Source organism: Vanacampus margaritifer, chromosome 5 (genome assembly GCF_051991255.1).
Source record: "Vanacampus margaritifer isolate UIUO_Vmar chromosome 5, RoL_Vmar_1.0, whole genome shotgun sequence".
NCBI classification, from domain to species: domain Eukaryota; kingdom Metazoa; phylum Chordata; class Actinopteri; order Syngnathiformes; family Syngnathidae; genus Vanacampus; species Vanacampus margaritifer.
The window spans coordinates 22,088,456-22,209,193 of NC_135436.1; the positions used below are offsets into that span (position 1 = coordinate 22,088,456).

Below are 120,738 nucleotides of genomic sequence, written 5' to 3' on the forward strand. Positions count from 1 at the left end.
CGTCACCCTAAACTGGCAGTCACCGGGGGACACCCTCTCCATATGCATGAATGAGGGTCACGTGGGCTTGGCTGCTTGCTAACAAGGTATAGAAAATTTAGGAAGCAACTGTTAGGTTACTAGAAATGATAATATTTGTGCTAGCTAATACTATTAGTGAGCCTCGTGGATTTGGTTTGCTTGTTGACCAATTTGACTGATTCATGATTGTTATAGATGCATTTTGTTGATACTATTTGATGACTATTCGTGGTTGCAAACTATATTGAATGTGTGACCCAAGTGCTTGGCTGCCATCTTGTGGTATGCATAAGCAATTACAAGCTCATTCCTCATTTGTTTTTTCAGAACAACCGATGTTGTTTTAGCCATCAAAAAAGGCAATAAATTGGACCTTGATTTGTTTTTAACGTTATTGGATTTTCATATTTAAACATAACGAGACACAAAGGCACCTTTGTACAAGATTTCATTTATTAACTATGATACAGATCACATAAGGCCTTGCTGTATACACCATTCCCACCGAGACAAATGACCAGACTCAGCAAATTGACATGTTATCTTTTAAGTTTACAGTACTTCATTACTTGTTTTTTTCCTCCCATTATGACCCCACCCCACAAAACAGTTCATATTATCTCTTAAATAGTGAGAGTGGTGAAGCCCTCCTCTTCCTTAGCTAGGAAGAATTCATGCACTATAGTGGGCATCAAAAGAAAAGAAAACATTTGTATTTAGTATTAACAAAAAAAGAACCCCCCCTATCACCACCGACTAAAGGGCAAAATGTTAGACCCTGGCCCACCCCATCATAAAAAAAAAAAACATTTTGTATACCTTTTTTTTTCTTGTTTTCATTTTAACTTGACATCTGTCAACATTGTTTGCGGGGTTAAAGTCACATTTGTTTTGTTGTTTTTATATTCAATTGTTCTGCACAGTCACCTTTTTTTGTCCAGTTTTTGGCTGCCTCGCACTCATTTCAACACACGGATTCACGCACACCCAGTGGTCGACATTCTCTCTCTCCCGAGTAATCATCTTGTTCCTAATAATGTGGATGAGCAAACAGGCTTACCCGGCGGGGGCAGTGAGCATGAGGGGGGCTGCATTCCTCGCCGTCACCTTTGTTTGGATCACGATGCTGTCTGGACGTCTGCCACGAACAGCTCGTCTCTAACATACGCTCCGAATTCCAGCACACACACCTACACTCGACACACACATACACAATAAAATGGCGTACATAGGTAGTGTCGTGTGATAAAAGCTCCTCTAAAAGAGTTCAGTGATTGTTTAAAAGGCTTGCGGGCCACTCGAGGACGATTCGGGGATTATGGATCCTCCGGGCCCCCGTCTTGCCCCGGTTTCTACGGTAACAGCAGGCCGCGGAAGGGAATTTGGGATGCTCCGTTCAGGTCGTGCTGACGGATGAATGGACAGTCTGTCCCTGTCTCTATTGGCAAAAAAACAAGCAGAGCCATTCGGAAGGGGAGCAACAAGAGGGTGTAGTGGCAGAGCGGCGCCAGTAGGGGCAGTGTGGCAAAATTCGCAGTGGCACATGATGAGGCTAGCAAGGATTTAAGACCACAATGACAAGGAAAATTACCAGAAAAGTTTTCTATTTTTTTCTTTCTGTTCTTCTAATTATGTAATATAATTTCTTTGAATAATTTTCTCAAAATATTACAAAGAAAGTGTAATTTTATGGGAATATTGGGTAAAAGTAATCTTGTTTTTTCTTCTGATGTCAAATGCTTTGTCGTCAACTTGTATACAAACATTAAGTCGGAATACTGCAAGACAAAAGTTGTGATACTGTGAGGAAAAAAGGTTGCAAAAAAAAATGGTGATACTACAATAAAAAAAAATACATTAACACTGTGTTCACAAAATCACATCTTTTTTTCTTCTTCAGGAATTAAGATGTATGAAAAATCACTTTATTCTCATAAAATTAAAATGTTAGTCTTGTCAAATTGTGTTTTCTTGAAACAAATGAACTAATATGAGTTTTTTTTCTACAAATAATTTTTTTTGTTGCAATATTGCAACTTTCTCTAGAAAGCTTGCAACTTTATTATTGTGATGCTACTAATGTATTCTGGTATTTGTCTGCTTTTTTTTTTTTTACCGCATGTGGTCCTTATATGGTCTTTAATCCTTGTTCATCATTTCATAAGAAAAGAGTCAATTCCTTAGCTTTGTGTACTGTAGCAGGTGCATGCCGATCAATATTCTTACTATAAATTCCCTTATGGTCAATTATGTTTTTTTTTTTTTTTTTTAAGGTCCAATAAGGAGAGAAGCAATTACTGCAGTGTGGCCTCATGCTTTGGGGGGTTTGAGCTAAATGAAAGGGAAATGGTCAAATTTCACTTAATTAGTCCAAATATTTATCAATTCGAACGAGATAACCTGGTGTATCCATTTGGCGTGCTGTGAGATCTTCCCTAATATAAAATATGTGCCTTGGTTAAAAAAAAGGTTGGGAAACGCCGCCTGTGACAACACAAAGCCGTATTTTAAAAAAAAAAAAAGAAAAGAAAGAAAAAAGCAGCAGTGAAAGTGGCGCAACGCCCATGTAGTGGCTGCAATACCCCGATTGCTCCTCTAGATGTCAGTGGTGTGCTCCCAAAAGAATGAGTGAGAGTGATGTCACACCTCCAATATAAAAAAAAATGCCTTGAAAGTGCTCAGAAAAGTGCTTTTTCAACAAGGTCCTTAATATGAAAACTGCAGCAATGACTCACACACACAACAGTCAAAAAGAACACACACACACACACACACACACACTGCACAGATTGACTGACTGGCAATGGAAAGGGGCGGTAACTTGAGGTGTGGGCTGACTAAAAAAACCTTTATTGGCAACTTTATAATGCAGCTCCCATCCAGATAAAATGAGCGTACAGTAGACTGAACGGCAAGGGCGTGAGTGCAGACATGCTCCTTTGCCCCAATCTGCCGATCCGGTCGGTTGACTTTTTTTTTTTCTCTCTCTACAGTGCTTGGCAAAGAGCCTTGAGTGAAACCGTCTTCGTGTGCATATGTAGAGGCAAGAATTTGAGTGAACAAATGTGTGCAGAGGGGCTCGTAGGTTAAAAAAAAAAAAATGGGCGGAGGGGCTGCTAATGTGTTGCCGTTCTTCCTGTGTGACACCGACTAAAAGGTTCTGGCAACATGTCACTCTCCATTGCAGTGTTGTTCTCAGTTGAAGTGACACCCAGAGGGAGAAAAAGGGAATTGAAGTGGGGCTAAGTTGGGCCTCTGTATACAAGCACAGGAGGCTCACACGCCCTCTCCCAAAGCATCTTGCTGTTCATACTGTACATCCCTCAATGTCCTCTTTCCACTTCCTGTCCCTGTTTCACCTTCTCCCATTCCTTTGTCCAAATCTCTTTCCGAGGCGCTTTCTCTTTTTTTAATTTTTTTTTATTTTATAAAGGCTCCCTTGATCCCTTGGTGGTTCACAGCGTGTGTTGTTCCGTAGGTGGGTGATGTGGGTGGAGAGAGGGCGGTAGCAGTGCGGGGAGGGGCAACTGGGGAGTGGGCGGCGGAGAGTGGGGCGGAGACTGGTGGTGGTGGTGGAGGTGGTGGTGGTGGATGGGAGGACCGTAGTGCGGGATGACGGGAGGGGTCGGCGGGAGGACGTAAGTTGTCGGAGGGGATGGCGCCGGCGAGGAGGAGTAGCCGCCGGCCATGCACGAGTACGCCGAGGTGCCCCCGCCGTAGGGGAGCATGGAGGTGGGCGAACCCGGGAGGCCGTCGGCCAGCGGTTGGTTGTAGAAGAAGTACGCACACTGGTGGATGAAGCTCTCGATGATTGTCTGGTAGGTGCGCGTGGCGGTCAGAGCGTCCATGGTGGTGAAGTCGGGACGCATCAGCGTGGGCCAGAAGCAGATGGACAGGTTCTCGCTGGTCATCAGGTTCAGCTTGCTGTGCTGGCTTACCCTGCGGAGCACAGTCACACGGTTCATTTGGGGATTCATAACTTTCAGGCTGATGTGCCATGAGAGGTTAGCAGATGTGCTGCGGGAAATGATCCATTTTCATTTCAATAGACAGAAAACTTTTACTACTAAGGATGATTGATGCAGCTTTTTTTTCATACCGATACCAAGTACAGATAGTTACCGTACTTTTAATTCATAAGACAGCACTATTTTTTACATGATTCTCGAGCTTAAAGATTTTTCCACCACTCATCGAGACCATGAGCTCTAACTAAGAAAAACAGCATTACAAGTGTATGCATTTAAATTCAGTAGATGGGTTTAAAAAATTATTCATCAATCTGTATTTGCCTTGAAGCAATCTTATGCCCACCACTACCATAAAACCAAAAAAACTAACAGCTCATCGCAAAACATCTGCCAGTGATTAAAGTGCGATGCGCCAATGCTAATAGCACGGGTCATCAAAACATCACAGGACCCTTCTGGTAAGGACTGCAAATAATGACGCCAGGCGGATTTCATTTCATTCTTCTGTGAGCAGCCACAGCAACTGTGTCCTTCGACGTAGCTAATCTTGAGTCACCCCCAATGTCCCACCACACTCAGAGCAAATGCGCATGCATATGGACCACAAAAATGTCCCTGACAAATATGTCTAATGACTCCTGTCTGGGGATGTTTAACAACAACAACAGCAGCAGTGCAGTCCAGCCCGGCTCTCCACAATACAATTTGGAAGATGAAACTCTTATCTGGCTTGACAGCCGCCAAGAAATTCACCAAATAAGATGAACATGACAAATAACAGTGCTGCATACTGACATTATTTGTAAACAAGAAGCAGATAAGGATGCTCTCTATTGTGTCGTTCTTTTTACCATTTTTGACACTGGAAATGCTTACATGTCTCCCCTATAATGAACTGAAGTTGGTGAAAATGGTGCGTAGGAAAACGTCAGCAAATCTACAATATGGCTGAAAGTATTGACACAGGAGTATGATGCAAATTTTGCACTGTACAGCCCTCTACTTGGTTGATTTTCCACTTCAAAGTTGTACTTCTACACAATTTGGCACATACCAAAAGGTTCTCCAAAACAGCCATGGAAGATATTCACAATATATGACAACAACTGACACCAAAAACTAATGGTTAAAAATCGTGCAGTATAGCTAGACAGCAAGAAGTTCAACCAAACAAGATAATTTCGCCGAACGAAAGTCTGCTAGCTTCATGCTAACATCGAATGCAAAACATTTAAAAATCGCTGCCCGCAGCTACAGCGCTACTTTGACTCATTATTCATTCTATTATGACGTGTCTGCAAATAACAGTGTGTAAACGCTACCTATGGATGAAATCAATCTCACTCACATACAGTGTCAATTTGCTAAATACGTGTCTACGGTTAACAGCAGAAACTGTCGGCAATACTACAGTATGAAGGCATAAAAGTAATATGAGATACTGTATACATGTAAAGTGCTTTGGGCACCACATAGTGTAGATAAAGAATTGTATAAGTGAAGTCCATTTACCATTCTTATCCAAGAAGTAATAAAAACAATTCATATTATTATTGACATCTATGATTAACTACTTCCTTTGATGTTTTAAGTTGTTGCCATGTATTTTTTCAGTGCTAATACTGATACAGTATATCGTCAATACTATGTGAAAAACACTTAAGTCCATTTTTCTATTTTTTTTCTATTTTGAAGTTTTTTAGATATCTGTATTCAGTTTCATCCCCAAAACATAAAAATGTAAAAAAATAAAAAAAATGGACATAAGTGTTTGTCACTTAGCTGCGACAATATGCAGGTGTAGTATTGAGTATTGACTTCAGCAGGGGCCGAGCAGAGAAGGTACCGCGCGGTGGGAAGGAGTATAAAAAAAAGGCGTCGTCATCACCGCCATCAAAGGACATCTCCGACCTCGTCACTCACTTGTTCAAGTGGCTGATAACATATTTGAAGACCTCATAATTCTCCCGGGGAAAGCGGCGAAGAATGTCCTTCATCGTCTGGAAGCGCTGCTCCCTATCGTTGATCTCTGAATGGTGGCGGAGAGAGAGAAAAAAAAAAAAAGAGAGATTAGTGGAGGAGGCAGGAAAGTGTCAAAGAGAATAGACACTAAAATGTCACGGAGCGAGTGAGCAATGCAAAGATGAGGGGACCGCAATGGAAAAGTGTGACAAGGGTAATGAAAGCAATTTGAGTGAAAATTATATGTGCAGGACACAGTGATTTCATCCAACAACAGTACATATTTCACATGATTAAAAAGGATGCCAAACTGTGACACAATGACCACACACACATTGGGAAGGACAAGAATACCACACAGACGACCACTGGAGATTTCGTGAGCACACGCGCACACACAAACACACACACAGGGTGTGTTAAGACTGATGGCAGTGAGGAGTGAGTCAGAAAAGCTGACGTCACCCATCTAACAGTCTGTCCCGTGTGTACTGTATATGTAAGCGGGGCGGACAAAGCAGCAGATGTTTTCGTCCGCGCAGCACACATGATTTACACGCAGAGAATTGGACTTTCTCATTCCCGCCTTGAGGTCACACCGGATCAAAACCACATTTTAGGTGGAATCACAATGCGTGGAACCAGCTCCCTACGGCATCCCATCCATCAACTGTGACCAAAGTGTGATTTCTTACATTTCTGTTACATTGACATCAGCACATATTGGACACGGCGAGCAAGCTAACACTTGATTTGTTTCTATTTGTTGCTGGCGGTTCTTGTCAAGCATCCGGCGGTTTCAAATGCTGATCGACTGCCTCATGGGCGCGGGAGGCTAAAAATGATGTGCGGTCCAGGAATACAACATTTGCAAGACCAAAACTACGTTTACACTACAGTATGTTCCCGGCGGCCACAGCAGCCCCTTTTCAGGCCATGTGTACAAAACGGGATGGTAGTGAGTAGGGATGGGCGAGTGCCGATACCACACTATAAAAACAATTGGGTGAAAAAATAACTCAAGAATGGAACAATCTACTACTTGGTTCAATTTGAAATTTGAAAGTCGTCTTGAACAAATGACCCCAGTACAAAAAAAAAGTCATTTTGTTTAAAACAACCCAAAAAATTGGGGTCATTTTGTATAAAACAGCCCCAAATGTTTGGATCATTTTATTTAAAACAGCCCATAAAAAATGGGTCATTTTAATTAAAACACTCCCCCAAAATAGGTTATTTAGTGCAAAAAAAAAAAAAAAGAACATTTTGTTTAAAACAATGCCACAAAATATGTTGTTTTGTGCAAAAACAACTGCCCCCCAAAAATTGAGTTGTTTTATTTGAAAACAACCTCAAAATTTGGGTCATTTTGTATAAAACAACCCCAAATTTTTGGGTAATTTTGTTTAAAACAGCCCATAAAAAATGGATCATTTTGTTTAAAACAAGCCCCGAAATTGGGTTATTTAGTGCAAAACAACCCCCAAAATTGGGTCATTTTGTTTAAAACAAACCCAAAAATTGTGTTGTTTTGTGCAAAAACAGAGGCGCTGAGTTTATTTATCCAAGTGGATGATGCGGATTGTCATTTATTGGGGAGCTGTGTCTATTTAAGCGGAAGCCACTATTTCACACACAAACAAGAACCTCTGAAGTAGTTTATACTTTGGACATTTGTGGGACAGAAAGCAACCACACTCAGATTTCCAAGGCACGAGTCCATACAGGCCCTGATCAGGGCTTCCGTATTTTTAAACAAACTAAAACAAAAGGCCCGACTTACAGTAAATGTAAAATATAAAATTACAAGGGGCCTAAAACGTTTTTTTTTCTTTAAATCCAGCAAAAGGGGAATTCTAAAAATACAAAAAAGCACTGCATTAGCTGGCAATCTTCTATCAGACAAAGCTTTCAGACTGCACTTATTTTCTTTTTCCAAGCGTTCAGTCCTTCTATTGTGGCAGCGCCTGCAGGAGCCTTATCAGGTCCCTGTCACGGCTGAGGGGTCTCGCTGGGGCCGTTAAAAAATGAAAAACACACACACGCATATCTGAGTGCATGTGTGAGCGAAGCAAGGTGACAGCGCGACGCGGCCTTGGGCTAAATATCTGGCACGGCGCGAGTCAAAGCTCTGCCTTAAATCTTTATTCCTGAGTGGAAGCAGGGAGACAAAAAAAAAAGAGCAGAGCGACCTCGTTTATCTCAGCCATGACTTCATCAAGGAGAACGAACTTTCCTGCATCCTGCTGTCATCACCACATTTACTTCCTTCCCCTCCACCACTACGCCCCAAAGCCTCAAATATTCTCGCCTCCATCCTCTTCAGCACGGCTCGCACTGAGGCCTAAATCCAATTCTCCCCATGAATGGGCTTGCCTTGTGAGAGTTGTGCTTGTTAGGTTTAAGAAATGCAAAAGGGATTTCAAGGAAAATCCAATACACTTTGGGTTTAAAGAAACCCTCCTCCGCCTCACCCATTGACTTCGAAATGTGCCCACCAACCTGCATTATTGTACAAGAGCACCTCAGGACTTACTGAAAGCCTCCACCAGCTCAACCTGCATGCTGTAGGGTACCAGGGGTTCGGGAAGCTCGGAGAAGTAGGCCTTCATGGCTCCGGCTACTGTGTTAATGGTGAAGTCTTTCTCTACCAGGTCCAGGTTATGATCTGATGAAGAGGAGGCGTTACAGTGTTAATCACATAAAATCAGATGAAGATGTACTTACCAGTATTTCAGCAGTCATTTTGAAACCTCAGCCCAAATGGAAAACACATTGGATATTATTGTACAAGTTAAAAGAATCGCATGCTGTTATATTTGTCCAAATGAATATTTATTTATGCATGTTATACAGTATAATTATATGAGCGTTGTTTGGTTTACAACAAGCAAGTCTTCAGGCTGTTTATAGACACTCCCAGGTGACATTTATGATCAAGCTCAAGCTATCATACCACATTTATTCAAGATTCCACATTCTTGCCTTAAAGTCCACTATCTTAATGCTAACACATAATGGGGCAACACAATAGACGGGCTAATAAATAGCATTGGTGGTGCCCTTTCAGCAACTGATTAGCATATGTGCAGAAACACTTTTTTTTTTTTTGGTACAGTACAATTTTATCGTTTTGTAACAAATATGTTGGGGTCAGATGATTTGTGATATGAATGTTTTGTGTTACAAGTGTGAGCATGGATCAAATTAAACTGATCTCAAGGCGCCACTGTATTACTATTAGGGCTGCAAGTAACTATTTTAATAATCATTTAATCTGTCCTATTTATTGGATTAATCGATGAATCAGACTTAAAAAAAAAAATTATTTAGATTTCTCATTGATTTATTCAAAAACAGGACATTACAACAATTTGACTGATAATCAATTAGTTGTTGGTTAATCTATTAATAGTTTAACCTCTTTGATTATATTTCATAATTTAACTTTTTCATATCATGCAATTTGAAGGTTTTCACTTGAAATGTGTGCAGATGTTATCCAAGTATTTGCTTTGGGGGCTTTCGAATAAAAATATACTGGAGTCCAATTATGAATAAAAAATGAACATCTTTGATGTTTATTTTTGGCTCGTCAAACTTTATTGCATCATTTTGTGAGGCGCATTTCGCCCCCCATCGTTTTGCTAACCGAGGTAATCAAAATATCAGCAACAGCTCTCGGTCCCATGCAGTACAGTTCAACAGCACTGCAAACACACGTTGTGAAATGAATAAATCCCTGACGAAGTGTCAATCAAAATGACTGTCTTGAATTATTCAGCACTGCTTCAAGTCAGATTCCCTGAGTTGGACTCCACCTCATTTGCATGTCTATACGCTTGCATTCTGACGCCATCTTACTCCACTATCCATCTTACCCATGATATGCTTCATTAAACAAACCAATCTGGAGATAATGAACCTAAGCCCTAACCTTATATGACACATGCACGGGCATGCACATGCACACTGAGAGCAAGTAGAAAACTGAGGAGACAGCCACCATTTACATAGTCTATTCCCTGGTGTTAATTAAAAAAAAAAAAAAAGGTGGACTGTGACCATTTTCAGGGAAGATGTGGCAGCAAATCTTTTGGGATGTTGAAGCCGAGGTGTGGCTGAACGTGTTTTGCAAAGACGGCTAAAGAAAATCATTTGTAAGGAACGTGCTGGGGTGGAGTCATGCAGAGAAGGTTTTTCCCAATGGGTTCTCACCAAGTTTAAAACATTTAATTGTCCATGATCTCTTGATAAAACGGCAGATTTAATTGGGAATCTCAGAAGCGACGACTAACTCCTGAATGACTAACTGAGAGTGCACTTGGACCTTCGTAAACTGGGGACACCCTTTTCTCGTTTTAGGGCAGAACTGCAAGTGGAAGAAAACGCATACCTTGGTCAAACTGACGCTGCATGCTCTCCATCTCCGCCTTGTTCCCGCTGACCCTGTAGATGCCCTCGGTGCTCAAGCCTGGTGAAAAGAGCGAAAGCGACATCATTTAGGAATCTGCCACTGTGGTTTGTATCCAGAAGTGCTTTTGAGATCCACACGGGTACTAATGCCCCATTGTTATGTCACTTGTCATTCCTGAAAATACAATTAGTGCTTATTAAAGGGATACTTGGCTAATTTAGCCACTTTCATCAGTAAGTTAGTAAGATAGCTTCCTTACTTTTCATGTACAATTAATACCTTTGAAAACACATTTGGCCAGTTGCTTTCGACTGAAAACCCGGCATCACGTGTGCTCAGGGCTCAGGTAACGACCAATCCTGGCTCAGTATGCGAACATCACATGACCAAACCCACAAAACATTTGAGTCGTGACTGGTCGTTACCTGAGCTCTGAGCACCTGTGATGCCATTATCAGCTGACAGCTAGTGGCAAAATGTGTTTTTAACTCTTTGACTGCCAAAAACGTTAAATAACGTTTAGTAAAATCCTATGTAGGAGTGCCAAAGACGTTAAAAGACGTTTGTTTCAAAACAGAGGTGAAACTAACCATTTTCTATTGTTGATTACTCAAAAACGGAATAAGGTAGAAACAAACTTTTTTTTCTGATGAAAGATGAGAGTCCAATCTTTCATTTGGTAGTATGTGTGTTTCCATAGTCCAAACACATAATTTTCTGTGGACCTTGAAAGATCAGTTAAAAGATCAGTCAAAATGCTTAAATCGGCTGGCACCCACGGCATCCCTTTTCTGAAAACGTCTGGCAGTCAAAGAGTTAAAGGTATTTATAGTACGTGAAAATTATTAAAGGTAATCCAATTAATTCTAGACAAAATGTTCAAGTGTCCCTTCAAACTCGTAAAGAACTGTTGAAGGCCCGCTAAAAGGCCGCTGATGATGAGCTGAGGCTGCCTGAGTGCCACATAATAACAAGACACAAGGTGAAGGTGCATTTCTTTTAAACATCCTTGTTCGGAGTACAATAAATGTTTTAATGCTGTAAATAAGGGACAGTTTTATATTTGTTTCAAGGCTGCAGTATGAGGGGGGAAAAAGACCATCGAGAAAACTTCAATCGCTGATGTAATATTTTCCACCTTAGATTTCCTCGCCCTGTGCTCGTATGGCTTTTATAGTCAGAAAAAAGGTGCAGCCAAGTGAGATGTCTTGAGGTTTAAGTTAAACGCTTGTTAAGGTAGCCCCTGTTGGACTTTATTACCTGCTGACAGCACATGAAAAGCATCACAGGCAGCATGAAAGGCTGTAGTCGTAGCACTGTTAAAAAATTTTTTTAACCTGTTTGTTTGATGTTCTGATTCCCTATTACGGATAGACCAAAGGGTAATGGGCAGTTCTATGCAGTAATTTTTTATCATCACCATACAGTATCAGGTTAGGTGCAGTATCTAGCTGTTAATTAACTCATTCATTCATTCATTCATTCACTTCTCATTATGTTAGCTTCTATGCTAACACAGTTGTGTGTAGTGCTTGTAAAAACTTGGCAACATCCTAAAATGATTAGAGCAGCTTTATTCGATACCACAAATTCCAACTAACACACTGACAGATAATTGTGAACCAAGACCTTTCTGTTTTTCTGAGGCACGATGATTCATCGATGTGTCAAACGGCCGCAGTGTAGCACCACCTACTGGCAAGGAAGACTTACTTGATGTCCGATTTTTTTGGGTGTGTGTGCCTTAAGTATCGCGTTCTTTTTTTATGGCTTTTTTTTTTGTATCTTACATTAAGCTGGCAACCATGTGGACAGCAAAATAAACATTTCAAAGCAAAATATGTTTTCTAAATGTAATGCCTTAGGTGACATTTTAATGTTCTTTGAATCCAAAAATAAGTTAATCATTGAAACATTATTACGCCCACAGTCAACCAATCAACCAAATGAAAGGCAGCCACTGTAAAACAAAATACAGTAAATAACACAAGCAATAATAGTTAGCTCGTAGGGGTTGTGCAGACTAGTTGGTTTGTCAACTAGCTGATTTCTCGACTTTATTTTCCACAATGAGATTTAAACATGTCCTTGATAGTTGTTAAACATGGTCGTTTTTTTTTTTGCTCCTTTTTTTTTTTTTTTTTGCTTGGGTTAGATACAGAACTACTCGTAGCAACAGATGAGTGCACTGAATGAAATTAGTCGCTTTTTAAATGGTCACTTATTGCCGAATGCTTTGGTAAATGAGGGAGAACTACTAAAGGGGGAAATGCCTGGCTCGTGGAGGATTTGAACAGCTTTTCGACCCACACTCTAAAAATGTACAAGGCGACTGGGGAATTATTTTACTGCACACGAAGAGATCTGTGATTATTTGCAAGCAACGCAAATTCCCACCATGCACAAACACTGCTGTAGTGGGCCAAGAACGAGATCAGGTAGCCACATTTGGACAAAAAGCAAAAACGTCTGTGAATATAGATTATTGCAAAGCATTTCCTTCTACTGTATTTTATTTTATTTTATTTTTTTTTTTAAATCATACGGCTGTACTGAAGAATTTCTTCATTCATTTATTTTATTACTGTCTTGGTCACTAAGTAATCACATTAGTGTGGACTTAAGCAAATCTGAAGTTATGCAACTGCTAGTAGCTAGCTTTTCTGTGGCTTATTAGTGTTTGGCAAATACATTAGCATAAGCCACTAGCGATGTTTTTTTCAGAGCTGATATCGATACCAATTATTAGAAGTCAAGGAGGCCGATGGCCGATATTTGGAGCAGATACTTGCAATAAAAAGGAAAAAAATACTGCGGCAAAGTTTTTTAAGATACAAATTCCAGCGCTTAACTTTGTTGAAATGTCTAGAAGCGCATGTTTATTGAACAACTTTTCAGATTTTCAAGATGTTTTTTTTTTATATTAGACAGTAGACATCTTTGTTTTAAAATTCTAACAAAAAATTCATGAAACTGTCTGGGTCATCAGTATATCTCAAAAAGTTGAATGAAAACTTGAACAATAGCTACTGAGAATTTTCTACAGTAAGTAAATGTTCCCAAAATTTCAAACTAACTAACTAATAAAGGTTCAGCAAAGTTCTAGGGTCCGCAGCAGCTCTTATGAAGTTAACTGAAAATTTAGAGAAATAATTCCTTGTGGTTAACAATTAAAAATTGATATTTTATCGGCCATCAGATTTTTTAAAAAGGCCAATGCCAATATTTATCAAAATGCCAAATATTGGCCCGGCTGATAATCAGTCTATCCCTACTGAGTGAAAGCTGGCTGAACTGCGCTTTAGTGGAGTACACTGAACTTTTCACAATACACATGAAGAGGATTTGACCTTCAAGTTTTTCTACAAGGCATAACTTCATAAAAAAAACTAGTTGAAAAATTTGCACAACTTTTGAGGAGGTATTGTTAAATAAAGGCAAATGTGCCTCAGTTTTACTTAATTTAGATTAGCAGACATGCCTCAAATGACGAACACACCTAATTGTTTGGTATAGTAACAGCACAATTAGCATTGATTCATCATTTTAACTGCTTTCATTAAAAAAAAAAACTGTCATCACTGAAATTGTCCATTCAAACTTTTGATAGAGACAAAGAACGATCGAAAAAGGCGAGGTAGGGAGGGGAGGTAAGAGGATGAGGCAGAGCAGAGTGCTTTCAGTCAAAGCGTACGGAATCGACCACCTCCGTCTCCCAAATCAATTTTCCACAAAAGCTTTTCAAAGCAGACAAGAAGAAAACAGGGCGAGAGGCAGCGAAAGAGGGTGAGGGATGGGGGGGTAAACAGCCAAGGATGAAAGAATCTAACTACAGACAGGATGAAGACAAGGTAGAGTAAGAAGTCTCGCAATGGTGCACATCAAAACTAGTAGACTTCAATAAGACGGTGTTGAGGTTTTGTTCGAATTGGATTGTACATTTAAGTCAATTCCTAGCAGAAAAGTGGCCAATGACCGACTTTGAATCAAGTCCGTTTCTCAATTAATTGTCAGGCGCACAAGTAAATGCTTCACCTCAAATACACACCTCCTTTTCCACCCCAGAAAAACACACAGTAACTGTAATTACATCAGTTCGGTTCAATTAATTGATGAGCCTATGTGAACTCTCATGCTAACCAAAATAGCAGCACTCAGCTAGAAGCATGAACAGTCTTTGTGATGAATACAATCATGGCATTTTACTGGTTTGTCACTTGTATTTTGGTAACAAGTTCCCTGGAAGTACAATTAATCAGTTCTGAGCTTAACCCGCTTTTTGCCTAAAGTCAGCTGAGATAGGCTGCGACCCAATGACGATAAGCAACATGGATTGGTGGACGGATAATACATGACTTACCCCTAATAGACAACCGACCCTCTCTGCTGTTGAATGTTGGCTAGCATACAAATAAATGCGGTCCCTATGAAGCAGCAAGCACATGAACTCAATGACAGTAATGCGCTGGCAGGTTAACTGGTCGCGCCCCCGCCACATGTCACAGTGGGACTACGCTCCAGCTGATCCTGCATCAGCCCAGATTCCAAACAATCTCTCCATGGCCTTCGACTCCCGCAGGCTGATTTCATCGCTCACCATGGCGACAGCTGGGTCGGCGGGTGCTGCCCTTTACGTCACAGCGGAGGCTCACACGACCGGCAGATATGCCCGTACACGCTCGGCGCTCGCCCATATCGCATCGGCACCCATAGGCAAGACGCGGGCTATCACGCTGAGCGAAAGCCAGAGTTGATGGCAGATAACAGCAACCTGGCATGGATTTATTTCATACAAACACGTCTATAAAAGCTACAAAATTCACAAATAGAACTACCATTAATTCCGAAGGACACGGGAACTTGGCTGTGACGTCTACAAAAAAAGAAGGAAAAAAGGAAAATATAATAGAACATTGTAAACTGCCGAAACAGCCACTATTAAGAAAATGTGAACAATCGGTTATAATAATTGTCAAAACAATGGCTTTCTTCTTCAGATTAGATCTGGCTGGGGGCTCATAGTGAACATTGCCATCATTCTTTACAAATAAGCGCTTATTGAAGATATTTTTAGAGACAACACAGGATAAAAGGCAAAACAGCAGCCAGAGCTTTGCTGTAGGTATTTTTACACCAGAGGGTAAGGATATGGGTCAAAGTACCGAGCTCAGGGTCAGCTTCACAATGCCTGCTGATTATCAGCTGCCGCTAAGGTGACAAACACTGTAAGCACTGTATCGTAATTTCCTGCAAGCACCATTATAGCGGCAGATTGCAGACAGAGACAGCAGATAAATAAGTCTGACTTACAGCAGCTACAAAAATCTCATAATACATCGTCACTGGTTTCTCCACCCACTCATCCGTGTGTTGCCGGTGCTATTGTGTGAAAAGAATGTGCTGGTATGTAAGCAAAATGCATCCACTGAACACTTCATTAGCTATACCTGGAATATACAGTGTTAAAAAAATAAAAATAAAAAATAAAATTCTGGCAAGCGTGTTTAAGGTTCTATTATACACCAACTGTGCAGTGTGTTTGGACATGGTAAGAAAAAGACGAATTATTTTTGAACATTCATCAGATAGCTTTGTGAAATCTATTTTAAAATCTACAGTAAAAGTTGGTTTATTTATCTACTTCAGAAAGAGTTGTTAACTTACTGAACACTTGCGTTTTTCACTGTGACAACGTCACAAACTAGTGTGGCATAAACGTAAGTCAATTAGTCATAAATCAGATCACAAAAATATTACAAAAATAACTCATCTGTGGCTAAAACAACATGCCAACGTGGACTTCTTAAGCAGTGAACTTATCTAGACACCATAGTAAATAAATCATTCAGCATATACAAAAATAAAAGCTTTTATTTTTTTCAAAATTGCAGTCTTTAGAAATTTGAAAATTGTCGTGGACCACACTGCGATGGCCATTTGAATTTGATTTGATTTTTCAGCCCTATTCGATTCTGCAATTGTTTTTAATATATCTGGTGATGTGGTGAGTGTGTTTCTATTCAGGTTCAGGAAGCATCACTCATAAGCCGTCTTCTTATGGCCAGCTTGATTTAGTTTTAAAAATACACTGGCTAACTTCCATTTATACTACTTGACAATAATATGTTATATGTGACCTCACTAGTCTAAACATGACATTCTGATTAATATTACCTTTGTGAAATATGAGTTATGAAGCACAATCCAGCCATTTTTATCCATCTCAGGGGGCTGCCATTTTGCCACTTGCTGAAGAATACATCACAGTTGCTCAGGGCTCAGGCAACGAGAAATCACACCTTACCTGTTTTCTGAAGCTGTGCTGTGATTGGTTGTTTGTCTGAGACCTGAGCAACATTGATGTCATCTTCAGTCAACAGCAAGTGGCAATATGGCCGCGCCCAAAATTGATAAAAACGGCTGGATTTTGCTGCTTAACTCATAATCGACTAACGAAATATTAAACAGAATACCATATTTAGACTAGTAGGGCTGCACAGAACATATTATTGTCCAAAAAAAACATTTTGGGGTTGACTTCCCCTTTTTAATAACCAGTATCCTGATTTCTGATTTACGGGAATACACACAAAAAGAATTCAATGGAGAAGAAAGAAGAGATGTAAGGATACAAAAGGGAGACAGGTGATAAGGAAATAGAAAAAAATAGATCAAGGAAATCAGATATGACAGGTAGAAAGTACTCAAAGAGAACGAAAGAGGGGGGAGTGAATCAGAGGTACAGAAACAAGGTCAGTGAAGGACAAGGAGGGGAAACTGAATAAATCAAACACTGGAGGGTATAAAGTTGCAAATGAAATAGAAACACCTCAGGTGAAGCGCGAGCATAAACAAATACTCAACCTTTTTTTCTTCCCGCTCAGAAGTTATTGTAACTGCTCCATTTCACATGTGAACACGGCAAGGTGAAACCTAAAGTGACGCCTCATTATTCGGAAACTTGCCTCCGCTCTTCCACATGCAGCAGGCCGGTGGATGTTTTTTAAGGCTTGTCTATAATCCACGTATAGATGGACGGGCTTTTAACAGCGCAGAGATTAAAGGCGGAATGCGCTGGAATGTCAGTAAGCAGCAGAAATGTTTTCGATGAACTCACGGGCTGAAACGCAGGTTGCCGTGTTTTGGTCTTTTTTTTAAGAATATGAATAGAAAGCTATGTAAAGCTTCTTTAGAAATATTTTGAAAAGGGCACTATTCATATTTAATATGACAGCTAGGATAATTGGTTTGGCTTAACTAACTTCAAGTGTTCAACTTGTTGGGAGCAGATACTTAAAGGAAATACTGTGTATATTGGGCTGCAGATATCAAACATTACCCCATCAATTAATCACTATGTTTGTTTCAGCTTGTTTCACTATCTATGACTATGCTAAATATAGTGGCATCTTGAATTAGCCTGTGCGTCCACTGTTTGTGACCTAATTGAGCTGATGACGGCGTGGCTCAGTGTTAGAGTGGTCGTCTCCCAACCCAGAGGTTGTGGGTTCGATCCCATGCCATTGTGACCACAACCAAGTATCCATGAGCAATATACTGAACCCCCAGTTGCTCCTGATGCTGTGTCATCAGTAGGTGAATGAGTAGTCGGATGCAAAGAAAGCGCTTTAAGGGCCTTGTAAGGTGGAAAATCGCTATATAAAATGAAGGACCAAGTACCATGAGATTTCTTTTTTTAAATGTCAAATATTTGCCTTGGCCTAACAATGACAAAATGGCAACCTAAAATATTCAAAAAGATCACGTAGTGCGCAGTCACAAAAAAATGTGTTTCTTTTCTTACCTGTAGTTTCAATAAATCGGATGCACTTCTCAATAAATACTGGAATTGGTCTCTCTGGAGTGACCGCGGTAGCCAGCGGCATTCCAAAGTAGTTGTTCTCAATAGGTTTGGAGATGGAATGCCTCGGCTTGGCTCGCTGTTTCTGAAAGAAATTAAAGATGAGGTTGGTTGGGAGGAATCAGAGTTGAGTGGTTTGTCTTGCTTGATTGACACCACTAACAAAAATACTTTTGATTGGATGGAAACACGTACAGCTTGCACGTTATGGTTGCAAGTATTTACTTGAGCGCACACACACCCATCCCGCACATTCCTTCAAAGCTTATATGATAAGCAATAATTTGTTCAATCCTGTTTTCAGCCTGTTCTGCATTTCACTACGATAGACATCACTACATATTTTTTTCCCCCCATTGGAAATATGTTCAAGCAAACTGTAATTCCTTAACACCCAAACATTCTCTTCCTGCCTCCGTATGGCTGTACCATAATTGTACTGAACGTTAATGGTTTTGGCTGGACATGTTTTGAAGGCCCCCCAAGGCCTGCATCTCTAGTAAGTCTGTCAGGCCCCCGAGGCTGTGTCCTGGCAGGCTGGTCGGTGGGGCCGGGGATGCATGGTTGGCCGGGCACATAGACAGTAGCAGAGCAGGCCTGACAGTGCAGTGGAGGAGGGCTCATTAAAAAGATGGCGCACAGAGTGGCCTCTGCTCCAGATACTGGCCTCACTCCACTGCACTGAAGGTTTTCCATCCTGCTCCTACACACAGTGAAAAAGCAATACACAGAGACACAAGCAAGGAAACTCTAATTAAGACTGAGAAGCTGAACAGAGGCTGACCTGTGCATTTGTCGCATTGACAGCTGAATAAACAAAGTTGTCCTTCGCGTGGACCCATTGTTAGGCATTGTCTTCCATCCAGCCTCTATTCAAAGTGACTTAAGTGATGCCTCACTAGCTCTCTAATATTTGCAGATATTAACCGCTCTTGGGCAAATGTGGCAGACATAAAGCAGCCACAATAGCTGACTTACTGGAAAGCATAAATGCTGAGGAAGCTTGAAAGCCATATAGTCAATAGGGCTCCTGCTCTGACATTAGTAGGATCTTAAAAGTTTGAAGATGGATTAAATCCATTGCAGGCTACAACTATTGCTATTATAAAACCTGTGTTAACTATACTGGCAATTTTTGCCTACTTCCTGACAGGTTACTGACCAAACCAGAAAGTGAGTCATAATTCATTCATGCCAATCTGAAATAGTCATGTTTTTGAATAAAGGGATGAAAATTAAAACAAGTTCATCGATTAATCAACAAAATAGTCAACAGATTAATCAATTATTAATATAATTGTTAGTAGCAGTCCTAAATCAATTCAAAGTCAAAGCAAACCCTCTGCCTCGAAGTTTCTCAATGATAATTTTTTGGAGTACCGATAATGTTATTGCAGACACACATACCACTCGGTGTAAAAATACGTTTACAGCAGGAAAGAGTGTATAAAGAATAGCTGGAGTTTGCAATAATTTCAAAGTGAAATGTGTCCCGTGCGATGCGTAAATAACTTAACAAGCACATCAGCGTGTCTACAATCACTAGCACTGGTGCAATTTCAATCACTTTATGGAAAAAAACTGTAACAAAACACAGATGACAGGAAAATGGTAAACCTGTTTACAGCCAACTCTGCACTCTCATTTGTTGACTCCTACATCACTCACCAGGCCAGGCCCCACTTTTTAAAGCCACACACACTCACAGTCACGGATTTTATAATGTAGAACATGAGGATGGCAACCCCAAGTGGACAATAACATCAGATCATTACACACATATTTTGTTGTTAAATAATTCAAAATAAAATCCAATTACTCAATTAATCAAAAATAATAATCTGTAGAATAACTCATTCTAAAAACATTTGCCAGATACAACTCTAGTTAAACACTATCAAATTGCACTACAGTAATAATACATGGCTCAGTACGACAACAGCATTTGTGCTTTGTGGCAAAAAAACAGTTCAGACCTCTGTTCCAAAACGATTTTGACGCCGCTCTGTTCTGACATAAAACAAGCAATCTAAATAAAAAGGAACATTGTCAGCTCTATCTGCACTCTTGATTTCTCCCCAGCTAAGTTTAATATCTTTGTAAGATTGTGTTGTCTATGTTGGACTAATCTCTCACTCTCCTACTTGCATGAGGACACTCGAGTGGAGCTAGGTGACAGAGGAATTCAAAACATTCCACTTGGAGGCTGAGGACAAATGAAAAAAAGCTGCAGGAGAGAGAGAGCGCGGGGAAATGTTTCTGGCCCCTCGCTGAGTGTGTGAGGGAGGGAGCGAGGGGGGGGGGAGCAGGACAGTCACACAGGTTCCGGGTGCCTCAGGTAAATGGAGTGGGGTGCGACTGGGACTCAGAAAGCCGTTTCAATTATTTGTTGCCGACCGTCACAACTCAGAGTTGACGGTACCCTCAGGCTCACAGCGGATCTCAGATGTGTTGACTGCTTAAAAAGTCAAAGCACAGTATACTTCCCGAGATGAACGGATAACTCAAAAAACATCCACACTGTCGGCTACCCTCAGGGGATCCCAGGCTGGAGCAGATTGTAAATGGAGTCTTTTTTAGTGAGGCCAGCTGTGTTAGAAACACTATGATGGAAAATGATCCCTTTTTTTACTGCAACAATGGCAAACATGCTCTCTGAGAGTCACTAATTAGCACAAAAATGATGATCCAAACTCTGCAGGATTTAATTTGTTTTTAAACATATATACTGTATGTATCTCACTCTTATTGATCTTCACCGCCGCCATTCCAGGGTCACAGAGTTCAAGGGAAAGGTCAGTCTACTGGAGCCTGCAACCTAGTTTATGTAGGTCACAGACTGTGGGCCATCGTAATGATAGTGTGGCCGGCAATCTGGCTTTATAGCAATCAAGCTGTTGCTAACGCATAATGAGTCAAGTTTACAAAAAAACTAAAAGCTTGTATGTTGAGGTTATTGAGTGATAAAAGACAGACTTCACACAATTCATGTGTGAAAACCTGTTCCATCCTACTACCAGGCATGGTAATTATCACACAAGCGCAACATTGACACAGGGGCCTTCTGTACCATGCAGTGCAAGAGAAAGAACAGCATACCAGGACTGATAAACAGTTTAAGGTCAAAAGTGTCACTGCAGGGCTGGGGAAGTAGAGTGAAGGAGGTGATACCTACGAAAAACACTCCACTAGGAAAGGAGTCAAGTGTAAAGAGGATCCTTGTCACTGATCACAAAGGAAAAATCATTTACGCCTTATGTCAAGTATGCCAGGTTAAGGCAAAAATCAGGCTAGAAGATAAAATACATTTTGATTTTGAAAATTTTGAAATTTATAGATACAATACTAATACAGTGTTAACTAGAAGATCAACCACCTTAAAAGCTTCATTGAAGGGAAAAATGTGTTAATTGTTAAATTTTGGACACATTCTTTCACAACCTGCGATGTCAGAGAACCACAATTTAGCCCAGAATTAGCCAGTATCAGTGCCATAACAGTTGTAAATGATTGTTAGCAATCATGTGGATGAAAAGTGCAAGTGTTCACAAGTATTACGCTAATAAAACGACATGTATATAATAAAACATTTTAAAAAGTACAGGTGAATATGTCTTTATTCACTGTGAATATCTTCCAACTGCAATCAGAGTTTAATGAGGGTTTTTTATTTTGCCTCTGATAATCAGCTTGTTTGGAGGCATCCCACAGAGCAGTCAGGGACAATGTGGTGTAGCAAATGTGCTTTTAGGAAGATCCTCTGAAGTCTGTCATGTTTTCACTAAGCGAGGCAGCCCGAATTGCACAGATTACACTAATTAGTCTTCAACTTCAATGATAAGTTATCCACCAGACGAAGCAGGTGTTGGTTCTCAGCCAACAACTAATTATACTTCTACTCTAACCATAACAACATATGCATGCGCAAAACATCCTGTATTGGTGCGCAAGAACAAAATATTTAACAAGTGACACATTATATGGAAAATAATTACATTTGGGGTATGCACTTTTCTGCAAGGAGATGAGTCGGCGGTTGTGAAAACATTATTTATTCTTAAAGGACTTACAAGAATGTACTCGTTTAATATTAAATATGCAACGCTGTGGACTAATGAACACTTTATGAATCGATTTACTGCCACAATAAATCACTCAGCAATTCATTAAGTAGGCATAGATCGAAAAAGTATCTCTGTGAGGATTGTGTTTTTGTATTTATTCTCATTTCAAGTGAATGTAGTTGATTTATACTCTATTATGAGCAGTGTTCTGCATTCCTGTTTTTAAGAAATGACCAGATATAAGGTCCTCCCCCATCCAACGTAACTCATATGAACAGCATTGAACGTGACATTCTCCGAGATTAATACATCACAAATTCAAGTGTGTTATCACAATTAACTTGACACAGTCACATTCAATCTTTAGAAACACTGACCTTTGTATTTCTGCGCAGGCTCTTCAGGATGTTTCTCTTTTTAGGATCCTCGCTCTCCTCAATGGAATTGTCCTTTTGGGCTCCTCCATCGTCTTGGCTAGCCTTGGGTGGACCCCCCATTTCATCGTCGCTGCCTATTGAGAAGCTCGTCCTAAAACTGCTGAATTTTCCAAGACGTTTGGATCTATCTCTGTAAAGTTTGGGCTTTATCCCCATGGCTGACAACTTTCTTCTGCGTTCCAGCGAGCTGCTATCAGCCTCACTGTCTGACCCGTTGCCCCCAGCACTCCCATTTGCGTGACCTTTGCTGGCGTTGCGGATGGTGATTATCTTACCCTGAGTGCTATCATGAGGGACAGAGTAAATGCTCTCCTCTTCTCCGTGTCGAGGTTTACTCACAGCATCCATAGGCTCGGCGTAGTCCGAGGGATCGTAGCCACCATCGCTTCCTGGAGCCCAGGTGACAGCTTGGGGCAAGGAGCGTCGGTTGGTGCCAGCCTGCTGCTCCATGTAAGGGCTAAGATTGACTTTGCGGACAGGTTTAGGTTTCACTTGAGGAGGGACCTTGTTGTTCAGCTTGCTCTCAAAAGTACTGAGCTCAGAAATGACAGAAAATGTATCACTTGAATCAAGATCTGGTAGCTTGAAGCTTACCAGATGGGAGCCGAGACTTCCATCTTCCCTAAGGGTAGGGTAAGGTGGTGATGGGTCAATATCATCTTCTGAGTCCATAAGAATGTTAACTGGACTGGGAGAGCCACAACGGGGACTGGTGCTCTCATTGGTGCATGCTTCAGCTACATTGTCGTACATGTGCGTAGCCTCAATAATAGTGCGCTTCTCCACTATCTCCTTGAGAAAAGTTTGGAAAAGATCTATTTTATGAAGCCCGCCTACAACTCCACCATGCCCGCATATTATTGTGTTAAACCTTGCCTCGATTTCACGAGCCAGTTCCTCTCCCTGACTGACCTGTTCTCTAGCCGATTCTGAGTCTGAAAGCTCCATCTGGCTTTCCCCTACTGCTAACAACTGGACTGGAATAATGTCTTGAACTTCACATAGGAAAGCACATAAAGTTTCTAAAGAAGCTTTGCGGCGAGCAGAGTAAACTGCAATGTAGCCATGGACCAGTTTAGTCTTGCGCAGGGAGAATGAGGAATGGAAGGACAGCAAAGACAGCTCAATCGACTGCCTCTGACCACCTGTACTCAGATCCAGCATGACAGAGGTGCCACTGTTGAGGTTGCTAGTAGGACGACAATGCTGGGGCAACAGGAAAGGAGCAAGGAGCTGGTCTAGATCGTATGTGTCTCCACACATGAGGCACATGACAATCTTGAGGTCTGATTCTACAATCGGTTGGGACTGAGAGTCTCTGATAGCAGTCAATGAAGGGGGTAAGGGTGGCGAGCCACTCCGTAGGCTTCTCCGAGACTCTAAGAGGCCCCTCAACATCTGGTTGAGATGCTTCTCATTGAAATTGCGCCCATAACCCATGCCTGGAGAGGCTGGGTCTAGGTAACGACACTGCTGCTTCGCAGCCACCTGCAATCCTTGCTGGATCAGAGTCTGAGCTGTTTCTCCTCCAATATCTCCTATGGAACCCACCCCACGCTTGGTCACAAGCAGGAGGAAAAGTGGGAGTTGGGCTAAAATGTTTTCTCTGTCCCTTCTACTTATGGTAGACTCCCTGAGCTTTTCGACACTCTCAACAACATATGACAGTGACTCCTTTGAGTTGTACAAACACAGGCAACCATGGGGTGCAAAGGTTGGTGTGTGGAAGGAATTAACTGGCAGACGTACATTGCCCTCTATGGGACGAAGGGCTAATTCATATATCTTTCCATCTAATACGTACCTATCGTCACTGGTACACAATGCCCTTATTTCATTTGCCATCTCTCTGGCAAGCCCATCTTTCCCTAGTATAACCAGATTTATCCTTTCCGCCCTGCCCCCATCCAGTCTTAAACAATCTGGTGACGCATAGCGAGTGGGGAATCTGGAAGCAAGTATCTGCTCGAGTTTAGAGTCCACACAGTGAGGGCTGTTGGGGCAGGTGTCCTTTGTCGGGTGGTAGACAAAGTGTATATGTTTCAATACCAAAGCATCCCTCTCGGCCTGCAGCTTCTGTAGGGCTTTAAACCTTTGTTCTTCGCCCAGTACTTCCTGAATGGCTCCCATCTTTTCTTTACTTGGCTTTGCATCCACCTCCAGTTCATAGAAAAGCTCAGAGTATTCAAGAAGCAGTTCTTGGAAGTCCTCTTTGGCTCTGTCAATAATCTCCTTCTGGTGTTTGTTGTAGATATCCAGATATTCCGCTTCATCAAGCCACTGGTAGAAGTCTTCATTCATAATGAAGCTCCGAGCCTCCTCCCAGGGTTTGCCTGGAGTAATAAATGGAGATACACTCAGCTTCTCCTTGAACTCCCATCTCATTTCAGCTCGTTTGCGGTCATTCCTGAGCTGCTCTAGATGCGTCTCATAAATAGCTTCAGCCGTGCGAGTTTCAAGGAGGTCCTGGGGGATACGATCATCCTCCATGTTGTCAATGTGGGGCGTGGTCTCCCATGGTGTGTCATCTAATACAACAAACCAATGGGAAAAATCTCTCTTGGTCTCCAGTACTTTCTGAACTCCAGACCAGCTCAAGTGATCTATTTCATCCAACTGTGGTAATAGTATAGCCAAAGCCTGTGGCAGGGTACTTAGATATGCCTTCCTGCGTTTCTCAATATGATCTTGCTTTAGTCTATGTACATGTTGTTGGAACAGTTTCTTTGCTTTAGCTGTCCCCTCAAGAAAGACATAGTCCTTGTACTCTGGGGCTGTCTGCATGCGTCGATTGACAGTGGGCCACAATTCATTGTGGTTCTTCACAATTCGATTGACAAGCCACTCGTAACGGTCCTTGGCTGAGGCAATCTGTTGACTCTGCTGTTTCAGCGACTCAAAGTAAGGGATTATTTTGGGCTTTCCCCTACCTTTGTCAATTAGTTGAACAAGTGTCAGAAAGGCTAAGTCAACATTGACATTTGAGCGCGCTGATGTTTCGACCACCTGGAGGTTTTTCTTTGCTAGCCCAAAGGTGTGTGAGTCCTTAATGTAGCGCTCAACTCCTTCATCACATTTAGTGAGAACCAGTACCACGGGTTTCTTAGTTTTGGCAAGTTGGTTGTACAGGTTTGTAACAAACTTCATCTGATCCTCAAAACTGCGGTTCATGCCCCTGCTAACATCCACACAGAGTAAGAACCCATCTACCATGAGCTTTCCCTCAGGCATCTGTTTCTGCTCAAAGTCTTGCTCCAACCCCAACTGGTCTGTGCAAAAGTACATCAGCTTCTCGGCTGAAGCCAACTTGGTGGAGGCAGCTCTCTTGATATATGGCTGCAGTGCGGTGCTCCGGTGTGGCTGGAATGTCTGGTCATCAATGAATTCTGTCTGTTCCACAACATTCATACGGCACTCTGGCCCCTCCTCCATGGTCCTCCCGGCCTCTCCCCAGAAGAGAAAGTGGTCATTGTTCACTACGCGACCTCCAAAGTCACTGGTGCTGAGAACAGAGGTGTGGTCCAGGTAGAAGTCATCAGCACTTGGCCGAACAAAGCGGTTGCACAGGCAGGACTTTCCCACTCCACATTGGCCCTTTTCTTTCTCTGTACCAGACAGCCCGACCACGACCAGGTTGTAGGTGGGTGCCCGGACATCTTGCTTTTTGGCCATCATCATTGCTGGCAGAAGCTCATCCTGTCATGCTTGCCTCAAGCTCTGGCGAGAGACGGAGGCTGCCAAGGACACAAGAATCCCATGCAAGAGGATTTCACTATATTCGGATCTGATCCTGTAAGACAGACAAGGGGAGGGAGAAGAGGAAAATATAATTAATCAAATGACACTGAAATAAAACACATTAAAATGACAAACTATATTAGTGGAGTTACAGAGCCTCTCATCTTAATTACTATAGACTGTGCTGATAATCATGTTTAATTTGTGATCCCATTCCTTCAATGACTGTTTCCTGGAAAGATTGAGGTCAATAGCAAAGCTGCTGGAATGCAGTGCATTACTTAACTTAGCGCTATGTCAGTAAAAGACAATTCCTCTCTTCAACAGGATGGCACTGAATAATGGGGGCATCCTCATTGTTGTGACGCAACATTTTGGGGCTGTTAACTAATATAATAAAACAATCTGGGTCTTACTGTGTAAAAAAAAAAAAAAAAAAGTTGTGGTCTTGCTGCTTTCAGAGGAAACATTAGCAGCATACACAGCAGTAGAAACTAGCACATCAAACTCCCGTCACCCCAAACGAGAAGACCCACACGACAAATAGATGAAAGCATACAAGTGTTCCAACTTACTAATTGGCCAACTAGGGAAAGCCATCTGCATTTTAAAAGCTGAAAAGTATGTTTGCTGACTTAAAATAAAAAATAAAAAAACATGTTTTCCTACTCTTCTCAAATGGCAAACAAATCAGATATAACCGATTTAAATCACTAATGTACCAACAGCCATCTAACAGTAGATGCAACAATTTAGTGTTATGTTAGCATCTGCGCAAGTACAGGTTTATTTGATAGCTTAATCACCATATAATGCATTCTGTCATGAAACACTGTCTAAAAATAAAATCAACAAGAGACAAGAATGCTCTTCATTAAAAGGAATCTCACTGACAGTACAATTTGTAAGGCACACAAGTCTTCCAAAGCTGCTAGACAGCCAAACACGAAGACTCTTATTCATGTCATAACATAAGCATTTAATACACTAAAACAAACCTGAACACTATTGTTCAGCATGCACTGCCAGTGAGAAAGACTAAAATCAAACCAAACCAAGCCTACACTGCTGCTGTAGTCAGTCTGTGGATGCACATTCATCTTTCAACATTGAACTTCAAAAGTATGGATCTGTTGTGCTTGAGGGGCAGTTGGTGAAAGGGAACAGGCAGCGGGAGTTACAAAATAATAAATAATCAAAATTCAAATAAAAAAACAACAGTTCAACCAACTGCATCATGAAACCACATAACTGTCATGTGTCAACCATGTCATTTAAAGCGGATTTCCGGTTTTATTTAAAAAGCTGAGAGGCATTTGCCTAATCAAAGTTCAAAGCTGACAGTTAAAGCAAGGCAACCTGGCTTTCTATAATTCCCATAAGAAAAAAAAATCTAATCAAAATTACAAAGGAAATATTCCCTGCTGGGTTGGCCAGGTAGGAAACAAATAGGAAATCATTATCAAAAAGACTGTTTGTTTTTTGATGTTGCTAGAGGAAATATGCATAAAACATTCATAAAGGTGTTACAGCAACAAACCTAGACCCCCTCAAAATGATACCAATAATGTAATATCTAGACCTAGTTATGGTCTATTCTTCAACAGGAATATGTAAAATATATGCTATCATATCCTATCAGTGCATTCGTCTTTCCTTTTGTTTCAGTACAGTCAAGGAAGGTGACAGAGTTTTCAACGTCAAAATTGCTTCCTGAGTGACATGAGGACGTCCTACGTCAGACCTGCATTAGACAACTGACCTATATTAGGGTAAACAAACATGCCTGGGCATGTGGACACAAAGAATACTCAGATTCCCTTTTGTTGCATGCTGGAGATCATTACTGACAATAAATATCTAGCTGGTCACCAATAAATTTCCTACATCCATGCAGATGATTTGTTTGAATTTGTGCCTCAACACCAACTTTGATTTGAGTAGAAAAGTTCTGTGTTTCGTATAGGAATCATTTGTGTCAACATGGCTAACAATGTATGTCTCAGGGTCAGTTTTCACAGAAACGTCTTTACTAACAACTGGGAAAAAGGCATTTGATCACTCCAAGGAAAACACAAACTTGGTCTGAGGAAATCTCCAAAAACTGTCGTCGCTCAAGCTAATGTGCTTTTTAATGCTTCTCTACCAAAGTGTACATTTTTCGAGCAGTGATACTTAAGTTCTCACACTAATGTCGCCCGCAAGGGGGCACAAGCCAGTGTCTTCTTGTGGAAAGAGTACTTTGAAGAGTTGATGAATGAGGAAATGAGAGAGAACAAAAATTAGAAGAGGTGACAGTTGTGGACCAGGAAGTAGCAAAGATTAGTAAGGATGAAGTGAGAAGGGCATTAAAGAGGATGAAGTGTGGAAAGGCACTTGGTCCTGATGATATACCTGTGGAGGTATGAAAGTGTCTAGGAGAGGTAGCAGTAGAATTTCTGACTGGGTTGTTCAACAGGATCTTAGATAGTGAGAAGATGCCTGAGGAATGGAGGAGAAGCGTGCTCGTGCCCATTTTTAAGAACAAGGCAGACGTGCAGAGTTGTGGCAACTACAGAGGAATAAAGCTAATGAGCCACACAATGAAGCTATGGGAAAGAGTAGTTGAAGCTAGACTGAGGGCAGAGGTGAACATTTTTGAGCAGCAGTATGGTTTCATGCCAAAAAAAAAAAAAAAAAAAGAGTACCACAGATGCAGTGTGCAATGGGAGGGACCCAAGTGGAAGAGTGAGGTTACAGGGAGAAGAGACCAAGAAGGTGGAGGAGTTTAAGTATATAGGGTCAACAGTCCAGAGCAATGGAGAGTGTGGAAAAGAGGTGAAGAAACATGTGCAGGCAGGCTGGAACGGGTGGAGAAAAGTGTCAGGTGTGATAGAAGAATTTCAGCTCAAATGAAAGGAAAGGTTTATAAAACTGTGGTGAGACCAGCAATGTTGCTTGGTTTGGAGACAGTGCCACTGAGGAAAAGACAGGAGGCAGAGCTGGAGGTGGCAAAGATGAAAATGCTGAGGTTCTCTTTGGGAGTGACCAGGATGGTTAGAATCAGGAATGAGGCTTTGGAGATAAAGTCAGAGGGGCCGGACAGAGATGGTTTGGACATGACAAGAGGAGAGATAGTGAGTGTATTGGCAGAAGGATGCTGAGTTTCCAAATGCCAGGCAGAAGGTCTAGAGGAAGACTAAAGAGGAGGTTTATGGATGTAGTTAAAGAGTACATGAAGGTAGTTGGTGTGAGAGCAGAGGACAGGGCTAGATGGAGGCAACTGATTCGCTGTGGCGACCCCTGAAGGGAAAAGCCGAAAGGAAAAGAAGAAGACAACACTCAAGTTATCACACTAGATATACTGAGCAGCTTACGTTAATTACGACCACATTGTGTTGTATGTAAAAATTTAAAAAAGTGAGAGAAAATCTTTCATTTCTATTAGATCATCCTCCTGTGAAAATAGCAACAACAAAAACATCAAGTCAACACTAAGAGTCAAGCTCAACAGCAGTTTTTTGCTTTATAATATCTGACTGACAATGACAGAGGCAGACTATAGAACTTACAAGATGTGGGGCTGAAAAAGTTTAACAGCAGGTGGAGGAGAAATAAACGGATCCTGAGACAGACAAGACAAACTGACAGAACAATACAACAAAAATCGGCAGTAAAACTGCACAAATGTGCCTGCTTCAACAACATGCTGCCTACTGGCAGACTAAGAGCAGCATTTCTTAAACAATAGATGTATTCATTTGGAGATCACATTCCCCTTTTTGGGTAGACCTTTAAAACACACAAGTCTTATATGAACTAGCTTTAGAGCTGCAAAGAACCTATTTGCTGCTTGGCCCTGAGGCCTGGTGTCTGGTGCGCATGTCCAACCACATACCAGTGTCTCGGGGCCGAGGGTTAAGGCAGAAATGGGTTAAGGCCTGTGCTGTTTTTTTGAATATCACATTAAAAACTGGAGGATAAACAGAAAAAGAAGAGTGAGGGAGACTAGGAGGAGGTGGAAGAAGTGCAGGAAGGACTGGAAGGAGCTGTTTGGGGGAGGGGGCTGAGGGTGGGAAGTTAGCACACAGGGAAAGGATGGGGGTATGGAGAAGAATGGTTTGGAGGGGAAGGGGATAGAGGTCAGTGGCCCAGGGTATGTGAGCTGCACACTGGAATCCCCTCAGGAAAGAAGGGGCAGGGCGTGGTAAAGTGTGGATAAGTTAAGGGTCAGGGTCTAACACTAAGGGGCCATTTACTCAAGACCGGTTTTAATGCAAGACTGATAAAAACTACTGGTTTGTTGAAAATCCCAATGATGTTTGGGGACCTGACTTGATAACATGTCATCACCAACTACTGGCCTTGCATGCATACTATTACTTAGAAGTCTGGATGAGAAATGTGTTAAAACGGTTAAGTAAAAGGAGTACATACAGTAGAAAAGAAACAAAGATATAAATGACGAAGAATAACAGAGACTTGTTAGTATTGTTCACTGTCCACATCGAGGAATGCCCATGTATGAGCCTTCATGGGGTAGCTGCATTCCTCTCATTACACAGCTAACAAGAGTTCGGAAGGGCAGAGAAGCAGCCAAAGCTCACTCTTGCCAACTACGTGCAAAGAAACAACAACACAAGATGAGGAAAAAAATTATTCAAGACAACTATTCCTGGAAACTAATGAATGTTAGCTGCTGAAGGGGAACATTGCGCATCTCGGCCGCTGACAACATCAATGATTAATCCCCCAGATATCCCTGGGATATTCCTTGAGGTAAATCATTTCCATAATGACAATAGCATTTGAGTTTTTTCTGCTGATTGCCACATATTTTGTAATGAAAAGCGCTCAATGAAGAATCACGCTTACGAGATTGCCTCGCCAGCCTTTTGCTAGTACAGTGTAATCCACTCAGGAGGGGCGTGGAATTGACAAGGTGACTGCGACTGTGATGACGATGATGGTGGCAAAAAGGCAACAGTGGGAAAGTCTACCTCTCACCTTTTTTTGCTCCCATTTGGTGCAAACATGTTTTCCCTCTTTCACTTCTGCATGATGCAAGTATGCAAGCACTTCCTCCCACCTCGCCTTTATTGTTGTACTGCTTGTGTGCTGTCACCCCCACTAATTTTATCTTCATGTTATAGATTTCCCATCCCCATCAGTCAGGATTGTCTCTGTGGCCATCACCCTCTCCCACACTTTCCCTCCCCATTCATACCACCGTCTCGGGGGATGTGTTGTCCATTAGTAAGAAATTGGAGTTTGAGGGCAGGAGATAGAAGCTGTGGGTAGGGACACTCCTTGCACTTTTACCACTTCCTGGTCATCATGTGCTCCCACTTTGAAATGGTACAGAAGGACAAATGTACAAATTGTGAACAGGTCTGATGTACTGCCACTAGTGGACTTATGGAAATACCTATTAAATAACAACTAACAATAGTAGGCATAAATAAACTAACATTATGATTATTCATTTTCTCATACAGCAATCCAGGATGCTTATTCACAGAAGAGGGTAGTGGATTTCTATTAGGGTTTAAAAATTAATAAATTAAATAAACAGAAATTCAAAAGAATCAACAGCACAGTACAGACGCTCCCCTACTTACGAACATTCGAGTTGCGAACAACGGTACATACGAACATTTCTGCGCGTACAGTATGTCGAAAAATGTTTGGAAAGAAATGCTGTAAGTTAGATTTTGTATTGCGCGTAGTGCTTCTTTCCGCCGCTAATACCGACGATTGGCGCTGTGAGAGCTCATTGGAGGCTGAGCAACGTGGCGAGGAGGAGGAGGAAGAAAACGCCGGTCCCCATGAAGCAGGAAATAACTTTTGAAGCCGATTCCAGCGACGACGAAGAATCTCTCATGATATAAAATCCTCCTCTTCCTCCTCCTCCATCATCTCCTTAAGCATCGAGTACATCTTCCAAAAGTAAGTTAAACTTCATTTTATTTATCTTATTACGTACATGTACATACTGTGTGTGTGTGTCTCGCTCTCTCTCTCTAACATACGTAGTACAGTACAGTACTGTACGTATTCTCTCCATTTTATTAAAAAAAAATTTCAGTACAAACCAATGCAGGTTACTTGTACAAGCCTTAAACATACTTATATAAACCTTCAATATACTTATATAGGCTTTAAACATAAATTATAATACAAAATATAGCACTGAAGCAACTTACGAACAAATTCACCTTACGAACGATCGTCCGGAACGTAACTCGTTCGTAAGGTGGCGAGCGTCTGTATATTACAATCTAATGGTGAATGGACTGCTTTTGATATAACACTTTTATCTACACCGTATGGTGCCCAAAGCACTTTACAATGCCTCACATTTACCCATTCACGCACACATTCACACACCAGTGGTCGGCTGCTGCCATACAGGGCGCTGCCAGGTCCACTGGGAGCAAATCAAGGTTCAGTGTCTTGCTAAAGGACACTTCAACATGGTCACCAGGGATGAGTATCGAACCCACAACCTCACGGCTGGGAGACGACCACTCTACCACTGAGCCTTGCCGCCCCCGTTTATCAACAACCGTTTATCATGGAGGGTACGTTCCAGACCTCTCTACAATTTGCGAGAGGTGAAAATACGTAATATGAATTTGTATTGCCATTTTCCCATGCCAAATTGTGTTCACAGTCCGTCCCTGCCGGGTCAAGACAATGGAGCTGCAGAGGATCCTGGAAGAATGCATGCATAAAGGTGTGACAGAGAAGGATGGGAAGGTGCCTCAGACTCCAGGGGGATTACTTTATAAAAGAACACCTAAGAGTTTAAACCTGAAATATATCTTCTCTGACACCAGGCCTGGAACTTTTGTTACACACCTCAGGCACGGACGGATGAACACTGTGGTACGCTTTATTTTGCTGAGAAATCATAGCATGCAAAAACCAGAGGGTGAAAATTTACCCCCTGATGGTCTGATTTTCCCAAAGAGAGTAAGGAATTCTCTACAGCAAAAAGTAATGGATGATATTAGGGCAGGTAAAAAGCTGTTGTTGCCTGTGCATGTATTCCTTATGTAACAACCAAGCAAATACACGTCTGCACACAAACGTGGAAATACAGATCATCAGTCACACATTCATGGTCTGATCCAGAAGAGTTGCAAGTGGAATTATAGACACTCTGTGGATCAGCGAGACTTATTTGCGTTTTCGCAAATGGGGCTGTCTGTTCATTGGTACGATTTGATCGCACGGTGATAAAACAACTACGGGGAAGCGGTAAGAAATCCCTTCATGTCTGTCATACTGCACTGCACATATGGACATAAAGCACATAAGCCTACATTTATTACTGCACCACTTAAGAGAACATACAGCACAAGTTGGTTATATGCCCTTTTCTACTTATAGCTCACTTCCACCTCTTCCCCCCGCCCGCCTGGCACTGTGGCAATATAGCGGACACCGATAGACCTCCCGAGGAGAGTGGCAGACAGATGGACAGAGGGCGGAAGGATGCAGGATGAGGGTACAAGAAAGGATAAGCGGGACAAAGACTCCAAACAAATACACTCAACAAATAAGAATGCAGGATACAAGACAAGAAGGGAGAGGCAACCACGAGCGCAGCTGATGAGAGTGTAAGGTTCCAAGTCGTGGTTCTTGAAATAATGAACAGACAATTTGGAGAAGTGTAAGGATAAGAGGGCAGAGAAAAGTGTGTGTAATGGCGGTTTAACCTCTTGAACTGCAGCAGAAGGTCTCACTGATAGCACCTCTAAATATAATGTGACGGTGGACTATGACAGCTGGAAGTTCAAACTACTGCCTTATAAATCCTCTCAGTCTCGCACATTTATCCAAAAGTAGTGACAGCGTGGTGTCTACTTCAATGCGGAGGCCATTTCTCTCCAAGTGGACGACAAGAGAGGGGAAATTATGAGACTCAAGTGCTTCCTTTAAAAGTTTGGAGTCAATTTGTTAGCCGTCATTCACAAAGATTAACTTTTCATCAGCAGGTTTACAAGCACAAGTTTCTTTGACACTTTTATAAAAGGTCTTAATTTAACAATGTATCAATCGTTTGGAAATTGATTTGCAGACTGATAACTGGCAGTATGTATACAAACTGGAAGTCTTTGTCCAAGAGGTTAGATGACCGAAACAAACTATACATCCAAGATGATACAAAAGATAAATCCAGTGTTTTTCTCTAGCACAAACTCATAACTCTCAACATTTCATTTTACTCTCGTGCAATGACAGCTGTCAGAACGTACAGTATATCATAAGTTTAATCACATACATACATACGAACATTTCTGCGCGTACAGTATGTTGAAAAATGTTTGGAAAGAAATGCTGTAAGTTAGATTTTGTATGGCGCGTAGTGCTTCTTTCCGCCGCTAATACCGACGATTGGCGCTGTGAGAGCTCATTGGAGGCTGAGCAACGTGGCGAGGAGGAGGAGGAAGAAAACGCCGGTCCCCATGAAGCAGGAAATAACTTTTGAAGCCGATTCGACAGCGACGACGAAGAATCTCTCATGATATAAAATCCTCCTCTTCCTCCTCCTCCATCAAATCCTTAAGCATCGAGTACATCTCCCAAAAGTAAGTTAAACTTCATTTTATTTATCTTATTACGTACATGTACATACTGTGTGTGTGTGTCTCGCTCTCTCTCTCTAACATACGTAGTACAGTACAGTACTGTACGTATTCTCTCCATTTTATTAAAAGTTTTTTTCAGTACAAACCAATGCAGGTTACTTGTACAAGCCTTAAACATACTTATATAAACCTTTAATATACTTATATAGGCTTTAAACATAAATTATAATACAAAATATAGCACTGAAGCAACTTACGAACAAATTCACCTTACGAACGATCGTCCGGAACGTAACTCGTTCGTAAGGTGGGGAGCGTCTGTATATGCTTCGACAAATATTATGTATTAAGTTGTGTCCTCCAGTCTCACCTGAGGATAGTGCACTTAAACAGCTCTAACGGCAACAAACACATGTATGCAAATATGTACGTCAGATGGGTTTACCTGCCGGAGACACTGAGCATCATTTATACACTCGTTGTGTGCTTTCTTATGACAACTTCTTAGTTGAAGGGGATTAAGAGGCTTCGCCTGAATGAGCCGCCAAGCACAAGTATAATTGGGTTGACGGTTAGTCTCATAGAAGCACGGAAAGCCCTTTATATTCTTCAATGCATACATCTGGATGCCATTTAGGAAAGTTTTTACATTTAGTTTTGAACACATTTAATTGTCTGTTAGGTGCATGACCTAATGTGATATGATAAATCCAGTGGAATCTGTAAATTGAAACGCCCCTAGAGTCATAAAATTCAGATTTTTAACACAATTGACAGGGGGAAAAAGTGCCTTCAGAATTACATATCATATCAAACCAGTTAAGAGGTTAAAAAAATGTCATGAGTTATACACACACAGAACTAACAAATGATTCTTTGCCAGTAAAATCTCTCAAAGTAAAATGTAGTATTCCTAGGATTTCTCTTACGCCCATAATCCGCCTAAACGATTTGCCTGTTAAACACAGAAATAAGGTAACCAAAGCAAATTATAACGGAATAAATATTCATCCAGCTCATTAGAAAGAAATTACCGATTTTGTAAAAGCACCAAAAACAAGTATTCAACTTTTTAATTGATTTTACTCTCATTTTGGATAAATTCATTAGTTTGACCTCTAATACGCACTCAGTACAGTAATCATGCAAGTCGTTTCTTGTGCCTTGGAAGCAGCAAGTTTTCACACATTCATGTACTACACATCTTAGAAAAGATGCTGTTGCCTTGCATTCATATACGCCAAGCTACACTCTTAGGGGACAGATGGTCCCTCACACACAGACACACAAAACACCCTACAAGTGCGCCATATGCCCAGACGTCGGTGTTGTGCCTTCAACCTCTCACGCACGCCCTGTCTGCACTCTGCTTAACTAGGCAAAGTTTAAATAAATTCTGCTTTTTAAGACACCTCACTTTCTCCACCATGAGTAATTCGCATGCACTGCTGAATCTTGGGTCCAATTAAATGAGAAAAAGAGAAATGGAGAACAAGGTTCAGCCCGAGGGAAATGAAAAATAGTGTAAACTTATTTCTAAGGATGTATTCAGAAAAGCGTTGCCAGACTGCCAGTGAACACCGCAGCTGCACAAGGGCCTGTTCTAGTCACGTTCTCCTGTGTGAGAAGGCAAAGGCGGAAGAAGCAATATTTCAACAGCATCAACCGACTCATCCTGTCAGAAGCACAAGATGACACACGGCCCAATAGGTGCCGCTTCCACTCAGTGGGCTCAGTCCTTATGTGCTCTGATGAAGGCTAATAAAGCAGTAAGCAACTTCTTCACACTGCAATGCAGAGTACTACAGTTAGAGACGCAAACAACAACAGAGCTCGTGAGTCAGTTTGTCATTACAACATTCAGAGAGAGAATGTGCCATCCCTTTAAAATACATTTTAAAAAGATGTAAATTGTCCCTAAAGTCTATCAGTACTGAAAAGTTTATCTGTAGTACAAATGTGACTGAGGTGTAAGAGGACAGATCAGATATGCTCTGTCAATAGTTGGGTTTCCATCCACCCATATTTATTTGAATTTTCAAGAAATGCACGTTTTGAACATTTATGCTATTTTAGACGGAAAACAGCAAAAAAAAAAAACGCTATGCCCCTACGGTTTATCAAGGATTACAAAAGCAAACTCATACGACGTCGGCGCATGGCGCAGTCACTTCCTGGTCTTCCTGGAAACGGGCATACGTCGCATGTCCGTTTTGCGCATTTTCACAAAATTCGCTTACATTTTTTTAAACATTTGCATGGAAAGCTGACTATTGCGAAAGAGGTTTTTGTTGTATGTGTCAGTTTTATAGTTCGGTGTGTGACAGTGAGAGTACTAAGGAATACTTTGAAAAGTGTGTTTTATTACATTAAAATATATTTAAAGTGGTGGTTGCTTGGCCTTGTTGGAGGTATTGGAACTCATAAGTTTGACATTTTTGCATTCACTAATCAACAAGTAAATAGGAGGAAATTTTCAAACAAAGGCATATATTTTATTGTTGTAAAAAGAACATCTGTTTCACTCAAAATCAATATTCAAAGATCAGAACCAACAAAACATGAACTTCACGGGAAAAAAAATAACTCAATGTGACATTTGTTGTTGCCTTAAAGAGGAAGTTCAGAAAGGTGCAGCTTCACCTTGGCAAGTGCCACTCTCTTATCATCCTCGCAAACAAGGTCTAGTTCCTTTTGTTCATTTGTCTGTCTACCATCCTTGAAAAGGATTACTCGTATATACGTTGGAACAAACAGTATGCTGCCAAAAATGGCTAAGTGGAGTGTGAAGTCATGAATCATGTTTGTGGGGAATACAACGGACAAACAGTCTTGACCTGTCTTGGCACACAGAACACTTAAATTTTAGTCAAACCCAGGTTAAGAATCACTGGTTTCAAGCATGTGGGAGGGGTAAAACTTTTCTTATATGGTCTCTCTATATCGTGGATTTTCACTTTTTGCAGGAGGGTATGGAACATATCCAACAAGATAAACAGGATGAGTGTACTTGGTTTGTTTGTTCAGATAATTGGACTCACTTTGGAGCATCAATTTGACTTGACATGATTTTGCACGGAACTGTTAATTAATGGATTTGATAATAACAGCTAGCTTTTGAATTCAGGCATCGTTTGCACACACCAAAACAAAAGATTTTTTTTTTGTTATGCTAGAGTGGCTGAAAATGGTGAGCAACGATTATTTTCTAAAAGGAACTGAAGCTATTTAGCAGCCTGAGTGGGACACGCTGCTCAAGTGAGATGAGCAAAAGAAAATAATGACTTTGCTATGGAGGAAAATCTTGTCAGGGCAGGTGGAGGTGTGAGCTCAAGGAAAGGGGGATAAACCAACACTGTGGTGCAAGACGACTTTCCAGTACACCGAGTTGAAAGGGGTGAGGAAGAGACAGCAGGGGATGAAAAGGTTAATGCTAGCAGTTTTTGCTAAGTGCTTAGCACTTGTGGTTGGCTAATGGTATACTGGCAGAGCTACTTCACCATCACTCATATCCACTTGTCTGCCTGACAAGACTCAACAAGATGAGAAATAAGCCCTTGATTTGCAGACTAAACTGGAACACACACAATCACTTTCTGTACCTATTTTGCCTCCTCATACTAGACAACTAAGTCAAGTTATCTTTAGACACTTTCCTGAATCTCCAAGTGAATACATCTAGCTTGACCAAATTTGTGGATAAGCAGGAGCTGCACAACAGTACACAGGCTTTCCCAAAATATAGACTTCCTTTCTTCTATTTTGTTTCAGGTATTATTTCGGACAGATGCGCGGCCATCAGCATTTGACAGCTTATGCTTTGCAGTTTCTGGAAGGATATCATTACCCTGCCCGTGGCTCACCAATTTTTATATTGGAAAAGTGTTGCAAAATTGACACCTGGTAAGACGTTTTTCTGTGCCCAACTGCAGTTTGAGAAGCTTTATGGCCGTTATACTGCTCCATTGCAAAGTCAAAGTTAGGCTTTTCTATGTAAACTTTCTCGAAACCTGATCTTTATTGACAAACCACACAGCGTAAGGCCTGCTATTACCCCCACTAATGAACCCACACTGAACACCTAGAGATGGCGTTTGTGAAAAGCCAAGGAAAGTCTATCCAGAGGGCAACGCTGGAACTCGGCATCAACTTAAGTTTACCTCAACAGATACTTCAGCAAATGAGAAAGCTATGCCCGGATCAACTTCTGATTATTATTCAAAGGCTTCAAGCGGAAGATTCTGATGCTCAAGAACCTGAAGTCAGTACAGACGCTCCCCTACTTACGAACATTCGAGTTACGAACAACGGTACATACGAACATTTCTGCGCGTACAGTATGTTGAAAAATGTTCGGAAAGAGATGCTGTAAGTTAGATTTTGTATTGCGCGTAGTGCTTCTTTCCGCCGCTAATACCGACGATTGGCGCTGTGAGAGCTCATTGGAGGCTGAGCAACGTGGCGAGGAGGAGGAGGAGGAAGAAACGCCGGTCCCCATGAAGCAGGAAATAACTTTTGAAGCCGATTCCAGCGACGACGAAGAATCTCTCATGATATAAAATCCTCCTCTTCCTCCTCCTCCATCATCTCCTTAAGCATCGAGTACATCTTCCAAAAGTAAGTTAAACTTCATTTTATTTATCTTATTACGTACATGTACATACTGTGTGTGTGTCTTTCGCTCTCTCTCTCTAACATACGTAGTACAATACAGTACTGTACGTATTCTCTCCATTTTATTAAAAAAAAAATCAGTACAAACCAATGCAGGTTACTTGTACAAGCCTTAAACATACTTATATAAACCTTCAATATACTTATATAGGCTTTAAACATAAATTATAATACAAAATATAGCACTGAAGCAACTTACGAACAAATTCACCTTATGAACGATCGTCCGGAACGTAACTCGTTCGTAAGGTGGGGAGCGTCTGTATTCAGTTTTCAACCTAGGGTCAATTTTGCAACACTGCTCCTATTTATATTGGAGAGCCATGAGCAAGGTATGCTTACAAAAGCCTGAGCTGTCACATGTTGAGCATCCCATCAGTTCCTATGATACCTGCAACAAAATTGAAAAAATGGAGTGTATGGCAGCTTTCATCAGGACACCCTGTACATGAATTTAGGACTGGGCAATATGGCCATGAAATAAAATGTCCATTTTAATAGATTATTTCCAGTGTCACTTACAGTATACTGTATATCTATTATCTAAAGCATATCTTACCTTTTGCTTTTACTTCCCTATGGGAAGTTTCTTTATTTCCCCTTATAGGTCACCTCAATTAATGCTCCCAAGACATATATCGTCTTGAAACCCTTCTAATCTTTGATCCCAAAGGAACACAGGTCTTTCGCATGCACATCCAAAAGCATACCTAAAAAGGTACCGGTCTATCTAATGACAACCGGGCTGAGGTCATTAGTGTGATTGTCGTGTGTAGACAAGGGATTATTTTTGTCAGCACTCCACTCGACACAAATTGAGAGACTTCTGTTTATTGTTTTCTCTTTCTATAACATTTACACCTTTCTCTCTCTCTCTCTCTCTCTCTCTCCAGTCTCCATGAGGAGCATAGTGAGAAAGGCAAGGAAGGGTAAGTCAGTTATTAAGACAAAAGTATGTGGGAGCTGAGTAGGAATAACCTCGATTGGCAGTCTGACCAAATGACCTTGAGTAGGCTTATTTGGAAATCACACTCACACTAAGGCAGGCTGGCATCCAAATGGGAGAAAATTCACAGCAAAAAAAGTACTTAATGTATTTTTCAAATAGTAGCCTCCACTCTAAAAGCTTCAGTGCCCCAACTAAACAGTATATACTGTATTATAGATTCTAATAAATATATATATATATTACTGTAAATGTAATCATTTTAGCTTGGGGATGGCAATTAATTTTACTAAATGTTAAAAACAAAAATTGAAGATCTCGCACCTAAGAAACACTTGCTAACCTCTGCAGTTAGGTAAATAAACACCCTCCGCTCACTCCGTGAAATAACGCCCCATTACAACTGCATTGTGGGGGAACAATTGCAGCTACATGATCCATCCATTCACCTAGCAGAAGTGTTTTACAGCTTTTTAATTAATCAACTAAACATACGTGGGCATTAATCACAAGCTGCGGAGCATGGCACTAACAGCGGACTGTGCCTGGCTGCCGGCCCGAAAGCCACTCGATGTTTGGATTCTCAAGTGAGGCTCTCGCCCGACTCGAAACAATCCAAGACAGAAGCTAAATCAAACTCCTGGCACAATTGCTTGATAACGAAGGCGCCTAATTAAATCATGCGAATTAGAAGACAAATGGCGCGTTGCGGAACGGCAAGACCAATCTAAACTCGATTGAGCCCTGACCACACTGGTAAATATTGTCCCGTTCATTCTCTCCACACTGCGCATTAAATCCCATCCACACACGTTCACATTAATTGGCCTGTCAGGAGGTGTGTTTGCCAGGCTGCTCTGCACACTGACATGCTAACCTCGAGTCAGATTCCCATTTAGATCACGGCAGACACACGTGGCAGTGACAGCATGTTACGGTGTGTGTTTGTGTTCGACCTCACCGTAATTAGGGTGATAAATCTTTGTCAAAATGAACAACTGAGCTATAGTCATTTCCAACTCACGTCAAAGACTTCAAAAATTGTGCCTGCGAGGATTAATTATGCGCTGTGAGTGAGTTATATGGCTTAGCTGTCAACAATTGCTATCAGAAAAATACAGTGAAGAAAGTCCATTACTTTGAGTATGGTAGCTTGTTGATCCAACAAAAACATTAATCAAACTCTTATTGATATAGCAATATAGAGTATAAATAAAATTGAGTTGCAGTTTCTGCATAAAGATTTTACATTGGGGTCCTCAGTTTACAAGTTGCAATTACTGTGAATATCTGTATGAAAAACACTATCTAAAAAATTACTTTAAGTAAAGCGTTCAACACATTCTTGCTTTTTTACATGCAAAACAACCAACTATACAGAAGTAATACCTTCAAAAAGTAAAAAAAAACAAAAAAAACATGCTAAATATGAAATAATCACAAAAAAAACAGATTATATGAATATAGGGGGCCAGTACCGTTTCAACAGGGGAACCACAATGTGATTCATAGTGGCTCCACGGGGCCTACGCTCTAAAAGGCTTAATGTTGGACCCTGTCGGAGCAGTATTGCAAAATTGACACCTGGCAATAATTTTTCTGCCCCCGACTGCAATTCAGCCCCAGTTTGAGACGCTTTATGGCCATCACACTACTCCAACCCAAAGTACGATTTCTGCAATCCATGACAAATTCCGAGCTTTTGTTGATATTGAGCCCCATTGCAGCCCTCTCGATAGACTTTCATTGGCTTTGCGCCTGCTCAAGAAGTTAAGCGGAAGTACCAGACGTTCCGCTGCGCGGTTTATCAATAAAAAAATTCAGTTTTGATACACTTGCCATGGAGGGTGGAAATTGCACTACGTATTGGAGCAATGTGACGGCCATAAAGCTCCTCAAACCGGCTGTCAAATGCAGTCACAAGGACAGAAAAAATTCTTGCCAGGTGGTAATTTTGCAAATCTGCCAAGCCTAAGATGTGAAATTCTGAAGGCCTCATGTCTGTCTGAATGATTTGACAAGAAATTAGCAAACGGAGCATATTGTGACTTTTGGAACACATTTTTTTTACGATGCCGCACAAACAAAATGTCATTTCAATACCATCGTAAACTGAGAACTCCCTGCATTAGCTTAAGGCATGTATTGCATATTTCCATAGAAAAAAAACAAGAAAATAGTGTGTACAAAAACAAGATTATGGCACCATACTACTACTGTATAGAGAAGAATGTTCTCTGAAATAAAGATGAGAATGAACAGAATAGAATTATGGCAGGAAGAATACGCTTAAAACCAAACTAACAGCAGTGTTAATATTGCAGCACGAAACACATCACAAAGGAAGATATAACTTCTGCAGCTCCAAGTATGTCTCTATATGCCCTGCTCGTCTTGTGAAAGATATCCCAATGGGGCCAATACTCATGTCGAGAACAGCAGGAATAACACACAAAAAAACAGCCGTTGAGCTATGGGTTTTGTGATATCACACACACACTGAAAATGTACAACCTCTCTGCTGGGCTGAATTAATGTGCACATGTCACCCAATCACAAATGCCTCTGTTGGAAAATTATTTAGCTGCTGCTGTGACAGCATTTCTTTTTCCCCAGGACACATTGTTCACGCACTGAAATGTGCGCAGGAGTCACCCCCTGCTAACTACTACTGGCACACAATTAGCTAAATGAACACAACACATGCATCAACTGAAGCATGAGGCAAGCGCACAGGTGTAAATCCACTCGCTGCAGACATAACAAAACAAACAGCCCTCCTTTTTCTAAACCACTTGTTCTCATTGTGTGAACTTTGGGCATGAAGCGGTGTACACACTGGAAGGGCCGCCATCCAATTGCAGGGCACAAGAGCTTTTACACTCATATGTGCGGACAAGTTGAGTTTTCAATGAACCTAACATTTTTGGAATGTGGGAGGAAGAATATTTCATTATTTTTAAGTTTATCCAGGTCTCTTTGATAGTAATTTTTAACTAACAGACAAGACAAGGGGCCACCCTGCAATCCCCAACAACAATAAATAAAACAATAAAACTGACTCACGGAAATAAAAAAAAATGCCTCATCCCCCCTGAAAAACCTGGGGGGGAAACGATTGCCAAGAAAATATTAAGGCCTAACCTCATTGATTTTGGCTAAAGAGTAAGACTGGTATTCAAGGCAAAAATGTTGCCGTTTCAGTACAATGTAATAAAAAATATTTGAGGAGTTTGTTATGGTAGACCCTACAATTTATTTTAAAGAATAATAATACTTTCTACACGAAAATTTTAAAGGGACTACACCATGGTATTTGAAGCCCTTCCACAGTTAACTATAGGCATATAATGATAAAATCTTACCTTTGACACAACCGCGATGTAATTTCTAATGAAATATGAGTTATTTCGGTGGCTATTTTTCTTAACCGGAAGTCAAACACTCGGTTCAGTAAAACCCCGCCTCTCCCCCTGTGGCTGCCGCGCCCTTTCATGACGTCATCCGAGCAGGCTGCTTCGCGCAACGCCCACAGTATGCAGATTTTTAAAAATGGACTCTAAATTTCATGGGCTGTGTTAGATATTATTAACATTTAAATTCCTTATTTTCATATATTAACCATTGTTATACATTATTAACATCTTAATTCTTTATATTAACCATGTTGAAAGGTTTTATAGACGTGTAAAGCAAGTAGTGTTGAACTCAGTATAATTTGACCTTAAGATGGGACATATTATTAGGTCTAGAAGTTCCTTCTCTGTGGGAAAACACATTTGGTCCTTGAGAACAGAATCTGCTTCGAACACGCACCCCTGACTCTGTTTTCGCCATCGCTCATGGAAAAGTACCCAGAGAGTATGTTTTGTCTACAAATGAAAGAGAGGTGGTCGGTTTTAACTATAAGAAGCCATTTTACACGCGGAAGAGACACATTTCGACGCTCTGAATCCCACCTGTTTAAGTGATGAATTAGAGGCTGTTTGAGTGTCCAGAGATCTCTGTTAGATTAAAATCATTTTTGCAAAGGTGTTTTTTCTTACATTAAATCTGTCTTCAAGTTTTGGAACACGCAAAGAGGACAAATATTTTTGAGTCCTCTTCAGCGTCTGCGTTTGGTCACGCAAGCTATCAATTCTTGAACAAACATTTGAAACAAAACGGGTCCTTGCCGCAAGAAATTGTGGAAGAGGAGGGGAGCAGAGGGGTTAGAGGAAAGGAGGAGAGAAAATAAAGCACCACAGAAGGTCACGAACCCGCGCCCTGTTGCTTATGGGGTGAGCGCAATATCCATTACACCATCCATTCATTTTAATTCATCAGCGCAAATGTTTTACTTGTCAATGGATTTAAAGACAGCCAATTATCATTTCATTGCACTTTGGTATTGCAAATGTGAAGAATAATTGATTGCTTTGAAATTATTTGGACAGAATGTTTATTGATAAAGTCTGCAGCGGCGGTGCAGGGGTGGGGCCGCACGCAATGACGTCAAACCGTGCCTTCTCAGGTTGGGAGGGGCTGGTGCTTGGAGAGCAGAATAACCTAGAATTTCTCATACAGGGCGAATGGATGAAAACCCAACTGTGGTCATGTTTTTGGTGAGGAATTAGCATTTCAACACGGCTAAAAGCTCCAAAAAGTTACTTTTTCATGTTGCAGTCCCTTTAACATTTCTTAGATTTTTGTGTTCAAAATTTTGCTACAAAAACGGTCAATAGTTTTCAGGAAAACAGTTGGCTTCTTATAAATTAACTGTCACAGAGATAAAAGGTAATGTAAAGTCACACTGACTAAGGAATCACCCAGTGTAACATAAATTTACTTACAGCTGTGGACTACTATTGGCATCTTTCGGTTTCTTTGTATGGGGAGAAATGTTTGGCCACCCCATTTGGTAAAATATCTTTCTATCGTAGAATACAGAAATATCAACTAAATTTTTACGAGTGCACCACCACAGGGGGTGGTTGAGTCGGCACTGTCACAAAAATAGTCCCATTAATAAATAATGCAGTGCTTGGGATTTTTCTACAATTTTCAACTACATTCTTTCCTGTTAGACGCCATACATGAAAAAAAAAAAAAAAGCAGAGCATGCAGCATTAAGGCAGCTGGACCTGACTGGTGACAACACTCCCATTCATCAGCATATCCCTGGAGAGTCCTCGTCCCTGCACAGTGACAACAGTCTGCAGCGCACACACAGCACTGTACAAGGGCCCATGTCAGCATCATCACCGATCGAAGAGTGTGACTCGTGGGAGTGTGTGTGCACATATATTATTCATCAGCATGCAATCACATGAACAAAGTGTCTCTGGTAGGAGAGATAAGGCCTTCTTTATTTCTGCCTACCGCTTTTGTGTGAATGGATGTGTAGACGTGTGTGTTCTCCCCAGTCGTCTGGCAAACAGACCATTTGTAAGGAGAAGAGAGGAGTGGAAAGACGGGGAGACAGCGAGACGCAAAATACGCAAGAGCGTCTGAGGGATGCAGGAAAAATAGGAAGAGACAAAGCGAATCACTTATTGGACAGCGGCGTGACAGAACGTACAAGGAAGGGTGATGGGGGCTTATCAAGTCATATATTAATGCAAGGGCTCAACCTTGATTTTGTTGGGAGACATTTGCTTGTGCTGTGCGAGAAAAACACCGCACATCCACATGGCATTCAGTGCTCATGTACCCCTTGTAACAAGACAACACTGTCAACACTCACAGTGGGCTCGATTCCATCTGCAGTCTGCTTCCACAAAATAAAACACACGCGCTGGCACAGGCTGAAGAGAATTTCACACAATCTCGCAAGGCATGAAGAAACGCTTCAATAGGACTACCCTTATTTTTTTTTACATACATAGCTATGAAAACGTAACCTGCATTTTCTGGGCAGAAAACTGTGAAAACGACGGTGCATCAGTTGGAACGCGACAGGCAACACACATCAACAATGAACGGTCTCCTGTATTTACTTCTCGACATGTAGCTGCTACAGTAAAGAGATCCCCTTTTTTTTTTTCTAAGTCTGAGGCAGCAAGAAAATAGAATGCTGCAGAAAAGTGGAGACAGTGGAGTTCAATATTGCAGACAGAGAAACGGGATAAACTAACATGAGCGGTGTGTTCTTTTTTTAAACAGTACAATGATGTGACAAACTCAAATCTGCTCATCCAAATAAGCAACCGACAGTGGTTTATGCTACCCATATTGTAACTTACTAGGTACAGTGGAGCCCCACTATTCACAGGGGATAGGGGGCAGAGGCTGTATAAAAAGCAGACATGAATGCCGCCAACAATGCCTTCTCACATTGACTTTCAATCACAAATCTAACACGGCTACTGTTAGATGTGTGTCTGCCTTCCCCCACAGAAGTCTATTTGAGCAGACGACTACGCTACGTCCAAACTGCAGTGTATGATGCCCAATTCAGAATTTTATGTTAACCGTATCTTTTTATGTAGTCGTTCATATTACAAGAACAAATGCAACTTCTAATTGAAATGGAAATGAAAAAATTTTGATGAATGACATATATGGGCAAAAAAATTAAATAATCAGAATTGTAGTGTGAACATAGTCCTTAGGTTTGATGGGGGGTTTTTTGGGGCATTGGTAGAACCAACAATGACTGTTTATCGTTTCAATTAAAGGACCGCTACAATACACTCAGTATTATACTGTTCATACTTTAGACCAAGGCTCTCAAAGTTGCAGCTCGAGAGGCCCTGGGGGGGTTAGATAATATTTTGCAGCATCAAAGCTTAATGTTAGTGTGGCCCCACCTTTTTTGCCATGTCATTGTCCTGGGCTTATTATATTTTTGTTGTTGTTGTTTTTTTTTTTTTAATCATTCATGGGATACTATAGCTCAGGATCCTACCAGTTTTCAATGAATTGTAATTTTAAAATGGCATCAAGTAGAATGAAACTATCCTGTCACCCAGTCCCAAACTAGTCATGTCAAGAAAAGTTAGCTATGAGAACAGCCAATTTTAAGAAAAACAGGTGACTCGATGATTTTTGTTGAGCACAGGGGCTCCATGACATGTCTTGAATGCAGAGAGAAAGTTAGGGTAATCCCAACATTACTCAACTAGACATGTTGAAGAGTATGCAAAGTACCCAGGATATGTGCGAGGGGACCGGGTCATGTACATGTTCTGAAGAGCCATTAATGTTATGAATCTGAACTGTTATTAATACTAATAGAGATTGTGAAATGTTTATTTTTTGTACTTGAACATGCGAACACACACAGACTATCTCCAAATGCCCCACAGATACAGTAAATTGAGTTTGAGACCCCTGCTTTAGACAGTAGTTTGCAGATTTTGTTTTGGTTATTTTTCTTTTCTTTCTTTTTTTCCAAACATTACTTTCTACTGCTTGTTATCTAAAAATGAGATCACAATAATGCTACAATGCTACCATCTTTCCATTTGCTTGTCCTCATGGGTGGGGTGGGGCCTATTCCATCTGACTTTGGGCGATTTGCGGTTTGCCAGCCAACCACAGGGCATATATACTGCTGACCAAAAAAAAAAAAAAAACATTCTGACTGATACCACAACTATGGACAATTTATAGGCTAAAATGAACCTAGCATGCATGTTTTTGGAATGTGGGAAGATGACAGAAAACCTGGAGACTGCATTGATCTCCTTTCTCATGAACACCAAAATGCAAGAAAAAAAAAGGGGGGGGGGAATAAAAATCGAACAGTGTGAACATCAACTCCCACACATACTAGTGATGAACTAGAAAGTCTGCCATTCAAAAGCAAGCAAGTGCAGGCAGACAGGCGAGCACTAGATGCGCTATTGGTGGAAGATATGCCTTCTGTCTACCTCAGCATTTCTAAACAGTTATCTTCACTGTGCACAGGAGGAAAGGTCATTTATTTTTTTTCTTCCTCTCTCCTCTCCTCTCGACATCGCCGTCCTCCCATCACCTCTCCTCCTCCTCCTTCGCTCCAGTCTCTCATTTATCTCCACCCCACCTGCTCTCACGTCCTTCCCCCTTGGCTTTTATCTCCCCCTTTCAGCATCCTCCTCCTCTTCCTTCGCCGCAACACCCATGTCCTCTCCACCCTCATCTTTCCAGCTACTATGTTCTCGGTGCAACAGCCCATTCAGGCACTAAACAAAGCTGCCTACAGCATCATATGAGAGCTGATCAAGCACAACCAGAATGTGGGCCTTCATAGCCACTCAATGAGGAAATGATTGAAGCGAGCGGCGAGACGGGAAAGTAAGAAATAGAGGTAGCAGTTGGGTTGAAAAGTTGGAATTTAATGGGAAATTGGATTAAAACAGAGACAAACTGATTTATGAGACTCAGCTAATAAACTAAATTAAGTTAGGTCACTAGGCCAGTGTTTCCGGATAACTGTTGAATCTGTCACATATCGGATGAGATCATTTTTAATCATTTTTGTGGGGAAAAATTGTTTAAAAAATTAGGATTCATGAAGTCTTAATGTTAGTTGACTGGCCTTCCTCGAGCCTCCCTCTATACTAGCCAGAGATTAAATACAATTTATTGTATTATCACAACTTATTTTTATACTTGTAGTTAGGAATATCAAAAGGTTACTTACACATTGCTTGGACAGTTAGAAGAGTTTAGATAAGATAAGATCCACTGATTGTCACACCCATCTAAGTGGGGCGAAATTTGTTCTCCGCATTTGACCCATCCCCTGAAGGAGCGGTGAGCAGCAGCAGCGCCGCGCTCGGGAATCATGTGGTGTTCTAACCTCCCAATTCCAACCCTTAAAGGTGAGTGTCAAGCAGAGTGGCAATCGGTCCCATTTTTATAGTCTTTGGTATGACCCGGTCGGGAATTGAACCCACGACCTCCCAGTCTCAGGGCGGACACTCTACCACTCGGTCACTGAGCTGAGTTTGACCCATGAACAGATTCCTTTCATTTCTATGATGCGCTATGCGGAAAACACAAGTTAAATTTAAATAATCAGAGCCGGACCAGGGCTGCATTTTCAATTTAGGGGCTCCACAGCAAACTAGGTGAAGATGAGAGGGCTCAGCAGAAACAAGAGGGAAAAATGAGAGTGCCAGCTGCTCATCTAAGACTGAAATAATTGCTGTTGAGCTTCTGGGGAGGAGGCAACAAAGAAGCTGGAGTAATAGCATAGAGTGGCGGCAAGATGGGACATCACAAGCTGGTGATCACTTTGCTGGATCACTCATTGAACCAAAAGACAAAAACATACTACAGTATTAACTGCAGCGCATCCTGCTTAGAGTTTTTTGTAATATACGGGTTATTGTTGGCTAAATGAACGAAGGTGCAGGCTAGTGTAAATTACAAGCGCGGTGGGGATTAAACCAACAAGTCTATGCAATACCACGGTGCAACAGTGGTTATATTTTGGGAGTCCATCAATCGCCATTATGTGTTTTGCTTCTTTTGTGCAGGACAGTAGCAGCCTTAAGAGTGTGGAAATATCCACCCAGTCAATTATATTTGACTGAAAATGAGAAAATCTGAATTAGCAAGTCTATCCTCGACTATAATTAATGCACACCCATCTGAAAAGGCCTAACTTAGAAACAGCCTAAATCCTTATATCGGCCGTGACTGTCAGTAAAATCACTAAATGCCATCCAATTACAAATCACAGACACCTTCATGGTCTCGCAGACAGTCGGATCTTATAAAACTCTTGCAACAATTCAAGTACCAGAACAAGGCAACTAAGGTGCCCGAATCAGAACGTTAAGGAATGAGCCCCCAAAGCACAGTACTGTAATAGCATTGGTAAATTACTGTCTTTGCCATCCTGCAAATAAATCCTGACCATTATCTCTGTAAAGGCAGACATTTTATTCGGCTTTTATCACACAGATGTACCTTATGAAGTGTCTGGCGTGTGCGTATATCCCCATGGTGAGATTAGAGAAGGAAATTGGGTCACCAAACAACACACATCGGCTTTTGAATAGATGGGGAAGATGCAAGGAACTGGGAACAAGGACAGGGGAGAGACTCTGGAAGCAGAAGTGCAGCAGAGACCAAAATGTGCTAAAAGGCAGAAAACTCTTTAATTAACGTGTTGTACTGCTCACCAGTTACCACTTTCCCAACATTCTGAGTCAGGAATTTGCATGGCTGCAGCAAGCCGGTGATGAAGCGCCTTGGCCTGACAAAGCCATCATTATATCGTTGCTTGTTTGGTTTGTGTAGTGTGCGTGCGTGACTTTCATCAAGTTCAGTGAACGAATAAGACATCTTCCACTACATTTATAATCCATCCATGTGACGATGATTCTTACAAAAGGTCATTGCACGAGTAGCAAATGACCGTTGTAATAAACTTATCACAAGGAGGAGAAAATCCCATCAGTCATTGGAATCATCAAGGAAAATTGGTTGACTTTTGCTACTGCAAGCATATTGTAATCAGCTTGTCTGACAAACAACAAATCCATCAATACCGTGAAGTTTTGAAGGGGGTTGGTTGAAACCAGAGCTGGCCAGGAATTTACCAAGCGTTTGTCAGATAGTATTCCAAATCAATGCGGTCCTTGCTTTTACAATGACCAATAAACTGTGAATGTTTGAAGACAAATGGTTAAAACTATGACTGGTATTTTGATGGCAAGAAAATAGTAAATTTTTTGCATTGGCATCTCAGCCATTGTGTGTAGGATAGTATTAAAAAAAAAAATCGAATTTGAAGACGAGACAAACCTGTGACTGCTATTTTACTGAAAAGATTTGTGTGTTAGCCTTTGCTATCTCATCCATTGCGTGTCCATTGTTATTCACTATCAGTGGAGCTGTTGCTTTGACAAAGAGCAATAATCATGTGCATAGATTTGGTCTTCTGATCTTATGTTGGACAGCATTCAAAATCAACAGGACTGTCACTCCGTCCTAGAAAATTTGAAAACAATGAATCATAGTAGATGGACGATGACCAAAAAACACAAATACAGATTCAGCCTTTTGGTCGGAGCTACCGCAGCCATATCATGTCAAATAGCAAAATCAGTAAGGTTCTTGCCTGAAGGTTAAAAACTGGACTTGGGTGGTGCAAGACAAAGTGTACAAAGTTGTCCTTCAACATAAGATACCTCTGCCGTCTTGTGTCAAATATATTTCAAAATCTTTACAATTGTTTCTGTAACTGAGGGAGAACAAAAACACCTAAAAGTAAGACTGAAGAAAATAGATGTGCAAAAAGTGCACAAAATCTAAGAAGTGCCAGGAATAAAAATACATAAATTTCTGATAATCCACTATGCTGGACACAGGGGACCGGTGTCTCGACAAAACAGCGTACCCAATTGTCCTCCTGTGAATGCGCTGTAAGGAACAGTTCATGGACGACATCAGGAAAGAAGGAAGACAGTGGATTCAGGCAACAGACTGGGAGGTGTCGCTATGAGTTGGATGGTGGCGGGTAGAGGAGAGTGTGATGGCAGGATTTGGGATTTGAGTCTTTTAACTTCATTAGTTCCGCCTCAGTCTGGGGCCTGTAGATTATGTCTAATTAAGCAGCTTAACACGGTTTAAAAAGAACCGCACAGAAGGCACAAGAGCCTTATCTGTCAACCTTCTCAAACGGTTCTTCACTTCCCCTTTTCTTCCTGTGGCGGGACGACATAAATTATCTTTGCATGGCCTTTAACGCGGGAAGAGATTAGCGGCTGGGACATGGGTGTGAGCGGGATAGCGAGCCGCCGTGATGATAGCAGGGTTGGTTGCCGAGGCATCAAGAGAGACTTGATGAACGGTTGGGCTTGCCAAACATAAAACCCCACCACCACCACCACCACCCCCCCCCCCCAACGTGCTACGCCACCTCTGGATTATACTCCACATTAACAGACCCTGCATGATAGCATGCACATAAACAACCAGCTCAGCTTTCTTTAATGAGCACACATCTTAAATGTCCGGTAAATGAGACAGCTGGGTTCCATATTGCAGGGAAGGGATTTGGAGCTCCACTGGAGTGCATATCTCTAGTGCAGCAAACGTGTAATATAGCATTCTAACAGCCAGTAGGGAAAGTAATTTTTCCAGGTTTGGCGGGGTCCTCTAAAATAACACTAAACTTAAAGAGTTCAAATCCATGCATGATATCATCACATAATACTTCAAAGCGACAAAGGATTTGCTCTGTTTTGAAAACAGCTGGGACTGAATGAGTTAATGTTAAAACTTTTATTGTTTGACAAGTTAAGACAAACAGTGGGTAACTTCTTTTTGCCTTAAAAACTGCCTTAGAATTATTAAAGGTTTCGTAACGGCAACACTTTAACCTTGAAATTGATTTTTTATTCCATATGGGAGCAAAAATTTCCAGAAGACCTTTTACTTGGTTTGAAACACCATCTGTGGAAAGGTCAAGAAGAAAGAATTTTATTTTAAGAAAAATACATTTAAAAAAGGACAAATGGTGGTGAAATATTGAGGTGTTGCTCCTGCAGCTCATCACCTCTCTGCTGCAGCTGCATGATTTTCCACATCCCTCCAGCCACTAATACTGGACAACAACCTCACTAACATGTTCTAACATCTGGTTGTTGCCTTCAGGGAAAATGAACACAGCGGGAATCTCTGACTGGTATTTATCCGACAAAAAGAGTCTCTGTTAACTGCTCTTTTAAGAGTGTTTTGTTGTATTCAAAGTACCTATTTACACCAAGCAAGCAACACTTTAAAATGGTAGTGAATGGTTGGAATGTTGGAAACACATTGAGAGTGTCTGTATATAGTAAATGCATCTTTAATAGGTTTTCCTGAAATAACACTAAAAAAAAACACTTTAAATGTTTGTGTACCAATATGTGTGTGTGTGTGTGTGTGGTCCTCACACGCTTCTTCTAAACGTGTCAATTATCGCACAGTTGGTGGACTGGAGCGCCGTCTTTCACGGCCAATGAGGAATCAGTGTTGGTATGACATCATGCCGTATGTCAGCACAGAGTCATAACGTTGGCAGTTTTACGCACAAGGTCACAGTGCGTTTGGCTACATTCTATGCAGGGCAACAATCTCCACATCGGGCAAGAGATGGTTGCAGGTACACAAAAACATTCTAACCCAATGATTTTTTCTTTCCATCTCGGTAAAGCTAGAATTTTGTTTAATGTGCAATATAGCCATTCTATTCTACAGTTATGATTAGGACTTACCAATTAATCAAAATCTAATCATGATTTAAATTTTGGCTTTTCATAATCATGAAAACATTAGAATGAATGCAAAATAATTAACACACAGATTTTCAAGTTATACTGAAAGTTGAGTTTTGGCAGTTGAATAAATACTAAGTTTTGAAATCAGAGAATAATCGCGTTTATTAATTGTGATTTGCATATCAATCAAAATTATTGTGATTATTATTTTCCCATACTCACCAAGCCCTAGTTATACTGTACTTTTCTTTGCCATAATTTGTACCTTGTACACTCTTAAAGCTGTTGGGTCATAATAAAAATAATTTGGGTCAAAAATGTACTGACACGCTACTAGGGTCAATTTGACCCAACTTTCTGGGTTGTGCTGTAAATTGACCCATATAGTGGGTTGATACTCTTTTTTTCCTTTCTTTTTTAATTCAAATTGGGTTATTTTTGTGTAATGCCCATATCTCACTGGCGGACGTTTGCGAAGCTAGCAAATGTTGATTTCTCATTAGGGTTTGTTCAATGTCGCTACGTTTGTTAAACGAAAAGTTTTAATGTTTTCTCTTATTATAAGGAAATTTTGAACATAAAAAAAAAGAAACAACGAAAAAACATGAAAAGATTATGCGAACGTTGCGACCTTAAACACAACCGCAATGAACCCTGACTAGAAATCAACGTTCGCTAGCTTCGCAAACGTTTGCCCCTCAGTGTGATACGGCCGTTAGATGCGCACAGAGCTAGATTTCCGTATTTCCCGTGCAATGTCACACATGATGATGGTTTGACTTTAGCTGCATATTTTTCTAGAAAACTTTGATATTGCGTCAAGTATAGTTACAGATTGGGCAAGATGGCCGCCCTCAAAACGGGCTCCATCTTAATAAACGGCAACACACCAGGGTGTCTGGCCACACACAGTCTGTTAGGCGGCAAACAGCCTCTGATCCAAATCCACTGAGCTTCTATTTCCTGACAACACCTCCTCCACTCAGCCAGCCCGTCAATGGGAGCACAAGTGGAGGTGTTTAAATGATGAAAGCCAGCAAACAACAAACGGAAAGGAAAGGGCAACGTGGCTACTGAGGAGTAAAGAACGGCGTGCGAGGTAGCGATGGAGAGATTTAGTCAAAGCATGATGGACGTAGCCAAGAGAAAGACTTGGAAAGGAGGCTGGAGTGAAGAGAGGGCCACTATCTGATAGAAGGGATTTGCTCCACCCTGGAACAGTAATTTACTAAAGCCATTCTGCACAGGCCCATCAGTGGCGATCTGCTGGCAGATTAGATGGCAAAACCTCATCCCTCATTTTCTGTCCAGCCAATCAGCAGCTGGGAACGGGTGAGGGAGAGGATGAAAGGATGACAGAGAAGGGGAGACCGGGGGTGGCAGATTGCCGCCTGTAGAATGGAGGAAGGCAACATGGGCAAAACACATATGGAGGGTGGATTACATTTGTCCATGCTCTCCAGACACTTCACGGACAATCTAATGAGATGTATTAACAATACACAAAGTTTATAGTGCTCAGTTTTGAATGACAAAACTTTTATGGTAAATGGTACTTGATTTATATAGCGCTTTTTCACCTTACAAGGCCCTCAAAGTACATTCGACTACTCATCCACCTAGTGATGACGCAGCATCAGGAGCAACTGGGTGTTCATTATCTTGCTCAAGGATCATTCGACGTGGTCACAATTGTATGGGATCAAACCCACAACCTGTGGGTTGCGAGATAACCACTCTACCGCAGATGATCCTTTAACTTGACAGCGGTTGGTTACATTCAAGGTAGCGCATGTTGTGTTTGAGCGATAAACATAACTACATGTATTAAAGTAAAGCATTTAATAAATGTTTGCTTATGACATTCACAATATTGGGGTATTTTTTTTTTCATTTTAAATTATGCAAGTAATTAACTTATTAGAAAAAGATGAAAATGAGAGTGTGCACTGGCAGTGGATCAAAAAATGTTGAAGACTTCCTCATAACATTAAATGTAGAAATAACAAAATTCTAATGTGATTAATCTCGTAAAAACATATAAAAACAAACTTTTCAGTATGTGTTGGTACATTTCTTCAAATGCTTTGTGAAAATCTGTGATGTTTGCTTTTTTTCGGCTAATAATAAAACGCAATGAAAACCTGGCCTCCTTGGCGGCGGTAACAAAGAAGAATCAGACAAATGTTTTGTGTGTTGTGCTCAAGCACACTGCATACACACAAGCCCTGAACTGGTCATGAGCGTCCAGTGCGTCCACATCCTGTGTCTCTGGCTTTAGCACTAACATGAAAAAACAAAAACAAAGTGGAACAACAGCGAGCTGTTCCTTCCCCTACGGACTCTGCCATCACCACTTCCCGTGCTCACTTTGGAGTTAGTGCCCAACCTCAAGGCATCCTTGGGGGGGGGGGGGGTTGGCCCAAGTGATCCCATGAGGAAAGGGCTGACATCATCCGTCCATGACTCCTGTCAACTACGAACCCTGGAGAAACGGGCGGGGGCGGGAAATGGTCCGGGCCTCAATGAAACTGCACGTGAACACGCTCAGTGTTGCACAATTTCCCAGAATCTGATCTGTTATAGCCAAACACGGAGTGGGGACAACCAGAGGATGTATTTACATAGTTATGAAGCAAAGAAATAAGGATGGGACCATGGGAGTATCCAAAGTACTCGCAGCGTTTGCTTTGGGTCTGATGGTAAGTGCTCTCATAAGCTGGAGCAGCGGTTCAAGGCAAGGTTAAACTAGTCCACGCCGACTTGTTGAGTTCCTTCTACCAAACAGCACACAAACAAGAAATTCTTTGCAATCACAGCAGCATGACGCAATCCCCTCTGCTTGTTTATGTCACACCTCAGCTAAAAAGACACAACTTGTTTGTCTTGTAGTAATATTTTTGCAGGGACTCTCAGTACTAGTTCCAAGACCCCATCTTTTTGCAGATAAATGAAACATCAACAGTCTTACAATGAGAGTTCTTTGTGTCATGCTGGCACACACTCCGCCCTAAGTACTGATTGCTACAATTACAGCATTCTGGAAGACACATTTGTATACTATCAAGCCCACAATTGAGCTTTAATTAAACTCTTTGACTGCCAAAAACGTTAAATAGCGTTTAGTAAAATCCTATGGAGGAGTGCCAAAGACGTTAAAAGACGTTTGTTTCAAAACAGAGGTGAAACTAACCATTTTCTATTGTTGATTACTCAAAAACGGAATAAGGTAGAAACAAACTTTTTTTTTCTGATGAAAGATGAGAGTCCAATCTTTCATTTGGTAGTGTGTGTGTGTTTCCATAGTCCAAACACATAATTTTCTGTGGACCTTGAAAGATCAGTCAAAAGGTCAGTCAAAATGCTTAAATCGGCTGGCACCCACGGCATCCCTTTTCTGAAAACGTCTGGCAGTCAAAGAGTTAAAGCAAGTCATAGACAGAAACACTTTTCAGATCAGAAGTCAGTACATTTGAGGACTCGCCTTAACCGAGTACTAATACTTGAGAATGCTAGTAACTGTGATTAAAAGTGTGTATATCTGTTATAAAATATTGTTCAAAACATAACTTTACACTGAAACACATTTTAGAGATTGTAATTACTGATGCTTTAACATCAAATGCAATTTTTTTCTAACCGTCTTGCTACACATTAATTGCAACCTGTTATGATTTATGTTCGATATTAATTATGAATAGCACTTTTTTACAGCTGTGGTTGTTCTTTAAAGTGCTCCATAAAAAAAAAAGTTCTGTTGAGTTGAGCATGTAGTTAGGTGGTCTCTCAGTCTAAACACTAGAGAGGTAGTATGTAAAAGGTGCATCAACAATAGGTAAGAAATGAAGAGGAATGGCGTTATAAGCAACGGCATAATTTGCAGTCATGACATGACATAGCTCTTAGCCAAAAAGTACGTCAGGATTGGTCATGTGGTATTGTGTAGTACTAGTATTGGAGCATTTTTTACAAACATAGAGTATTGGTACAAAAGGCAGTATGGGTGTCAGAAAACAGAATTCAAAGGTTAGCTGCAATCAGCAAGGGCGCCGTTACAGACAGTCAGACACATAGACAGTAGGCAAAGCGCAAAACAATTGATTAATTGATCATTCATTTTCCCCATAGTCAAGGCGACAACTTTTTGTCAAATGCTCATCCCAACATGATAAATGATTGTGCTTTCCATCTCAAATACGTTAATCTACCCGCCATCATCTGAATTTGTGGTGTGCCACAATACAAGGATTACAGGCCGATTTGAGGAATGAGCCCTTAAAATCTACGAATATGCATTGACAAAGTGTCATGCCAGAAAAGGCTTTGCTCATATGTGCATGTTATCAATTTGTGCGTAGCTTTTGTTTATTTGCTCTCATCATGGATCGGCGGCACACACAATAAACTAAACCTTATGCTTTTATTCACTGCCGCTCGCTGATGCTGAATGAGTAATCGCTCGTCATGGACGATGTGTTTGATTTAATCAAGACTTATTGTGTGACACATACAAATAACGTAGGCAAAGACTGTGAATGTGACTCATTACTGTGGAAATCTTCCTCCTAACGTTGGCATTGGCAATCACAATAGCTTTTAAACAGTTTGAATGACTTTAAAAATATGCCTCTGAAGTCACACAAAATAGTGTTTGAAAGGTTTGTGTGACTGACTGGCTGCATGATTCTTACAGTTGACGCACACAGCAAACACTGGCAGACTTCATTGCAAACAGCAAAACCTGGAATGGTCCCACTAGAACAACAGCTCTAAGAAAATGAGCATTTTACCTTCTGAATTGAAAACTACAGGTGAGGTTTACTTACCCCCCCCCCCCCCCCCACACACACACACACACGCACAAACACGCGGCAGTCACATGGTTTTAAACTACAACAGGCCCAGCTCGTCCTGACCTGACAAACTGCATTCTCAATGACCTTTTCCCTCATTGGGCAAAAAAGTCTGCATTCTCCCTTCTCCGAAAACACGAGCCGTGGTATGATGCGGCCGTCTTGTCAAAAACAACTCTGTTTACATTCTTCCCCCGTGTTACTTTTATCTCTACAACTTATGACATACATGCAAGTCAGCATAGCAATGAAAGATAGAAAGGCAGCAGTAGCAGGGATTGAATCTTGGGACAATAAGCACACAAAGGGCAGTTTTATTAGAAAAAGAAACAAAGCAGGGAAAACAAAAAAGAAAAAAAGCTGACAAAGCATACCAGCTTTTGTTGATGATGTTTTACTTGATTTATTAGCAATACTGATCCATGCTCCGTTTATTCACTGATAGGCCTTCAAAGCTTGAGCGCCTTGAAGATGGGGGAATACACACTTTCTGAGCAACGGGAATGTAACAAAATGGTGGATGCACGACAGCCCCGCAGCAGGAAATGAACTCTGACATAAGAACTATGGACTTTGGGGCCCCTGGTGCATCCTGGGAAATTACAGCATTGAGAGGGAGTGTGTGGGGGGGGGGGATCTGAGTCCATGAAACCCTAACTCAGAGTAGTGGTGTCATGAAACCAAAACTCAGACTTTGATACTACTCGCTGTATACCTTCATAAACCTTGATGCGAAACTAAAACGACCATGGCAAAAAGTAGTACTGATGTATCGGTACACCATGCAAGCCTAACTCATGGGCCTATTTACAATCCCCTCAAATGAACATTGTTTGGTGACGCCGTGACGGCATCCATAACATCAAAGCCTTTTCCTCATTTCAATCAGGTGATTCACCACTTGGACCATTCATGTGCTGTTTGTCCAACAACAGAAAAGACTCAGAAAAACAAGGTCAAAGCCAGGCCAACTTGGAGACTGGCAGCCTGTCGGAAACTGTAGTCTGTCTTTCTTTTTTTGCGGATGGACCCGCCTGCACCACAAAGACGGCTGCCAGCACACAAGAGTGGGCCGGAGACAGCGAGAGTGCAGGAAGTAAATACAGTACTACCATCCAAATAAAAGAACACTGCTTGGGTCAAAGCATTTTCGATGAATTCCTCCATATTTATGTTAGATGCCGCTGTGGGGTTTTTTTTCCACCAATGAGACAATAGCATGGACATCATTAGCTAAGTGGTGGCGGGGGTGACAGGCAGTGGCGCTGCGATCGATAGAGGCTGCCTCAACCATCCACAGCCCGAGAGGTGCTTACTCATCAGCCCAGGGATTGGGTAAGCCTTTGCTGGGGCCACAGATGCGGACCAGGTCAGATAAGCGATGTAGAGGTGTCAAGGCTATGCAGTCCGTGATATGAAATAGCTACGTGCAGTTACCTTATCTTCCCACCTTTAAAAGGATATGATGGTCACTGCCACACAACCGTTTGGAGGCCAAAAACAGCGGGGACTGATTAACTAAGTCACTTGAGACCAGCTTCTACCAAGCAATAAATACTCGGTTAAAATTGGTGTAACTGTCAACAGTTGCTTAAGTTGCATAAATATTGATTTTTAATGTTCTATACTCCAGTTTCCCTGAGTGTTGTCATAATGTTCTTCTTTAGACCACAATTGGTGGATACTGAATCAATCAATGCCTCAATTCGTTGCAGTCTTAATCGGTGCCTGATGATGATTTTAGATTTTTTATGTCCATATCGATATTAGAGGTGCAAACATTAACCAATTAATCAACAACTAAGTGATTATCAATTTTATCAACAACTACTTTGACAATACCCGTATGGTCCGCCCTCATGTGGCCATTTTATGATCAGGAACTGGAAATGACAAGAATCGAAAATTGCAAAAGTGAAGCAACAAAGCTAACACCACGCATCAAAATGATGATACACAGTAAATGACATCATACAGAACATGCTTAAGAAAGTACAACAAATAACTACCGGTAAATTGTCACCATGCCTGGATTAGTGGAAAAGTGCCTGTTTTTTTGCGTCACCAACCCCCAAGTTCAACCACAAATACTACAAAAGTAATCATTTTTAATGTTAAAATTTGCCAAGCCAAACTGAATTGTACCGCTTGGTGGAAATGTGGCTATTGTGTCTATGGAGTCACCAACCCAAAATACTACTACAATAATAACAGCAAGGTTCCGAAGTGAAAATGCCGGCATCAAACCAAAGTTCAGAAAAGCAAATGACAGCGACAAAAAAAAACCCACTATGGGGTTTTGTGTGTTTGTGCGCAAGACAGTTGCAGCACATGTTTGCGAGGGACACGCCAAAGGCCAACGCTGTGGTCAGAACCCCCTGAAGTGGGATCTGACACAAACACTGGGTGACAAGGCGGCGCCCATTCTGTGTCCTTAACCACAGCTGACAAATACACTGCATCGTGGCCTCAAAATGGCCAAATTAAAATAGCAGATGATGACGTGAGAAACAAAAGAAAAGGGAAAAAGAAAAAAGGAAAATAGTGAAAACATGGGGTCAGCTGAGGTATTTTCAGGCCTGTGGGAGCTGGTATCGGCAGCTCATTTTCTCGTTTCTTGCAAGATGTTTGCCAGCCTGTGACTAAAGTGGCCAGATTTAATTACTTTGAGGTAGTTAAAATGGCACATCCAATGATGAAGGAAGCAAAAACTTGCTGAATTTGAACTGAATTTATCTAGCTTGCTGTAGAGTACACACAATCTCAATTAGGATTTTTAAACTGTTTTGGCTGACATTCTACATGGCATCATTGAACCTCACAAGCCTGCGGATAATGCCTGAAAACTCCAAGATGTGATAAGGGACGTGGGAAAATGGACACAATATTTACAAAGGTCTGCTAACTTAAAGCCAACACATAATGCAAAACGCTATAGACTGTTATAGCGTTTAGCGTCAGTGTCACAGTATAAACCTTAAAATAATTAAACAAAGCTGGTATCGCCACATATACAGAATGTTGATATAACAATAGTCAGAAAAAAAAAATTCTTAATGCAGCTTAGCTTTCGGGGGGGGAGGGGGGTACTATCAGTGCATCCCCACTGAACGTGTAATTGTCATATTACACTCAACATAATAGCTTTGTAACAAGTCCTACCACCCCTTAATATCTGTCCTTAGACGCAACAAGTCAGGTTCATGTCAAAGAGTCTGCCAAGAAACTAAAGCACTCCAGCACTGAATCGAATGACAGAAGCCTAAAACATACTCTTTAAAAATAGTATGTGATGGGATGGGAACCTGCATTTACAAGAAACACGACAAATAATAAATGTCTACAATCTCAACAATATCCTTGATTACAAGTGTACAGCATATCAGGATTTAAGGTCTGTCTCTTGAGCATACTCACTCAAAAACAATCCGAGACTATTATACCCATAATGTGCACTGTTAAAATGCATGTGACTATCCCTGAGGGGGTCTCCGTGACCTATTAAAGCAACGAAAGTCCAACCTAGAGAACTCCAGGCAGTGGCCTCATTTCGCTGGCAGCAGCTCAATCATAACATCTTATCTACGGACACGCTGAGTCATGGAATTCCGCTGTGGCCAATAGCCAAGCAGCAGGGTTACTTATGGTCGTCATTGATTGGTTGATCCCGGAGTGCAAAGCTGAAAGGGCACATACCAGGAGCAGAGCCCTGAAGCAGAAACCAAAAGCAGTTTGCTCACGCTCACTCTTTTTTCCTGCGACTGACTCGCCTACTGGTGTACGGTCAGAATCCATGTCTATCCCTCAAGGTACAATCTACACAAACCCTTCAGGGCCAATTACTTAACTCTAAGGAACTATTTGTACCTTTTAAGGGCCAAAGAAGTATCAAGGGCAGAAAAGCAGTCAAAACCACCCAAGTGACAAACTATTGTACTCCTGAAAGGCACAATGATTCAACGTGTACCTTATTTACAACTACCAGGGGCAATCATGCTTGCCCCAACTGTCAAAAGCTATTTTCCACCAGCGGTACGGTTAAGTTGGGTTCATCAAGATTGAGTGTAATTCGGATCAGGTAAACCCCCTCATTAGGTTTGCATTTCCAGAGCAGAGTGTTTAGGTGGGATGGTGATAGCTGCGTCAAATTGTTTGGCATTGCACCATACAAGCGAGAAAGGATAGAAATTGTTCAGTAATTAAGTATGAAAAAGTTCATGCAACGCAGTAGGGTCCTTTTTACTCAACAGTATATTTGAATGGAACTTGTTATATTTTGTTTGTATAGAAGCATGGAAGTGCCAATGTGCACTAAACATTTTTGGACTGGTGAATATGTTGAACATTAGGGATGGGAATCTTTGACTGTCTCACGATTAGAGGTGCAGCAATTAACCGGTTTTACGATTAACCGTGGTTTTTAAACGTCACGGTAAAATAACCGCAGCCGTTCAACAACACCGGTTATTTGCGGCATAGTTCGTAGCTCTTCTGTTTCCACACGGCCCATTTGGCGGGCGAACAACAACACAGGGATTAGGTTTGAACGTTGCCCGGGGAGAGTTGCATAGGGGCGGCCGGTACCAATGATCCATTTGATTAAAATCAAATAACAATTCTGACAGATAAAAATTGATTACTGCAGTAAGATTAGTTGGCCGTGTGGAAAAAAAAAATCACGCTAGCAAAGCTTTCAGGGCATAGATTTTGCTTTGACCTTTGTGGAATCTAATTACTCACGTTATTCAATAAATTAATGCTGCCCTAGCGGAAATAAAATGGAAAATCCAAGAAATGCATACCGAACTGTACAGCTTCGTACCCGGACTTCTCCCATCAAGGAATCACTACTAAACTCTGTATCGTACATCCTGGTCCAATTCCTCCAAGGCCACCATGAAAGCGGTGTCACTGTGGGGTCTTCTTTAAAAGACCACTTTAATCGTGTTCACTTCCTTGGAGCCGCCCGTTACACCATTAATCATATCTAAAAGCCTTACTCAGTACAACCAATCGCCCTTAATAAGTCATATGAATTGGAAAACAATACCTTTATAGGGTGGGCTGGGTATAGGGCAAGTGCAATTTTTGTTAACAGTCCATTCAAAGTTTCTCAGCGAGCAATTTATTACATAGCCCATGAGTGTCGGCAATATTTAATAGTCATTTGCGTTCCCAGGAGGATATGCGAGGCACAAGTGGAACTGCTGACTTGAGGTCAGTTCCTGGCGCATATTTCAGCTTTTCTGTTTAAAGTACCTCTAAAGCCGAATAGGGGGCAAACTACAGAGGTCTTTATATCGAAATTGTAATATGCAAAGAGGGTGAAACATTGACGAGAGAACAGAGCCTCATTTCAACCTAGGCAGGCACACTTTCTAATGGAAATTCAGATGCAATCGTCCCAGAATGCACCTCTTTCTGCCTAATAATCGGTCACCAGAACAAAGCCACCATTGAGCAAAGAGTGACTGTAATCGGGACCACCAAACTGCAAAGCTGCCTGCTATAATTAGCTCCTTTCTCCATCAAACACAGGCTTACGCTGACTTACAAGCAAGCTTCTGCTGTGAAACAAGGGTGAGAGGTGGGAGAGATTTAGGGGAAAAGACCATTTTTTGATGAGCGGGAAAGCGATCCTTCTCTGGCGTATGAAGTTGCGTGGCATTGACAGGTAGGCTCGCTCGTGGGGGGAAATATGCAAATGTCTGAGCAGGTGACAGGCTGGGGAAAAAAAGCGTGGGTTGACACGGAAATATGTTAGAGGGTACATTTTCAAATGGTACTTGATTTATATAGCGCTTTTCCACCTTACAAGGCCCTCAAGGCGCTTTAAATTCGACTACTGATGACACGGCAACTGGGGGTTCAGTATCTTACTATGACGTGGGATTGAACCCACAACCTCTGAGTTGGGAGCGGACCACTCTACCATTGAGCCACGCCGCCCCTAACCAAATGGGAGTCAAATCTAAAACAACCTTGTTCACATTTCAAATAACCGGCTCTCAATAGGCCCAAGTGATTTAAAACGGCTCCACACGGCCATCTCTCAACCTGTAGAAAACGTCGAGGAGAGCACACGCCTCCACTTTTCCCGCTTGCCAAACTCTGAGCTGTCCAGATAATGAGGGACTTAATCTCACTTCCAGTGTCCTAATCGGAGTATGCATCCACATGTCTGGCCCACAGCCTGACAAGCGGAGCCAGCCTCCCTTTAATCCCAAGCAAAGAGTTCCACTCCCAGGACCGGATCAACACGACCCGGTGGCAGACGGTACAAGGGTGAGTGGGTACCGTAGCCTGCTGCTTGGAGATGTGACTGCCTTGCTGCAATGAGCCCAATCAGGCAAGGAGCAGAAGTGCTGACAGCTGCTAACACATTTTACCTGGGAGCAAAGAGATGAGTGTTCCACTATAAAAAAAATATTGTGTTGACTTGCTTCTCACCACAGTACTAGCAAGGCAGTTGATTAAGCACAGTGAAAGGGAGACTCATCAAAAAATGCTGCCAAACGTACCGTAGGCTACGATGAGTCAAAGTATCTGCTTGGAAAGGACAAAAAAAACACGGGATGGGCATTTCACTACATTTCCTTGTTCAACCATGGGGAAAATGATCTATTTCTATCTTTTTAACAGGGATGTGATTTGACCAAAGTGAAATTATCTGAAAATTTAGCCGGGGGTCTGGGGGCCGCTGGCACCCAGCTAGGCTAGCTAGCGAAGCCCCCCGGAGCTCATGGGTTTTCCGTGTTTTTAAGTACTTTCAATGCACTCAACATGACAAAGAAATAGACAAAACAACAGCATAAATTTTCAATGTATATTGAACTATCCCATATAAAATGGCAGTTTTAGTCAACTCAAAATCAGTCACATTCAAAAACATTGGACTGCCTTTGCTTTTAAAAACTATCACTGAGAATATCATCATATCTAACTAATGTGATTACTAAGTTAACACATAAATAATGTTGAAGAGTTCAAATTTCATGAACAAATAATTGTATCATGACCAAATGAAAAGTAACTCATATTAGAGCATACCACAAATGTATTTGTTATAGCAGAAGATGTTATCTGTCGGAGTCATGTGCATACACAATGAACTACAAAAAAAAAAAAATCTGATTTTTTTTTTTTGGGGGGGGGATAAAAAAAGCGGAATTCCGCGAATTAGCGGAAAAATCACATCCCTGTTTTAAAATCACTATAAAATAAAAAATACATGTATTCTTAAATTGATACAGCACAGAGCAGTGCTAACAACCCTGCCACATTTGAATGAATAAAAACAAGCAAATATACAATATGAGGATTTAAAAACGTGAAAAGTTTGGGGGTGTCCTAAATGTCCTGCTCAACTGTCAATCAAACACCACTGCTACAACCTGTACAAATTGATGCTACTTTGTCTGCACACATCTACAGGTTCGAGTCGTATGGTACAATGTACAGGATCCCACCAGGTCACAACGAGGACACGCTGTCTTTCTGTCACGTCTGACTTGTAACTTTTTTTTCTTACCTTCCTCTTCTGCCTTCATCCGTGACATGTGTGCACTGATGGATGACAACAAGGCGCTCTAAAGCTGCCACACCAGCCCGAAGACTGTTAAGTTGTACACCCCACCCCACCCCCCGCCCTCCAACGTCAGTCTTATATTTGTTCTCTGTGTGACGTGCGGACACTCACGGCTGACAATGAGGCACTCTAAAGCGGCCAAGCCAGCAGTCTATCCGAGGGGAAGTTGCATTTTTGGGGAATAGGCTTTGTTAGCTAATCGGACAATGCAGCTGCACCAGATAGCCGCTAATAAGAATGGAAAGGAATGCAGTGCTTATATAGTGGGGGAGGGCCAATTCATGCCAGGCCATAAAGTGCCTAATGTGGCGCAGTGTTAGCCACACACAAAAATTAATGCTACAACTCCTCGAGAAAGTACTCCTTAGTAGTATGTCTTCGCGGATGTTTCCAAACAAGTGCAGTGCTGAGCATGCTAATGCTACCCTATCACCACATAGCACTGATGTAGCACAACTTCCTGCATTGGACATCATTTTTGTCTTCTTTTTGCCAGCAAAATAGTTAACACTGAATCAAATGCACCTCTTATTGATAGCAAGCAATTAGTGTACTCCATTTCACCTCAGTTGACTGTAGACTAAGGATTGGCAGGACGAGGAGGAACTTTAATTCCACATGAACAACAGAATTCTTAAACAATGAATCGATTACTACCGCCCTTGCGCTATACATCATCTTGGTGACTCCTCAGTGAGTATTGATGTTCTGTTCTCCTATAATGCGCAAAAACAAATTAAATCTATCGTAAATGTATGGATATAGAGTGGTGGCTTCTCTATTTGGGGTGTGGTGTTAATTTATTCAAGTGGATAACTAACTGCATCTGGCAATTAATTGCAGCATTGAAGGCCACTCTCTGAGGAAACATGGTTTGTAAAATATGCATATGCTTTAGTGAATCACCATAAAATTGGGAACTCACTTGATTTAGGACCATCCCAGCATTAAATTACATTTTCTTCCACTTGGTCTGAGCTGTTATTGGGACGTGACACATTACAGACACTAAACACGCAAAAATACGCTCTTCAAATCCTCCACTGGTTATAATAACTATTAGGTTGCCTGATGAAAGGAAACAACAGCAGCATACTCATCTGCTATTAAAGTTCCTGTTTTGTTCTTTGATTCAGCAATGACACAGCAGTGTGCCCCCGCCCACACCTGCCACCGGTCTCTCACTTCAAATCCACAGGCATCAATCTTTAACCGGTGTGGCAGTAAAAGAAACGTCTCCTGGAATGAAGTGGCCAGATGTCCAGCGGGGACGCAGAAAGGGAGTGGCTGTTGGGTGGGGGGGTGCAATGACCACTTTGCAGTAAGCATGACACATAGGTTGACTGGCTCTGGTATCGAAATAGATTAATAGCTATGCTAATTGTTAACATGAGGTCACCCTCGTAAGTCTACCGCGACATTACCATAAAATATGAGAGCCACTTAGCTCGACATATGATATGAAATGGATGCATATCAGTTGGAAAATAATAGAATATATTACTGAGGTTATCCACAGGTTCAGTTCTTTATGTTTGGTGACAACTTGAAATCAAACAATGCCTCACCTAAATTCACTTTGTGGTTCATTTTGGATGATAAGAACCACAAGCATGAGTTAAATAAATGCAGCAGCAACCACCACCCTCCCCCCGATTGTTCCTTAAACCCAACACACATCGGGCAGTGTTTCTACAGGCCTGACACAACCAATACATTCCAGATCTTGTGCTCCCAATTGTTTGAATGTTTGCTTGGATGGCGTCCATGCTTTTTGAGCTCCTTCCTGTCCTCTGTAAACTTCCCATGAATCAGCTATTAATGAACACACAAGCATCAATCCTATTACATGATTTATGATCATTACTAGAAAAGGGTTAGAATCACAAAAGCCTTTCGGGGGATTGGGATTTACTCTGTTACATTCGCGAACTGCAGTGAAACAAGTGGCACAAACGATGATAATCACACAATATTTGGGTAGAGCACACTCCAGATTGGGGAAGATTTAAAAGGAAGTAGTCTATACGTACCATAACATTCCTTCCTCTCCGGATTCCGTCCACTCCTTTCCCTCCTCGCAGTCTTTTAAAAAAAGAGACAAAAACACTCCCCGCCAACACTCTCATCGATTATTATCCGCTTCTAGGAGGCGAAAAGCGTCTAAGTGTCCATTTCGTGTCACTTTGTACGCTCACGTCTGAAGTTTTCACATTAGCGTTTGTGCGTGCGTGTGCCGGGGGGCTAACCAACAACTGAATGCTAGTTAAGGGGGGAGAAAGCGACCAAAATGCCGCACAAAGTCGTCTTCTACACACGTATGAACAAGGAAGAGAGAGGAAACGGATGGTCTGCTGCTTTAAAAGCGTCCTTTCGAGAGTCTTGTCTTTCTTGCTTCGCCACCACGTTGTTTGGAGCAATTATTATTTCCTTTGTTATGTCCAAAATAAAAGATTGGCCAGGAGAGGGAAAAGGGGCGAGCTGTCTTCAACGATCCCGGCGGAGCAAAAAAAAAAAAGAGACGAAAAGAAAAGAAAAGAAAAATAAACGGTTGGATTCCCCGTCTTCTTCGCTGGTGTTGTTGAGCTGCTGACAGGCTAGAAAAAAAAATGTGTGACGGTAAAGTCTTATTTTTTTGTCAGTTTCCCAATAATGGCGGCGGCCCTTCTCCTGACTCCAGGCAGCATCTCCCCTCCTCTTTCGCGGCCAACACAGAGAGACAGTCTCGCCCAGTGGTTCATGCACACCATTACAACACGCACACGCACGCGCGCACATTCTCCAATAATCAACACTCTTGAATGCATTGTGAGCGTTCCATTTGACATACCTTTACAGTCCAACAGTTTGGAAATGTTTTATCACATTTTTTTTTTTTAAAGTGAGACGAGTCCACTACTAAGGATTATCCTCTTATTCGTAATAATAGACAACTGATTAAAGGAAATGCGCCGTGTAATTTAAAAACTGAGATTTTAAAATGTATATATATATTTGTAATTCGTAAATGTATACTTACTACTAATAATAATGACGATGGTGATAATAATTAAAATAATAATAATTATAATTATAATACTAATAGTAGTAGTAGTAGTAGTAGTAGTAGTATCATTAAGTATAAATTTATGAATACCGAATCCTTTTTTTTTTTCAAATCTGTTTTTAAAGCACTGTACATATACCACATGTGGTTCAAAACAGGAACAAATAGATGCATATTAAATATATAGATTTTTTAAACAAATGTGTTCAGATATATAACAACAACAACAATAATGCAAAGAAAACAATATTATGAAGAAGAAAGGATGGAACAATATCAGTTGTATAAAAACAATAAGTAATAATAATAATAATAATAATGTGCTTCAAATGAAAAAAATAGACATTTATTTAGAAATAACAATATAATAGTAATAATAATAATAATGTAACACACCGAAAAAGAGGAAAATGTTAGATACAATATGTAAAATAATTAAAAAAATAATAATGATAACAATGAAATATATCGCAACAATATGAATCTAACACAGTGTGCTTGAAAATATTGGATAACATTGTAAAATAATATAATAAATAAATAATTATTGGAGATTCAAAAAACACTGCTTGATTCACTTAGTTAAATTAATAAAACAATAATGTTGGCTAGTGATGACTAAATATGATATCATTGCAAAAGACAATCATTTTAACGGCAAAATATTTTTACTTAAGTAAATAAATAAATAAATAACAATAATAGTGATTTATTCTCTGCAATTGGCTGGTGAACAGTCCCAGTTGTACCCAGCCTCTTGCCCAAAGTTAGCCGGGAATAGGCTCCGGCTCAACCGCAAAAGTGCTATTCAAATTGGAATGAATGGGCCAGGAGTCAGGACTTAACATTTTGCCACTTTCATTAGGTTGAGTATCTAAAATATTGTCAGCCTCTCCCAGTTTGATGCAGCATATAGTTCTATTATAACCTATTGTTGCATTTATATGTCTCTGACAGTGTCAGTCAAAACAGAGTATTATTTTTCTAGTCCTGCTCAGGGTCACATTAGAAGATGTGTTTTCACTCAAATAAAGGCATAATCATACTCCTGAAAACAGATGACCTGTCTAGTCAGTTACAGGACTGACACTATTAAGTTTGAGCTTTCACTTCTTCTTTTTTTAAGTTGAGCCAATGTAGAATCCCCAATAGTTAACAAAATGAACATTTTTGCTTTCCACCATCAATCTACAGTACATTAAATGTAAACAGCAAGTTTGTGTTCAAAGTGCACTGACCTTTGCTTGAATAAACATACAAGCTCATGTCCAATCACATCGGACACCGTGTCACTCTCAAGCAATATTTGCACGACCCGAGTCACACGAAGCAAGATTAACAGGGGTCGAAGTTTCTGCTAAAATAATCTGCCTCTGTTTTTCATCCGTTTTGTTTTTCTTTCTGCCTTGGCCTGAACACTAGTCAACTATTAGTTTGAATTAGAAAAGCTATTACAATCAAGATGCTTTAAATACCTAAATTTGTTTTCCTTGCCATTGTATTTTTTCCCCCTATCCGTTTCACCGCATCCTTTTCTCTGGACTAGCATCTGAAATAGTTTTTGGTCTCAAGGGCCAACACATTCCTCCACTCAAACGTTGTGCAATCCCTGACAGTCCCAGTTCCTCCACCCCATCTAAATCCAATGAATGCTCAGTCGAGAACGCTGTCCACACTTCCTGGCCGACTGAACTGGACGCCCATCCAGACCACTGAGCGATTCTGAGGCCATGATTCTACTGTATATTGTAGCTGCACATCATTTAAACCGAGAGAACGGATGCCAAGTCTATTACTTTCAATAATCAAACCAAATTATGGCAGATTTGAGAAATACGCTTTGGTTGTTATTCAGGCGGACAACATGTCTGCCTCACAATGGATACGTTCTAGGGTTCAAATCCAGGCTTGGGGCTCTTCTTTGGGGAGTTTGCATGTTCTTGTCCATGGCTGTGAATGTGATTGGTTGTTCATATTTGTCCTGTAATTACTTGGCGACCAGTCCAAATATATAATATAGGGTTAGAATAGAATAGAAATGCACCTTCATTATTGGTTAGATTTAACTGAAGTTGTTCGAAACAAAAATGTATGTCAAAGGAAACAGTGGTTTTCTTTCTTTTCTTTTTTTGTCTCCCCCATCTCTGGATGAGACAACAATCTTTTGGAGAGGACAAGGTGGCATCATTAACTTTCTGTCTGATATATTTTTTAAAGTTTTATTTTATCTATTTCCTTGTATTGTTCATGTATTGCAGTGTGTTTATTTTCTTTGTTACATTGAGATAAACACTTGATAAAATATGATTGCGCTCTATAAATAAAGCTGATTGGATTATGATGAAAATAAACTACAATATAAAAAAACTACAAACTGATATACACAAAAAGGTTACATTTTTTCGTGAACATAAAACTTGCTCAAATATGATCCGTTATTCTTTGCCCCAATTATTCATTCTTTCACGAATCATTATTATTATTATGGGTGCTTGAGCCCTATCAATACAAGTTTCTGAAGGTTTAACGTGTCATCTGTCTAGTTTAATGCTAAAATTATTGTCATTGTTATTTTAATTACGATTTTCCCAATAATGTTTGTCACCATAAGTTATCAAGAATGAATTCAGTTTTTCATGGAAACTGCGTGCTTAGCCGAGCTAAGCAGCTCATCTTGATATTGCTCATCTTTTTATGACAACATTTAGTGTTGTTTGTTTAATGCATTTTGCCCGTGAATGCAGTGCACATCATTTAAAAAACTATTAAAAGATGAGTCTTGTTAAGTATCATGTGATATATAGCCTTGAGGAAAGTCATTACTGACGGATGCTGGTTCTTGTAGTCTAAAAACACGCGCAGGAAGCGCCAAACGCGGTTGTGAAAACTACCTCCCCCAGCATGCAACGCCATTTCACCCATTTCCTGTTAGCTTGGAAAAGATAGCGGGCGAGCAGACGGAAGAATTACTTATGTATTGGAGTAAACGAGCTGCATAGTATTCCACGAACGTGCCTTGCTGGAGTTTATAAGGTCCTAAATTAGGAGACGAACATGGTAAATATGTCGTGGATTAATGCAATGCATATTGTTGCCCATCACCGCGAGCATGCTAACCATTTGACAACATAACCATAGCTGCTTGGCTATATCGCTAAAGGCACAGACTACTATTCAAACAAGACAATTTAACCATTATCATAGAAGCAATATAATACGTCGTGAAAAGTAGTCAAATGGGTGTTAATGATGTAGTACTCGCTTACACTGGGCTATCGCTAACAGGAAGTGTACATTTGAATGAACTCTGTCTCCTAATGTCCACTGCGCGTCTCAGCAGTTTGATATCATTACAATGCGATGGCCTGATGTATTCCCCCCCCCCCCCCCCCCCCGTCTAATATCAATTTCTCTATTTTAGATCCGCTTCATACTGATCCAGAACCGAGCCGGCAAGACACGACTCGCTAAATGGTACATGCAATTTGACGATGACGAGAAGCAGAAGTTGATCGAGGAGGTGCACGCAGTGGTGACTGTCAGAGATGCCAAGCACACGAACTTTGTGGAGGTGAGTTAATTGCGAATTCGTATTGAAATCAAGAAGCAATTTGGAGTCCCAATCCATTGACTCATTGACAAAACTTTCAGAACAACACTTAGACATTTTCTTTCCTGTAGCTCTCATGTGGGAATTTTTTTCTGTTTATTATTGCGCACCACTTTCCTTTCTTTAGCAATTTTATTAAATTTTTTACTCAGTTGTGACACATAGTCTTGTTTTTAAAATACTTATCTTTACTTGGACACTATCTGTACCTTTATATTGAGCCACCAAGCTGTTACCAGCTAATTGGTTATCAACTTCCATCAATAGCAATCACAACCTTTGTCTACAACACATTGAGAAGTTTACCACTCTGCCTGCATGTCGAACCTGTTGGAAAGTTCAGTCATGTGGCTGTTTGGTGTCAAGCTGGTGGCCAAAGCTAGCTACTTCTCGACAAACATACTGTATGTAGGTCCACCCTTGCTGATCTGTAAACTCACCCACAAAATTTTCTTTATAAAAAAAAAAACTGGAAGAAAAAAAATAAATTTCAAACCTCCTGAACCAACACATCTAATCTATTAGCACCTGTTTTCCTTCATTGAACCAACCAGGCAAACTCCCAAATACGTGGGAAAAAATGTGTTATGTCAGATAGACAAGCCGGAATCAAGATGGAGGGAATTAGGTGCGCTGACTCCCATGTAATACGAGTTTGAATGATGAAATTAGTTATTTCTGAACACAGCCATATCCACAGTTGATAAGAGGGTGTGCTGAATTGTGCAACCACACAATCTTAGTTGTTTATTTTTATATCCCGTTGAATAGATGTCTCTTTCCCCCAAATGAGTTGTACAGGTTATAGGTCACATTAATGATGGAAAAAAGCTTTGCAATAGTTTATCTTGGTCTCTTTTCATATCACAAAAACCTGGCATTTGAGCAGGCATGTTTAGATAAAAAAATAATCTGTATTATATATGCTAATACGTGTTGTTTCCACAGTTCCGAAACTTCAAAATCATCTACCGACGCTATGCGGGACTCTACTTCTGCATTTGTGTTGACGTGACTGATAATAACCTGGCATATCTCGAGGGAATCCACAACTTTGTAGAGGTAACAAACACAAGACACTCAGCATGATGTTATATACAGTAGAGCTACTCAGTAAGTCAACTATGATGATTTAGTTCTTATGGTCTGATTGTGTTCCGGAATGTCTGTTAATGATTATCATTACCATTCTCTTGGCTGCTGCACCTCATCACATTCTTGTGGGAAGTACATTGTTGGTAGATGTATTAGATATGCTATTTTTTGTGCAGTATGCAAGTTTTGTGGATTACAGGCCCCCGTCATTAATTTTATTAATAAAGCCATACATACATACAGACACTGTCTTTACTGACAATCACGAGTCTCTAACTCCAAATCAGATGTCTCTTGCAGTACTGAGACTGTCCTATGAGAGGCAGCATGGTGTCAGATGGCATCCAGACTGCTGGAAAATACTAAGAACCAAACATCGGTACAGGTTGAACATTTACAATTGCTGACCGTCTGAGCAGATCAGTGAGGGAATATCACTCTGAACACAACCCACACCACAGGATAATCTTTCAGAGACATCCCATAATCCATTTTTTGCTGATTTTGATCAGACGGGCATGAAAATGGCAAAATTTGAACCAAAGTGGCTCCATGTACTGTATACGGTTTGTTTGTTTTTAAACCACAAAAACATTGCATGGTAGACCGGTTATATGAGATAAAGGAAAGAGTGTGGATATTTTAAGAGGCAGCAATTCATTGACCACACCCATGTTTCGCTGACAGAGACTCCCCACGCTTTGCTTTCCAGTCACAGGCACATGAAACAATGAAATATCAAGAATTATTATAAAACACATCTGTGACTGTCCGTCACTGTCAGTTATGACGCACATCTGTAATGGTGTGTCGTTGCATTTGCTCTCTTAAGAGCTCACTGAAGTGAATCAATGTTAACTATCGACTAAGATCAAACTCGACGCTGATCATGTATAATAGCCAGTACATTTAAACCAAACGGCTTATGTTGCCATTAATTAAAACGCCACAAGGTGTAAGTCAAACATAAATTAATCCTGTGTCTTTAGTCAAGCAGCTTCCTCTCAAGCTCTCGATCACTCAGATCATTCATGATATAAAAGTCATCATGATCCTCATAAGTTATCTTGTGCTTTTTTCTTCTTCTTTTTTTTTTTTTTAACATACTGTTGTCTTTGATCCGAGTGATAAACATCTGATGAACTGTTTGATGGCGACTGCGTTAAACGTTCTAGACAGTGTTTGGAGTCATGAGGTGTACAACCTTCGGGTTCCGTGCGACTTTGAACATTTGGTCATTTCTGAAGCTACGCATAGATGAAGCCTATTCCGTAATGCACAGGCACCAATCGCTTTATTTTCTCCCAAGTTCTTGCAGTCATTTCACTGTGAACTCACAAGACTTGAATTCTGTCCTCTCCCTCAAGGTGCTCAACGAGTACTTTCACAACGTGTGTGAACTGGACCTCGTCTTCAACTTCTACAAGGTAAAGCGCCTTGACAGAACGGTTAACAAAAGACAATGAGCATGTTTCCTTCTTCTGTGTAATTAACACCTACGGTGGTTGTTCCTCGGAAGGTCAAGGCGAGTGCTTAGCAACAAACAACTCCCCGACTGCTGTTGCCGCTCTTGCTAATTACTTCACGTCTTAAACTTAGTTTACGCCCACGTATTAATTTAACACTTGCTGTGTCTCCCCACCCTCTAACTTGAATAATAACCAAGTCCAGAAGTGTTTGGACAATTGTTTTTTTCTGTCATCCCTCACCACAATAAATGTGCAATTAAACAGTACAATTTTGACAATAGGCTCTTTGCACAAATCCACTACTTCTTGAACTCAGTACCACTCCTTCATTTCCTGTCTTGTGTGTCTGGCCATTGTTGTCATGGTTACTGAGGTCAGGCACACCTGGATTAATCAGTTTGTCCAATCATGAAAGACAGGAAATGAAGCAGCAGTACTGAGTTCAGGAAGTAGTCGATTTGTACAAAGAGCCCGTTGGTGTGATAGTTGTCACATTCAATTTTATTTTCGTGGGTCTTGACACCTTTACTTTGGTCTTGAGTGGAAAATCATGCTCCATTGGGTTGTGATCAGGTGACGGCTACAGTCAATCTGGTGTTGTCCACAGGCTTCGGACAGTCATTGAGGATTTTCATTCAGATCCATTTATGTCTGTTCAAATCCTTTTGAGACTCCTGCAAATTGACTTATTTACATAAAGTGGCTGTAATTTTATAGTTTTGTGAAACCATTCAACGTAAAGCGGAACGCTTACATTTGAAGCTCAAGTTTTATTTCAACTTAATTGTGCTGTCACACAGAGAAGGCTAAAAGGCTGTTGCTGTCCAAATACTTGATGCCTCACTCTGTGTTAGGTCATTTGGTGTTTATTTTTAAAATATGACGACTTTGCAAGTTGTCATTTGGTGAGGCAACATTCCAGGATGCTCAAGTCAGTCTTTATAAGAGTAGGGTAGGAGATAATGTCACGTCTACTTTCAGTCTGTGGTTTGTGGTACTCATTGACTATTTTTGTCCTTCACCTCCCCTTGCGGCTGCTCTTACTGTATGTCGGAACGCCGTCTGTCCTTCTAACCGAGCCGTGTCTCCCTCCAGGTGTACACGGTGGTTGACGAAATGTTCCTTGCCGGCGAGATCAGGGAGACCAGTCAGACCAAGGTCCTCAAGCAGCTCCTCATGCTCCAGTCGCTCGAATAGAAAGCAAACGTGTTCCTTGCTTCCCTCCTCTAGATAAAGGGGAGTTCCTAGACCTTGAAATTCGTTGATATTTTTGGCTGTGTCGCAGTGCTCGTAACCCCCAATATGAAATTTGAATTGGAGAAATGAGTTGTCTCTTCCAGTCACTTGACAACAGTGTTCACATCCAGCTCCCCTAATTAACCTTCATCTCAGAGCACTACTGTCATGAACAAGCACCATCATAATCAGTGCATGCAGCACTTAAAAGTCATTTTTAAAAGCTGCCACTGTCATATCGTACTCATCATGGGCATTTTACATGTGGCTCGCCATTAAGTTTAATTAGAGGCCCTTCAAAGGGGCTCGGACGAGTGTACGCCGGGCGATTGTGTGATGACAACCTGTCGTGTCACAAGATGGCCGCCTCATTGTAATGGCATTTCAGATAATGTAGTCTTCTACTCTACATGACGTGGTGCTTGTTTGTCACATTTTATGAAAGCAGTACTGTGATGTGTGTGTAGTATGGTTTGTGCATATGTATACTTGTATCTTAAAATAATTGTTGGCTATAAAATTAAGCATTCATTCCAGAGCACACTACATGTGTGCTTCATTTAGTCATTAATGTCAGTTACTTCACAACCATTTCTCATAGCCTAACATTGACCATAATCAAAGATGGTTTCTGATGTTTTTGTATTTCATTTTGATTTGTTAAATATGTACTGCTTCCCTTTAGATTCCATCAGTGTTTTTTTTTTTTTTTTTTTTTTTTACAATTTGCAGTGTTGTCTCCCAGCTCAAATACACGCCCCATTATATGTAAATAAAAAGATGTATGAGAACAGTTGTAATCTAATTGTCTATTTTTAATTTCATGTCATGTACATTTACTACAAGTGCAAATAATCCTAAAGCAGTCCACAGCTTCTCTCGCTCCCTGGGCGGTACTCCTTTTTTTTTTTTTTATCCCAACAAAAGTCACACCTGAAGCAAAATCACTCAGAACTTGTAGTGCAAATTAGCAAGAACGTTACCTTGTGTTGTAATTGTGGTGCAAAAGCACCTGGTACATCCTTGCGTAGCCAGCAACCTGTGGTCCCCGGAACAATGATGTAAAAAAACGCACAATCCTTGATATGCGGCTCTGGGGGGAAAATAAGAGATCACTGCAAAATGTTTCTCTGAATTTGCCATTAATGGTATATATTTGAGTAAAATAACTTTTCTTTATATATATATATATATATATATATATATATATATATATATATATATATATATATATATATATATATATATATATATATATATATATATATATATATATATGAAAATTTCACTGGAATAAAGTAAGAGAATAAGAGAAATAGAAGTTAACACGGAGAGAATTTTACAATGAAATTGTTATCATCAAGGATAAAAATAGTAATATAAACCGCTATGTATGTACTTGCGTGAAGAGGCAAACAATGAAACATTTTGCCATGTCAACACTATCTTCTCTGTGTGTGTTTTTTTATGTATATAATTTATTTGATATCAACTGATGGCAGGGCTGTAGCACTGATGTATATCCTGTGGCTCAAATAAAATGTGGCAACACTGCACAAATCCACAGCGCTGCCCCTCGGATTAATAAAGTAATGACGTAATAGGGTGTGAACCCCAGTGATTTAACACCACCTAGTGGCAGACTATCCGTATCACAATTTCCTCCTGCAATTGAATCATGAGGTCACCCAGACAGCCTGGCCAAGATCAATAAATCAGTCGATAGATCCACTCCAGCTACATAAAACCACTCAGGCTGTAACTGAACCGAGCCAGGGGCATAAATCAAGAATGGGGCACCGTGGCGGCCATTTACTGTTCATCATGCGAGCCCAGTGATATTATAACCTCGCTCCATTGCTTCTTAAAGACAAACTGCTCCATAGTGGAAGGTGAAGTGAAACCATTGTTAGATTTCAGGGCGTGCCAAAGCACCCATTGAGATTTATTTGTGTGATTTTAAGAAGGAAGCCTGTTACGAGGTCAGAGACATCAAATGACAAGGTGCCCAATTTTCGCTGGAAAAAGACAAGCAGATTTACTGGGGATTGCATAATCAATACAATCAATAAGCAACACTCACCCTTCTAAAGACAACTCTTATTTACAAAACATACATGTACAGTGCTATTTAAGATTATGTGGCATTTGTTACCAAGAAACAACTGAGTGCAGGATCAATGCAGACTGGATGACATCAGAAAATACCGGCTGCATGTTTTATACAAACAAAAAAGGCGCTGCATCTTGTCAAATTCGACGTCACACTCAAGTTGTTCCGTAGTAAGAAATGATGACATCTACAGTTTAAATATTTATTGCAGCTTCAAGTCAAATGAAAATGTACAATTCCATAGTTACAGCGTATAAACAAGACATTTGGAAAGTAAAAGTGCACTTGCAGAAGAAAAGGAGTGTTGAAGCCACATTGAAAAGGAACAATAGTGCAAACAAGTCAAAATGGTGGCAAGGAAAAGTTGAATTTTATGAAGGCAGCGCTGAATTGCCATCCATCCATTTTATAATGTGGCCAATTCCAGCTGACTTTGAGTGTGTGTTGGGGTACACCCTGGACCCAACCGCCAGCCAATCACAGGGCACGTATAAACAAATCACAACTCACCGCTCCCCTGAATTCTCACTTTTTTTCCCCCTCACTCATAACATTTTGACTTAAGTCTCAACTATTGATTTTCTCGTCAGTGTGACCCAAATACTCCTCCATACAGAAGTAGACACACTATTAGAGAAAGAATGACAACAATTTCTTAATATATTGTACATTTATAGATGTGTATATAGATATATATTAACTCCCATTTGTATGAGTGCCCGTATCTTTGCTTCAAGTGTGCTGGCCCGTTCACTTGAGATGATTTCGTGTGTATGTGTGAGAACACAAACACATGCGAGGAGATGACATTATAAACGAGTTTGTTGGTTTTGGGTCACTCTGACCTTGGGTGGCCATTTGTGTTGTTGTTTTCTCACCCTCGCGGCCACAGCAGCCCCACGAAGCTCGCTGGCTGGCTGTGGTGTAGAGAAGCCAGAAAATTCCCCGTTGCGCTCTCGATAACATGTGGGTGAACTCCGAGCTGATTTTGTGCTTGGCGAGAGAAAAGTGAAAACCCCACGTACGGGCGTCTTGAGTGAGCTGTGGGAAATGTGGCTTCCTCTGAAGACTGCATGCGCATGAGGAGTGTGACTTGGGAGGTCTGTTAGTACAACTTCAACTTGGGCCAACTACGGCATGTGGTAGCGTTACCTTTGTGCTTTTTGGCCCCTTATAGGTTCAAAATTACATCAATCTACTCAAATATTGATTGAAAAAAGGCCAATGCTCCCTTGTAATAAAAGTGCAATTTGACGGCAAAACTTGAGCTTTTAATTGTGGATAAGCTTTGCGACGACGTCGTAAATCTCGCCTATTTAAATTTCCCAAAACAAAAAGCCTACAAATGGTCAAGTGCAGAAAAGAGAGCACACCCAGCAACGCGTCAATCAATGAGAATAATTTATAAACCTAACATGTGCAAATTTCGGCTGCGTGTGTAACTAAAAAACAGAATAACAAGCACACGAATAATAATAATAATAATAATATTTAAAAAAAAAAAGGAATAGGACAGCCCATACAAACAACCCTTGACTTGTCCATATCTGGTAAGGACTGAAGACCATCCTAGCATGTCCTCACGCTTAAATACGCCTTGCCAGAGGCCAAGGCCCAGGAGTTGCAGTGGTCTCCGTGAGCACTCATCCAGGTGCTCCGAGGTGTGTGTGAGACACCCCAAAACACCTGGAGCTGACACACACAAGAAAAAAAGACTTAAAACACATCCACTGGTTCCAGCAAAAGGGTTTGATGAGGAGTCACTGACCTGTACGGGACATTCTACGGACTGGATGAGGAGGTGGGGAGGAGTGCCGAACCCTAGCAACCACACTGTTGCTTGGTCTGTGCCGTGCTGCCTCGCGGCTGTCGCAGCTGCCTCAGCGAAGCGTCTCCGTACTGGATGCCCGAGCCCATCCTCTCTGGATCCAACTCGCCTGCGGAAGGTGGAGGGAAACAATTATTGAATTAATTCAAGGACCATCAGCGCGCCTCTCGCATATGGCATTTAAAAGAAATGAGGAAGTTGATGCACCGTCTTACACAGGTCTGCGAAAAATACCATAACTCAACTCTTTGACTGCCAGACGTTTTCAGAAAAGGGATGCCGTGGGTGCCAGTCGATTTAAGCATTTTGACTGATCTTTCAAGGTCCACAGAAAATTATGTGTTTGGACTATGGAAACACACATACTATTGGACTCTCATCTTTCATCAGAAAAAAAAAGTTTGTTTCTACCTTATTCCGTTTTTCAGTAATCAACAATAGAAAATGGTTAGTTTCACCTCTGTTTTGAAACAAACGTCTTTTAACGTCTTTGGCACTCCTCCATAGAATTTTACTAAACGTTATTTAACGTTTTTGGCAGTCAAAGAGTTAATCTAGCCCGCCTCTGCATGGATTGACACCGCACCTCATGCCATATTTGAAAACAAGGCCTTGAGTTTCTTTGTAAGTGAGCATACTTAAAGTGCTTCCCCCACTGATTGATTACCCGAGTCGATCTTGTTGAGGATGGTGCGAGCGCACTTGAGGAAGCCGTCTTCCACGTTCTCTCCAGTCAGAGCGCTGGTCTCCAAGAACATCAGCTCTGTGAAAAACAGAGAAGGAAGCGCGATGAAGGAAGTACAACAACAAGAAGCAAAACGAGATTTTAAGTTACCGTTCTCCTGAGCGAAGCGCGACGCCTCCAGGAAGGTGACCTCGCGCTCGGCTTCCAGGTCTTTCTTGTTGCCACACAGGATGATGACAATGTTGGGACTCGCGAGTGTGCGCGCGTCTGTCAGCCAGTTGGTCAGGGCGTTGTATGTCTCTCGGCTGGAGGACATGGCACAGGGACGCATGGACAAAAGATATAACTGCTTGCACCATGCTTCGCCGTTGGTATGATATACAGTATGTATATATTTTTTTTTGGGGGGTGATGAGAAGTTTTTGCACCAAACATACCTTTTGGAATCAGAACCAAAAAGTTCAAACCTTAGTTTCATTGGACAATTATACATCTTTCCAACATGTGTTTGGGAGATTTTATTATACTCAGATTTTTTTTAAAAAATAATAATAATAATAATCACAAAACCTGGCAACAGAAAAGACTACGTAGACTTTTTATACCCACTTAGCCAATAAACAATCATTCATTTTACATTCATTTTACATTGCAGGCAATTTTACACATTATCAGGAATCCATTTTGTTAACCTGTGGAGTGGAGAACATGGCTCACATGGTGTAATAGACTAATTATCCTGATTTGTTTCGCATGCGTATGTACATGACATTCTATTTATTTCACCTATAAGAAGAAAACAATGCACACTTTAAGATTGTAGGTGGAGCTAAAGAGCTTCAAATGTGAGGCATGAATGAAACTTGAGTATCATTTTTTTTTTAAATTAAAAAATAATCTTATGCTAATATTTGGAAAAAGTATAAATATGGTTCATCCCAAGGGACCAAAATTGACTGAAATATTATAAAATAAAATAAGTAAGTATTACGCTCACATCAACATATGACAACATACACATCAACACCATAAATTTACCAAAATAAACAAATAAAAAAAATAATTTCTTGAGATTTTGTGTCTGTTTGATAATCATTTAAAAAAAAAAAAAAGCTTTAAAACAGCAATTTACTCTGACAATCCAATAAGATAAACAAAAATATTTTACCTGGTAATATCATAGACAAGAAGTGCTCCAGCTGCTCCGCGATAGTAGCTGCGCGTCACAGAACTGTGAAGACATACAGCAACTTTTCAATTCATTCTCAAACCTTCAACATACAAAATGTGTTTCAAAATTGAAACTGTGAGAATTTTACCGGAAGCGTTCCTGGCCGGCAGTGTCCCATATCTGCAGTTTGACCGTCTTCCCAGCAACATTGACCACTCTGGAACCAAACTCTACACCGATGGTGTGGTTGGAGTCCTGCTTGACTGCTCAGTCACAAAGGTATTCATTTAACACAATGATTATCATGTGGTTGTTTGTCATATGTGACACACGCATTCCTATATTTTGAACGTAAGCGAATTAATTAAAAAAAAAAAAACTCACATTTGTTCTCAATGAACTGATGGAGGAGGCAGGATTTCCCCGTCCCGGCGCTGCCAATCACTAAGAATTTAAAGAGAAAGTCTGAAAGCAGAGGAGACGAGAGATCAATGCTAAGCAAATGTCAGAGGACAACCCGAACCGGCTGCACTTGGCACTTGGAGCCTCAGAGACAATCCTTTTAATCTCATCAAGCTCCTACTCTCGGAGCTCTTGGCAGGCCCCAATTTAACCTCCTAATCAGTAAACACATACAACATGGTTTGTGTTCGCCCGCTGCATTGGAAAGCCAAGCAGCAGAACTTAGCACATGTTTGGCATCAGAGCTGTTCAACATGGCTTTGGGCGCCAAAGACGTGACCAGCTGTTTGTACAGATGTTGTTGTTGCCGAGGAGGCCAAGCCGGGTGGCTCTGATGACACCAAGCTGCGAGCATGCATTATGATGACATTTGAGACACTTGTGTGCTGTGACGCCCAAACACACAAAAAAAAACAACACACCTCTACAGCACAAAAACCTCCAAGTTGAACTGTTTTCATACAAAATGCCGACATGTCATGTAGGGCTGCAAAGATGAATTGAATAACTTGACTAACAGCCAGCCACTTCCACACTCATTCATTCGCAGACAGCCTGACACCCATGTCACTCACCAGGCCAGGCCACGCTGTTTAAAGCAACCCTTACTCAGTCAGATACATATAGTGCTTGTTCTAATTAAGGAGGCGGGGATCTGGAGCTTACCCCAACTGACTTTGAGTGAGAGGCGGGGTTAGGCCTTGAGCACAAACGATTTACGCACACCAAGACAAATTTGATGTAATTTTTTTCCTTTCCAAATTCGGAACTCAGGTTTATGACCATGTTGAACCTGCGCTGTTGTTTTGTTTAGGTTAAATTAGCATTACAGAGTGGAGGAGTGAAGGCGCCTATGTGCTGTCCCAGTTTTTTTCTTCTTCCGCCAAGACAACACAGCTGACAGAATCAAAACGCTTAGTTTCTAAAAGCTTGCCTCAGCTTTTTAGCATCTTCCCAGATGTACCGCAGTCCCTTGTACGACAATCAGGCTGTCAGTGTGAAAGCAACACGCCAACGCTGCCATTTTAACAGCAGCCCAGCAGGATGTTGTGGTTGTTGCATCACAAGATTGAAAGAAGATTTTACGGCAATGCGAAATAGTAGAGAAGTTGACTATAAGGAATGCAAGAGAAAACACACTAAAGAAAATTAATACACTATGCTTGCTCATAATAAAATCTGCATAAATGAAAATTAAAATATAAATTACATTAAAAACAAGTAATTATTTGGGAAGAAATAAAGCAAAAATAAATAAAAATATAAATATATATATATATATATATATTAGCTACACCTTTAGCAAGTTCGGCAACTGCACCTCCACTGAAATGGATAATAAAAGAGACAAGTCAGGGATCAATAAATGGCTATTAGATCAGACCATTAGCACATAAATACTGCACGCTGGGATACAGTTTCATACAAGAGACCAACACATGGATACCAGTGAAAAATATGTGCAAGTTTCGGCTTAATTTTTGTATGACAACTAAACTACAGTAATACCTCCATTTACGAGCGACCTGACTTACAAATAAAATAGTTTTAGTAACTCTGCTAGCTTAATACTAACACACAAAGAAAAATACCATAGTTGGACTAACAAAACTAGCATTGATGTTGCTGTAATTAATCAGAAACCTTTAAACAACTTAACATGTACAGTTGTAAGCAACACATGCAGTCAGAGCTTAGAAGAATATTCACATGTATGTACGATGTAAAATGCCTGTCGTACGATATAACCCTCAATCATTTGTATTGTTAGATTTATTGTAGGATTTTATATTAGGGTTTAAAACTAGGGCTAGGGTTTCAAATTAGGGTTTCAAACTAGGGCTAGGGTTTCAAATGAGGGTTTTTAAGTAGTGCTAAGGTTCAAAATTAGGGTTTTAAACTAGGGCTAGGGTTTGGATTTAGGGTTTTAAATTAGTGCTAGGGTTTCAAATTAGGGTTTCAAACTAGGGCTAGGGTTTCAAATTAGGGTTTCAAACTAGGGCTAGGATTTCAAATTAGAGTTTCAAACTAGGGCTAGGGTTTCAAATTAGTGTTTTGAAGTAGTGCTAGGGTTCAAAATTAGGGTTTCAAACTAGGGCTACAGCTTCACAATAGGGTTTAAAACTAGGGCTACAAATTAGGGTTTAAAGCTAGGGCTAGGGCGTCAAATTAGGGTTTTGAAGTAGTGCTAGGGCGTCAAATTAGGGTTTTGAAGTAGTGCTAGGGTTCAAAATTAGGGTTTCAAACTAGGGCTAGGGTTTCATATTAGGGTTTAAAACTAGGGCTAGGGTTTCATATTAGGGTTTAAAACTAGGGCTAGGGTTTCAAATTAGGGTTTAAAACTAGGGCTAGGGTTTCAAATTAGGGTTTAAAACTGGGGCTAGGGTTTCAAATTAGGGTTTCAAACTAGGGCTAGGGTTTCAAATTAGGGTTTCAAACTAGGGCTAGGGTTTCAAATTAGGGTTTTAAAGTAGTGCTAGGGTTCAAAATTAGAGTTTCAAACTAGGGCTAGGGTTTCAAATTAGGGTTTCAAACTAGGGCTAGGGTTTCAAATTAGGGTTTTGAAGTAGTGCTAAGGTTTCAAATTAGGGTTTTGAAGTAGTGCTAAGGTTTCAAATTAGGGTTTTGAAGTAGTGCTAAGGTTCAAAAGTAGGGTTTTAAACTAGGGCTACGGTTTGAATTTAGGGTTTTAAACTAGTGCTAGGGATTCAAATTAGGGTTTCAAACTAGGGCTAGGGTTTCAAATTAGGGTTTCAAACTAGGGCTAGGGTTTCAAATTAGGGTTTCAAACTAGGGCTAGGGTTTCAAATTAGGGTTTTGAAGTAGTGCTAGGGTTCAAAATTAGGGTTTCAAACTAGGGCTAGGGTTTCATATTAGGGTTTAAAACTAGGGCTACGGTTTCAAATTAGGGTTTCAAACTAGGGCTAGGGTTTCAAACTAGGGCTAGGGTTTCAAATTAAGGTTTCAAACTTGGGCCAGGGTTTCAAATTAGGTTTTTGAAGTAGTGCTAGGGTTCAAATTAGGGTTTCAAACTAGGGCTAGGGTTTCAAATTAGGGTTTCAAACTAGGGCTGGGGTTTCAAATTAGGGTTTTGAAGTAGTGCTAGGGTTCAAAATTAGGGTTTCAAACTAGGGCTAGGGTTTCAAATTAGGGTTTCAAACTAGGGCTAGGGTTTCATATTAGGGGTTAAAACTAGGGCTAGGGTTTCAAACTAGGGCTAGGGTTTCAAACTAGGGCTAGGGTTTTGAAGTAGTGCTAGGGTTCAAAATTAGGGTTTCAAACTAGGGCTAGGGTTTCAAATTAGGGTTTCAAACTAGGGCTAGTGTTTCAAATTAGGGTTTCAAACTAGGGCTAGGGTTTCAAATTAGGGTTTAAAACTAGGGCTAGGGTTTCAAATTAGGGTTTAAAACTAGGGCTAGGGTTTCGAATTAGGGTTTCAAATTAGGGGTTTGAAGTAGTGCTAGGGTTCAAAATTGGGGTTCAAAATTAGGGTTTCAAACTTGGGCTAGGGTTTCAAATTAGGGTTTCAAACTAGGGCTAGGGTTTCAAATTAGGGTTTCAAACTAGGGCTAGGGTTTCAAATTAGGGTTTCAAACTAGGGCTAGGGTTTCATATTAGGGTTTCAAACTAGGGCTAGGGTTTCAAATTAGGGTTTTGAAGTAGTGCTAGGGTTCAAAATTAGGGTTTAAAACTAGGGCTAGGGTTTCAAACTAGGGCTAGAGTTTCAAATTACGGTTTCAAACTAGGGCTAGGGTTTCAAATTAGGGTTTTGAAGTAGTGCTAAGGTTCAAAAGTAGGGTTTTAAACTAGGGCTACGGTTTGAATTTAGGGTTTAAAACTAGGGCTACGGTTTCAAATTAGGGTTTCAAACTAGGGCTCGGGTTTCAAATTATGGTTTTGAAGTAGGGCTAGGGTTTCAAATAAGGGTTTAAAACTAGGGCTAAGGTTTTATATTAGGGTTTAAAAACTAGGGCTAGGGTTTCAATTTAGGTTTTAAAACTAGGGCTAGGGTTTCATATTAGGGTTTCAAACTAGGGGTATTGTTTTAATTAGGGTTTTGAAGTAGTGCTAAGGTTCAAAATTAGGGGTTTAAACTTGGGCTAGGGTTTGAATTTAGGGTTTTAAACTAGTGCTAGGGTTTCAAACTAGGGCTAGGGTTTCAAATTAGGATTTAAAACTAGGGCTAAGATTTCATATTAGGGTTTCAAACTAGGGCTAGGGTTTCATATTAGGGTTTAAAACTAGGGCTAGGGTTTCAAATTAGGGTTTCAAACTGGGGTAGGGTTCAAAATTAGGGTTAAAAACTAGGGTACGATGCAAAATGCCTGTCATACGATATGACCCTCAATCATTTGTATTGTTAGCTTTATTGTATTCCTTGAAAAGTGATTATATTACCACATATTTTGAATGGTTGTATATTTGGCCACTGTGTATAGCTGGTATATTTTATTTAATCTTTTAGTCATTTAACCTTGGTCTACGCAATAAAACTTACAAAAATAACAGAACACTACAATTAATTGAATGTAATTTTAAGCAGAAACATATCAGGATAAATATCGTTATGAGGACATACAAAATGTGTTCAAGCACAGCCATACCTTGAAATGCAAAACATCCAATCTGAAAAATCCACTTTTTGAGAAATATGCACAATACATTATAGTTGATTTCTTGTCGAATGATATTCATTTTATGGAGCTCAGTGTCTTGTCCACTCATCATTCCTGTACGGCCATGTCACCGCACCTGAAGTTTGACCAACTTTCACCTGCCAAATGTAGTGGCGACAGTAGACGGAAGCGGGGTGTGTATCGTAGTACGCAGTGGAAGGATAGGAACACCAACACACAGGCAAAAGGCGTCTTAAAATAAAAAGTCAGTGCCGTTCTGACATGATTAATTTACTGTGAGAGAGCAAGCTAACATATTAGCTAGCTAGTTAGCCGCGTAGCTACGCGCCTGTCACATCACAGCTGAGCTGTATAACGTCAACATTCGCGGCTTTCGCAGACAATTAAAATCCCCCCACAAACGAACATACCGTACGTCTCGGACATGTTGGCCCCCTCGCCGTATTAGAGGAGTCACTTGGACCGTTTTCACGGTTGCCTCGTTAGACAGTCGTCTTTTCACCCTTTTAATGCTGTCTGATACCGTCTGAGCTGCTTTGGCTTTCGCTTCGTCCACAGCCAACTGAGCCAAACCAGACCTGGGAGCTACGTCATGACGTCATGCGTCGCCCAACATGTTGACTTCATGATCTGTTGGAAATTAAAAGACTCCACTGTACCTTCATTGATAGATATTTGAAGTAACCAAATGAGAAAAAGATCATCCCTTAGCTTTTGCCTGCTTCTCTCCATGGACTAAATAACCAAAGTGTCAAACTATGGCTGAGGTGAAACACTTAATAGCTTTAGATTCTTATAGCACTAAACGGATTCACCTTAAAGCCAAAAATGGGAAAAAAAATTAAATAAAAAGTTAATATAAATATTTCAAAATATAGATACGAGTACCTTGACTTACTAGATACGAGTACCCAATAGACCTTTTTTTTTTGTAGATGCAAGCAAAATTTTACATAGGCGTGCATTTTAGAACCTTACCGCTAGATGGCGGCAGCACACTGCACAACATCCAGCATTGGCTCCTTGCAGTGGAAGGACAAAATCAATTGGTGGCAGTAATGCATCATTTAAAGCTAGTTTGCCAACTGTTAATAGACCCCACAGAAAAAGAATAAGGAAGGACAAATTAGATCACAGTGCATTACAATTTATAGATTGATTCTACTAAATAAAATCAATTATCCAATCGAGGCATAGTTCATTTAATCAATGGGATTGATTGAGTGACCTAAATGTATCAACAATATGGCTGCATGTGCCACAAAGAGCCACAAGATGGCAGGCAAAGATAACGCGATAAGTGAACTTTGTTCCCATTGTCGCTGCAAATTAAATCAACACAATCTGATTTGATTTTATGGAACTTCACGAATTAATAGGACGTTACTATTTATGTTAAATTGGATCTTCCTTGTATAGTTTGCACACTTGCTTCACCAATGATAAAATAATTGCTGAGGGAAAAAATCCTACTTTTGGGTAAATATAATTGCAGTTAACTCCTTCCCCTTATCTGCACCTTTGATGCATGTTATCCCTTCTTCTTTGCACATCCAGTAAGAAGGAGACACTTGCACAAAACCCAGAGGCGAGAGGTAAACGCCAGGCCGCCCAAAGGCAACAGGTGATAAATTAAAGGAACCTTCCACTCTGCTAATGTCCCTCCTAGTTCCTCCCATCTTTTGTTGCACTTTGGCAGGCTCCTTCATCGTTAAAAGCTCTTTTCACTGAGATTAAAGCTAGGGAGGAAACACGGATCTGTGTGGGGCAAGGATGTTTTCCTAAGGTGGGCTATACAAGAAAGGGTGAGCTCAAAGGTGTGCAGCTGGCTGTAAAAAAAAAAAAAAAAGAAACAGAAGAAGAAGAAAAAAGTCAGTGCTTCTGTTAGTTCATCACTCATTGTCTCCCCTCTCTCTTTCTTGTCCTCTTGGGCCAATGTTGGTTTCATCATCATGATGGATGTCTGAGCTGCAGGCCAAACACGTGCTTCTGTGAGCATGTGTGTCGGAGTCGACCTTGGACGTTTCAACTCGACCAGTTCAGATGGACGGATTCATGTGTACTTGTAGATGTAGGCACGTGAGAAGGGCAATTGCCATACATGTAAGGAGGAGGGAATTCAAACTAAAGATCAGCAACAAACATGTTCACAGTGAATACAGAGAGGGAAACCCCTTTCGTGTGATGCCAGCCAACCTAAGCAATGTTTACTACAAACAATGACTCATTTTCACAGGGTTCATGGAATGAGTCACTTCTAATGGAGAAGAGCGGTTACCTGGAATCTGTCTCAACTTAAGGTCGAATGTTAGTACATTTTTGTCATTGTCAAAAGCGGCCATATTAAGGGAATTGTAACTGCTTGAAAATATAATACTTCCATCCATACAAAATATAACGCTTTTGTTTTTGCTCCTATCTTTTATGCGGTTGGTGTAGTTACATGTAGTCTGTACAGTGGCGCTTTTAATTCATATCTGTGATCAAGCACAGAACTGAAATCATTAGGGGTGTGCCAAAAAATCGATTCTCATAAGAAGCGCGATTCTCATTTAGTAAGATTCAGAATCAATTTTAAATGTCCCAAAATCGATTTTATTAAAATTATTTTATACTGTCTTGCCTTTGTCTGTGTGTGCCTTTATTAGGAGCGCTGAGAGTAGAAGGAAAAAGTCACGATCAAGTTATTCCAATAAAAGTTGTTTTGAGTGATAAAAGTGCCGCGAATGTCGCGCTAATTAGCATTAACGAGTCATACTGGAGTCGATCATTACAATTCCTTGCACATCTATAGATTGAAGCAAAAATCATTGTCAATCAAATCATTTTGAATCAGAAATCGTTCTTAATCGAAAATCGATTCTAAATCGAATCGCAGGCCCAAACATCGGAATCGAATCGTGAGACATTAAAAGATTCCCACCCCTAGAAATCATCGTTCTCCATTGAAATGAACGAAAATGCCATTAATCCATTCCAGTCTCTCCCTAAAAATCTAACAAACAACGTGAGTCATGTACCCACCCCCACCAGCCAATCCACAACACCATGCAGAGACACGTGCGATTTAGCAAACAACTAGTGTGTACTTGAATGATATTTTACATCTAGGTTCTGAACACAGTGTACACTTATACACTGACTACACTCTGACCTATGATTTGAATGAGAATGATTACATCAAACTCTAAATAGAGATGTCAGTCAGTTCAAGGGTCCGCAATAACAATGTATGCACTATATCACCTTGATGATATTACTGCATGCTTAAGAAATGGCTTTTAATATGGTATTAATGGACACAGTGAACGCTAATATTTGGTTTTAGCTGCCCTGCAACATTCTGACTTGCCAGCTCAAGGGTAGTTTCATATAAAATGAGACACACACCTGACTTAACATAAACAGACCGGATTGTGAATGTGATGTGCAAACAAAGCTGAATCCGTCTGCAGAAGGAGGATTTATCCTTTGTGGAAGTGACAGCGACAACGTTCACAAAAAGTTCAAAGACGATTAGCCTTTAAAATGGAGCCCGCCATTTGAAGTAAATACTGCATTTCCCCATGTGTAATGGTAAGTGCACATTTATTAAAGGCTATACATGTTGGAAGTTAGTTGCTGAAAACGTGCAAATACTTCGAACTATGTAGAACTCAACTATGGAGTAATAGCGCTTAGGGGTGAGTACCGATACCAGGTATCGGTATCGGTCCGATGCTAGGTCTTATCTCAGAGTATCGGTACCCTCGACGGCAATTTTTATTTTTTATTTCAATTAAATTTTCACGATGAGGAACTAGAAATTAGAAATTAGAAAAATAGAAAATTGCTATTAATTCTATGCAAATGTAACCCCTTCAGACATTATTTTTTTTTTCACCAAAAAAATCCAGTGTATTTACAATATTGTGGCTACAAACCTGAACTCATCTGTTTTATCTCCACTGAACTAAAAGAATCAATCACATATTTGCATCTCCTGTTAAAACACATATTGACATTGAAGATCCGCCGTGTTCCCTGCTGTGCCGGATAGAACTTGTTGAGGAATCTCTCCATGATGTCACTCACAATGACTAAAATTGATAGTAGGTCGTTAATATTGAGAAGATCACATTGCAGGTCTGCAGGGTAAAGAAGTGCCACATCCTCTCCCTCCCCCTGTCTTTTATTGTTTGTTCTATTTTTTCCCGCCCAGCCTGGGCAAATAACACACATTGAAATGTCCTTACGTGGAGAATTGTTTCATTTGTGTGACTGGCAGTTCATCTTTCAACACACACTTAAATGAAAAGATCTCTTTGGAGAACATCAAGTCTTTGAGACACATGCCAGACTGCACGTACACAAAGACTTGTTGACAACAAACGGCTCATTCCTCTATCACATGCATCAATGCAAAATTTATATTTTGCACAACAAAAGACACTCCCATCTCTGAGTTTATCTCTCACCTTCCCAGAGTCACAGCAAGCTCATGTATTTTCCCTCCGGGCACAAATGCATTCCCCAAACCTCTCAGTTCATTTCCTTCCTCTCTCACCTGTCACAATCCCTCAGCATTGATCCCCTGGAAGATAATCCAGAACCCTGTCTCTCTGAAGACAATAATGTCCAAATGTTGGACAGAGAGAACCGATGAACAAGCTATCAATGTCAAACTAGAAAGCCCATCTGGAAACAGAGAATGAGGTTTAAGCCAACACTAATCATCTGTTTCCGACAACGTCCTGACATCCCTCCCCCAAAGATTGTCTCTTTTCGGGGGAACAGTAGCCACTAACAAGCCGTTTTTGCCACCAGGCACGTGAACAGCCCGTTGCTATGCAAAACGGTCACGTCACTCAGCCACACCTGACAATAACATCAATTCTAATGGGACCAACCCCAGGTCCAATGTGCTAAAAAAAATATATATATATATTTGGCTCTAGAACAGTTGTCAGATGGAGCTTCTTCTGCACACAGAATTCTGCCCCTCCAGAAAAAAAAAAAGAAAAAAATAATAATAATTCTGCCCATAAAGGCTATTACAGTGGTGGGCAAAGACGGTTCTCGAGGACCGGAGTCCTGCAGGTTTTGGAAGTCTCCCTACTGCAACGCAGCTGATTCCAATCAACAGGATTGTTACCAGAGTTATGCAGAAGGGAAACAGCCCTCGAGGAGGGACACAGTTAAAAGGTTTCTCAGAGTAAATACTCAGTAACGATGAGGATGGGATTCGAACCCATGCGTGTAGAACACAATGGATTAGCAGTCCATCACCTTAACCACTCGGTCACCTCATCGCTGTCGTCTTCACCAAACAGGGTCCATTGGAATTAAAATTGCCTTAGGAGCTCGAACGTGTGCCGGCAATGACCGGCCCGTGGGCCAAAATTGTCTCGTCGCCAATTATATCTGGCCCGCTAGATCAGAGGTCCCCAACCCTGGTCCTCAGGGACCGGTATCCAGCCTGTTTTTCCATGCCTCCCACAGCCAACACAGGTGGAGATCGTTATCAGCCTTCTCCAGAGATTGCTGATTAGCTGATGATATGAATCACCTGTGTTGGCTGTGGGAGGCATGGAAAACAGGCTGGATACCGGTCCCTGAGGACCAGGGTTGGGGACCTCTGCGCTAGATGACATTGTTCGGGGGGGGGGAGATAATAAGGGATGTCACAATAGTTACGATATTTAAAGTTCCTTGCTATCATCATGGTCTTGTCCTGCTAAATAATAAGCCATTCTGTTTAAAATGTTTTTCTTTTTTTGGGTCACACACACAAGCAAACCCACGCCTACTTGCATTGTAGGTAAGTGACGGTACCACTCCGCCACCCCTGTTAAAAATGACATTTTGTTGGGTAATATCACATTGAAGCACTTCACTTCCTGATTTGTGTTAGGCAGCCAATCGGGTGCCTGTATTCACAACACAGGAACGGATTGGCTGCATAACTACATATCGATGTCACACAGAGAACTTGCTGGATGATGGAGCTTCTTCTGCACCCAGAAATTGTGCCCGTCAAGGTTTTTTTTTTTTATAAAAGAACTGTTCACAACTGACAGTCCAGTAAGTACCCCTTACTTCTAAAGCACCGTGCACGTTCTCTGAGGGACACCGTTGAAAATGGTACGAGTGTAGTAGCAGTGTTGAAAAGGCTAAGCCTCGATGAGGATGGGATTCGAACCCAACACAATGGATTAGCAATGGATTTTTTGTTTTAAGGGTTAATTGTTCTTAAAAATGTTTTGGGCTCTAGGATGTATATTGAAATATATGTATCAAACCAAAGCTTCTTTTGTTTTTCATTTCTCAGAAATACTTATTACATGGGAGGTAGTGGGATCAATTTGCATTTTCTATCAGCCTGACTCATTCAGGGGCTTTTTTCGAGGGTCAAGCAAGCCTGTAACAGTCTAAAGGTTAATTTTCTGACCAGTATTCTGTTCAGACTTTTCTTTTTTGCTTTGTGATTTAAACACTAATTAAAATTTCTGTAAACAAACTGATTGGTTGGTACCTCTTTGATTTGTGGCCTTTCAGATTTTCAGATAAAGTAATTGCATAAGTACGCTCAGTATAATGAATGCCAGAATGATAAATTTGACTAATATAGGTCAGTGTAGCTCACATGTAAAAAAAAAAATCTAAACGGGAGCTTCCCTCCAAGGCCTTTTCAAGTTGTGTCCTGTCTTCAGCCGGCCGTGTGCTACGACGTGTCAGTGAGATAAGACAGTCGGCCCTGGAGGATGATGTCAGGGCTGATGAATGACATCAGCGACCTCCACACCAGACGCCCGCAAATCAACCGTCACATCCTCCCTGTCTTGAGCAATTACAGTTATTGTAGACTCCTCACTGAGCACAATGCATCATACCTTATTTACTTCATATATATGATGGATGTTTGTATTAAGTTTCTAGAATCATGTAATTCTGATTTGAATTTGTTTCTAATATTTTGGTCAAATATTTGGTATAAATCTATTAATTTTTTTGTTCAACAATTTGCATAATTGTTAGTAATTTCTATTTTTATTTTTTATTTGTGCAATGACTTGTATTTATTCCTAGTATCTTATCTATTTTTTCTAATATTTTATATTATTATTATTATTATTTGTATGTTATTGTTCCTAATATTCTTTATCAAATATTTTACTGTCTACTATTTTTATTATTTTAAATAGTTTAATTTGTTTCCTAATTGTGTAAAAAAAAAAAAAAAAACTTTTTTTTCTTTTTAAATAAATCAATTTGTATTAGCTTTTAATATTTTGTATTTTTGTATTTTATTTTTCAATCTGTATTTTTGTGTAGTGGGTTTGTACTTGGTAATAATATTTTGGTCAACAATTTTTTTTCTAATTTATTGTACTATTTTATATATATATATTTTAAAGAGTATAGTTTTCAAGTAATTTTTGTGTGTGTTGTTAATCCAATATTTTTAATATATTTTTTTTGTGTGCAACATTCAAAAAAAATTATGGATTTGAAAATCTTTGCATTTTTTTGTCTTATATTTCTGTGTAATATGCTTGCATTTGTTTCCAATTTTTTTTTTTTCTTGAATTATATTTTAGTACCCTTATCTAACATCGATCCATCTATATCTTTGACCTTGGTTCTTACAGTCATTCCACTTTTTTAAATGTGAGCGTGTGTGTGCCGGTTGAGGGTCATTGACCTCCCAGTCAGGTGGGTGAATTTGCGGCTAAAGGTTATATCCAAAGGCCCAGGTGTGCAACACCTGTGCTCAGCCCATCATGTGACTCACCGTCCTGCCTGCCTCCCCATTCCGACCCTCCTTTAAGCTCCTCTAATTGTACTCTCAACCTTTTGAAAAGCCCCCAAAAGACTCACGTTCCTACTTTTACACCTCTTATCCTGGAATGTCTCGCTGCGAAATGACATCATCGTGGGAGGATCTCCAGACAGAAAATTGTATCCAGTCCACTCAAAACACCCTTTCTAAAGTAGCTCTTTAAGTCTGTTTGTTCCAGCATTGGCCAGACGTCCGGATTTAGACCGGACAGTCTTACTTTTTAGTGATGAGTTTGGCGTCCTGCGCAACCCTAAACCGGACGCCGGTTTGTCCGTCTTTGAAAGAAAATGAGCTGTGGTTGAATTTTATGTGACCGAACATCTGCCCCACCCCCGTTTGTCACAAGTGGTCTGCGCATGGCAAAACATGCCTCTAAAACCTAAAAGTCACCCCCAAAAAGCTGAGGTTTTCGTGGACATTCAACAATATTAAAAAATAATTAATATCTCAGCTCCTGTAGCAGACGCCACGTAGCGGTCGGGAGGGAAAAAATAGAAACATAATCACAAAAACATTTCATAGTTTACACCTGTGGCGTTCACACAAACATAAGTTTATAATTATAAACTTTCAATATTTTTTTTAAATCAACAAACGAATTTCGCATCTGCGGGTACAGAATTCCACTTACCTTCAACACTGTAGCGCATGTGTAGTAATAACCTCGGGGGATCGATTTGTCCGTTCCGCTACAAGGTTGTCAAAATTTTCAACATCCTCATTGTCTACAAACATATTTCCTAACAGTATGTCACTGTCGACTCATTACACTGATTCAAATTCCTCCTGTGCCGTCGTCGATCGCGTCATTTATTTCATAACTCCCGCATACCATAAATGCTTGAATAAAATTCCAGGACATGCTACGAGGCTTACGTCACCCTTTAGTGCATAGGTGTCAAACTCCGGTACTGGAAAGGCCGCAGTCCTGTAGGTTTTGGATGTTTCCGTTCTCCAACACAGCTGATATATGATCAGCTCATCAGCAAGCTCTGCATAAGCCTGATAACGATCCTGCTGATTGGAATCAGCTTGTGTTGGAAGGCGCATTACTGTAAAAAGAAAATGCACACAAAAAAATCAGCAAAACAACGAGGCCGGGGAAAATGAACTGCGTTGTAGCGAGGGAACACTTATTAATTTTGGGAAACATGTCCTCCTTTTTGACTTAATGGTCACATGTTTAAATGAACAGACTTATAGCGGACTAGAGCAGGCTAAAACACATCAATGTGGCGGCCATGTTAGCAGGGATGACTGTCCCATCAAAAGTAATGGAAAGCGTGGATATTAGCTTAGCATTGCCGTGAGCGCATAGCTCAAAGGAGCGTGTTGTAGCTACCTATTCATATTGATTGCTGTTTTTTTTTAAAACTCAGGTGCTAGCCTTTGAACGTGCTATTTGTTCTTTCTGTAATGGCAATGGTAATGGTAATGGTAAACATATGGCATTTAATCGTAATGGAAGTGAAATGAGGTGGTGTAAACAATGTGGCACAGTTATCCATCTTCAAGTACCAACAAGACAAGTATGAATGTTTCAAACAGTTTCAAGCTTCTTTTGAAATATATTTATAATAATTCTGTACTGTACTGTGCATTTTAGGCTAAAGGAAAAATACAGAACACAAATATTGTGTTGCATTGGGTGTTTTTACACAAAGAAAAAAGTACTTAAATGTAACAAACACTTACATTACGAGTCCTTCCACCAATTAGTCAGTGACATCAAAATGTCATTGTATAAACATCCATGGCATTGAATTCGTTTGATTAATTAAAAATCATATTTCAAAAATGTGAACTGATAATTTTATTACTTAAAAAAAAAATACATATGTTTTTATTTATTTACCTAATTCCACCTGTTGTTTTTAAGAATTTTAATTCAGCACTTGAGCACAAACCTATCCATACACTCGCATGGATCCATACTTTTCACTCCCATCAAAACATGTTACCGTGGTGATGACCTGTTAACAGTGTTTAAACTGGCGTGAGTCCAGCCTTGCCCTTGCGTCCTCTCACTTGCATCCAATGAGAGAGTGCGCATGCAAACAACAGTGTGTCATTTATGGCTGGAGTGTGCCTCTCTTGTGTTTGCTGACCTTTCCACGGTCCCTGTGAAAGCACACCAAAGGAAAACTTTTTCCAAGCCCAGATCATTTCATAAGGACTCCAGTCAAGGCTGACTCGTCCACCTCAAAGAAGCCAGCGGTTAATAAAGTTAAAGCCTGGCTCAACAGTAGCTCTTTACAATCCTGGCTTTTACATGACGTTCCCAGCGTCTTGCCCGCGGGGGCCTGAACGCTGAGTGAGCAGGACACAATGGAGAGGCCGGATTAGTCTTTGTGGGAAGTGACAAGTTGTGAGGAGGTCAGGAGGCTCACCTGGGAAAGTAGCAATTTAGTCAAACCCTGCTTTTGTTACTATGGTGACACATCCCTCACAACTTTTGTCTGGGTGCAAACTAGCCCGAACATGTTATAAGCCACTCAATCCTGCTATGATTTCACTGCCAGTGTAATTGTTATCATATCTAAGGATTCATAGAGAGTTTTGGCGTATAGGAAACAAGTCACAATTTTGTTTGGATCCCATTCAAATTGTGTGTGGTTGGTCCCAAATGGTATCTTAAAAGACAGTTTTGTTTGTGCTTTAGTTGAACAGTAGGGGGCAACAACACCCGACAACATTTTGGGTACTGCCCTTTTGCAAGGAAAATATCACTCTCAAATATGAACTTCCAAACCGTGTAAAAATGTCATAAATGAAATTTTGTTTATTAGCAGGCATTTCTGATAGTACCACAGTGCAATGCAATGCAAATGTTTCTTTTTCACGGTGAAAGCAAACGGCGTATGTTATTGCGTTTGCCTGTGACTAGCATACAAAGCAGACAGATTGCTATTGTAGTCGAAATGACATTACATCACATTTTGAAATTCAAATAATCCTCACAAATAACAAATTACAACGATCCAAAATCCAATGCTTTCAATGAGTGGAGAGTGTCCTTTTCGCCATTTTGACTTGTTACATAAGCTCGGAATTGTCCATACAGGCATGAGGAAGACTTTCACAACTACTGTAAGTGACTCAGTAAACCTCTGTAATATTAGTTGTTGTTTTTTTGCAGAGTATAGCACAAATATACAAGTGAGTATTGTTCCATTGACCATACTTGAATGGCTGAACCATTTATGTTTAAATATCTGTTGTATATACATTTTTTGATATTTATTAAATCGTATTGGTGGTCCAGCATAGTATTAATGGGAAATAAGTATAAATACTTGTGTTGTTTTTTTTTTACTCTATACTTAAGTAGCTTTTTCAGGTATCTGTACTTTACTCAAGTATTTATTTATCTGATTACTTTTTACTTTTACTCCAGTCTAGGATTGGTCTGGCACAAATAATCGGCCCTGGCATTTTGACAGCCTGATTCCTGACCGCCCTTGTAGCCTCTACCACTGATGTTGATTTGTTCAGTTTGATCTCTATATATTGCAAATGGATGAATGGGCTGCTCCTTTTAAATTGTAGGCTGGTCTCTCGGGGTAAAACGGAGGAAAATAATCATTGAATAGCACTTCATCGGCCCTAAAAGACACTGGCCCACCGGGCGTCTGCCCTGAATGCCAGATGGTCAGTCCAGCTCTCCTCCAGTCCCTATATTTGAAAACAGATATTTTTACTTTCTTTTGCAAAAATAGGCACATTACTTTTTTCAACATCCAAAGATGATGACACTTAAGTATTAGTTGTCTATTAACATGGCCAAAACAAAAGAGCAAGTCACCTGTACTAAACAAGATTCAAAGACAGAACCTGTTTTAAGTAGCAGTGGTAATCTATATTAAATCAGGCTAACCATCCATGTTTAATTTACCGCAGATGTGCACTTGCAAAAATGATACTTAGCAATAGACACATTACAATTGACCTTTTTTTTTATTAAGTGTGAAATGATCTCAAACTATAGATATTTTGTCTTTTATGTACCCCCATTGCTTTATAAGTCTGCAATAAAAGCACATGTGGAAAAATAATCACAGTAAATTCCCCTAATATAGCGAATAATCCGCGAAAGAAGTACAGTGAAACAGCAACAGGGCAAAGGAATGACTGTACTGTACTTTTATATTAAAACAGCTTTGGTGCCATCTTGTGGCTCTCTAAATGCTTCAGTCAGAGGACAAAAAAAAAATGGAAATAGCTGAATTTTCAGCAAATGACAAGAGGATTGGGTTCACAAAACCAAAAATTTTTTTCTTTTTTTTTTCTTTTTTTAGGAGAGCTCAGTATTGTTCATTCGATTTGACATCATCATTGCTCTCCTTTTTAAAAAATAAAAATAAATTTAAAAAATAAATAAATAAATAAAATGTTTTTTTTTTCTTTCTCTCTCTTTTTTTATATATATACATATATATACATATACACACATATATATATATATATATATTTATTTTTTGTATGTGGGTGAGCATGTGCATGTGTGTGCGTGCGTGTGCGTGCGTGCGTGTGTATTCATCAGTTCACCTAAAGCCCATTAAAAAAAAATCCCATACTAATAATATAATATAATAATAAATTGCCAAATGCAGAAACATCAATGTAAGTTATCATGATGTAGTGGCTCTCGCTAACAGACAGAATTAAGTAACCAGAATTAGGTTAAAAAATTCTATATACGTAGACCATGTTTCTATAAATTGTGATATTTGGTTTTTATTTGAGGCAGATATTTTTTCCATTAAAATGTGATTTATGAGGAGGTTAGACCATTGGTCGATATTCAGAGTTTGTTTATTTTTCCAGTTAACAAGAATTGTTTTTTTAGCGATAGTAAGGGCTACAAGTGTAGATTGAAATTGTTTATGTGGTAAGTCAGTTGTTGTTAGGTCACCTAGCAAGCACAAGTTTGGAGATAAAGGTATCCTACAGTCCAAAATAGCGGAAAGTTTTTCTAAGACTTTAGTCCAGAAATACATAACCGGAGTACATAACCATAAGTGTCTGTAGTGTTTTGTAAACAAAAATATTGATCCATGACTGTTCCATCTACGCTTAAATAAAGTCTGTCTCGTCAACGTACAGTGGATCTGGAGACACTCCGGTTGAAGATGACAGACCTGGGCCAGACATCTATGAAAAACCTGGACTTTAATTGTGGAGGGTGACTCAATGAAATGAACGTCTTAGGATACAGCTCACTGGATGTCTGGGTGTTTTAAGTGGTTGAGGGAATGGAAGTGGTGTGAGGATGTTTGAGCTCCTTGAGTTACTGGTCAGGACAGGCAACTCTGATGACCTAACTTCCTTTACCTTACACAAACACATGCACGCGCAGTGGAAATTTGCGTGAAGCTCTTTCATTTCCCTGCTAATAATCTCTTAATCACAAAAGCCACCTGGGGGCTGCCGCCTCTGTTTGCTCCAAAATTACATTTCCATGATGTCACTTCGCCCGTCTATGAACTTTCCTGACAAAGCGTGACCGCTTGCTAAAGCTAACAATAATGATAAGGAAACGCACGATACTATTCTACTGTTGTGAGTCGTACGTTGCACTAATTTGTAGCAGAACAATGTCAACACAGTTACTGGCACAAAAAAAAATATCCAAAATATGCTAAAGTGTATTTTTAATAAGAAAAAGAAAAATAGCACACAATAGTGTACGCTCTAAAAAAAATCAAAAAGGTCAAAAATGGACCGATCCTCTACTTGGGTCAATTTGACATAACTTTGAGTCAAGAAAAATTGACCCATAAAGTGGATTGGTCCATTTTTGATCCATAATTGGGTTACTTTTGACCCAACTGTTTTTAGAGTGTACTTTAGAAAGACATACAGTAACGATGTACTTCAACTGAATATAGAAAAATGAAACTGATTTTATACCATATTGTTTGCTCATTATGGCGGTCGTACCTTGGTCATATGAGGGAAATATAATACATACTGGAGACTGAGCCTATCTCTCGACTTTTCAGTACCGCAGTATTAGCAGTTGCTCTTCGAAGAGGATAAGGAATATATGCCTGAGTGTTATTATTGTCTGTCTACCTGTGGTGCTGGGGTTAGGTTAATGCTCACAATTGAAAACGGGTAATGTTTTCCAGGATCGGATGTTCATACAAGTTTCTTTCATGACTTTCATGCAACCTCTCTCTTTCTCTCTCTCTCTCTAAATATTTTCTACATTTTGCGATATATTTTTGGTGATTTCATTAAAACATGCAATCATATATGTACAGTATCTCATTTTTTATCATTTGTTTATTTACATTATCAACCACAGACATCCAGTGCAGAACTTGTCCAATGTACCTTTTTTTTTTTTTTTTTTTTTACGAAAACAGAACATGTTTCTGCAGCAAATGAAGACCGTCTTAATGAGAAACACTCCATTGAACATAATGACACTGCCATCCACGTCTGTATCCTACAGAGCGTTTCATGTTGACAGCTGTTTTGTTTTACCAGTTCACCTCCATCTTTGGCCTGGCATCAAAAACCGAGATAATTTTATGTTTTGGCAAACGATGGGGCCCATTTGGGGATGCGGCATCGCTCAGCCGTGTTGTTAACGCAATATGTTTGTAGTCACATGCTGTGAACGGAGGCGTGACCATGAGGTGACACACAAGTCTGTCAGCACATAGGCAGCATCGTGAATGAGGGCATGTTTAGTCATAACAATAAGTATGTTTACTGCATACTTTTATGTGTGTAATTGTATATGCAGTGTTAACCGCACATGCTTCTTAAACTGAGAGCAGCTGCTTGTCAATTTTCTCAAGTTGACTTTTTTCTTTTTCTTTCTTAAGCCTCCCAAAGAGAGCCGGAATGAATTAATAGATTAAAAGTTAAAAGACAAAGCTGTGTAAGGCTTTAATTTCCTGTCAGGACATTGTGTTCCAATGTGTGTGTGTGTGTGAGGGGGGGGGGGGGTTCATCCCATGACTGTCATTGACCAAAAAAATTATGTCCTTGAGAACGCTGACTGTGACGTTCATTCCACAACCACAAATATAGTGTTGAGTCGTTTAATTCTCTGGGGACAATTTCAACGTAGCGTGTTGCGAAATGATTTGAGTTTTAAGTTTGGAATGCTATAAAAAAAAAATCCATGTAACCATTTCATTTTTCCACGAGGAGTTAGATAGATGGATGGATAGATAGATAGATAGATAGATAGATAGATAGATAGATAGATAGATAGATAGATAGATAGATATTATAACATTTTTAACTATAAGAATTTGAAAGAGGAATCAAATTATTTGTCCTCTTTGCGTGTTCCAAAATTTGAAGACAGATTTAATGTAAGAAAAAACACCTTTGCAAAAATGCTTTTTTTTAATCTAACAGATATCTCTGGACACTCAAACAGCCTCTAATTCATCACTTAAACAGGTGGGATTCAGAGCGTCGAAATGTGTCTCTTCCGCGTGTAAAATGGCTTCTTATAGTTAAAACCGACCGCCTCTCTTTCGTTTGTAGACAAAACATACTCTCTGGGTACTTTCCCACGAGCGATGGCGAAAACAGAGTCAGGAGTGCGTGTTCGAAACAGATTCTGTTCTCAAGGACCAAATGTGTTTTCGCACAAAGCGCTGAGAAGGAACTTTTTTAGACTAAATAGTATGTCCCAGCTTAAGGTCAGATTATACCGAAATCAACACCATCTGCTCTGCACAGGACACAAAACATCTCGACAAGGTTAATATAAAGAATTAAAATGTTAATAATGTGTAACAATGGTTAATATATGAAATGAAGAATTAAAAATGTTATAATATCTATCAATAGATAGATAGATAGATAGATAGATAGATAGATAGATAGATAGATAGATAGATATGCACTGAAAAAAGTTGCTAACTTGTAACCTCACACTGTGGGAGCTCTAGCTAACACCTAGCTAGCTAGCTAGCTAGCTATCTAGAAAAATAGATTCAGAGTGAGGCAGACTTGCCATGTTTCCATGTTGGGAACAATTGTTTCAAAATGAGAGCAAATCATATGTTCAACTTCACAGGCTTCCTTTTGAACATTTGACGTGTTTCCAAACAGAGCATCACCCAGTCAGGCGTCTCCGCTGATCCCGCAGTTAAGTCAGTCTGCCGAGCCTCCGTTTCAGTCCAAACAAAGACCCGTTCGAAGAAGAAATTGGGCCAATAAATCAAAAGTGCAAGCGACACCGTGCAGCAACACGCCTGTGTTTCTCTGTCCTGTTGACCCCGCAGCCCCATTAAGGAGCCGCGGCACTGCATTGGTGGAAGAAGCGGCGCAGCCCCCAGCTCCTTCCTTCTCCTCCTCCTTTGCTTCGCGCACTGCAATGCACCTTTCCCACACACTGTCAGGGTTCACCTCTGACTCCTGACCCCGGCAAAGGAGGGGGGAGGGTGGTATTGGAGGAGAAAGAGGGGGGGACCACCCAGCCAGGCTCTTATGCCCCCCCACTCTTGAGGAGAAGATGGGAGAGGGATGTGGTGCTGCACGGGTCTTAAGGGAATAGTGTTAGGTCAGGTTAGGGAAGGGGAAGAAGATCAAAGCGGGGAGGGGAAATGGAAAGAAGGCTGTTCGGGGTCTTTTTGGGCTAAAGCAGAGGTGTCAAACTGCCACGTTATGTCATGTGGCCAACTTTGCTAAATGGGTTTTCAGTTTGGCAGATGGTAAGCAATTCTTCAAAAAGAGGTTTCAAGCTGTTTATTGCCAACCCCAGGTGAAGTGTAATGTCAGCATCAAACAAAGAGAATTACACCATGTGTATTTAAAACAAGACATTGCTTTGCCTTGGAAAAGTTTGTTAAGCTCAATGCTAACAGACAATGCAAAATTTGCCCCAATATTCACTATATATATTAGGGGTGGGAATCTTCGATTCGATTCGATTCCGATTTTTGGGTCTGCAATTCGATTCAGAATCGATTTTCAATTAACAACGTTTTTTGTTTTTTTTTCAAAATGATTTGATTGACAATAATTTTTGCTTCAATCTATAGATGTGCAAGGAATTGTAATGATCTACTCCAGTCTGACTCGCTAATGTTAATTAGCGTGCTACTCGCGGCACTTTTATCACTCAAAAGAACGGCTCCACGCTGAAAAAAAAAAAACTTTTATCGGAATAACTTGATCGTGACTTTTTTCTTCTACTCTCTAATGTGGCTACAACTTAACAGTGTATTAGACCGCGTGGAACCACACCGCCCCTCAGTGGCCAAACCGGGTACAACATGAACAGCGCTCCAAATAAAGGCACACACAGACAAAGGTAAGGCAGTATAAAATAATTTAAATAAAATCGATTTGGGGACATTTAAAATCGATTCTGAATCGTACTAAATGAGAATCGCGATTCTTATGAAAATCGATTTTTGGGCACACCCCTAATATATATGGAATGTTGGTTAAGTGAGATTAAGATAAAAAAAAAGTTGCAATAAGTATTATATAATAAGGTAAAGTAAACTACAACTACCAAAAAACTTTCCTTGTTCTATAAGGCCAAGGCCGAACAGTAATACATTTCAACTGAAATTAATTGACGAATATGAAAATGGAGATTTTCGCTGGGGGCGGGGTACGATGCCAGTTGGGGTGTAACATTTTTTCTTTTTGCCTTACTTGAATAAAGTGTAATTGCACATCCACTACAGTAGGTGGCAGTGGCGCTCTCATTGTCAGAGATTATGCAAGGGGTATTAGCCCCTCCTATTTAAAACAATTTACAGACAAATAGTACTACTTGTAGTCGCAGCAGAGAGTTTGGGGGCGGGGAGCAAAATATTTTCTAGTTCCTGGGTGGGCATGTGCCGCGTGACAAAAAAATTATTGAGAAGTAGTGTTATTGAGTATTATTGGTCTTCTTGAAAACACATTCAAAATCTGAACGTTAAGTCAATTGGACTCTCACCTAAATGGCACCACCTAAGATTTTCACAGTCATAACTGCCGTTTGAGGGTAACCATGATGTGGCCCATGACAAAAATGCATTTAACACCCTTGAGCTAAAAGAATAAGTGGTGTGGGGGGGGGGGGGGAGTACTGTAAATTTTTATCTGTCTCTGCCCCCCAGCTGAAACTTGAAGATACTGTGTTGAAGCTTTGGTGGTAGGGAGGAGGAGGAGGGAGGGGAGTGTAAGTGATAATATGAGAGGAGAGGACTGATGGAGTGACAGATTCTATCCCTCTGTTGTAAATCTCTCTCTTTATCACCTCCTCCCTTTATTCAGCAGGCAGAAAGCCCTCAAGCTCAAATAAAGCCACAAGAGTGAGGTGACACTTTAACGACTGGACTGTGTCACTTACTGTCTCCTTTTTTTTTTTTCTCCCACTAGGATACTATTGCCTGTCTGAAACTTGACGGGCACTAAACTTTTAGGACCCCACTTCACTTTTGTGTGTGACCAATAATTCTCAAAAGTGCATGTCACTTACCGGACTCTCATGACAACACTGCTGCATATTGAATTGAACCTTTTTCCATGATTACTGGAATTTGGCTTACTGAGTTACAGACGTGTGTAAAATTGATTTTCATGCCTCCAGCCGTTTGAATGGAAACCATTACCGACTAATAAAGCTGTCTTCTGTACCTGTGACATATGGTTGAGCTACTATAGACGCACAAAGTGGGCCACAAGGATCGCATGTGTTTAGGTTTTAAACACTCACTGCCATTTCATTACATGAGAAGACCTTTGTAAATACCTGAAAACTTTTATTTTCATCTTTTATACTAGTGTCGAACAATGTTGTCAAAGCAACACGTCGCATTTACTTCAGGGTGGCAAAAATTAACAGCACCACTAGTAAACAAACCCCTATTTTATATGAGAGCATTCCGGTAATGTGTGAGGATTTCAGTTGTGTGTGGAAGAGCATTTAAATATTGTACACGAGTGTCCATTTTTTAGTAGCATGTGTGTGTAAGCATTTCACTAGCGTAAATGAGACAAAATAATCAGAAGGTTGCGTGAGAGCAAAAAAAAAAAAACATTCATCAGTGTTTCAGTAGTTTGTGAGAGCAATTTAGTAGTGTGTGAGAGTGTTTTAGTAGTGAACGTAAGAGTGTATCAGTATTGTACATGATTGGAAACAAAAATCAATGATGTGTGAGTGTTTCATTAGTGTGTGTGTGAGAACTCTTCAGTGGTTAATAAAGCAAAAAAAAAAAGTCTGTGTGTTACAGTGTGTCAGTAGTGTTTGTGTGTGAACATATGTGCGAGACTGCATTTCAGTAGTGTGAATGAAAGTGTGTCAGTAATTGTGAGAGAGTAGTACATGAGAGTACTCTCCATGCTGTTGACAAAGTATTATCTTTTTTTTTTTTTTAACTAAACTACATCTAATTTGAAGAAACATTTGGAGCCGCAGGACCGTACATTCAAGTTTAAAAAGTCCCAGCAGGTTTTAAGCTAGTTTTAAGCAATTTTACTATTAACTGCCCTTATTTTATATTTTATACATAAAAAAATATATATGTTAAATTAAGTCTAGAAATGTTTTGTTTTAATATATAAGCAATTATTTAATCTAAAAATACTTTTTTAATAAAAACTTTTTTTTGCCATAAAATATCACGGGTTAGTGTTAGTTTGTAACGTCGGTGTCTGCTGAAAGTAACTAATAAAGTAACTTGCAATCTAACTTAGTTACTTTAAAAAGTCAAGTAATCAGTACATTATCTAAATTATTTTTTTTTACATGAGATAATCAGTTATTTTTTCAAGGTAACTGCGGCAACACTGGTGGGCTTATAACAGGTTTTTGGGTCTCATCTCAATTGAGCGTGAGAGCTCAAAAAACATACGGTACTGTTTATGAGATCATTTTAGTTGTGTGAGAGTTAGTCCTGAATTATATCACTGTCTGGCCCTCATATTTCACAGCCCAGTGTTCCAAATTCGCATTGAAACGAAAACTCATCATTTCCATCTGTTTGCCTTTTCACTGATGTTATGAACACGAACAAACAAACAACAACAAAAAACAACTAGAGCTTCCGTGTAACGTGTTGCGGGAGCCCCGAGTGGGGGTCACGCTGAGATGCGCAGTGCGCAAGGTAACAGATAACACATGTCGGGATGGGAAAGAGCAACAAGGCAACATAAAAGAGTGACACAATGGAAAAGAGTGCCACAAAAGGAGCGCCAACACAAAGACATTGACACGGCTGGGCAGGAATGTGCCGGCAGGTAATGCACGGGGCCCCAGGAAGCAAGCAACAATACAATAGCGGCGTGTGTGCGTGCGTGTGTTCAAAGGGGGTGGGGGGTGTATTGGCTTACCTGCTATCACTTACCTGCTCAGCACGACACTCAAGCAGGGAGGCGGCCTCAAAGAGAGCCGCATCAATGGTGGCTATTCACAAATTGTACTGGAATGTGTGTGTGCGCGAATTTCTGTAATGGACTTTTTTTTTTCAATTTTCCATTTTTTTCAACAAATGTTTTGAGTTCAGAATTTGTTCATGGAGCAAATTAAAGTTATTTCAGGGCACAGCTGTATAAGGAAAACCCGTACTTTAACAAAACTTAAAAAAAAAAAATGTATTGAGCTGCTTATAAGGTATAAAAAAAATAAACAGTTCTAAAAAAAATTATGGAAATTTATTGTATTTTAAAGTTAAATCTGACATTATAGAAACTTTCAATAGTTAAGTCAGTGATTATTCACATATTACTAGTGGTAGTTTTTTTTTTTTCCAGCATTGTTGGAATTACCTGAGTGCTTTTTATACCAAAAAACGAATATAATTGACTGATTCAAAGATACTCTTTAATTAGACTCCATCACATTGCATTAACTTCAAGTTTTGGCAAACGCTATTTAGACATCGAGGTCACGATGCTTAGCTGATTAGAAGGCGCTAAGGATCAAATGACAGCACTTCCTTGCAGCACAATGCAAAGCCTTTTCAAGCCGTTTGTTCCAAGAAATCAACACAATGAAGGGGATTTTTACGCGAGATATCTTCTTTCTAACACACACAAAAAAAGACCCTTATTGTTTCCTAAAATTGGACTGCATGTCATGAAGGCTGCTTCCAGTTAGTAGGCTGCTAGCAGGACGAGACTAGTCGGAAATCCGAGGCAGCATTAGTCAACTGGTCACGTTGAGCTCGGTTGTGACGCTGACATAACCATGCCGAAATCAACTTCAAACGCAAAAAAAACAACAAAAAAAAACACTGCTAATTATTTACACAGTCACTGACTAAAATTGGATAATGACGGTACTAGCTTGGCCGCGTTAGCGGTTTGTAGCTAGCTGCTAGCGGCAAGTTCCCGGTAGGTTGCGACAGCTAATGGACTATTAATACTAATTTCAAAGGCAGTGTAATAGTTGAAAATGTTTACACTTTGTTGCTTTCTGTTTCACTCTGACGCAGTGGCAGTTCCTACAAATCCATTTTTAACAAACCAGGCTTAATCAAATGTGTTGTATTAGCAGGCAAAAACGCTAGTTTTGACATCACTTCCAGATGATGATTTTGTCCAAGATGGAAACACCCTGTGATTGATTATTATTTTTTATTTAAATTAATTCTACAAAAGCAATATTAATCAGAGTACCATAGTGCTAGCACATACATTGTATTCTTGAAGGGGGGAAAAAAAGTGGATTTAGTTAATCTTTCAGGAGCTTGAAGCCTCTTTTTTGAGGAATTGTTCACTAACCCATACCATACAGCACTTCAATTTCAAATTTGATCAAAATACTTTATAGTATTTTATTATGTAACATATCAGAGTTGACAGTTTTTACAGTTGTCTTGTCGGGACACGTTGTGCTATCATTGTATCAAATTTGTATGAGACGCAGAGCGGAGTAGCAAAAACACGGCAGATGTTTGAATGTAACCTAAGACGAGTCTCACGAGTGACACAAGACGTGGGTCACAGGGACCAAACCATGTGACCCTGCACTGCAGCTGGGGATCATGCTGTGTGTGTGTGTGAGTGAGTGATTTTTGTGCGTTGTACGTGTGATGCTAGCATGTAGCATGTGACACTTGATAGCGGAGTGGACATATTTGTGGCACCGAGATAACACTTGCGAGATGATTCCCACGCTGAATGATGCAAGTTGATATGACGAGGGATCTCTCATATCAGATGCCATCTTTTCATCTTGTAAATCATCACACACCAGCAGTTGTTGGCACTTGGGATAAGTTACTTTAAACCATAAGATGTATACACGTAGCCGCAATTGAATTGACACGTATCGGTTGTGTGTCTTTACTCATCAAATTAGATATACTTTTTGATGCAAAAGTATTTGGACAATGACTTGTTATGATTTGACCTTTATGCACAACCAAAAAAGGATATGAAATTAACAATTTTTTTTTAAAACAACGTGACCAAAGACTACACCTTCAGCTTTCATTTAGGATAGTAGTAGTAGTACTAGTATTTTGACACTGGAAATAATGCACCACAGAACAGATATTTTGGTTTAGGATAAGAACGGCAATTGAAATACATCGGAATTTTTTTCTCCCAAAACTAATAATCATTAAATATAACATGCAAGCCGATCATTGATCGATCGGGCAAATAAACACATTACAGCCAATCACCGATTTTGCATAAAATGGAAAATATCATCCAATCCCAATTCAGATTGGTGTAAAGTCGAATCTATATATTTACACATTAACACATTACAACATACGATAAAGTAGTAAAGATAAGAAAATAAAGTCACAATATTACGAGAAAAAACATGTAGTCGTAATGTTACTAAAAAAAATCATAATGTTATACTGCATAAAAAGGTAATATTACACATAATATAAGGTTGCAATTTTAAAGTCAAAGTTACATAAAGTACAAAGTCATAACGTGACAAAGGTAAGAAACTAGTTATTTTACAAGCATAAATCAAAGAATATATTAATTCGATTTTTTTAAAGAATTTATTTATAAAAAGTGGAGTTATCAGGTGATTTTTTTAAAATTGTAATTACTCTCATGATTTCAATAGTTAACTCACGATTAATCACAAATTTTAAATCTGTTCTAAATGTACAATACAACGTACAATAACATACTTTTTTTCTACATTTTTATAATCTTGTTAACATAAAAGTGAGGAAAATGTTAAACTAATAGAAATATGGCTGCATCTTTTAGTCAATTCATAAAATTGGGTTAAAATTAAAAACGAGTGCGGTATTGATTTGTGCTGAGGTCATTTTTCTGCCACTAGATGGCATAGCAGCTCAGTGCATTTTTCATTTCATATTAGGAGCTATCTAATCTTGAACATGAAGTAACTTTGAAGTAACTTTCAAAAAATACAACTTGACCCCAGCCTCCTCAATTATATGCATTATTATTATATTATTTCTGGAATTACCCCAGTACAGGCTTTCCAAGTAGGGGTTGGTAATTAATCGCGTGTTAAAAAAACTAGCAGCGTTAGAGAAACTTAAACTCAAAATTAACGCTCGAATTAAAACTATTATAGAAAGTACTCTAGTCGAAATCGGGCAGTAATAAAGCAGAGTCCTTTTACCGGAGACGAGTCAATGGCTTATCTCTAGCGTGGCGTCACTAAAACACACATTTGTTTGTTGACATAGATCACTTAAAAACATATACACAGTCACAGTCAAAGTCCATTCACATCACAACACAACACATCTTTGGTCACTCGGGAGTGTTGTGTTGTTCTGGTGGGCTTAAAGTGTGTTTTCATCAGTTCTTATCTGACTGTGTGTGCGCGTGTTCCTGTAAAAAGCTCTGTTCTCTTGATAAAGGCCAAGCTAATCCATTTAAACTTCTTTCAAAACCGTACCATGACATCATGACCTTTGAGTTACTCACAAACTGAACTCAAGTCTATTTTATTACAAATACTGTAATAGTGCATCGGATTTATATAGCGCTTTTCTAGAGACAACAGCAAAATCAAATTCTTTGAGACAGTGGTAAAGTAATAGTTATATTTTGGTGTAGAAAAGTCACAATGTTACCAAATCTAAAGTAACATAATGCAATGAAAACCCCTAATGGTATGAAAATAAAGTTTTACAGTTACAAGACATAAAACTACAAAAAAAAAAGTTTTACAAAAAAAGCAGTGAAGTTGCGAAGAACATTTCATGGAATGATGTCGAATAAGTCACAAATTGAACAAATAATTTGCTTTGCAGCTTTTAGATATGCACACAAAAAAATTGGTTATTTTTGTTATTTTTATATTTTTAACTGGATTCAACAACATTTAAAGTAGATACTTTATATTGCCTCTAGTGAATGCATGATGTCATATCAATTTATTTTGCCTCCTCCGGCCTGCTTTCCTCCCCCCCCATATTCTCCACTATCTCATCTCTTATAACGCTCTGTCTCTTCCCCAAGATGGGAGTGCCAATTATGTTCCTCCACTTCACCCCTCCCCTATCTAGTTATGTCACTCTCTCCGTCTCCTCGGGAGGGGGGGTCATGAAACAGCACTCATACTTTCCATCAGCTCAACATCACGCAAGGTGTTACGATACGATTTGCATGGCCTCCTCCCTTTAAAATGCACCGTCGTAAATCAGCTTTTATGTACTGTATGTATTGTATACATGGGGAGCCCCAGGGATACGTTCCACACCCACTCACGATAGATGAAAATCAGAAATATGGATCGTTCGCAGCAGAGGGCTGAAGAAAATCTGCATTTAAATGGTTTCTTTTTTGTGCACATGAATGATGAGCCATGAAATAGTGGGGGGATAGCGTATTAATAACACAGCTGCTCTTGTATGTTTATGCGTTTATATTTATATGACTCTGCAATTGCTGAAGTGGCAGAGGCCTGTTAAATGCATCAAGACTATAAAATTGTCATGTGCTTGTAGTGCTAATTGCATAAAGGGCCAATTCTGTCAAGCAGTGCTTTATTTGACTGGAGGGGGTGGGCGGGAAAGTGGGGTGGGGGTGAGTTATGTAACTGATGGAAGGACGGAGTCGTACATAAATGCGGGCAAATGAAAAATAAAAATGAGGTTTTTCCGTGCTCGGACTTGCCGGCACCCAGGAATGCCGCCTCCTGTTTAAGAAAATATATATATGCTAAAATACAATAAAAACAAAATAAATGTGGGAGTAGTGATCATAGTAGGTAAAAAAAATATTAGTTATGTGTATGGAAAAAAATGCCACACTGTAAAGCAGATCTCAGGCTGTCAGTGAGAATGCTACAAAAGAGTACGATTTTTTTTTAAGGGGAGGTGGGGGGGCATTGTCGTCTGTGCAGACCCTCGAGTGTCAGACTGACGCTGTGATGACAACACCTCTTCAACACGCCACTTTTTTTTTTTTTAACTCGCATGAGCCTCAGTCAACTTCAACTGCAGCACAGCAGCAAGACCATGCTAGCAACAGCATTCCACTTTCAATCAAATATGACAGCATCTATTCCAGATATTAGAATGTAGACTATCGAGTGACATCCAGTCATGCAGATGGTGTATTTTGCACGCGTAATCTCATATGGACGGAGCTAAATTCAGCATGGAGATTGGTGTATCTATAGCTGGATCCATTTCTGTCCTCCTTCTGACATTTAAACTTAAACCAAGCACAAAATACACAAACATTCACTTGTTGTGTAAATCATAGACAAAATGTAACTGTAGCTGTTCTAACAAGTGATTCAACACGAACTTACATATCCAATATATATGATAAAATTAGTTTTAAATCAGCTTTTTTTTGCTATGGTTTTGTTGATGTAATCCTCGTCAATGTGAAACAATTCGTTTTATTTTAAATGGTAGAAATTACACTCTGAATTTGTGTCTCTCAATATACATGCAGCCCTGTTACTAAAGTGTTTTCAGCCATCTTGAGGAAGACACAAAAAAGCTACATGACTCAGCAGAATTGACATCTTTAACTCATTCACTGCCATTGACGGCTATAAACGTCAAAAAATTCATTTAAACTATTTTTATTAGTTAAACCTTTTTTCCACTTTTGTTAACAAGAGTATGAAAACCTAAGCATTTAAAAAATATATAATCTTTAAAAAAACAAGAAGAAAAAAAGAAAAGATTATTAAAAATTAGGGGCGTAATTGTAATTAATCGCATGACTTCAATAGTTAACTCACGATTAATCACAAATTTTATATCTGTTCTAAATGTACAAGAATTTTTTTCTAGGTTTTCATACTCTTGTTAACAAAAGTGGGAAAAAAATGTTAAACTAAGAAATAGTTCAAATGATTTTTTTACATCTATAGCCGTCGATGGCAGTGAATGAGTTAAGCTTAGGTAAGGTGTCTTTTCTATTTTTCATATCTTTTTTCAGTGTTTTCAGCCTGATGTGGTGTCTCACTGTCCTAAACAAACACAAAGGGTTACTTATATTATCGAGAAAAGACAGTATTTGTCAAACTTTTCTTTTTTTATTCTAGAGCTAATGTTGATCTTAATGTTAGCATAGCAGCTAACACAGCTAGCATATAGTCGTGGGCAGAGGTGGCAAATCCGGGTCCAGAGAATAAAAACTCTGCCTCAGTTTGGCTTTAGCCTCAGGTGCTAGCTAACTAGCTCGCTAGCTAGCTCCCAGTCCCATGATGCTCGTCTACCTGCTAGGGAGCCAGTTAGCTAGCTAGCTAGCTAGCACCAGGGGCTAAAGCCAAACTGTGGCAGGGTATTTACTTTGTGAACCTGGATTTGCCACCCCTGGTTGTTAGTAAAAACGCTAACATTATTATTTATATGCAACTAATGACAGTAATTAAAGTAATCTGCGTTCAAAATGACACTCTTTGCATCTTTAAAATTGTACTCTACTACACTGTGATGTTGATTTTAATTTGATTAATAGTCCAGTCCTAAACAACATTCTATCATTTGATGTATTTTAAACATGATGTCTACAATGGAGCGACACAGGCTCAGTTGTGGACAGTTTGGAAGATGAACTAGCCTGAGGGTCTTTTCGGCACTCAGGCAAATAGCATGTAAACACTGTCACAGCAGCTGAGTGTAGCCTTGTGCTGATGTCTGATTGGTGCTCAGGGGGAGAGAGGAGTCATGCAACTGAATACTCACACCAACATTCATGTCTGGAGCGTTACAATAGATGGATTGGCCTGTGTTAATCTGTAAAAGTGATTGATAGGCACTACTGCTGCTTGTCTAATCCAGTCTTCAACCCCTCACCGAACTCTGACAGAGATCCAATGCAAGTGTAGCAGATTGACGTCAGAGGGATCACCGCTAACTCCCTCAAACGCCAGCATGTCGACACACAATCGCACCAATGGGCCCGCCGCACAACGCATATTCACGCACACACGAGAAACACACACATTCGCACAGAGAGACGGCTTGTTCGTCGAGCGGCAACCCCGAGACGCCGCGCTTCTACATTTCAAAGGCCAAGGTCAGACGGGCGCGCATTGACCAGGAAGTTACGCAGTAATAAGGCCAATTAGGAGGCTGCGGCCAGGAGGGTATTCCGTTTCTCTCTTTCTTCGCCCACTTTGCGAGGATAAAGCCTCACTTTGTCCTCGTAAAATCATCCGCAAAAATGTTAAAAGCAATAAACACGCACATTCTCATTGGATTTTTGCTGCCGCCGTGAAACTCTCTCTGTTTACACCAGTGGCGAACCGTGCATGTGGTACCAGGGCATTTTGGGGGGACTTAGTACTAAATAAACCACCAGTACCCCGTCAAAATCAAATCTGATAAAATAACATAATATACAGCATACGTGACATGTACATCATATTAAGAAGTTAAAAATGAGTGTTTAATAATAACATGACAAAAAATGTAACGTTAACAAAATCACACCGTTAGTTCTGCTTCAATCTTGTATCAGTTTACTAGCTACAGCTAGCATAAGGCTTTGTGACGCAACGGCTAGCGCATTGGACTTCTAGTTAAGCAACAATTGAAGTGATTCAAAGGTTGTGGGTTTGAATCCCACCAGAGTCATCTTATAGCAGAGGTTTTTTACGAATACTGTAGTCAATAGTGATGTAGTGCAACTTACTTCTTTGATAGAATCTTTTTGACCAAAACAATGTCAGCATGAGTCCAACCAGGGTCAAATTCTCAACTCTAAAGTGTCAAGTCAAGTTTATTTGTCCGTCCATCCGTCCGTCTTCTTCCGCTTATCCGGGGTCGGGTCGCGGGGGCAGCAGCTTTAGCAGGGAAGCCCAGACTGCCCTCTCCCCAGCCACTTCAGCCAGCTCATCCGACGGGACCCCAAGGCGTTCCCAGGACAGCCGAGAGACATAGTCTCTCCAACGTGTCCTGGGTCGTCCCCGGGGCCTCCTGTCGGTAGGACTTCCCCGGAACACCTCCCCAGGGAGGCGTCCAGGAGGCATCCGAACCAGATGCCCGAGCCACCTCAACTGGTTCCTCTCAACGTGGAGGAGCAGCAACTCGACGCTGAGTCCCTCTCGGATGACCGAGCTTCTCACCCTATCTCTAAGGGAGAACCCGGCTACCCTGCGGAGGAAACTCATTTCGGCCGCTTGTATCCGTGATCTTGTTCTTTCGGTCACAACCCACAGCTCGTGACCATAGGTGAGGGCAGGAACGTAGATCGACCGGTAAATCGAGAGCTTTGCCTTTCGGCTCAGCTCCTTCTTCACCACAACGGACCGATACAGCGTCCGCATCACTGCAGACGCTGCACCGATCCGCCTGTCGATCTCCCGCTCTAACCTACCCTCACTCGTGAACAAGACCCCAAGATATTTGAACTCCTCCACTTGGGGCAGGACCACCTCCCTGACCCGGAGAGGGCACTCCACCCTTTTCCGACTGAGGACCATGGTCTCGGATTTGGAGGTGCTGATCCTCATCCCAACCGCTTCACACTCGGCGGCGAACCGCTCCAGTGAGAGCTGGAGGTCACGGCTTGAAGAAGCCAACAGCACCACATCATCTGCAAAAAGCAGAGATGCAATGCTGAGGCCACCAAACCGGACCCCCTCAAGTTTATTTGTATAGCCCTTAATTACAAATGAGTTTCAATGGGTTTCACGTGCCCACAGTGGACAAATATTACCGACAACCCCTAATCTAAACCCCCAAATGGGCAAAATTCAAACCAATCATTCAATCAATCAATCAAAACTATAATTCATTTTTAAAGAAGAGTCAAAAGATTAGGTAGGAATGAGACACAATCCCATTTCCAAAAAACAACTTCAAGATGATGTGTTAATGTCTCCCTACAAAATAACAATGCTTTGGCCGGGAATCGAACCCGGGTCAACTGCTTGGAAGGGAGCTATGGTAACCACTATTCCACCAACGCTGTGGTCCAGTTCCTGGTTTGGCTCCACAGTAGTCTAATGATGATGAAGCCTGGTGCCTATGCTGTCTGAATTTGGGTGAGAAGCAGGACTGGTTGCCAATCTAAACGCTGATAATTGATTGGAAGGCAGCTACAATACTAACCACTATACCATCATCAACGCTATACAGTAACCTCTAAGGAATTGACACTTGAATCTACTGCTGTATAACTCCAGCTGTTAATTACATTTGGGGTTATTTCAATAGCGGTTGGCACAGCTACCTTCCAAGCAGTTGACCCTGGTTTGATTTGGAATGTTCGTCGAGGAGCTGCAGGAGCGCATACTTACCATATTTCTATTGTCAATGTGCTATTTTGCCTGTGGAAGGACAAAAATCACAACCTTACTTGGAAGATGTGCAATGCAAGACAAAGTCCAGAGTGTTCTAGTCAAATTGTCACGTGGTTAGCGTGTGTGCAGCACAGAAAATGTTCAGGTTCATCGGGTTTGGAGTGTGCATGTTCTCCCTGCGCTTTTATGGGTTCCACTCCAAAAGAAAAGAGAGAGAGGGAATGATGTTGCTGTTTTGTTGACCCTGAGATTTGCAGTAATCGGAATCCCATCCACAACTTCTTTTTAATTTTTAATTTTGTATTTTTTTTTGTCCACATCAGCATTTGAATCCTGGGGTCCAAAACCGAAGTCAGCTAGTTGTAGTGATTCTAAGGTTGTGGGTTTGAGTGCCACCACACTAGTCTTGACAGAGTTCAAACATGCGCTATATTCTAATTTTTTCATGTAATTTTATAGTCAAAATCAATTTGTCAGCGTGAATCCAATATCATGGTCGAAGATGACTTGACTTGGCTCATACTCAATGTTTAGTCCAGTTTACTCTGTGGAGCAGTGGATACCGCATTGGACTTCTAGGTGGCATTAATGTTGAAGGGATTCAAAGGTTGTGGGTTCAAATCCCAACAGAGTGATTTTATAGTGTATAGAAAATGTAACATAACAATACTTAGACAAAGAACACAAATCATTAAAGCAATTCGTTGGCTATGAGAGAACCGCTAACAATTAAATCATTATTTATTCATAATTATTATGAATTTTTCCACCAATGTACAACTTACCAATCATCACATGACCATTATATTCACTATAAAGTTTCTTATAAGTTCTAACTATGTTGTTTCATTGAAAGATTTAAGGCCTTTTCACACTGCACTTAGCAACGTGTCGTACTCAGTCGACAAACCCAAACTTTAGGTATGTGCTCAGAGGGTGTAACGAGGAAATGGCGTGTCGTGTCACAACGTGGGCTTTTGCCATCATGGTGCCGTTCCCAAGCTCTGATGTCCAACGACACATCCAATTGGACAAGAGTTAACGGATTGATTTCTAGAGTTTGAAAAGTACACACATGCTAGATCCTGGTAGGCCGTTAAGAAAACATTTCCAAATATGGTTGAGCTTGTATTGGAATGTCATTGTCCCTATAACCCTCCACAGCATTGAATATCAAGAATACTAAGTGCAGTGTGAAAAGGACTCTATAGGTGTTGATTCTTGGAAGGCAGATATGCTAACCACTACACCACCAATGCCCTAAGGTACATACGTGTTTAATAATTAAATATAAGGTATGTCATGGTATTACCTACGCTTAGCATCGCAAAGGATTACATTGAAAAGTACTCTTGCAAACATCGACTGCATTTAATGTGCAAGTAGAAATGTTATAGTTACACAACACTGGGCCCCAGCAGTGCACACTTACTAAGTTTCTGGTACATTTGTGTGCACTAAATAGTAAAATGTCAGCTCTCTTGCCATCAAAGTACTTATATCTATTGTTTTGGTGTGTCCTGTTGTTATGGCAACAAGATAATCACACAGTAACCAGCATGTGTCCATTAATAAGCACTCATGGAAGGATTAATACTTCCATTTCAACAAGAGCGGCTACAATGCTGCAATAACAGAAAGTAATTAAGTGTTCCATTGTTTAACTCTAACACTTATTTAATGAGAACATTTTAAACCGCAAACATCGCAATGCTGTTTGTGTTTTGTTGTTCGTCATGACAAAACACAAATTGTGCGGTTTAATTAGGTATTAAAAGTTTGTGCAGCAGCTCTTTGTTCTCATTCCGGCGGTGGTGAAAAGCAGATTTGGAGCAGACTCACAGCAGACGTCATGACCTCGTTCCCGATGTGTCCCACCCACCCGGCTTTCTTTTTTGCGTGCTTAACGACTCAACTTTACTGACATTCTGTAGACCCACAAAAGAAAGAGTGAAAGTTGTCAAAAGCACCAAAGACGTTTTTTGGAACTCCCCAAAGAATATTGCTAACGGCAAATGAAAGACATTTGCTTGTAAACTTTACTGGGAGTGACATTCAGAATGTCAAGGCAAAGGTTGTGGGATGAGAATAAGTGAAGGGAAATGTTCATTATTGTGATTGTAGTTTACAGTGGTGTAGAAGTGCTTTGCATCATAATGCTTCTAATATTGTATAATAATGAGGTGTGGAGTTAGGACAAGAAGTTGGGAATATTTACGTACAAAAATGCAACAGTAACAACAGATAGTAGAGATGGATGGATGCATGGAAGCAACCTTGAAAATAAAGAACCTAAAAACAGGACCATAGCAACTGTCAACTTCATCATAATTGAGAAACTTAAGCGTGGATAACTAAATTTGCCATTTTAAAAAGCAGAAATGAATAGGGAAAAACACATCTTGTAGATGAAACTGCTGTAAATCAACACGAGGACAAATACTACGAGAGTACATCTTGTACTTCTCCCACCGGTATGTTCGCAACCAACTTTTTTTTTTTTTTTTTTTTTTAGGTCGGACCAATCAGGCAATGTTTAGGGCGGGACATGCAGCTGTGACGAAACCAGAAAGCGCCAATGGAAACAAACAAACCTAACATAGACGAGGACGCTGCAATTAATTCTGTTCTCGCAGAATTACTCCCGTTTCCTGAGGCCCTTCGTGCATTTTTATCTGGTAAAGATGTTCGTGCTTTTTTTTTTTTCCCCTAAGACGAGACCGAAGATGACATTTTGATCCTTTGCCGTGATTGGTCAAAACAAACGTGCACAAGATGCCACATCGTCCAATCAGCTCGAAGTATTGTACAGCATGACCCTCCTTTCCAGAACGGATCTGCCGAGTGAAGTTCCCGGGTTGATAATGTGACGAACTCCCTTGAGTGAATCACAATTATCAATCTGGAACAGACCATCAAGTCACTGGGGGAGGAGTTATGAATGCCGACTGAGTGACTGGAATTACTAAAGATTTTAAAATGCTAGCATTTTATAAGTCACAAAAATGGACATCCATATGAAAGACAATGTCTGGAAACCCAAGTCACAGCCATGCCAACTGAGTGGGAAGCATTTTATAGTTGGCAAAAAGGTAGGCATGTCCAAAGAAATGATTTGTGTGTTACTCCCTAACTTGATCGAGAATACGTGACTGTTTTGAGCTGAGTCCTCATCTATCTTGTTATCAGGTCTGCCCGGCAGCCCTAGGTGAGTCCAGACACGTAGTCTGGACAGTGTCTAGGGTCAAGGCCCTCCTACAGAGCGCTCTCCATAGGTCACATCCTGTCCGAAATAGGGGGAGAAACAAGGAAGGGGGGGGCGGCGTTCTTACCATGAGAGGTGGGAGGCAGAATGTCAAAGGTCAGGACTGCTTTCTCAGGTTTCAAAGCTTGCTCAGGGTGCTGAGGTGATGAGATCACTGTGGGTAGTTTAGCTCTAGTTAGGGCCACTGTGTTGCTGCACATCACGTTAATGGCTTCCGCAATTAAACACTAAAAATGGAAGCACTTATATCCTTTGGTTAATAGAGGAGAGTTGGGGGGAAGTGATGGAGCCCCCTTTTAGGCCTCTTACCTGCTGTGCGCTGCAGCTCATGCTCAAAGGGAGA

At 40.4% G+C, this 120,738-nt stretch overlaps 3 protein-coding genes and 1 non-coding gene across 6 annotated transcripts; 1 reads left to right on the forward strand and 3 right to left on the reverse strand.

The window, feature by feature from the left end:
• Window positions 1-452: 452 nt before the first annotated feature.
• arhgap35a (Rho GTPase activating protein 35a) lies at window positions 453-69,022 on the reverse strand. The gene is made up of 7 exons (XM_077565728.1): window positions 68,329-69,022; window positions 22,674-26,523; window positions 18,176-18,317; window positions 10,351-10,428; window positions 8,491-8,622; window positions 5,916-6,021; window positions 453-3,960 (listed from the first exon to the last, which is right to left on the reverse strand). The coding sequence occupies exons 2-7, from the start codon at window positions 26,409-26,411 to the stop codon at window positions 3,477-3,479; spliced, it is 4,680 nt and encodes a 1,559-aa protein (XP_077421854.1). The 5' UTR covers window positions 26,412-26,523; window positions 68,329-69,022; the 3' UTR covers window positions 453-3,476.
• Window positions 69,023-72,229: 3,207 nt separating this feature from the next.
• On the forward strand, window positions 72,230-77,542 carry ap2s1 (adaptor related protein complex 2 subunit sigma 1). The gene is made up of 5 exons (XM_077565938.1): window positions 72,230-72,398; window positions 72,763-72,912; window positions 73,900-74,013; window positions 75,414-75,473; window positions 76,611-77,542. The coding sequence occupies exons 1-5, from the start codon at window positions 72,396-72,398 to the stop codon at window positions 76,710-76,712; spliced, it is 429 nt and encodes a 142-aa protein (XP_077422064.1). The 5' UTR covers window positions 72,230-72,395; the 3' UTR covers window positions 76,713-77,542.
• A 9-nt stretch (window positions 77,543-77,551) lies between these two features.
• rab4b (RAB4B, member RAS oncogene family) lies at window positions 77,552-88,236 on the reverse strand. 3 transcript variants are annotated; one of them, XM_077565936.1, is made up of 8 exons: window positions 87,615-87,864; window positions 82,933-83,013; window positions 82,697-82,811; window positions 82,546-82,608; window positions 81,528-81,682; window positions 81,360-81,455; window positions 80,633-80,801; window positions 77,552-77,844 (listed from the first exon to the last, which is right to left on the reverse strand). In XM_077565936.1, exons 1-7 carry the CDS (start codon window positions 87,736-87,738, stop codon window positions 80,686-80,688), a joined length of 750 nt encoding a protein of 249 aa, XP_077422062.1. In that variant the 5' UTR covers window positions 87,739-87,864; the 3' UTR covers window positions 77,552-77,844; window positions 80,633-80,685. The 3 variants fall into 3 exon arrangements, with proteins under 3 accessions (XP_077422062.1, XP_077422063.1, XP_077422061.1); XM_077565937.1 differs by lacking the exons at window positions 77,552-77,844; window positions 87,615-87,864 and adding exons at window positions 78,759-80,556; window positions 88,058-88,236; XM_077565935.1 differs by lacking the exon at window positions 77,552-77,844 and adding an exon at window positions 78,759-80,556 and having other exon boundaries at window positions 87,615-87,860.
• Window positions 88,237-92,856: 4,620 nt separating this feature from the next.
• On the reverse strand, window positions 92,857-92,938 carry trnas-gcu (transfer RNA serine (anticodon GCU)). The gene has a single exon. It is a non-coding gene; the product is annotated as a tRNA-Ser (tRNA).
• Between the last annotated feature and the right edge of the window lie 27,800 nt (window positions 92,939-120,738).

Excerpts from the sequence above, each read along its gene's own strand:
- rab4b (XM_077565936.1), bottom strand. The coding sequence starts at position 87,738 with ATGATGAGTGGACAAGACACTGAGCTCCATAAAATGAATATCATTCGA. Across the intron at positions 82,812-82,932 it reads TCAGTTCATTGAGAACAAAT|TCAAGCAGGACTCCAACCAC; the intron begins GTGAGTTTTTTT and ends GTGACTGAGCAG. Across the intron at positions 81,456-81,527 it reads GCGCTTCGCTCAGGAGAACG|AGCTGATGTTCTTGGAGACC; the intron begins GTAACTTAAAAT and ends TGTTTTTCACAG.
- ap2s1 (XM_077565938.1), top strand. Across the intron at positions 72,913-73,899 it reads AGCACACGAACTTTGTGGAG|TTCCGAAACTTCAAAATCAT; the intron begins GTGAGTTAATTG and ends TTGTTTCCACAG. Across the intron at positions 74,014-75,413 it reads GAATCCACAACTTTGTAGAG|GTGCTCAACGAGTACTTTCA; the intron begins GTAACAAACACA and ends CTCTCCCTCAAG.
- arhgap35a (XM_077565728.1), bottom strand. The coding sequence starts at position 26,411 with ATGATGATGGCCAAAAAGCAAGATGTCCGGGCACCCACCTACAACCTG. Across the intron at positions 10,429-18,175 it reads CCGATTTATTGAAACTACAG|GCTTGAGCACCGAGGGCATC; the intron begins GTAAGAAAAGAA and ends TCTTTTCACCAG. Across the intron at positions 8,623-10,350 it reads GCAGCGTCAGTTTGACCAAG|ATCATAACCTGGACCTGGTA; the intron begins GTATGCGTTTTC and ends CCTCTTCATCAG.